The following is a 112,190-nucleotide window of genomic DNA, read 5'->3' as shown; positions in this document are numbered from 1 at the left end:
AATAGCCCAGCAGGTGAAATAAGGCTTTATGCGCGATGCACCTACTTGAAAACGGCGGTCGCAAATGAGCGGAGTTGGGGTCCGGATCTCCGCCGGAGGAGGAGGGAGCAGACGCCGCCATCGGTCCTCACACACCGAGGTGTTCAGTCGGGTGTCCGCTCTCACTGTCCACAGCGCCCACGCCACGGCCAGTGTCCACAGCTTACACGGACGGCGCGTTTTAGTCCCGATCAAAAGTTAGTTCCCTGCACGAGGAGGAGGAGGAGGAGGAGGAGAAGCATCAAGACTAGATCGGTGCACAAACCCGCATTTCCCGCGCAGCCAAATCCCACAGTTATATGACCTGCTTTCGGGCGTCCATATTATTATATATAAATACAACAACATCTCGCGCGCTCTGTTTTTATATTACAGGAATATATAGTGTTTCATATGACACCGGTGCCGCGATAGAGGAAAACCGAGGACAGACACACGACACCTCATTCTATTTCACCAGACAAGCAGGTCAGACACATTGATTCATTTGGAAACGTCGGTGCAGAAGTTGGTGTTGCGTGACAAAGTCACGGAGCGGTTTCCACACTTAGCGAAAGTGCGCAGACAGAGCTGGTGATGGACGAGCCGACAGCGGCGGCGGCACAAAAACGGCTTTCCGGTACCAGCGCCTGTGTGTGCCTCTGTGTGTGTGTGTGCGTGTGTGTGTGCGTGTGAGACGGTAATGAGCACAGTCTACCAGTCAGTGTGGAAACCCACGAAATGTGCTTCTGCCACAAAGTCATCTCCATAAAACCGATTTCCACAAAAGAAGCACAACACCGACATGATTTTATGATCATGCGAAATTTGGCGAATCTGTAAAATTCATACAATTTCGCCGACTCACATTTTACACGTACAGCCGGCGATGCGGAACACAATGCAATTAAACTTAATTATCGAAGCATAAAAGACTGAAATCGATACAACATTTTCAGATCAATAACTATAATATTTTCGTAGAAGAAGAATAATTTGACGAAATTCACTGTTTTAGTGCGTGGCAATTAATCATGCCAATATTATTTGACTGGGGATTTAAAATAGATTTAAATAACTAATTTAGAAAATTGCATTTTGATTGTGCAATGTAAAATATGGTCTATACCCACGGCCAGATTATGCCGATTAGTTAATCCCATATTTTACAGATAGATAGCAACCTGTGTCACATACAGAACATAATATCAATCAAAACGCTCATAAGCGATAAAGCTTCTATAATATTATATTAATAATAAAAACAGGAATTTCAGCCAAATCGACATGGCAATGATATAAAACATTATCACAGCATATGATCACAGAATAAAAAAAATAAGGTTAACAAAAAGTTATAGGCTGACTGTTTGTACTAGAATCATGCGAATAAAGGAGCAGCATCTTACCGTGGCGGAGAGCAGCGAGTCACAGGTGCCCAGGTAGCAGTCCAGTCAAACTCTTCTTAGAAAATTCAGTCTCTGCAGCCATTCGGTATCGAGAGCCCTCATTACACTCCAAGAAAACGTCGTCTGAATGTAAATGACAATATTCCACCCACCGTGGCCTTTTTGAGCGTCAGTTCTCTGTTTATCCGTTTCTACGCACGCATGAGTCACCCCGACATCTGTCCTGCTGCTGTTCACTCCTCCGGCACGGAGCACATCCACTTCATCCGCAGAAACACACACACGCGCGCGCGCGCACACACACACACACACACACACACACAGAACGCGCGAAACGCAGCTTTTTGCACACTCGGGGCTCCCGCCGCCTTGTCTTCGGTCACGCAGCTCTCTGAGGAACACACACACACACACACACACACACACACACACGCTGAGAGGTGGACTTGGTTGGTAAGTTCGCTCCAAGCACAGCAGCAACGCGTCCGCGCGCCTCCCCGCAGGAGGGAAGGAGGAGAGACTGAGAGGAGGCGGCCGCCGTCTCTCCACCATCACGAGCGCAACTCGGCTCGAGCGCTCAGACACGGAGGGAGCTCCGTTTTCCGTGACACCGCACCGGGCCATCACTGACTTATGTAGCGTTACGTTTTCTTCGGATTCGGAACGCACGTAATATAACTTAAAAGTATTCAAAGTGAGATTTTATTGGGATTCGAAATGTTACATTTGGCTCATTCTATATTCAGATTGATTAGGCAAGGCAAACGTAGTCAGAGACATACATACGCTGTCCGGACTGACTTTCACACGCGTTTCGACGAGCAAAAACGTGAAATGTTTTAGGACCGAAATTCCTCGGTTCGAACTAAATCCACAAGGTGGCAGTAGAGTACAGAACTCAATTCGCGGCGAAATGTCAGTGATGTCAGCGGTATGTAACCTGTTAGTGTTTTATCGCACAGGCATGTCTCGCGCACACTCACACACACACACACACACACACACACACACAGACTACGCTGTCGGTAAAGACATAAAGTCTCAAATTTTGTGAGGAGGAAGAGGAGTGATTTGGACAGATTAAAGTTGAGTGGGAAACAAACTATGTTGTTTCAGTCTTCAGTCTTTCTCGCAGAGACCGCCCCCCCCTCCCCCACTGTGGGGGCACGATCCCCTCCTGCGGGGAGGTCCTGCAGCACGTGACCTTTCCTTCCACTCAGCATGCGTGACGCAACAAGAACATTTTTACCGATGTTACAGGGAGGGAACTGGACGGAACCACAACCACAAGCAGGAACACTTGACTTTACCCAGAAAATATGTTTGCAGACAAACCGAGGCGCCAGAAGATGTCGCTCCTACCTGGTACATGGGTTCATGGTCACAGTAAATGTTGGGAGAAAATTAACACTGATGGCTCATACTTGCATGAAAATTTCAAAATGGATAGAAAATAAGATTGCCTATTGGCAAAGAGCTCCAGAGGATAATTATTACAGCAGGGAAACACAGAATGCAGCATCTCAGGGTTTAATATTTAGCACCAAGGAAAAAAAAGTGAGTCAGAAGTTGCAGCCACTCGAACCCTGGATATCATATTGGCAGCATTACAACCCACCTCCTGAAAGTGCTGCGAGTAGAGGACAGATAAGGGTAATGTGCTATTATTTTGTGGTGATGATCATTGACAAAGTGCCAGTGAGAAGGGAAAGTGGATTATCTAGGGGGTGTGAAGCAACTAAACAAAGTTGCAGTGAAGCGCTTCTCCCGGCCCCGCACGCGCCATGCAGACGCTGAGCTGAGAAATACAGCCCGAGCTGCACGAGCGAAGGATAAAACTGGTGCAACGATAAGGGTGGAAGGCAGAAATAACTGACACAGGTGAAATTTCCAGAAGCGAAAGTGAGCGGAACTGGGCCACACATTCACGACGGCTGAACGAGTCTTATCTCTGCATGTGTAATGAGAGCGATAGGAGCAGCTGAAGGACTGTGAAGAACTGAGGAGAAGGAGGAGGAGGAGGAAATGAGCTGCAGTGACAGGGAGGACATAACACCAGCACAAAAACATGGCAGGATGCAGAAGAAGATTTCTTCTTTCAAAAGGACGGTAGAGGACAGCGAGGGATTTGAGAAACTCGATTTTAAGTTATCAGCTCTGGTGAGAAGCATTTCACGTAAGAAAAGGAAGTTACTCAGTTTTTAATAGTTCAATAATCCATTTTAAGCACTTGCTTGTCCTCTTCCTCTGGCCCCGTGTGTCCCTACATTCATTTGCTCTTTGGTTGGGCCTCCATTGAAGCCTCTTGTAACACAGCCTACAACTTCTGGCTCTGGTAAGAGATGCGCTTGAAAGACATTCGGGTTTTCTCATTAACCCACGAAGTCTCAGCGAAAACAAAGCCATCACTTGGGTGAACGGTGCATTAAAATGCTGAAGGTCCTGAAACACTCATGTTTAGTTTTTTAGCTCTCCATTTACCGGTTGATCTACGTCCCTACCCTCACCTATGGTCATCAACTCTGGGTGATGACCGAAAGAATAAGACCGCGGATGCAAGCGGCCGAAATGAGTTTTCTCCGTAGGGTGCTGGGACTCACTCTCCGTGACAGGGTGAGGAGTTCGGACACCCGGGAGGAACTCAGAGTAGAGCCGCTACTCCTCCACATTGAGAGGAGCCAGTTGAGGTGGTTCGGGCATCTGATAAGGATTCCCCTCTCCCTTTGGAGGTATAGCAGGCACGGCCAACAGGGATGAGGTCCCGAGGTCAGCCCAGGACCCAGTGGAGGGATTGTATCTCACAGTTGGCCTGGGAACGGCTGGGGATCCCCCAGATTGAGCTGGAGGAAGTTGCGGGGGACAGGGGCGGCTGGGCTTCTCTGCTCTTCCTGCTACCACCATGACCCTACTAGGACAAGCGAGATAGAAAATGGATGGATGGATGGAAGGTCCTGAAACACTCATGTTTAGTTTTTTTATTGGCAATGTGTTTATTACAAGGTACTCAAAATTTGAGGAAGAAATTTTTACAATTTTACATTTACATTTATTCATTTAGCTCTGCAAAGCAACTTATAATGACCACTATATAATGTTTAGCTGACACCTTCATCATTCAAGGTGACTTACAGTGCTAGATACTCTATAGTACACTACCTACACCAACTCTTATCTGTACACTACAGCAACACACTTTGTCTCAGAAACACGCACACGCGCGCGCGCACACACACACACACACACACACACACACACACACACACAATGGGCATTTTAAAGTCACCAATTCACCCAGAAAAATGTCTCTGCACTGTAGGAGGAAACCAGAGCACCCAGAGGAAACCTACACAGAGAAGGGAAGAACATACAAACTCCAAAGAGGCTGAGCAGAGATCAAAACAATGTCCACTGACAGCGACGAGGCACTCTGAGACATAGCAGTACTCACTACACCACCAGGCTGTCCCTGTGGAACCTAAGGAAACAAGAATCAAAACAGAAACCAACACTTTAACACTTCTGATTTACTATAATGAAAGTTTCTTTTTTTTACTGGTTGTACATTAACATTCAGGAATTTCTCAGACACACAGTTGAAGCCGCTCGTGGCAAACCGGAGCCTAACCCAGCAACACAGGGTATAAGGCTGGAGGGGACACACCCAGGATGGGACGCCAGTCCGTCACAAGGCACCCCAAGCGGGACTCGAACCCCAGACCCACCGGAGAGCAGGCCCTGGCTAAACCCACTGCACCACCGCACCTGCCACTCATGAATTTCTGTTTACAATAATCAGACTGAGAGAAAAAACAGCCGAGATACAGAAGGAAAATGCCACAGCGGTGTGTACTTGTGGCCCCAAAAACACTGGCTGATCCAAGTTTGCTAGCTTCGCTCCTCTTCCTCTGCCGAGCTTTCGGAGTACACTGCCTCATTGTCAGTACTGCTGCAGCTCGAGTCACTCATGTTCTCACTTTCTTCACTGACATCTGAGTCCTCGTCTTCCTCCCGCCACCCTTCCTCCTGCTCTAAATGTGACATTTGGGGGTTAGTGTCACATATACAGCTTTCTGCACACACAAGAGCACTGGGCAAGTGACACAAAACATTAAACTTCAGATGTAACCTCCACTATTAACTTCAATGCCATTTATAGATTTATTACCAAATTCACATTTACACAGAAAGAAAATAGAGACTGCTTAAAATGCCATATAAAAACAGGACAGCACAGTTTTGACTTCATATTCTGTGAAATTCTTCAAATGATCAGATTTATCAATCAAGGCATATTAATACATAAAGTAATGCACTGTATAAATGCATGATATGTGACCACAGAATTGTCAGAAGTCAGAAGAAAATTTCCTTGGATGTACCTTTACATTTATTCATTTAGCAGAAGCTTTTCTCCAAAGTGATGTACATCTCATAGATTAGGGTTAAGAAGAAACGTGGGCCGTATTCAAAACTTTTCAATTTGGAGTAACTTTCTTCAAATACAAACTGGGTGAAGTACTTACTTGACCTAAGACATCGCTTTTTGGCTGCATGTAACTTGTCAAATTTAAAAGCCAATTAAAAATTTTGCATGGTTAAGTGCCATGCAAAATTTCTTCCTGAAAAGTCAATTAAAATATGCAAAAGGATAATCTTTTAATTTTCTCATAAAAATGTAAATTGCTCTTTTTCAGGGTTTAAAATGCAGCAAAAAACTAGATGGAATGATTGTGAATATGTGACAATCAAACAATAACAAAATTAAAAGGTTTCTGTAATAAGTTAAAAGCAGTCCCTCAGTAAAGCAAAGATGGAAAGGCGATTTGATCTATGAGGAACAGATAACAGTCTTCCATCTTACCCATCTGTAACTTCTCTTCAATGAGGGGAATAAATTGTTTGGCCTCTGGGTTCTCAGGCTCATAAATAAGAACTGAAAGCATAATATCAAAAAAGGGAATGAAATTAATCTTTTCATAGGCCCCGTGGCAGATGAAAAGAGCATTTGGAAAGTGCAATTGTTAGATATGTCACGCAAAGCACATTCACACACTACAATGGGATAATCGTGTTCCACAAACCCGACTCGCAGAGAAGCCCTTGCAGTAAGCGGTGCGAAACTCACCTGGTGACAGTGGTACTCCGACTCGTATAAACAAATAATTATACAGCATAATTGAACTGTTGGTTTACAGTCTTAAATAGGATTGTCTCGCGTCGACGTTGCTGTATTGGACAGCCACAGGATTTAAGAACATTGCACAAATAAAGCGTAATGGGGCAATATTGATCCACTTTCATAATGAATTTTACAAAGTGCTGCCTTCTTTACATGAGAAGCATAGATAATATAGAACTAACAGCCATTTCAGAGGCTTTTAACCCATTAACACTTGTGTGGCAGATGCTGAATATGAGAAAATGTAATGAACACGACTAGCAAGAGGGCCAAGACAACGGCTATATTAACTGTAATGTTGTTCAAACGTTTAAAAACAGACAAGTGCAAGAACCAACATACACGTCATTTCATTTTAACTTTAGAAGGCAACGAAGGGAGAAATTGCACGGACGTACTCATCCGACACAGTTTGTGAGCACGGGTGTAGTCTTTCCCCATAACCGACTTCAGGAACTGAAAAAGAAAGGCAACACACGGAAGGTCAGAGGTTCCAGACGATACGCTCAGCCATATTCAACCAGGTGAACCTGCAAAGCTTGACTTTTGAAAACACTTGCGATGACGACGATGACGGGCGTTGCCTCCGCGTAATCCCCCAACCACCCTTACTTTGGCAGTAGTTCTTAAATGAAGAAATGCACTTCTACACATTTCCTTTACCTCAGCAAACAGCTGGAAAGGAGCCTTAGGTGTCTCTTTGTCACAGCCTCTGTCGTCGTCAGCGGGCTGCGTCGCCCTTTCCGGTTGTGGGGTGTCCTCTGCCACCACATAAAGATGTTAGGAGTATTTCCGATAATATCTGCCCTCTGTTACGGTCATGCGTATATGTGAAAATTTAAGAAAAAAAGTGATTGTGGTAAAGAGGGGGGCGTGGTGGCGCGGTGGGTTGGACCAGGTCCTGCTCTCCAGTGGGTCTGGGGTTCAAGTCCCGCTTGGGGTGCCTTGCGACGGACTGGCGTCCCGTTCTGGGTGTGTCCCTTCCCCCTCTGGCCTTACGCCCTGTGTTGCCGAGTAGGCTCCGGTTCCCCGCGACCCCTTATGGGACAAGCGGTTCCGAAAATGTGTGTGTGTGTGTGTGTGTGTGTGTGATTGTGGTAACAGGTGGACATTTAAAACCACATTTTAAGCAAAGAAGGAAGGAAGACGGTGAGAAGCTACTCATGTCAAAATGTATTCCGGCAGGAAGTCCCATTGGTATATGAAATGAAACTCATTCACTCAGTTTAACATTTTTACATTTAATAAATGTTTGGATTTTCTGGGTAAATGCCCAGTATACTGCTAGAACTCTTTCAAATTTGTAATCCACCCATCAAATGTCAATAACTGTTTGTCCTGAGCAGCGTCGCAGTCACATTTGTAATGTTAAATGCCCTTATATATAAGGAATACCTCTAACTAAATACCATTGACTACTTTATGCTGCTGTGCCATAAAACACCACAAGTTGTTTGTGAGCACTGACCATTGTACTCAAAAATACACTGAGAAAGTCAGGAGTACACAGAAGGGCAGTCAGACCGATACATCAAAATATAAAATGTGGAAATATATAACCTTTGCCAGAGGTCAAAGATTCAACAGTTCAGGTGTCCTGACAAATCGGTAAAATCTTTAGTACCTGTAAAGTCAGGAATGGACGGTTTTGATTTTTTATTAATGGTGTCCATCAAGGCCTGCTACTTGGGAATGGGTTCCACTGCAAATTTTTCAGTCCTGAAATGATATTCAATAAAAAGTAATTTATTAGAGTATTGACGAGCAGGCAACCCGTCCTCATGCACATTTTCCACTCATTACGCAGCTACACCCCATAAGGCAGCCGGTGATGCACCACCTCCAGGAAGGGACACAGTCTTGGCACTGCAGGAGTCTCTGCAGCACCGCTGTCCTCCTGCACAATCCTCGTCATCAATCACGCTGGAACATGTCCACTAGGTTAATCCCCCGGGACACCCTCTTCAGGGAAAACACCACTTGAAAGGGTGTTTACCAGTTGCTCTCTTGTGTGGAAACATAGGTGGATTCTAGCTGTACTTGGACTCAACGCAGGCCTCGGAGAAGACTGATAGTAAGAAACAGTACACTACATGTTTTGTGCTCTGCACATAAAAAAAAAAGTTAAATCCCATACATTCTACATCCTTTACATGCTAGAGGTGACTTTTGATGGATTTAAATCATATCTTACAGGACTAAGATCTCCTTCATCAGATGAATTCTGCAAAAAAGTAGAACTGCAAGGCCTGCGCAGCAGACATACCTATTAGCATCTCTCTCAACACATAACACGATAGTTTAGGCAGAAATCATAGTTTATTACGTAGTTCACAAAATGCATTAATTTCTGCAGTTTATTCTAAACATTAACTATAGCGTAAGTTAAGCTGAAGAAGAGCAACACTGAAATTCGTTCTGGAAGAGGGTCAGTTTGTTTATTTAGTAAAATACATTAAATCCTTGATTAAAGCAAAATTATTTGGGGTCCAGCTAACAAACTTGTTGACTGAGAGATTCCTACCGACACTGCACAGACACCATTTCTGAAAGCAAACGCTGCATCGCAGCAGGTCGAACAATCCCTTCTTTTAGAGGCAACAATCGACTGTGAGGAGAGGTGCTCATCTGCAAACAGCTTCTGTGCGAGTGAGACGCCCATTATTTATAGCCACGCTTGCACTCTCACAGGCTTCCCATAATTCCGGAGATATAGAGAATTTAATAACTATCGCTTTCTGGAAGGGTTTAAAGGCAATCAGTGGCGGACAAAGCCCATGTCTACTATTTAGTGGCTTCCGTGGGTTGCTTTCTTCACACTGCTGAAAGTTCTTTAATCACAATGGGATAATAAATTGGGTTTTTGGATTTAAAAGTTCACATACTGAATACTGTCTTCACACATCTCAGGCTACGCTTTTTCTTCCACCTCCTTCTCATTTGTACCATATTTATTTTGCGATTAATATACACATAAACACTGCCAGCCACTGAAATTTAGAGGAGTGACCCATAAACTGGATATTTGTATTCAGAGAAGGATATATTAGCAATTAAAGGTCATGCTTTAGACTGTTCAAAGACAGAGTGACAAGCTGTATTCTCACAAATTTCTTGTTTGTGAAGATGTGAACTGCTAACTTCAATGGTGAGGATCGCACTGTAAAAACACAATGTGCACACACTTTCTCGCACTCCTCTACAAATAAAGGAGGTTATAATGAAAACGAGCACATAATACATACCTCGTCTTACAGGACCGAAGGCAACAGTCTCTGCTCTGACTGACATCATCAGATATTTAACTATTTTTGTAAAGCTTAAGATAGCATAAAATAAATGTAAAATTCGTTTAATTTCACAGGCTACACATAAAAGCAAAAAACCATATTATTATAATAGATTTTATGCAGGAGGTGGAAAAAATGACAACTAAAAATATGTAAAATTCAAATAAGTATGAAAGAATCAGGTTATCCTTGGCCTTCCAAATATCTAATAGGAAATTTTAAAGAAAGAAAGCTTCTAGTTTTTAGGGACGCACAAGGTGGAAATGCACACTAACTGCTTTCATTGCTTTGTTCATGTTCTTTTCATAGAAAAATAAAAATAATTAGTATTTATTTATTACAGTTAATGTGAACAGAAACAATTGTTGGTAATAATTATGAAGAGCTGACCCCCAGTATTTAGTACTTTGAGCATGCACATCTGAAAAATAACCCAACATTATCACTTATTTCACAAAAGGACTTTGAAGACAGAAATTTTCAATCTGAACATCCAGTACACTCATCCTGACCAGATGTGCTCAGATAAATTATTTTTTAGCAAAAATGTATAAGTCTAAATTGTGAATCTATGATTTTTTTAAAAGCATTTGCAGTACTGGAAAAGTAAAGCTATCGAAGTATGTAAATACAATTATAAAACTTGAGAAGAAATTATCCTTTGAAGTAACTGCAAAGTCTGCAGTCTTCTCTAGTATTAAAATATAAAAATATAAAATTGAAAAACTTAAATTAGACACAAAACATTTTCAGAGGAATACAAAACATGTCCTGTGTACATGATAAAACAACCACATTACATTAGAAACTTTTTTTTAATCAAAATTTTTGACTGGGAATAAGGTTGAAAATGATAGCTTTGCTGTCAAAGACTGGATATAAATGGCTTTTACAGTGAAAAAAGCAAATGACAACATAACTGCACACACTCAGTGATGGTTTCCCAATTCCTCTGCTAAGTATTAGTAGTGTTGAAAAGTTTCCCCCGTGTGCCTTATAACCACAGTTTACTCCAGGTCCCAACAGCACTTCCAAAGATGTTTGCCTAAGGTGGAACATACTGTAAGGACACTTTGTGATAGACTGTTTACAAAAAGCTTTGAGAATACCGAATGTCAGTTACTTCCATAAATTTACAACTGTCCTATTAAATATTATCCCATTATTATTATTAACAATTTATTTATTTCATTCTTAATTGAAATTTCTTAACCCTTATATTTTTGATAATTTTTCTTTTTCGGAGAACAGGCGACCCACTCTTCCATCCCAGCAGTTAGTTGGTAGTAAAATGCACCTAAAAACTAAAAGAGTGAGAAATGGACTAATTCACTTTGCATCCACAATGTATACAGGTCTTGTCTGGGGTTCCTGAGTGTCGATGATCAATAATAAAAGTGAATTGGTCAAGTATCAGGTTATCAGGATTCATCTATCCTGTGTTTTATGCACAAGTGCATCAAGTGGAAAGTAACAAACTAGGTTTACTTAAGAATCACATGTCTGCAACCATGTCTCTTTCTCTTAACGTAATTCACAAATTGTATTTCGCTGAGATGTACGTTGCTTTGGAGAAAAGTGTCTGCTACATCAATAAATGTAAATGTAAAAAAAAGAGTAACATTTACCCCATGGTCTAAAGGGATGAACAACTGAACGTGACTTTGGAGAAAACCATCAGGTAAATTAATAAATGATAATAAGTTCTGGTCCTAGCTATGAGGAGCCAGTACATAGAGAAAACATTCTTCCTGGCATTAAGGCCCAGTGGAAGCACTGGTGTGAAAGCAGTGGGCTTTGCTGCTGGGAATTAATCGTTTGCTCTTTTGGCCAATGGGATGTTTCTCAAAAAACTGTTCTGTAGAGCAAGGCAGAAGCTTTGTTTTTTGTTATGAAGCTATGGTTTTATGTTTATCCAAAACAAGCCCTCCCTAAGACCTGATCTGAACCATAACAAGAGTACAAAAAGTAGGAAGAAATGCAACATTTTAGAAGGACATCATTTAACAATGTATTAAGGGGAGCTGCAATTTTTAGTGTATATTGAATCAGGAAGGCAGGAGTGTAACCACTAGGAAACCAGGACTGGTTAGTCACTAATACATTTGTCCACAAGTGAGTTTACACTTGAAGTATAATATGAAGTATTTCTTCCCAATGTTCCAGAAAAGCTTAATGGGCCCCTAAATATATATATATATATATATATATATATATATATATGTGTGTGTGTGTGTGTGTGTTGTACTGTAAATCTTTGGTCCCCACAATAACTCACACAAGTTGTTAACCACTGGTTCACCCCACAAGTCTCTAGTCCTCTGTAATCACAAGAACAAGAAACTCCCTCATCATGAATTATCTAAATGCCAGAAGGATTTGATGCAAAAGAGGAGATCTAGAAAAGTATGAACTCTTACCCTTTGGGTTGTGGGTTTCCAGCCGTTCTTTCAAATGTTATTCATACAAGGTTGTCAGAATATTATATTCCCTACCATCACTCATTAACATAAACAAACGGTCACAAGGGACGACTGAAGACTAAGACTGAGTGTAACATGACATTAGGTTATTAATTATATACTGAGAGACACCTCTATGTGTAACTGCAACGCCGCTGACTGTGTGCTGTTGTGGCCGAAGGAGTAAGAAATCATCATGTACCGAGAGGGGAGCTCTGATTTAGCAACACATTTATCTACCCTAAACACAGCGTCCACTCAAATATTCAGCTAAGAACCTTAGCGTGATTTATGTCCCGCTACCTTCCGCGGTACGCGTGACGCGTGGACGGCAATGAGCGAAGGCCCGGTTTACCCGTGTTTTACCGCACACAACTCTTGTGTTCCGCGGCCCGTATCACTCACTCAAGCTACTTTGCTTTGCGGTTCAAATGCAGCTGCCAGGTATCCAGGTGCGCAGCTTGCCGCACACGATGCGGTGTGTAAAGCAGGTGCTGCTTGAGCAGCAAATGAAAAGTTCGTAGGAAACTCCGAGGCGCCGCAGCAACGCGAACTCAACGAGCTCTGGTTTCGCAGCAACTTTGTTGCGCGACTTAGACTTCACTTGTCTGTGCCGCCCAGCAACCGCGCTGTATAGCATAGCAACTGCGTCGTGTTACTTAGCAACCCCGCTGCGTCCTGCGCGTTTTCCACCGGAATCCCGAAGATGCCGTGCGAGCGTTCGCTCAACACGTCTTTCGGAGGACGTCCGGCTCCTTCTTCGGTCCACTTTGTCGGTCGGGCTTCGGGTCTGAGACACTGGGGGCGGCGCTTGGCATCATAATCGCGCTTATTTATGTCCCCATTGGCCCTCAGTCCCGCTCCCGCTCTAGTCTAGAGTCTAGTGCCACACAGTACTGTACTCTGCTTCAACGGAATGAAAAATACCCATCTGTGGAAATGGGTAAATAATAATAAACTCACATTGAAGGAGAATGACATGAAATTGAATGAAACTTGAAAGGAGAAGGGAGAAGAGCATCGGTAAAAAGAGCACATATGATCACACACACACACATTTTCAGAACCGCTTGTCCCATACGGGGTCGCAGGGAACCGGAGCCAACCCGATAACACAGGGCGTAAGGGACACACCTAGGACGGGATGCCAGTCCGCCGCAAGGCACCCCAAGGGGGACTCGAACCCCAGACCCGCCGGAGAGCAGGACTGTGGTCCAACCCACTGCGCCACCGCCCCCCCCCCCCCACATATGATATGATCACTTTTTACAAGACCCGGCCGGCCTCAATTCTTCCCTATGATATGATTGTACAGGGAGCCGTACTGAATTTACAGCTCGCCAGCTTAATTAAACAAAAATGAACTTTTTTTCCACTAAAATTTTACTTCACAGATGCTGCAGCTGTATTGTCGGTTGTTGATGAGATGCATAAGGAAGACTAAAATTGAGCCGCCAGGTCAAACTTCAGCTGAATGCGATAGAGCGTCCGTTACCCAGACTGTCAGCAATGATCAAGAATCAATAGGGGGCGCAGCTGTAAGGCTGGAAGGTTTAACCCAAGTTCTCGCGCGTGTCAAGGCAGGCGACACACTGATGAGCTCTCATTTGAGTCCTTCGAGTTTCTGTGCTTTGATGCACTAAATTATTATTTATTCTCCATTTCCATAAACTGTTTGTCCTGTGTAGGTTCACGCTGGTCCGGAGCCTATTCCGAAAGCAGAGGGCGCGAGACAGGACAGGGTGAGGGTGCCACATGGGTGAGACACCGGTTTATCGCAGTAAAAAATGTTACTACCTTTATATTATTGAGCTGACGCAAGGCTACTTACAAAGTAAAATACGCAACTTTTTTACTCTGATTTACCCATGCAGGAGTGTTCACATCATCAATTCGGGATAAGACTCAAGGCAGGGGTCAGACTCGAACCCCAGACCTTCATCATGTTACCAGGCTACATTCCTGCACCGAAATAAAAATGCCACGTGTCATTAATAATTCTACATAAATCTTTAAGCCAAGGTGTGAACAGGTTTAAACGATGATGCCTGCAACAGTCACCTATTTATTCACTTAAATATGTACTTAGAGAAGATACTTGGCATTAACTGCTCCAGTGAAACGTCTCGCCGTATAATAAACCGATACACTTTTGAATAGAATAAAAATAAGCATCATCTGAACTGATGACACAATCTGAGAATGTCGGATAATTCAAGGCTGTCTTCACATCCCTTTTACTAAATTGCTGTGTTTAACTCAACTGGCCGTTTCAGCCGCAACAGGTGTCATATCAGAAACCACACAACACAAAAGAATACAAGAAATAACAATTAAAATGCATCACTTGGATTTCAGCACACACTCATTTTCCATCCTGCACACTGTACTTTCTGTCACACATAATAGTGTTGTGACCCTTCGCTCCAGGGTCCCAGGAGTTGTTTAACAGCACAGCGCACGCGTTATGTAATGAACTGACCTCATATTATTAAATATGTGTGAGATGAGCTATTAAATTACACAAATAAATGTGACACTAGAGTACTGTAGTCACAAGGCAGAAGTGAATCGCGAAACCCTTGTTCAATAATTATCTTTAATCCAGTCCGACTGAGCCAATCTAGTACGGAAAAGTATTTAGAAAACAGATGTAACATAAAACAAAATTGGAATATATATTTTTTTCATTTGGTATCTTTGTTATTGAAATATTTTCCAGCAAAGTGCAGCGTAACGCAAACGAAGGTGATATCATAAAAAAAAACGGCTATACTTAAGTCTCTGTAGCCTGAGGTTTATTTAGAACTGTCTCTCTGAAATTCCACTTGTGTCCGATTTCACAGATTTGTCCGTGAAATCTTTTCATCAGGAAAATGAAGGAAAAAAAAAGCCTGAAGTGTATTAGATTTGTTTTTGGATATGTATCAATGGACGAAAGAAATAAAGATTTAAAATGAAAAGAGTAAAAGTGGAAGAAATGTAAATTAACCATAGGATAACCTTGGAATTACGTTTCTGACTCTTCCCTTACATGTTTAGGGGACAAGGAGCGTAGTGGTTAGCGCGACCCAAAGGTTGCAGGTTCGATCCCCACCTCCGGCCGTGGTACCCTTGAGCAAGATACTTACCCTAAATTGCTCCAGTAAAACAACCCCGCTGTACAAACGATTAAGTATAATAACTATAACCTTAACATCGTAATTTGCTTCGGAGAAAAGCGTCAGCTAAATTAATAAACGTGAATATTAAGTTATGTCTAGTTTGCGGCAGTTTATGGCGGGAGAAGTTGACTCGTAACCGCTGTTCAAGGACAATCGCCGGATCGTGGGCAAAGGATCATAAAGCCGTACTTTATTGTCACACAGTTTTTGGGTCATTTTAACATCAGCATGCTCAGAGCCCGCAGGAGGCCAATACAGGACACTTGTTTCATTGAACAAAAGCTCGAACTTTTCCGAATAGAGACGCGATCTTCCGCCGAAGTCCAGTTCAGAAGCTGTGTTTTCGGCTTTTACAACAAGTCAAGAAGATATAGAGAGAGAAGGAGAGACACCGGCTGAGGTGGAAAGTTTTGCCGTGGACGCCCCAGCCACGGCATGATGATATTTACACAGACTGTACAAGCCAGGCGGGCAGCAGATCCCCAGAGGAGACCCGTCACTGACCATATTCCAGCGAGTCACTTACTTAGTTCCTCCTGTCTCTGCAACGTGTCCGTGGAGAACTTAGTTAGGGAGGGACATATATTCGTATTGCACACATACTAGCCTGCTCCTTTTCTTGCCACCATCCACGCTACATGCTCCTCGTGTTTTCCCTCTTCACGTGCTCCACGCTCTTGTCCTGCACTTTGCTCTTTTTGTTCTGGTGCGTTTTCACGTGTTTCGCCAGGTGGTCGCTCCGCATGAAGCGCTTGCAGCAGTCCGGACACACGAACCTCTTCTCCCCGGTGTGTGTCCGCAGGTGTCTCTGCAGCTCGTCCGACCTCGTGAAGCTCTTTCCGCAGAAGAGCCAGTTACACACGAAGGGTCTCTCGCCGGAGTGCCAGCGCAGGTGCGCCTTCAGGTGCGACGTTTTGCCGTAGACCTTCCCGCAGCCCGGGATGTGGCAGATGTGCTGCTTCTTCTTGCCGGGCTCCTCGCTGCTGGAGCTCGACGACTGGCAGTTGGGACAGCGGCACCTGCGGCACCTGCGGGCGGTGGCCAGGGGCGACTTGGTGTGCAGCAGGGCGGCCAGCTGAGTCTGGTACTGCGCAAAATCCGAGTGTCCCAGCACCAAACTCCTCTGCAGAGGGAATCGGTGGGATCCGAGCGACGACGGGTGGCCCACCGCGTTGCCCTGCTGGAGGCTCCACCACGGAATGTCCTCCCCCGGGTGCGGGGACAGTTGCCGGGGCTGCTGGTGGATAAGGCCGGAGTGTGCGGGGACGAAGGCGGGCATGGCGGGGGGCATGGGGGTGGGCGCTGCGTAGGTAACAGCGGGGACGTACGTGGGTGGGCAGCTCGATTGCAGCGACTGCATGGAACATGGCATCATCTTCACCGGAGAGAAGTCATACGGATAGGTGGGGTCCGCCGGAGGGGTGAGGGGCAGTTCGTGGTGGGGGGCGAAGGAGGACTGGATGTGCGCGGACAGCTGAGACTTGGGCGATAGTCCGAGAGCGGAGTTGCCGGAGAGACCGGACTGCGGCGTCCCTTCGTTACTCCACGGGTGGAAGATGCGCGACGGCGAGCCGAGGGTCGTGTCGTACTGCACCTGCAGGAAGTCGCCGGTTCCCGATCCGTGGTGGTGGTGACCGATCCTGTTGCAGGTGGCGGCCAGCAGCGCCAGTGGGGAGTGTTTGGTGGTCTCCGGAGAGGAGTTGGGGGTGCGATCCTGCGCATCAACAACAATATAATATATAAGTTACAACTTTATCTCTCTTCTGCAACTTGGTTTGCTCACACACGTGGCGAACTCACGGTGACCGCATGATGAGCGACGATCAGCTAGAAGGGCTGCTAAAACGCACCGGGAAATACAGCACAAACAAAGTAGAAGTTCACAAGTGAGAGAGAGAGAGACGTTTTTTTTTTCCGTATCAGATTTCGTTGCCAGGTGCAGAAACACAACTTGTTATCCATTCGAGTATCAACATGTAATTATACATTGTTTGGGACATGCAGTGAAGGGCAGCTGCTCGTAAAGGAACTAAGAAACACAGTTAGACACCGAAGAGATGTCAGCTCTGCTTCCTAAATTTGGCGCATCGGAGAAAAACGATATAAAAAACACGGTAAACAAACCTGGAGAAACGCCTGCAGCGTGTCATTCCGCAGTACAGCCACTGCTGCCATGACCAACTTCTCCTCTTGTTGTTTTCCTTCCTTTCTCTTTTTTCAAAATCTCAAAAAAAAATGTTTTCAGAGACTTCACAACAACCGAAAATATCTTTGAGCAGAAAAAAGCTTTCCCTCGTGCGCTCCTTCTCCGTGAGATATCCTTGGACCATCTGAAGAGTGAGGGATCACTTCTTAGAATGTGATAAGGACTTTGGTGGGCCGCCAGCCAGTCAGAAATAAGATTTATTACTTTGAAGTTCTCCGCTGCCCAATCATCAAAGAATAGCGGCTCTTTGAGAGGGGAAAGCAAATCCTTTGAATCCACAAAGCTCCTATGGTGTGTTTGTTGGTCTGGATAAAAGAAATGATTATTAGGGGGGGATGGGAAGGGAGGAGATAAAGGCGGGACAATTAATGAAGTAATCACTATGTGGGAAATGTATATACACAAATAATTGGATTTTCTTGATCAAAGACCCCCACGCCGCCCGGAGACCCCGCTATTGGACGCTCCAGTCATCTGATCCCCACTTTTTGTAATGAAGGATTTGTAGCGGAGCCTTGTGAGACAATGTGACAGTTATCTCCGCAGATCTTCTAGTACGTGGCTCTTTGATAAGTTCACGCCAAAGGGAGAAGCTAAAGGGATCAAAAAAATGACTCGACACAAAGTTAACCTCGTCTGTGTTGTCTGCGTTCTACTGTTTTGTATGACGTATAGAACTGAAATGCACTTTTTTTTTTGCACGAAAAACAAACAAGATTGGAATTTTGAACTGGCGTTCATCCTAAAAGAAACGATTTATGCAACGGTAAATATGCAAACGTATATTGCATTTTTTTCTGCTTGTGTAACTGTTCCATCCCAAATGGGGAGCTAAATATTTAATGATGCCTTTGATCTGAAGTCTGTTTACTTCCTTCTTCTGTAGTTACCATTAGTCATTCAGCTTTAAATCGCGTCTTAAAGTGAAAATTACACAGATTTAAACGAAGCCTGTTTGGTCTCCTGGTTTTCATTAAGACCTTTACGTTTAAAGCCCCACGTCTGAGGACGAGGCGCACAAATAACTACACAAATATACTCATCAGGTCTGAGGGACGTTCACGGAACATTACAGTTGGGTAGGAAGCGGCCGCCAACGGTAACTACGCAGTGACCGCAGATAAAATAAAACGAGACGCTAGATTCATTCGGACAAAAAAGTTGGTTCCTCTCCTCTGGTTCTCGAAATTGTTTCGTCAGTGGAGTTCCCATTCTCAGGAACGTGTAAAAAAAGTGTCCTGATCCTCATCATGTCTCTCCACCTTGAACAGGCTTACCAGCTTCCAGTTGGACAAGATCCAGGAACCAAGTCTAAACAAACAAACAAACAAACAAAACTGCTTATACCCCGGTGCGGAGATTAAGTTGACCCTAATATGCATCAGACATTCTGTGAATTTTAAAGATCGTTACAAAGCACCACTTCTTCTGACACGCAATAAAATTCCTGAAAATGACATCAGCCTAACATTGGAAGTCGCTTTAGAGAAAAGCATCAGCTAGATGAATAAATGAAAAATGCAAAATGATTGAAGACAAGTGGAGGAAACGGCACTTTGAGCCAACAGGGAAGCGTTAAACGCCCCGGTGATATCTTTATCTGACTTTGCTACAGAAAACAGTGGCCCTGCTCTCGGAGGATTGGGGAGCTAGATGATGAATCAGATGGGTTTCTTTCTTGGAGGATTAGTGTGCCGCCAAGGGCTCTCCCAGGGTGCGGGGCTCCCTTCATTCACAAGAACAGGCCGAGCGGCACTGCACTTGAGCTGGAAAAACACTCCACAAACCATTTCTTAGAAGTGCTACGAATACTTCACACTGGAGAGCAAATGTGGTGTTTAAATAACTGTAAAGCACATTTTCTGAAATGATCCCCCAAGGTATGCAGGTGAACCCCAGTATATGCACCAGCTCCTGGCAGAAGAGTGTTTAAATAAATGTTTAAGGCCACACTGAAATGAGCCACGTGGAGCCTCGTGCTTAATGCAAATATGGAAATTGTTTCCTGTCTGCAGTGCTCTAAAGGATAGGAGGTATTTAATGGTTCCATGTTTTCCGTGAACAAATATCTCATTATATACAAAAAAAAGGTTAGCTGATGCCTTTATGTTTTTCAGAGCATATGGAAAATATTCCACACAGGCTCAAAAGGCAGAAGGGTTTAAATCCAACTCAGCCTGTGTGGAGTTTGCATGATCTCACTGCATTCATGTAGGTTTCCCTCCAGTGCTCTGGTTTCCTCCCATGATCCAAAGGCACGTGTTTTAGGTGAAATGGGGAATCTAAATTACCCTTAATGTGTATACGTGTCAGCGAGTGTGTTAATGGCTGTATCCTTGAAGGGGGATTAGTGTATCTAGAATTGTAAATGACCATGGACAAAGGTGTCAGCTAAATTCTGGTTAATCATCATTGTACATCATGTAACTCTGCATACTAGAGATTCAATAGCCTAATATTTATTCCTGCAAAAAATTAGTTTTAATTGTATGTGTATTGGTGCGGTAGTGTAATTTGACAATGTTGTATAACTACTAAATTTCGACATAACTACAAAAAAGATTGCTTCTTTAGACAAGAGTTTGCAAAGTGAATAAAACATTTAAGTTATGTCAGGAACACAGTACTGATTCTCATATTGGGATATGCAGTGAGGATTTCTGATGTTTGTTTTACCTTGTTTTCATACAACACTCTTCCGCCAATCCGTGCAGCACATTGATAAATATCATCAGCTGAACACGTCAATTTGCCGTAATGTGACTCAAAACAAAGACACTTTGTAACACCAAAGTCAGATGGAGAATAATGCCAGTTTGTAATGATGCACCTCTCCCCTAACTAGGCTCTCCTCTAGTCCTAAACTGGAGTTTCTGACATTAAGGCATGAAAGTGTGACACTTCCATTGTTGTGAATGGAACGCAGTGTAACCAGAAAAGTTGGCAGTTCAGTGAGTTTGTAACACCATTACAGAATGAGGTAAGCAAAGCTTTTTTCACACTGGCCTGCAGAGTAGAGAAGGAGATCATGGCTATCATTGTGGTCACTTATTTCTATTCATTTAGCAGGTGCTTTTCCTCAAAGTGACTTGCAGTGTTGGACTTCACTGAACTCCCTACAGTCATTACAGAAGAGCAGTGAAACACAAATACATACACTATGTACAGTTCAGCCACCAGTTCACCTCAAACACATGTCCTTGCGGTGTGGGAGGAAACGGACACAAACACAAACACAAAGGGAACATACAAACTCCACAGTGACTGAGCAGGGGTCAAACTTGCATCAAATCACACAGCCCACTGTGCCACCATCCTGGCTCAAAATTTTTTGCATATTGTTACATTTTTTCTTATACATGATCAGCTATTACATTCTGTTAAATTAGATATCATATATAAATTCTTTTGTAATATTTACCAAGGAAGCCTTCTGGTGGAATTACGATTTTTTGTAACTACTTAACTGGCTTGATGCATTTCAATATCTGATTCAGTATATGGCAAATTTCCTATTTATAGAAAAACTGTGGTGCAGTTTCAAAAGTGAATAATTCATAAATTATTAAAAGCTGTACAAGTTACTTTTGTTACTCACCAATAAATGGAAAAAGGTATAAAAAAAAGTGTTTTACCAGTGTATGTAATTTGACAAGTTATTCTTAATTTGAATTTTAGTTTTACAGCAGCTATTGATACAATTTGACAAGGAATGTCAGGTATTGTAGTTTATATCTAATAAAACATTTATATTCAAAGAACTTAAAATTTACCATACTAAGAAGTTATTCTGTAGACTTATTTCAGTTACAGTTAGAACTTTCATTAAGACCTCTGTATTTAAAACAATACGAATGTGTAAAATATTCAATGTTATATATTTCATTTTCCAGATTTTGTGTAAAATACTTGCTGATCTATATATTTTGTATGTTTTTACTTTTACTCATTTTTATTCAGTAATAAAATTAAACTTCTGGAATACACATTTTCTGATTTGTACTTAATTGTATAGCCATAGTTTATTTTGCAGAATACTCCAAACATTTAGATAGAGAAGGCATTGAAACATACAGGCATGGATAGGATCTCAGAAAAATGTAGACAAATCTTTAAAGAAAACTGACATTTGCATTACTGTAAAAAGTCATATCATTATTTACACTATAGTGTCATTTGATTTAAAATATATAATTGTAAACTTTCAAATTCAAAGTAATAGCACAAGTCACAGCTCATCACAATAGTGCTGATGACTCTTAAAAAAAAAAAGACTGAACGTAAACGCATAATTCAAATAACAGTTTTAATAACCATTCCTACAAAACGCATCAGTGTTCCGCTGGAGATCAGGCTGCAGTTTCATGTAAAATACATCTATCCCGGCCGACGGATGCAGGTTCAAAGAAGGCAATCTGTAATGAGATACAAAGTTTAAAAAGTTAAGTACAGCACATAAAACGGTTAACAGCAGGATCTCAGAATTTCTTTAACACAATCCGAGACAAACCATTTTAATGAGGATAACCCAAGGACAAATCCTTAGTTTCCAACAGGAGTCCAGAAAGGATGATTAACCTCCAGAAATGAAACATGCTGGTAAGTAAGCAGTGCTTCAGTTGCTGATGAACATCTATGAACATGTGTCAGTAAAAGCCTGAGGAGGCCGATATTGAACATGGTACCGAGCTCTTCCGATGGGTCCCACACAATCTAAATTGACACTGGAAAAAAGTGGAGGTGAAACTCCATGAATTTCAGCACAAAATGTCACACTATCTACCGCACAACTTTGCCAGCACTTTGAGAGAGCGCAGCAGGTAAAGATAGAGCGCACTGAAGCTGCGTACATTTTTAAAGGTGGAATGCACACTTCCTTCAGGCTTTGTTTCGCATTGTTTTTATTTCAGTCCGGCACACTAATTAAGAGTAAAATGACACCGTCCGTCATTAAAAGACAAAAACACACACACACACACACACACACACACAGGCGATAGCTTTAAACGCAGATTCACATTCACATCTGAGTGTAAAATAAAATCATATTTGGGACTCAACCAGCTTATCAGTTATTTCAGGAAATATTTAACTTTATCGAGGGCAACAATGCAGAGGCAAACATTCTGTTGAAACGCATTATGTTTTTGGTTAAAGTTGAATTTAGTCATGCCTTAAATGTGATTTAAATTAAATCGACAGTGTGAAGTGCAACTCGGAGGCAGTGAAGGGCAATGTGAAACGTATCAGCTTAATTTTAAATTCTATTCCCCCGGACTGGGAGTGAGAGAGAGGGCAGGTTCCGCATCTGTCTCCCACAAGTCTGCTCAGAGAGGGAGCGAGAAAGAGCGCTGGAGGCTACTCGAACTGCTATAATGGTGTCTCGTATGAGAACAACATCTGTGAGTTTCCTCAGTGATCTACAACAAAGTGTAACTCAGAGCAGTCATTCAGCAGGCCTTTGAAGTCCCACTCTGGCAGAAAGCCGCCATTGTTAACAGCCCCCCAACACAGAGGAGCCTCCAACTTTGGTCTCTCTAATTTTCAAGATTTCCCCCCTGCAACCTGATACCGTACTTCTCTCTTTTTTTCCCATACATCTTTGAGGTTGTGCAAGTGTGCATATTTAAGAGGCGAAGGCAGCCACTGAGCAGGACGGCCTGGGGTCAACCGAGGAAGGGCTGGGTCCTTTCACCGCGACCCACCCCACACCGTGCGTGGTGGTCCTGCCTTTAAAGATCAGCTTCTCCTCTGCCCTGGTAATTGCTGGGGTCAGAGCCTGTTTGCCTATAGAGAACGAGCGAAATAAACAAGTGTGTGTTTCCCAAGGTGTATCGCTGCAATCTTATGCATGAGGACATGCCTCAAGAACACTTAAATATTTTGCTTGGTGGCTTATGGCTATATTTACAGCCTCTGACACAGTTCAGAATATATGCATGACAGAGCATGATGCTTTTCATCAAGTTCAATAGGAATATTTTTATATTATTTCAAAGTGTTCAGATGTTTTAAACATTATTGGTGATAAACATGGGAAAGTTCTTTCTACTTAGCTAAATCTCATCTGCATACCAGGTTCTGAATTTATTTAGAAATATTAAAAATGCTTTTGTAGAGCTTCACAGTTTTGAGGCTAACGCATGTATCGGTTCAATGTTACAAGGAAATATTAATACACGCTTTCTTCACACACCTTTTGAGGAAGCTGATGCTGGTTTGACCCAGAGGGCAGATATATAATACATAACGATTTCAAGTAGCATTTCAACAACTCTCTAAGCACAATCACTAACAGAGAGTGAAGTTGTATTTTTTTTTTTTTTAAGGCCCTCACATGTACAACAGGATCGATATACAACATCCTGGTGACAAACAGCACACCAGGTGTGTCCTCTTTCAGCTCCAAGTGCCTAAGGGAGATCCTTATCATGGACAGACTACTCTCGTCTCACTCCTCTCACCATGCAATGGGTCTTTGGGAGCACCACAGCTCCTGTCGAGCCAAAGATGAAATCCCTGCCAGGGAACAGGAATGAGCCTGTGTCAGAGAGCAGACAAAGAAGAGCACAGATTGATTCAGAGACCTCTGTAAAGCCCTGGAACAGGCCCACTATCACTGCTTACTCACAATACAGCATTCATGTACATGTAACAAGGATGATGTTGCAGACTTGTGTTACTTCTGAACTGAGTCAAACACCAGTATTTTAGGACAATCATGTTGTTAGTCTTTTTTTTTTTTTGAGAACATTTTTCTGAGATTAGTATCAATGTTATGACTGTGCATCAGTGAAGACAGAGCACCAGTTATCCATTTTGGTAGTAATGATCAGGAGTTGTAGTGAATAAAATGAAAATTGCATATACTTTTTATACACCAGATAATTTTATTTATTTATTTTTTTGACCAATGAGGTTAAATATCAAATAGATAGCCAGATAAAATAATGGAAAATTAAGTGGAAAAAAGTTATAGTATCAGCTTGTAACAATGTTACATCTGATGATTCACCCAGCTAAATAAAGTGATAAATATAATATATAGAAGTTGAAAGTACACAAGTTGCTTCAGGCTTTTGAACTTACAGTAAAGCACAGTAGAGCTGTGTAATCTAGTGGATAGCTAACTAGAATATTTGTCAGAAGAAAGTTTGTTTCAGAAGAGCTTGACTGTTAAGGCTTGAACAAGATGCTCAGACTGCTACGATAATACATACAAGTACAACAACAACATTTTAATATTTCTAGCTTCCATTTTCAGTAACCGGTTACTGCAACATGGGATCAGTTACACAGAATGTATTCCAGAGTCGAAGGAGACAAGGCAGGACACAGACACCACACCTGCACCCTAAATGTTTATGCAGTATTTGACTCTAAAACTATGACAAATAAGATGAGAATACCTGCAAAAATTCTAACATGGTTGCAAATAGCGAATTCTGAAATGACCTTGCCTTAAATGGATTTTTTCTCTCCTTGCATCCAGTCCTCCCTCAGATGTATTTATATATTTTCTTGATTTTCACTGATGAATGATGTTTCTGTGGCCTCTATACCTCATTTCCCAGTCCTCCAATCCAAAGAGGCCAAAGAAAAAGAGAGAATATAGCAGATGGGTAGCGATCCCACCTTTCGTCAGTGGCAGCTGGTCCAACCATCCAGCCACGTGGGCCAGAAGCGCTGGGTCCACAACAAAACAGGTTACATTACTTGCCACGCCAAGTATTCCAACAAAACACCCTTCTGTTAGAAGGAATAATTTATCTGTAAAGTGTGTTTCACATGCTTCGTTTTTCACTGCTGAGAATTCTGCACGTCTCGGCAGCAGCGCCCTGCACAAAGTGGCAATGAGCGCACGGATTTCCCTACACACGCGCGCTGAAAGTAAAAGTACCGGCTAGAACCTTCATTCATTATGCAGATTGGGAAAAAGAATAAGAAGGAAAAGGAAAAACTTAAAAAAAAGGGCTTTGAAAGTTTCTCGGCTCTTTCTTGTGCGCACTTTGTGCGAATGCAAATGTGGGCATTTGAGCCGTGTGAAGAGTTGCTGGGCCACCAACAAACGGCAGGTGTTAGGAAGCTGTGGAGAAGGCACCGGAACTCTAATGGCATCCCTCGTCATTAAGGGGCCCTTTGATGTGCGTGTCCAACACCTTCTTTTATCTCTTTCATCCTGCAGTCCTCACTTTCTCTCCACCTCTCCCCCCAACCAACTTCTTTATTAATGCACTCTGTAGAGAAGGGTTTTTATTTCTTCTCCACCGATCCTGACATCTGTTTGACGTTTAAGCGCGTCCCGTTCCCCCCCCCACCTCACCCCACGTCAATCTTTAGGCCGCTGGCGGAATCACAACGTCGAGCTCGTGAATTTACTGCGGCAACACTTAGTCTGCAGAAAGCGGGGGACAAAATTTGGGATGATCACCCCAAAAATACACAAAGATGAGAAAGGCAGCAAGCGAGGCAGCTCATGGGGCATTTACATGTGATTGAAGTGGCTGTTTTATTGTACCTACACCATTTCCATTCATCTGTTAAACTCCTCGCTGGAATGGCACAAAGCGCACCAAATGTCTGCATTTCGAAAGCACGTTACCTGCATTAAACCAGGCAGAAGTCTGAAAGGACTGCACCTAAAACATCACCATTCAGACACCTGCCTTTGAACTCCTAGGATATAGAAATGGGGACAATGGAAGCGAACGCATGTTTTCCTCTTTGAAGTCAGATATGAGTACTAATAAAAGCGAGTGTGTTCCGGTAAAGATACACATTTTTATCGTTTGCGAGGGCTCGAGCGGAGGCTGCCAGGGCTCTGCACACACACAGTTCCGTACGGGACTTTCTCAAACCTCAGACACTTTTCATTAAGACACACTTTTGGGAGCAAAAGGCAGGACTGACATCCCTTGAGAGTAACGCGAGCCAGCTAAAAAGGCAGGTTCTCTTGTTCCAGATGCACACACCGGACGTACTGCGGACGACCAGAAAGGCAGCGCGAGCTCAAAAACGACATTCGGCCGAGCAGGTGGCAGACCTGCAATTCCACCCCAGAGCATCCACTGCGATTCTGCTTCACGGTCCACCGAACCCTGCTTCCATTATTATTTATTTTATCGCTTCACTTCAAAGCAACTTGTTACCCATTTATGTAGTTTAACATTCTTTATTTTAGGCAATTTGATTCGATACCTTGCCAAGGAAGCCTAAACCAGTAGCATTCGAGTTTAAGTCTCTTGTCATTTGCTGTCACAGTGACTTGGTCCTCCAGCACACAAAGAACAAACAAACAAACAAACAAACAAACAAACAAAACGATGCCTGGCCCTCTGTACACAGGTGGTGGTCCGGGGCTTCTTCATCTGACAGAAAGTGGAGAGTGATGAAACCTTTGCAACTTCTCCTTACATCACTACTTATTAAAACTGGGGGATCTTGGCAGAATTTGCTTTGCGTGGCAAAAACAGGGCTGAAACTGTCTGGGGAGTACGATCGCATTTTATACACTAAGTTCACTTTTAAGATGCACTCCGGGGTGCCGCAGTGGCCTATTTTACGTTGGACTGCTCTTCAGAGGAAAAAACATGCCCTCCGCAGGGAGGAAAACATGCAAGGAATACGCTAATTACTGGCTTATCGGCTGAGGTGGCACAGCAGCCATCCATGAGGACAGCAACATAAACACAAACACAAAGGACCCTTGTACTTCTCTACTATACATCTTCGTACTGGTGTCCTGCGATGGAAAATGCCGTAGTCAGTATGTATTCAGCTACAGTAAGCTTATTTTATCAATTAAAGCTTGTTTGTAGAACTAATGACCTTCGGCACAAGTATCTGACCGTGGCATCTGCGTTCGCTTTCCCGCTTAATAAATCAAACAAAATAGCACGAACACAAAGTTCAAATAGGCAACATCCTATTGTCTTGGCTTCGTGTGAAATTCTGAAAATGAAGAGATCCTCAGTCCCATCACCCCACTTTTGCCATTAAGATCAAAATCTCACAGCCCCTGAGGTGTCAACAAAGAGATATGCGGGAAATGATATGCAAATTGAAAAGAAAGGGGGGCAAAAAACAGGTCAACAAACTTACTAGACCGACCTTCCCACCACATCTTCAGAGAACAAAGAATTTTAATGGCTTCTTTCAAGGAGGGTCCAATGTAAGTGGACATAGAAGAGACCTCCTCGAAAAAAGTTCAGTCCTCAGGGCTCCTCATAAAGGTATTGCCTGAAGTACAGTAACCGCAGTAGCAGTAATTAATTTAACCCAGAAACAACTTTATAAAATATTTCAATAGGACATAATGCGGCACCAGTTACATGCCGCAGTGTAACTGGCAGGAAAGTAAAATTCATGGGTATTGCATGAATTCTAAAAGCATTCCATTCCCTAACACTGTATTGATTTCTTTAATGCACTGAGTGCTCAGGGATTCACACGTGAATTTATGAATGCAGATTCACAGCTCATTAAGACATTGCACAGCGAATGGGGTGAAAATTACACAATAAACAAGTTGAAAACAGCACCTGTTTCTTCTACGTAGCATGCGGTGCATAAAGACGCAACATTACTCTGGAAATGTTCTTGAGATTTACAAATGTTCCTTTTTTTCAGAATTCAAAGCTCTGTTCTTCCTACATCTTGATCGTTTCTGTAATTCCTTTTCAGCATGATGTTTCTTGAGAAGTACAGAGGGGGTTGCTGCCACTGAGTTCTTATGACATAGCAGTACTAAACTTATCGCTGGCAAAGTTTAGACGTTACAAAATACCTTTCTTCAATAATCTGTCGTTCTATGATCTGTTTATTCATTCACCTTATTCAAAATATAAGTTGAGGATGGAACACCCACATACAGTATAAGCCCTGTATGATTCTTCAGTGCAATAATTTTTGCTGAAAAAGAATGGCACCGTAAAGGGAGCATCATAGTGATGGAGTCTCCCAGGCAGATCCAGGCAAACCACAATAACGGTCACGCTACACAACGTATGACTCATTCCGAGGAGCGTGACCCTGATGAAAGCGCATAACACCTGTCCAGCTATTGGGTATGATCTGGCCTGACGGGATTCTATTACTGCGTGCCCTGGAGGCATCCAGCAACAACCCCGACCCTTCACACTGTCTGTCTTTTATATGACAAGCCTTCAAAGGGCTCAAAAGAAGGTTCACAACAACAGTAGTGGGTTAATGTGTTTTAATGGCCGCTTAAGGCTGCACTTTAAAGGCCAAAGAAACAACAACAATATGAACGTACCACCTCACCTCAGTCAGGCCACCTCACCCAATTTATACATCACCACAAAAATATAGGCGACCTCCACTTTCCTGCAAAGCTTTTACAATTGATATCAACAGTCACTGTTCAGAGAGCTGCTATTATATTTCGTTGGAAACAACAATGGTAAGATGGTTGTAGACCACAGGCCTTTTTTTCCTCTTTTTTTTTTTTTTTTTTTTTAACAGAAAGCAGGAGTCACCAGGATTCAGAAGAGAAAAGAACGCCTTGTATATCACTTACATCATACCCCTTTTTCACTCCCCAAATATGCAATGTTGTTACATTTGTAAGAAACAATATAACAGCTGTCCTGTTTATGTTTTTCAGAGAAAACGTTTAGTTGATGCGTACGCTCCGGTTCAGGCATTTTAAGGCGATCAAAGACAGATGGGAGGAGATGAGCGATAAGCTCTAGCAAAGCTCGTTCTGCATGTTCTGACAGGGAGAAGGAAGTGTACATTTTGCTGTGAACAGTTGGATGCACCCCTATACACAACTGCTAAATTCTGGGAAATAATGGAGTGTCCCCCATCCCAGTGTTATGGATGATTATACCAGCAAAGCAAATACTGACATGTCACAGGAAGTAAATGTAAATGTTCGGATTTCACCTGGGTGAAAACAAAACTAACTTTGTGGAGCATTCAGTGACAAGAAAACGGTTCCATTGTTGTCATCATCATCATTATTATTTTTCCTTCTTTAGTTCAGAAGTTTTCTCTATTCTTTCAAACAGTATGGTTTAATAACATATTATCCATTCAAGCATTGATTATCGATAACCACTTATCCAATGGAGGCTCATAGTGGTACATAGCCTATTCTGGAAGCACAGACTTTGAGACAGAATATGCTCTGGTTGGGACAACAGTCCATTGCAGGCCAATGACACACATTCATTTACCCATACACACTAAGGGCACTCTAAAGTCACAAATTCAGCTGAAAAAGATTTTTGGACTGTGGAAGGAAACCCTATAATACACACACACACACACACACACACACACACACATTGTCTAAAACCGCTTGTCCTGAGCGAGGTTATGGCAAGCCAGAGCCTAACCTGGCACCTAACCTGGCAACACAGGGCATAAGGCTGGAGGGGGAGGGGGAGGGGGAGGGGGAGGGGACACACCCAGGACGGAACGCCAGTCCGTCGCAAGGCACCCCAAGTGGGACTCAAAGCCCAGACCCACCAGAGAGCAGGATCCGGTCAAACCTGCTGCACCACCGCACCCCCCCATAATACAGTCAGTGAAAACAAAAAAACAAGAAACATCAAAGGATATTTGTTGAAAACTAAAAATTCTGGTGTTCCTTAACATTCAGCCTGTAACACTGCTGGTGATTCTAGTAACAGTAGTGTGAGAGAATTCTTATTAATAAGTGCAGCAATCATATTCTTAGTGTCCCCCCGCCGCCCCGAGTCCCTGTTACTGTTTGACAGGTGATGGCAGACCCTTACTGGCTGACAGGAGCTGTTAGTCTCAGCTCTGAGTGACGACTGGCCCTCTTGACATGGTGGGAGGGGGGCCAATGGTACTGCTTTCCTCAGGGATGGAATCCACAGCTGACAGTAATTTGTAGTACTCATCCTCTCCGTCCAGCACTTTGATTTGGCTGTGATGAATGACAGCCAGTGAGAAAGAGGGAGAGGAGGAGGAGGAGGAGGAAGAGACAGAGTGAGGGAGAAGCTGTTTCAGCTGAAGAGGACCGTGACAGCGTGGTATTTTCCTTTAATTAGAAAACTTGTACATGTTAATCCCTTAATTCAAAGGGATGATGGTGTACATGGATAAAGCAGCAAACAATTAAAACACTTTCTTCTTCCCTTAGCCTATCGGTCTAAAGCAGGCTTTCATTTACAAATAGGGGTCGGGACTCAAACAGTTAGATTTTGGACGGCTTTAATGCCTTAATACCACCTCTGGAAAAATTCAAAGGGCCTCATAAAAGGCCTAGTTCTTTTGACACTCAATTTACATCCAATACCACCTCCCCACATACTACCCCACCCATCAGCCAGCCCACCACCCCACGATAAAAAATAAAAACCTTGTTTTTCCACCCCATTTCTAGAGTTCACAGGAATCTTTAACACCACAAAAGGCCTGCTCTGTTTATAGTAGCTGAAAGTAGGAAAGCAGCTATTTACCCAAGTTTTCTGGGCTTCCTCTTGCTCCCCTGGCAATCCAGAGTCCTCTGTGAAAAGGGCCAAGAGCATGCAGTCAAAAGATGAGCAGCGAGTCATTAATTTTTAATTCAAAGTGATTTTGTGTTGAATGCGAGCAGATGCTGATAATATCAGAAGTCACAGCATAATTTTTTTTTCTGATCAAAGGGCTCGAGTGAGCCTGATGAAGCCTGCATCTTGCTCCGCTTTGATAAACCACATCAATTATTCACCGTGAAGGCAGACATCCTGACATGAAAGCAACAGATAAAGAACGTAAGCACATGTTCAGGACAAGAGGCAGAGGAGCGTGGGGGTGGGGCTCGGGGGCGGGGCTCGGGGGCCTGGCACAGGTAGCTATAATTGCATTATCTGTGGGAAGACAAAGTGGGACAAAGAACACTGTGGGCCTTGCGCCCAAACTCACACTGAGCTGGTTGTAGTACAGGCTGTCCTCGGGGCTGTTGAGCAGCTTGGGTTGCTGCCCCCGCCGGCGCGGGAGGCGCTGCTGACACTTGAGCGTTTGACCTAGAGCGAGTGTGTGTGTATTAGAGAGAGAGAGAGAGAGAGGGAAACACACACACACACATCGTCCCTACTGCGAGGACAGCAGCACCCATCAGACACAAAGCTGCCAGTATCCACTGGCACCTGGGTCTCTTACACCTGCAACTCCATGCCAGGAGATGGGCTGACACCTGAGTGAGAGGAATAAGCGATTGACACTCTGCGACGGCACAGTGCAGAAGCCAGCGGAGCTCCTGGGCCAGAGCTTTGCTGTGAACATCCCCGCATGCCCTGGTACCAGTGGGTCTAATCCCTCAAATGGAACTTGACAGCATCAAAGCCCTGCTTGCTCTCATAAGATCCAGCTCAATTAAATTAACTTGTGACACGGTAATGGCACCCCCAGAACAGGAGCTCAAACCTGCAGCCATCTCTGCTATCTGTTCCTCACTGAGGGTTACACATCTGTAAGCAGGCCTCAAGTGACAAATGTTAGCCTATACATATTATACTACATAGCATGGCACAGATTTATCCGTTTTGGTGGAAGGTGACGTAAGTCAGCCTAAGATGACACTTTACATGCATGTTATAGATGCTGGGAAGTTTTAATAGTTTTTCAGTTTTAGGTTAAGTCAGCCCATCACAAAAACATAGTATAGGGTTAACTACTATCCCTTAGTTATTGTTGTTTAAACAACAAAAATCCAGCTTCAACAAATGTTGAAAATAGGTAACTATTGTTGTGCCTAAACCAGTTACTGTGCAAGCAGACCACAGTTTTAATATATTGGTTTTCTAGGGAGAGACCTATTACTTTAGGGGAACTTCATCAATGTTTAGAAATTTCACACTTAACATAAAAATGTCTCAAAATATACATTGTTCATCAATTTATGACAGGAGGCTGCAGATGAACAGCAAGAAAACCACAGATTCTGTGAGTTTCTTCTTAACTTTTCAGAAACACTAATAGTAAATTCTAAACAATACTGGAAAACATCTAAAGAATTATGTATTGTGGTCAGTTCACCCTTAGAAGCTTAATGGTTTATGGAAAGAAATAAAAATTATTTTGGTAAAAGATAGAAATGAAACAACACCTCAAACTGACCAGAGAGTAGCTAATGATGTGTGAATCTGGCTTGGTAAGCAACTATGCTATTCTCCTGAGATCAAATCAAAGCTCACAAAAATCTATAATTATTCCTGATGGCCACGAACAAAGATTCCTTTTGCACCTTAGTTTATAATGAAGGTTTACATTCAAGTCCACATTTTACTTAATTACAATTCATCCATATGAACAAAGATTAGAATTGTTCAAGCAATGACATTTTCTATGAGGCTACATGGATGTGAAAGCTGGACTTTAAAAAACAAGAAGGAAAAATAGACTCCTTTGAAGTGGGGTCTGGAGGAGACATTTCCAGACACCAGCAAAACAAACAGATGGATATTGGATCAAATCAGGCCAGCACCCTCATCAGAAGTACAAATGATGAGACTGAGGTTATTGTACCATGGACATATGATTAGAAGCCTCAGAAACCCTCTCAAAAACACTGTAATGCTTGGGAAGTAGTAGGTAGAAGAGGATGACATGATACCAGAAGTATAGACTCAATCACAGTGACAATGGATGCAACCCTTCCAACACTAAGGACACAAGTGGAGGACAGAAGTTTCTGGAGCCGCTTCATTGACATGATGGCAAAGAGTGAACACAGATTTCATGGCACTTAACAAGAAATACACCTCAGATATGAGCTCATGCTACACCAGTTTCACAAAACTGTTTGATGCCAGTAACACAGAAATTCTGAAATTGTGCAAAGTTTTCCCACTGACCATGTGTCAATAATCGATGCAATGATAAACCCAACGGAAAACAATACTGGCAAGAAACTCTTTTAAGAAAATTTGTTTTGCTATTAAAATCCATATTACTATTATAGTCTAGCACACTTTTAAAGTAAACACATTTCATCTTCAAGCACACAATATCTAATGTACAGGTAATCCCCAGATTACGAACAAATTCCATGTCCTCAGCCTGTCTAAGTTGGATTTTGATCTAAGTCGGAACAGTTAGGTATGGTGGGTATTATAATAATAATAATAATAATAATAATAATAATAATAAATGTAACTGCAGTATTATTTAGGGTAGAGAGACATAGAAAGAGATAATAAATGTTCCTACTGTTATAATGAACAGAGGACAGAGAAGGCTGGACCCAAGTGCAGGATCGTTTATTCAGAATCAAAGGACTAGACGTATTCTCGTGGTCAGGGACAGGTGAACTAACAGAGGCAAGGATCCAAAATCATGGTTGAGAGACAAGGTGGGCGGTCATTATCAAAGAGATGTGGAATCGGACTGGGGAACGATGAGGTACAGGACTTGGAAGAGCAAAGTGAGGTAGGTCTGAGAACGCAGAAGGGACGGTTGTCTCGAGTGAGATTCCGCAACTGGGAAGAGTTTGAGAAGTGTCTTTTATAGTAGAGTGCTCCGATTGAAGCTGCTGGTTGAAGTGCGGGGCGTGGTCGTGACAACTAAAGCATTTACAACAGAGAGAGTGTGAGTGTGTGCATGGGTGCAAAACATGAAAGAAACTTTAATGTTCGCTTTTCCAATGTTCGTTGGAGTTTCACCTTTTACCAATCGCTTTATTATTTCCGCTTTAGTTTCAATTGTCATCGTTTTCCTTTTCTTGGATGTATCACCATCACTTGCATCATATTTACACTTTGGTGCCATGGTTAGGAGGGTAAAAACAAAAAAAATTAAAAGCCAAAACACACAAGTCACTGTTAACAGCAACATGGTCCCACTGACAAGAAAGAAGTCTTTGTCCTACCTTGGGCTCACGCACCCCACCCACAAGCTGACGAACAGCTGTAGATGTGCCATGTTTTGATGCGGGTCGCAAAGTAGCACCCGTTTGTTATTACAAATCATTGTATGCAAGTCTAATTTTGAATGTAATAGGCTTAATTATGAAGTTTTTATTTGACTGTTACTTAAGGGTGACAAAAAATTAACTTCCGGTCAGTAAGGGGGTGGTTTGTACAGGTTGTACGTAAGTCGGACATTCGTCACCCGGGGACTGCCTGTAGTGTGATTTTACTCTCTATAAAAAATTCACTTATGTTTGCATTGACCTAAACATTATTCAAACACAAGCTTTCTTTCAAACTAGTTTTTCTCTGATGAAGTTAAAAGAAAACAGTTTGTACACAGAATCACAGGACGCCTCTGAGTTAAGTCTGTTTTAAAGCTAGATCAACGAATTTCCGACTTTAGAGGTAAACCTAGATTGTTTAACCGTTTATGGAAGTTTTTTCCAAGAAGTTCCAACTTAGTGAGCAAGCCTTCTTTTGAAAGGACACTTGAATTGCACGATATACAACCTGTACTGTTTCAAGATATTCAGTTACATAAAGAACTAGGAATCTTCCATTGGGCAATATAGTCTTCTAAGCAAAGACATAATGCTTACAGTTTTAACAAATATACACAATTTTTAAGATCAGTGTGTGCAACGCGTAGGTCGTCTGTTTAATTCTGCCCATTGAAAATCTGCCCAATAGAATCACCTCTATGCTAAATAAATGTACACACTTCAGGTCATGTGACACTCTGGGCAGAATTTCTATGACTATCTGAAACTGTATCGCTGACACAATCCCCACTTACTATGGTGCACTGAGTCTGAAACGAAGCAAGGTCAGAAGCCAGGAGAGCAGGACATAGAACGGACGGGAATTGCCGGAGAGACTGAAGTTGCGGTTGGTCGTGAGAGGTTCCACAATCAGCCATGGACTCCCGGTCCTTTTAACCCCTGCCGCCTTGATGAGAGGCAGGTGCGGGCTGGGTGCATGTGACAGCACCACAGTAAAGCTGTCATACAGTTTTACGATCAATATGAAAATGACTTCCCTCAAAATGCATTTTACTGTCTATTAACACTGCTAATCTACTAGTCTAACTCCATATTAAGCAAAACACTGGACTCAATGGTAACTTTTTGTTTTATGTGCAGGTGGAAATACTAAGGTAAAACCTGAAGGCAGCCAAGCTCAATCCGGCCCCCCAACTTCTGGAATTCTGCTCAGCAGAATGCAGGCCCAACCCCGTACTGCTAAAGCACGGGTGATCACAGCACAGGTCAGGATCTCTGTTTGAACCTCTGTTTGGCGGGAAATCGCTGCCATTTGATCTAAGCCTGCCCCCAGAGGGATGCTGTTTTCCCAGATACCCAATGAGCGTTAGGTTGCCAAAAAGTGCCGTCTCCCCCTCCCTCTGTGTGCCTTTCCAGCCAGATGGATGGGGCTCGTGCATGTGTCCTGGCTGCAGTCTGCTCTGTCTGCCCAGCAAACACTGCTGGTGAGTTGAGACCTTGCAACAGCGAGGAATACAAGCCCGTGCAAAACACAGACACCATGTTCTATTTATGCTTTATTGATTTAGTGCAGCAGATTAAAAAAAGAAAATCAGGGCAGAGTTTGTTATTCTTCACTGGAGACGCACATATTGTAAATGTTTGCATCTCTAGATAAAAAGGATCTCAATTCTTTTTAAGATAGGTACTTCTTTCATTTTCAAAGAGCCATGATGATTTGCAGTGCGTCTCTAAATACTAGCTTTAAATCCCCTGAAAATCAGAATGTGCCTCTGAAACAACATAAAAGAGCCGCTAAAAGGGATTTTAGCTGAATAAATGAGAGACATATCGATTTCTCTTTGTGGACCACGTGCTTGGGATCACCTGACTTCTCCCAGACCTTTCGCTACCCACTCGGGTCTTGTTTATTCAGATGGAGCAGGCCAAAGCACCAAAAAGCATGGATTATAAGGAAAAATCATCAGCGGGACCCCTTTGATGTCTAAATGAAGCATGTGTGCCTCAGACCTCACTCACACACGTAAATACACATTCATACGAACATCTGCAAGCTTGTAAACACACACACACACACACACACACACACACACACACACACACACACACAGGAACTGAAAAAGGTCAGACTTCAAGAGGAGTTCCCAGAGCTATTCAGGAGTCCCATGATTTATGACCAATGTCTTCATTTGGGACGTTGCTGTTAAATAATCGCCCAGGTGCTTTGCATTACAAGACACCCCAGAAAAGAGGGAGAGAGAAAAAAAAAAAAAGGAAAATCAGGAGGTTCTCCAGATAACAGTTTGAAGGGCAGTTCCTGCATCTGTTTCATACTGAAACAGAAAAGGGATGTTAGTACTTGACAACCTTTTTTACATTGAAATCAATCATCCCCCACTGATGGTGGAGTTAGGGTGGCCTTCCCACCAATCCTTCATATGCTGGAAAAATCCTTAAAACCGTTCCCCAGTCCCATGCCAATCCCCTGTCAGATTCAGGGCGGAAAATCCGTACCGCCAGCAGGGTGGGAAGAAGGCGGATATACACTTGTACAAGTGGTCTCTGGGCTGAATAATGCAGACAGTAATCAAACAGAGCATTTGAATGGATGGGTGGATATGCACCACTGTATCAATGTTTGCTTAATTCAGGGATCACATGAGCTACCGGGTGAAGTAAAGTACTTTAGATCCCCTTGGTGCTCCAACCATTAAATACAATGATTATGATTGTTTCCTGTACTTCTGCTTAGAAAAAATACAGCCTGCAAAGATTTCTTTACTTATTCTATGCAATAAATAAATCCTGGAATGCCCAGTGTAAATGACAAATGATGATGTCATTTGTATATTAGAATGGACCACAATGACCATCTACAAAAAAAATTCTAGGGTACAAATAGGCTTAGAAAAGTGCAAGAAATAACTGTCATATAATATAACACATACACACACTGTCTGAAACCACAGGGTCATGGCGAACCGGAGCCTAACCCTGCAACACAGGGCATGAGGCTGGAGGGGGAGGGGATGCCAGTCCATCAAAAGGGACCCCAAGCGGGACTCAAACCCCAGACTCGCCAGAGAGCAGCACCCGGCCAAGCCAGCTGCACCACTGCGCCACTGCGCCACCCTCATAACATATGATGGACCTCAAAAAGCATATATTGTTTGGTATGTGTTTATACTGAATAGTTGTGCATTCAGTATTAACACATACCAACTATTTCATGGCTTTACATACCATTTTTCTGGAACTCAGTGTCATGAGTACTTGTTACTGAATAATATTATTTCACAGTTGTCAGAAGGAGAAAATACAACCAACTCTTTTGCAACTGTTAGAGTTCAGACTAAAATCATGAAGATGGTTAATTCTATACAGCTAGCCTTCTTCTGGTAATTTGCAGCAATTTATTTCATTAATATTATTACAATGGAAGAAACAAGAACTGCCCATTTCATTATTGCCACTCACTTGTTCAGGGCACTATGAATAACTGCCAAGCTGTAGCACTGTTTATGGGCAAGAAAAGAACTTGAGTGAATTTCTGAGAAACCACAAGGATGAGTGGTTAACCACACCCATCAGTATTAAGAAGATTACGGGCCTGCTCTGGACCAAATTTTTGTTCCGTGAAGGTTAAATCTTCCGACTCACCCTGTTCATCTCCTCGCTTGACACCTTATAAATGTACTGTACACTGAAACTATGTTGGGAATACAGCTGAAGACAGACACATAAATCAAAGGTCTGAGAGCCACAGAAAGGGGTGCGACTACATGTCCAAAGCATGGGGGGGTCGTACAGGCAAATGTGGCACACTACATAAGTGTCTTGTACTGTCTATAAATGGGATGTTGTGATCAAACAGGGTGAGTGGCACAATGTACTGTACTGAAAATAAACACTTGAACTGAACATAATCACAGGAGATGCAAGTTTCTGGTATAAGTGGATAGGTGGGAAAAAACTGTGTAAATATCCATGTAAGTACCTCTTCATTGATCCAGTAAACATATCCAGGTGTGTAAATTGGTGACACTTTAAGTGTTAAATAAGAGGACTGTGCTTAGCAACAAAATATAATAATGAATAGGAACAATGGAAGCAGTTAGAGGTCTGGCATCAATTAATCTGGTTTTTTTTGGGGACATCTGGAAGTCCACATGGCACCACAGACATTATGTGTAACCCCATCATAAGCCATACAGCTCTGGTTTCAAACCTGAAGGAGTGTGTGAACCCAAGGATAACAACACCAACTCCTTATCACTGTTCTCGATTAAACATTCACATTCTAAGAGGTGTATCACATAAGACTCAAGGCACATTTTTGATGATTTGGCCTCTCTGACAGGCATTTTATCATTGCAGTTAATAAAGAGTTTTGTAAACTATACTGTAGTAGAAAAAAATGAGAAGCCAAAAGAAATATGAACAGATTTCCTATATAAAACATTCGCTCATTTAAAATCACACACACACATTTTCTGAACCGCTTGTCCCATACGGGGTCACGGGGAACCGGAGCCGACCCGGTAACACAGGGCGTAAGGCCAGAGGGGGAGGGGACACACCCAGGACGGGACGCCAGTCCGCTGCAAGGCACCCCAAGCGGGACTCGAACCCCAGACCCACCAGAGAGCAGGACCCGGTCCAACCCACTGCACCACCGCACCCCATATTCATTTAAAATCTTTATAAGAAAAAGCCCTGTAACCATACAAAGATTATTTAAGCAAAATATACAGTACACAGCTGAAATTCTTGAAATAATTCTCTCTCCTGACAAAACACAAATGTCATTATAAAGCATTAAAAATACCTGAAGAACTGTTGAGGTATAACTTACAGAAAAATTCAGCAACAAACATATGTATTTTCTTACTACATGTCAAGCTGCCTCACGTACAGTGTGTGAGATTCAGGTTAGAGAAACACTACCTAGTTAGTGAGTGAAACAGTAGTCTGCTGAAAATGCTCTTATTTACCCCGTTCCTTTAGCATTCACTCTTCTCCCCCTTCCAGGTTGAGCGGAAGCCTTCCCTGACACGGTCCTAATTGGCCTCAGTGATGTGCCTCCCCTTTATCAGCGCCTCCCTCCTGACATTTGTGTTTACCACCACCATAATCTTCAAAAAGCTTGTTAACATAAGCAGCTCGGCTTTCATAAATCATAAAGTCAGCGCTGACTGATCCCCGGCGCTATCCTGTTTACCACACTGAGGAGTATGTGGCAGCGCTCTGATCCTATCTGCAGGCTTCCGGTGACGGTTTAGCAGTGCACGTGTCTTCTTTTACAACTTATTTCTGAAACCTCTTCACCTTGCATTAAAGTTGAGGCTAAAGAGACAGGCGGAGAAGCTGGAGGTGACTGGGAATGGGATCTTTTCAGCCTAACACTGGGATGTTTTTTGGGCTGAGTGGGAGTTGCAGGCTTGCCATCAGCATGTATTGAATCTGACACTCAGACCATGGAGCGGTGTGTGTGGGGGGGTGGTTAGGTGGATACTAAGGTTCCTTTCATACAAGATGGTACGGTAAGTGTGCGCCCAAAGCATGGGGCTTGTCCTCCAGGCCCTCTATGAAACACAGGCCCTCCGCTGACTTCACTCAGACTGAAGCTTTAATCTTCTCTTGCTGCGCACCATTCCGCAGGCACAGGAGCCCCAGCAGACCCGTGAAAATAACCTTTTTTAAAATGCATTTTACCCCCTTTTTTCTCCCAATTTTAGTCGTGGCCAATTAGACAATTCTTCAGCCTCCCCCTCAAAGCATGACACCCACTCCAATTCAGGAGGGTTGAACACCGGCGCAAACCCTCCCCCGATGTGAACGCTGCAAGCCAGCTGTTTCTTTTCACTCCACGGGTTGCCGGTCTCATCGGGAGATGTTCAACATGTTCTAGGAGAGCATTATTCAGCCAGTTCCATCCACAGCCCAGGAGGGAACCAAGGTGATTGTAGGTGAGCAAGAAAGGGAAGAGACACAGCTATCTCACCGGACTAAAGGAACATGGGCAGTTTTTGCATTCCACAAACTTCCTTGCCATAGAAGGGTAACATGGAACAGCCACTGAGGAAGCCATGCATGTAAGGAACCTTAACATTCATCAAGCCCAGAAGAACTCCTGATTCCTGAAACAGCTTCTGGCCAATCACAGAATATAGATCAGTATTTTCAGGGGTAGCTGGTAGTGTAGTGGTTAGAGCTGCTGCTTTTGGACCCAAAGGTCATAGTTTCGAGTCTCATTTCCAGCTGTAACACCCTTGAGCAAGGTACTTACCTTAAAATTACTCTAGTAAAAATTACTCAACTGTACAAATGGGTAAATAATTGTAAGTAGCTTAACAATGTAAGTTGCTTTAGAGAAAAGCATCCGGTAATTTCCTGGACCCCTCTCAATGATGGGTGGGTGATGCCAGGTTGTGATACGAGGAGTTATGGTGCACACCTTGCTGCTTTGTCTGGAGTGAATTTGACCAATGAGGACCCTAATCCCAGGTACTGGGACACTGAGAGGGACAATTTCACAGATACCAGCATGCATTTTGTACAGAACTGGATCCATACATAATATGAAAAATGTATGGATTTTTTTTTTTAAAAATTAAAAACAGTCACAGTTATCCAGAACTCAAACCAGACTTTAGGAAAGTGCTGCTTAACTTGACCAGCTAGCTTCAGCAGAAGATTTCCAGATTTCTATAAAAAAAGGTTACAGTGTTTAGCATTATGGTTAATTTTTCATAGCTTCCTTTCCACATAATCACAAAGACAGTGCAATGCTATGCTACAAAATGGGGCAGAGTTGTGACTCCTCAACTCACACAGCAAGCTGCAGTCTTAAACTGAGGGGCTCAGGGAGAGGGTCACTCACACCCCATATTAGCGCATTAACCGCTATCTAACCCAGACCTGCTGTGGAGTGCTGACACTAATCCTGCACCCGCTGCAGAGGCCTGTCTGGGTTACATTATCACCTCTAATTCCCATAATCCCCAGCTGTGCTCCTAAAAGCTGCTCCACCTCTGTCTCTCACCTCCCGACTCCTAATGACATTAACTAGGAGGCCAAAGGTACCCTGCTTCTCCTCATTCACGGTGACGGACTACAACCCCCAGCACCTTAAGTGCAATGAACCTTGCTGGCAGCCATTAATACCATTCAGAGCCTGAAGGGAAAAACACACCGAACATATACTCAGCAAATCAGGGTTTGTGTATTTCTCATGTCACTGTTGTCATACCAGACTGTCACAGCTGCTGAGCCATTACAATGGTAGCCAGCTGAGTGTGTAGTAAGAGGAATACTTCAGAGTGCTGGTGTTACAGTTTAAAGCGTACCACAAGAGCCGGTCGACAAGCCTGCTCAAGTCATCAGAAAGTCCAATAAGAGACCAGTCACAACCCTTCAGCCTGTTGTGGTGAGAAAAGCAAATTGGGGACAGGCCAGGAGGTCTGAGTGACAGAAGAGGGACCTGTTCTTATCGGGTTTATGATAACCTGGTGTCCTTTGACCTCCCCAACAGTTATGTGCAGCTGTTTACCATTGCGTGGCCTCACCTTGTGTACAATGAGTGTCCTGTGTTTGCACAGTTTCCCCAGCATGCTTTACGCTGCCATCTGTTCCGCCTTTATCCTGGCCTCTGTCTTCAACCAACCTGTGCTGACCGCCAGGGTTGACCTGTAAAAGAGCCGCCAACAGCCTAAATGTCATCCTACCAACAAACAGTTATGCAGTTAAAAGTAGGGCTAACCGCTCATGGTCAAAGCTGAATTAGACGCTTACGCATTCATAGCTCACTACATCGCTCGTCTCTTTGACAGAAGCCCATTAACGTGTTTTGCAATTGTAATCACATGCAAATAAACTTCTTCCTCTACCTCTGCACATGGCACAGCACACCGACTTCATTGTCATGGCGAAAATAACAGCAGAGGCACACTTCCTCTCATATTTAATTTTATATTTGAATAAAAGAGTTACAGGAAAGTATTAATCTGCTTAACATTTCTAAGTACATCCTCCAAAGGATTTGGCTTTTTTAATCTTACATATGCTCAGCAGAGTTACTGGCAAAAAAAGTATATAAAAAAAAAAAAAAACTGTACGTTTTCTTCATTTCATCCTTTCAACATCAAATGGTGAGCAGCAAAAATTGGATCAGACTTCAAAGGGCGTGATGTGCTCCAAGTCACAGAGTGACTCTTCCATTTCACATATTGAATTCGAGCAGGATATCAAAGAACTACCAAAGAACCTCAGGTCTTTACTAAAAAAAGGGGGCCTAACATCTGTAGAGAGGGAAGCGCAAAGACAAATCACCTCGGGGAACTGAGGGCATTTATTCTCAGCAGTGAATTTCCAGCCTTTTGATTCCTTTATTCGCAGTGCCACCCCGTCTCTCCACAGGGCTGAAGTTGGCAACCAGCAGAATCTCTTGTCTCAAGGACTTCTGTGCTCTGTACAGAATTACTACATGTTCGCACATACCTGCTACTGCTCTGTGAAAGTAAACCGGCATCTGGAAACTTGTACACAGGTTAAAAACTCCAATGCACAATTACACCACAGCAGAGACTCACCTTTCCCACGCTCTTTTGCTGATAACCACTAGGAGAGTCACTCTTGTAGGTTATGTCACATCTGCAAAAGAACTTGCGGTTATTTAAACTCTTTAAAATTATTAATATCACGTAACTGTTTTGTTTAAAAATAATACATTTACAGGTTTTTTTTTTTTTTAACTAAAATTTATAAGTATGATGATTGTGAGGTTCAAACGCAAGATCGCATAAAGAGATCACAAAACACAGCATCAACATGCTTTGTAACAAATGAAAGGTAATAGCAGATAAGTAAATAGGAACATTTTGGTTTAATTATCACATGTGTATGGAGAGAAGGTAAAAATCATATTACAAAATTTTATAAACATCACCCGAAGTCAAGAATAAAACCGTCAACTTGCACAACACCCCAGAGGAAAACTTGTTCGTCTGATAGTTTACAACACCAAATCTAATAGGAAGGAACCTGACAATTTGTGATGAAATTTGGTCCATATTCTTGGTTTTTGAACATGGGGCTGTATTAGCAAAGTCAGCATGAGAACCAGTAAACCTGTGTTCATCTGCCAGAAGGAAACATCTCTTTGGCTTTCCGATGTTCCAGCATTTATATTTAACATAGCAACCCCACAAGACAAGGAATGTGGTTATTTCTGCCAAAAAAATAGAGAAACTATTTTGTCTTTAAAGAATTTCCTGTATGTATTTCCAGTAACCACAAAGGAGGTTGCATTAAAAACCAAAAAATGTTTTAGTATTTACAACTTTCTTGAAAATTTAAAACAGTTCAAAAGTTTTAAAAAAGTATATTTTTTAGACATTATAAACTGAGAATTCTGGAGTGACATTATTATGGCATTCCATGAATTTTACTGAGATCCCCTGTCGCTTTCCTTCTAAATGCATCATAAAAGTTAACTTTAATTCACTGACAGTCAGACACTCCAACTGTATTGACATTTATTCATTCAGCTGACACTTTTCTTTAAAGGAATTAACAATGTTAAGCTTCAACCCTTACAATTACTTACCAATTTCTACAGCTGGGCAATTTCACTTCAGCAATTCAGGGTACTACAGCTGGAGTTAGGAATTGAACCTGTAACCTTTGGGTCCACACATAGCAGCTCTAACCACTATACTACCAGCTGTCTCAATAGGGTAAACTTCTTGCAGAAGAGAAAAGGCTCATAAAAATATACAAACAAAAATGTTGTCAGTTTATGCAAACATCTTGGTCAATCTCAATCCATTACAGCATGTAAGGCTGTGCATACTAGACTACTGCACATGAGAAATAAACACACTCTTCTGTTCTGCCTCATGCATCTGTGATGCAAACTAGGCTCACAGTAAAGTGAGCTTCCTTAGCAGTGAAATTCCTATACTGTATTTCCAAAATCTTGCTTTTTAAACAGATGAAACTAAGAGGGGGAGAATCCTGGAGAGCCTTAAACACGGTATTTTGGAAACAAGCTGGGCTTTTGAAAAGTGATATGAGTGACAGGTATGGTAAAAGACTTGGTCCATGACAATGGTTTCCCCATGTCTATGCTAGTGGTTAAGGATTGAGGGGTTTCGGGGGTGTCCAGGCTATCTGCAGTATATGCGAGTCTGAATGAAAAATCGGAGGGAAGAATGGAGCTCCAGGGGGGCCTCCCAGCGGGGTGGGGGCTTTCATGTCTTTCACCGTTGTGGGCGGCAAAAAACAAACAAACACGCAGGCAGGCAGAAAAGCTCCATTCATGAGTCCCATGGGGGGTTGAGGAGGATGAAGAACTCACCCCTCATCCTTGTAGTCACTGCCACTGGGTTTTGAATGGGGATCCTGAGCAGGACCAGCACTTTCCCTCCGTGCTGCGAAGCCCTTACGAACACGGTGCCCTCTGTAAACTAAAAAAAAAAAAAAAAAAAAGAAAAATCATAATGACAATCTGACATCCATCTACTCATAATGAAGACTTTTTTTTTTTTTTTAAATAAACACATCATTTGCAAAAACATGTACAATCCAATGGTTTATTTCTGTGTAAAATAGAAAAAAAATTAAGTAAATAAACCTAATCTTTGGTAATTTTTTAATTAGGTCTCTCAGTCACAAATTTACAAATCTAAGATGAAAGAATAGAAAACAAAGTTAGAAGAAGGAAATATTTAAAATGTCACTAAAATTTCATTTTAATTTACATCTTAATTTTCATTTTAAATTATTTACTATGTAAGTTTTAAAATCAGTCACAAGCAAATGACATTGCAGAAAAGAAAATTAGGGATTAGTAGTCTCTGCAGACCCTGCTGAGACTGGTAGAGACTTGTTCATTTAGAAGGTTATTTGTTTATTTAAACACACTACAAAAGCATAACGATTCCTAACACACACAAACACAGACACACAAACACACACACAGTGAAGGTGCTGTAGGATTAATGCACCACCCCCATGGAGTTCCCCTTACCCAACACTCTGCCCCCAAACGATGCTAGCATGCTGACGCTCTCCTTCCCGAAAAAAGGAGATGACCTAGCCCGCTGTGCTGGAAAAACGTTCTCCCTTTGGAGCTCCAAACCCCTTCCTCTCCCCTCCCCTGATACTGCTTACAAGGGATTTTGTAGAAGTCGTGTAACATGGAGAATTGTAGGCCATTGAGATCTTGGCCTTGTTGCAGTGCCTGGAGTGTCACCATGGATAACAATGCAACAACCCCCTATTCTCCCACCCCCACCCAGCCTCCCTTGGCACCTTCCCTTGTCCTCCAACGAGTGGCTCAGAAGAGCTGTAGGCCCACAAAGGTTACTGTGCCCACTTTGATCTCTGTGGAGCCTCACAGAGTAAGAGCTCATTTACATTCCAGATGATAAGGCTGACGGTATAAAAAAAGGCGTCTTGTTTCTGGAATGCGAGCTCGCCGGGAATTCGATAGAGGAAGTCATTGGGAAACAGAAGGGATTAGCCCCGCTGCTGCTCTTACTGGGAAAGAGATGAAAGAAAAAGGGGGATCTCAGTGTGCACTGTTCTAGTGAAACATGGAGACCAAATGCTGCATAAACGTTCAAAAGCTTTCCTTCATACATTATTAATTAATTATTACTGTTTCATAAAGGTTTGCAAAGATCAAAAAGGCATTTCACCAACCTATAAAATACATAGGGCTTTGTGGGTTTTCCCCTCCTTTTTTATAAATGGTCACCAAGAAAACACAGCAGAGCATTCAGCGAGCAATCCGAAACGGGTGGACCTTTTCAGCAATCCAGGAGTCAAATAAAACAGTTTGTTGTATGTATAATGCTGTAGAGAAAAATACCTGATGTTTACCTGATTGTATGCGGATGGCAGCCTCCTCCCTCTGCTTTCTGACTAGCTGGAGATTCTGACGGACAACATAACCCCTCCAGGCTGCAACAAGAGAAGCTAGACAGCTGATCGCTCACAGGAAAGCACCCACCACAAGGACTTATTAAAAGCAGAACAGAACATCTACATCTTCCCAACAACAGCCAAAGGTCTAAAGTGAATGTCTATACTGATACTCTTTTCTAAAATTCCCCAATAAGAAATAACAGGCTGCTCTCTTTTTGAAACAGTAATGAAGTTCTGATCATGGAACAAAGGGCAGAGCATCACTGTACTGCCTGAGAGTACCAAAGTGTGAAAGTTCAAGTCAAAGGCAGACACTTCCTCTTACCTGACTGAATGACAGTAGCACTGAGAGACCGTCTCACCCGCTCCCGGTGGTAGCGACGTGCCCCTAGCCAGCCCTTGGTGTAGGCCTGCATAAGCACTACCCGGGCAATCACCTCTCGCAGCAGGAGGTTCAGCTGCTCCACATGGTAGTACTTCAGGAAGACCTGTCAGAACACCTGCTGGGTAACTAACTTGTACTAGTGGTTCAGCTGTTTGTATTCAAGAATAGCAAAAAAAAAGCCTTTTTCAATAAGCACCATGATGTAAATTTTGCTTTTTTTTTAAAAAAATACTGACCATCTATTGCAAATAACTGCAATGGATGGTCAACATTAATTTTATTGTACTTAGTGATGCTTGTCTGAGAAATTAAAAAACAAAATCATAAAAAAAACATCTCAACAGCACAACACTGAACAAAACACTGACCCAAGTCCAGACCTAAAGGAACCAACCTCATGCCTTTATTCTTTGAGGTTACTTCCCCCCATTGACCCCTACTTCATGGTTCGGGAAAACCACCTTCTCAGACTAACAGACCTCTGCAGGGAGTCTGCATAGGACAAGCAGTAATGAATAATGCCCTGCTGTTTTGATCTACCTTGGTCTTGCCAAGAACCCAGTTCTCTAGTTTAGCCCTTTCCAGAATGGTGATGGTGTTCTCTCTGTTGGCATCGGGCATCTGGTGTGCACGGAACGCCAAATAATAATACCTGAGAAAAGATTAAACAAGTGTAAAAGAATGAGACCAGTCAAGCCTCCATGTAGCTTTGGACAAAAAAAGAAGAGTTAAATGATCATGTGCAACACTAGCTTGATCTTAAAATATATCCTGCAACCTGGCATGTGTTTTTAGGCAGCATCATCATAAATTTAAGAAAATGCAGTTGAAGCATGCAAGAAAGTGTGGATCACTGCCCAGTAATATTTCCACTGATAAAACCCAAGCATATGGGGACAAAGCACAACAATCTGAACAAAATGGCCTTAGAGGTTATGAAAAAACGGGACTTGTTTCCACCTGTTCCAAACCTGCACAGGCTTATTAGTCATAAGTATCTGTTTTATAGGACTTGAAATCATCGTTAGCTGCATTTCCATCACCGTGTGTGGAAGTGAAACATGGAAACGTGAGAGACCATGAGAAGCACCTTGACAGGCATGATGGATAAACAAAACAGAGTTTTCTGAACAAAACAGGAAGTTCTCATCATTACTTTGTCAACAGAGACGATTTTATTTTATTTTGCAAAATGCAACATTACCCATTATGCAATGCTGGTGAAAAGATAGGATGAGCTGCCCCACAAAGACACCTTCAGAAACTCAGTCTAACTTGAAAACTTCCCAGAAGCAAAGTTTTTGAGGTACAAGGATTCAAGGGCAATTAAATTGGGTGCAGTGGTTACACATTTAATCGTGGTTATTCACCAAGTCGCCTTGTGATCTTGAAATGAGTGTGAAAAGGAGAAGTACAGAGGACTGAAGCAATGTGATCAAAATCCCTCTCAACAATGTACAGCAATGCTCATTAAAGCATCAGGGCCACGGGCTATGGGGAGTGGGGGCAGCCACTGTGCAAATGCTCATCTCGTGTCAGTCTCGTAAAACAGAGTAACACATTGGTTCTAACGACACCCATCTTTTATATGTACAGTAGCTCTTCTGTGCCTGCTCTATTTTCTGGTGTTCTGTGGAAGGAATACCAATGATGTGGAAGTTCCTGTTGCTGGGGTGTTCCACGGCGAAATACGCAGATGATTTGGCAACACTCCTAAAGGTTGGTGGATACACTGTAGGAGCCACATATTGACATACGCACTAACTAACAGACGTAATGCAAAGAAATTACCTTCCTGACATGGGCAATGATTCCAGTTTCTTAACCACTGCAATCTTCTGATGCCTAAATTTTGAGTTCAGAATAATGCAATCACTAAACAAAACATACACAAAAGTTGCCCTGTATTATCATATTTTAAGATGAATTACCTCAAGCACTACTATTTCCGTAACTGTTTAGCCAAGATTCGGCGTGCTATTTTATTTCACTGAACCCAACGTAAATTTTGTCTCATGCTTTCACTGGCTTTACAGTGTAACTCATTAACGTTTCCCTCTCAAATTCCTGATCATGTGCCAACACTTATTGTGAAGAGTTAAAGGAACATGTGCTGATGAAAATAAATCTTCCTGCTTTGAATCTGCCGAACTGCTGCCCTTTCTTTAACACTGTAAGGACGAGAGTTTCAGAAGACTTGCTGGAGACCCAAAAACTGTCTGTCCTTGGTAAATCAACGCAAGGGCAACACTACAAAGAAATGTGATCTGAAAAGGCATTAAAGTGTGCGCTCTTCCAATTTAAGAGAGGATGGAGCCAACCAAAATCTTAATGTGCCTCTTGACAAAGTCAGACTTGTTGAGCTACGTTCCCTGCCTAAAGCGAAGAGCAGCTGTGTCTAAAGATGGCAATCAGCACCTATCTTGTAAACAGAAGAAATCTATACATAGGTACGGGGGCTCTTTCGGTGTCCCCTTGCGAACTGTGATGGAAAAGCCAAAAACACAGAGTGGAAAACTGTTCAGGTCTGACACCATTCCTGTGAAGGAGCTTCATCAGCGTGATGCTTCACCAGCTGGTGAGAGGTGGACACGAATGCTGTCGGGTGCAAGTCTGGTGTCAGAGGGTTGGTAGGGGGTCAGTGCTCTCTTCTCCTTCTGCTACACTCTCGGGCTCCATGTCAGAGTTCCTCATACCTAGATGTCTGGCTGCATGAGTCAACAGCATACAATTTATTAAATAGTTTCCTCTCCCGCACCTCATTCAACGTCACAGACCTTTTACTGCCTCATAAATAAATAAAACATCTGTTGCCAATGGTTTTTCTGTTTTTTTTCCCTAAATTCAATGAGGCTTACATTTTATGAAGCAATCCAGGTTAAGAACTACACTTAAGGGAGCTTATAGCAGGCCACCAGCCATGCTTTGAACCTGCCACCACATCTGTAAGGAATGTGCCACCCCCTACACTACAATTTAAAGTATTGTACTGCAGTGACAGTATACCAGCTCTCGATGGGCTGATTCACATTTGACATCTTAACAGCTAAACTTCTGGTTCGCCCATGTGCTGCAGAGTTGTCGAAAGAAAAAAGATACAACAATGGAAATGAAGGGAAAAATTCTTTGATATACCTACGATTTACTACCTTTTACATTAATTCCTGTTGATACCTGCTGGCTTTTGATGGTGAACACAAAATGAACTCCTTGGCAACTTCACAAGAGCCTTTGATATGAAAGCACACATTTAAATCAGTTTAGCTATTGCATAAGTCTGTTTCATTCCTGTCAGTTTCATCGTGCAAAGAACAACATTCTAAATCAGGAACTCTTCTACAAAAAGGAATTTTTTATCAGATTTAAGGAGTAAAAACCCATGTTTTTTTCTCCATTGAAAATATCACGTTAAAGGAAATGTAACCATGCTTTAACAAGAAAAACATCTTCAATCTTATTAAAAGACTGACTCAGTCTCAGTCTATGAGGCTTAGATGAGAAAGGAATTACTGAATTAAAGCTATAACATTACACAGACTCTTGTATTTAAGTGCTTGAGAACATATGAATCCAAACTTTTTTCCACAGCATAATTATGTACCAAAGTATCCTTAGCTTTTATACCACCTACAGTGACAGGCTGCTTTAGAGACTCCACAACATACACTACGAGTGCTAAAATGAGGAGGTCCTATTGCTGTTAATGGGCTCAAATTGTGCTTGTAATCTTTAAAAAACTGCCCTCCAGCAATGAGACTAAACGGCTGCCTGTCTGTTTTTAACGCAGGCGATGCTTTCATGCTAAAACTCCCCAATTGCAAATGCCAACATTATTTTGAAGATGTGAACTGATCAAATTTACTTTTTACACCCATTTCCCATGAAAAGGAATATGTATACAGTAACTTTGTGTACGTGTATTAATAATTAGTTTTTCCCTCTTTCACTTTTACACTTGTCATGCAGAAACGATATGATGAGTTATAACTGTTATTATTGTTAATTACTTCTAATTATGGTTCTCTTGCCCTTCTCAACTTCTCACTCTTTGGCAATACACTTTCATGTATTAAATATATCACAGTAAGCTTGTTTACCCTGCCTCTTCAGGGCAGTGGCAGTGTCCATGATGAAAATTTGGAGCAGTCACCTGTTCACAAAGTCTTCATAAAGGATGCGATGGGAGTATCCTTGCTGGCGGATGCTGACCGTCTCCAGGATCCCAGTGTAGCGCAGTTGTACCATCACCCGCTCCTTACAGAAGCGCAGTGCCTGCCTGTCATCATTGGGCTTTATACAGCGCACAAAATGGGGCTGTCCCACAACCATTTTGGAAAGGAGGTCCATCAGTGAGTGCTGCCAAAATGTGGGGAAAAAAAAAAAAAAAAAAAAGACAGTAGAAGTTTAAGATGACTAAAGAGACCTTCATAGAGGGGTGTGTTGAAAGGCTTTGGGGCTACAGTGCATCCATGTTTACAAACAAGGAAAGTTTGGTCTAATGCAGCCTCTCCGTTTCATGCCAACAGTACTTCAGTCCCTAACCTCCTTTGTACACTAAAATAGAGAAGATGCATCTTTTATAAACACATTATAATGTATACTGTAAGGTTCCAATATAAATTTGAGTATTTAGGAGGACTGAAGAAATGCTGTTGGAAAGGAATTGTAGAGACTGCAGGGATGAACCCTAAAAATAGTTGCTGAATTGGTTTATCAGTGAAATGCATTATATGTGGTCACTTGAGTTTGGGGAGCACATGGCAGAGTATACAGACATTGAAAGAAACGCACACGGAAGTAGGAGGCCACAGTCTGTCTCCGCATGTTGGTGGTTTCCTCAGGGTGTCGCATCATTTCCATGGTGTCCATCTGCAAAAATGTGCCAGAACATTGTTAGACACCCTCATCTGGTCAGGACATATGGAAGGGAGACTACGCATTACATAGCCATCCATGTTCATGGTTACCAGCAGAATGAATGCTTTATAAGATGCAATATGGCACATTCCATACATCTTACAGAACTTGTTCAATGGAGGATCATTGTACACATTTTAAATCTAGAAATAAAACTGAATGTTCACAACAGTTGCATTTCTACACAGCCCTTAAGCTTACCATTCAGCTGGGACACTACACACCAATCAAATAAATTTTTTTATATGACCAGGCACAACGTTAAAATGAAATGAGCATGACTACATGGATAGTTTCATTATCTATATATTGCAACACTATAAACACAAAGCCAGCAATCCTGGAACGAATGAGTGCTACAAAGACTGTGTAAGGGCAAAGTACTCTATATAATGGGGCCTGCTCTCTCGAACCAAGGCCTCTCCACAACACCATATTAAAAAGGACACAATATTAGCATTCTAATAGTCTTTTCTCCCCACGACTTCATCAAATTTAATGAAGCAATAAATATTTTATTGCAAGTCTATACAGCAAAGTGCATATCTTAATATTTTATTTCATCATCTTAGCAGAGAAAGAAAGGTATGCTTGTTTTTCCCCTATTGCCCTATAAGCTCAGCTGAAGGTTTTAACAGTTTATGATGTCCAGTGTGAAAGTAGTGAAGTTGGGTTAGCTGTTACATTTCTGGTCAGGGATTTTAATTGCAAGCCTTTATAATGTGTGGTTTATTTATTTGTGTGAATCAAAAGTCCTTCATCTGTTGTTAACACTTCTCAAGATATAAAGGTTGCAAAGAACACACAGCAAATCTATTTTTCCTTGGTACTGAAAGAGAAAGTTCCCAATGGATTTTAATATAATATGCATGTTTCCTTGTGTTGTCAAAATAGCCAATAATACATGAAAAAAATGCCCTTCAAGCATGTAATTCATTTTTTTTTTTAACTAATCCCAAATACGAAAGTGAAAACATTATATCTCCAAACCAGCATCAATAACAGTCTACATCATTCTCAATGTGTACATTTTGAACTCTACCTGCAAACTGAGTCTAAAGGCACCTAATGTGAGGTAGTATGTCTATGACTATGATTATAGTTAAAGCTATAGTTTCAAATGCTGTTTTTCAGATGCTTTTGTAATTTACAAGTGACTCTTTGTTATGATTCAACTTTGGCTGGGGTATGAAAAGATAGAAGGAAATAGGATATTTTTCAAAGGAGAGAATCAACTTCACATCTATTTACCCATCTAAACCAAAATTCAGAAAACCAATACGTGAATGACGAACAACACATGTGATTACCTAAATGGTGGAGTCAATTAATCGTAAGCATTATCAATCCTTTGTCATTACAAAATGGGAACAATTTATCAAGTTCATACCTTCAACATGTTCTTGAGTGACTTAAAACAAGGATGCACATGCAAGAATACAAGAGATAAGCAGAACTCATATTACAAGAGGCTTTTCTCCAAAGCAACTTACAATATTAACCTGCCTACATTTACCTATTTGTACAGCTGGGTAATTTTTGTGGAGCAGTTTCAGGGTAAAAACCTTGGTCAAGGGCACTACAGCCAGAAGTGAGACTCAAACTTGCAATCTTTGGGCTCAAAGGCAACAGCTATAACCAGTATGCAATCAGTTATCTACACTGACAGAAAGAAAAATCCACTCTAAGATCAGTTTGTTGTATGACGCCAATGTAGGTTGCGAGAGGTTAATGTTAATCCCACTTAATCCTATTAACCTCTGGGTTAGTGTAAAAAGCGGTGACGTTGCATGACAAAAATACTTCATAAATCTGTAAAATGACTGCAGTAGGTTAAGAACTTGTGCTGGTCAGCTGCATAGTTTGGGAAAGTGGTGTCACTGTCAGGTTTTACTGTAATATATTCACAGCAGCTTTGCAATTCAACACTGCCCAAGCAAACAAACATCCAGACTCCAGAGTTGACGGTTGGATTTAGAATGTTTACATGGTGGTAATATCATAATAAGCATGTTGTTAACATCCACACAACACCTAAGTGTCTCACTTCTGGTGTCTGCTTGCATAAGTAGAAGGGTAACTTATGTTACACATCTCATAAAAACATGCAAGCCTAGCACTTAACCACTAAGCCTTCACTCTCCTAGTGATGTAAAACCGAATTACTAATAACGCCCCTTTGAGAATGAGAGGGGGGAGGGGAAAAAAAAAAAAAAAAGAGATGCAAGCCAATATTTTTGGCCAAATTGTATGGAATTTTACTGAGTCATATACATAAAAGAAAATGTAAATGAAAAGTTTTCTGAACTTTTCAGATAGAGTTCATTTTAAAAAGTTAACTTTTTGTCATATTTACCATAGCTGTGACAAAGGCAAGTTAAACAGAACAAAGTGATGTGAACTTAGTTACGAAATCCTGGTGCATAACTCTGGAAAACTTTGTTCTTGTGATGACTGTGAGCTGGCCTTGTTGCTACCTCTCTATGTCAATGTAGTCCATGACAATGCTAGGTGTAAACTGGTCAACCTACCTAACACTAAAGCCTGCTATTGTTTTTACTGATGGCAATGCCTGGGGATGTGTGGGAGGCTAAGATTTTCAAGCTTCTGAGCTACTTATCTGGGCATAGGTTTCAATCCAGCTGAATGTGTGCTGAGTATTTATGCTTTCCCCATGTTCGCAATCCAAAGACATGCACGTAAAAAGGCAATGGTAAACCACATCCATATCCTCCTTTCATGAGTCGAATCTGACTTGACAATACTTACCTGTGCCCCCAGAATATGTGCTGTATCAGGTAACACACACATTTTACTAACTGCTGCAAATCTCCACAATCCTGTCTGGACAGAGTTTGCGGTTGGCTTTGGGACCCTGGAATCAACTTCACTGTCATATGTAAAAATTTGAAATGGACTTTAAAAAAAAATTATAAGGCTTGCCTTGGATGAATGCATGCACAAAAGTCCACAAATATTTCTTCCAGTTTCTTTTGATACAAAAAAGTGATCTGATTGTGACAGGAACAGAACTGACCCAGTATGCACATTTGACTAAGGGAACAATATGCCGGGTGTGAAGGTGGTACAGTGGATTGGACCAGGTCCTGTTCTCCAGTGGGTCTGGGGTTCGAGTCCTGCTTGGGGTGCCTTGCGACAGACTGGCGTCCTGTCCTGGGTGTGTCCCCTCCCCCTCCGGCCTTATGCCCTGTGTTGCCGGGTAGGCTCCAGTTCCCCGCGACCCCGTATAGGACAAGCGGTTCTGAAAGTGTACGTGTGTGTATTCTGGGTGTTGTCTGAGTCATAGAATGTGGAATGGAACATGTTGCATTTTGAATTCTACAAAATCAAGGTATTTGACAATTTTTCATGGAACAAATTTTAAACCTTCACTTTAGTGTCAGTTTCTACACTGAAGCCATGCCTGCTCTACAAGCTTAAGCTGAGTTCTCACAATAGATCAGGGGAGAAGTATCTGCTGCACTGCATTATCTGTTGTAAAAAATTACTATACTATTATATTATTACTATTACGATTCTCTATGCATACTATATTCATGTAACTTATGGTGGCCTACGACTAAGTGACAGTACTTTGAGAATCACGTGTCCTTATCTACATCTGTCTATTATGAAATGCGCTTTTATTTACTCCCAGTTGTATGTCACTTTGGACAAAAGTGTCTCCTAATTGAATAAATGTAAATGACATTTAGAAAACCACACCTTCTTAATTTTAGTGTCATTCTCTACACCAGATTATCACACATTTCAGATAATCTCTATAACAGTCTCCCTTCAGTTTAATCATCACTGTCTACCACAAAGCTACAGCAATTCTGCATTTTTCAGACATCTAAAACTGCACTCTAGGAGCCTTAGATACTACCAGACCTTAAAAAAACTTTGTTTTATGGAGTTCACTTTTTCCAGAGTTTTAAGAGCAGAGGGCTCTTGAACGGGCTCACCTTGGCACGTCCTGAGGACAGCTGCGATGGCAGCGACCTTGAGGCTGCGGTCACCCTCGCTCGTGATGTGGCCAGATTACCTTTTCAAAATGACAACAGGTCATTTTCAGTTGAGGATCTGTTTTTCCCGAAGCAGGATAGACATCAATCAGAATACATCACTCACACAGTTAATCCACACCCAGTTTAACAAATGCACAGGAGGGAATTTGTCACCGATTTATAAATTTAACTTTCCAGTACATCTCTTGCTGAAGATGGCTGATTTACGTCTGATTGTCGCATCGCAGCTACTGCCCTGTCTGAGCGCGGATGCGATCACAGCACGTGCAGTACAGTCCAAGTATTTCAAAGTTTCTGTAAGTGGAGCACAAGATGTCCAAATGTTTTCTCTGGCTGTATCTTCAGAGGCTAAACTGTGATTAATAGCGCTGAAAGAAGCCTTTGAAGCAGGATTGGTGACATCAAAGTCTAAATCCATGGGTGGCAGGATTTTTATAATGAGTGGGAAGCATTTTAACACATTTCAAAGGGTTTACTCCATGAATAAACAATAGCACACTGCAGATGTGCCGCACACCTTTACAAAAATCTTGTACAACTGCAGGAACGGGGCGGCAGCACAAGCCAGCAAAAGAGGGTTAACATGGCAAAATACAGCATCACCATATTTCATGTTTCGAAGCCATTTGATGGTAGGAATAAAGTAAAAGCATCTTTCACCAAAACCACAATTTCAGTAAAAGTAAGAAGGGTGGGAACTAAGACTAAAAGAATAACTCTTCAGAAAAAAATGGAGAAGGTTTGTCTGAGAGTGGATATCACTCCCCCCTTGTAGTAAGTGCTTAATTATGGCCTAATAAAAGTGATTTTCCGACTGGGGGGTAGGGGGTCCCCAGGGTTCAGTAAATGATGACTGAGGGCTGTTCCATTTGCACTGGGTGACAAGCAGCCTTAGGCTTGCTGAACTTTAACCCCATGAAATCTCGACACCAGCTTCAACATCACAGGTGTTAGTGAAAAAGCAATCTCCAGGAGGCAACAAGAGAGGTCTTTTCCCCGCTGCCACAAACTGCCCACAGTGTGCATTAAAGTCTGGTACTTACACACACACATACAGTGGCTGAAACTGCCTGTCCCAAGCGGGGTCGTGGCGAACCGGAGCCTAACCTGGCAACAGAGGGCGCAAGGCTGGGGGTGGGGGAGACACACCCATCACAAGACACCAGTCCATCATAAGGCACCCTAAGTAGGATTTGAACCCCAGACCCACCAGAGAGCAGGACCCAGCCAAACCTGTTGCTCGACTACGCCCCCTTCTGGTACTTACAGTATGAGGCAATTACAATGCCGTCAAAGATTACGCAAAGTAAAAAGAACCAGTATAAGCACCTTCCACCATACACTTTCTATCAAGTTTTTACTGTGGAAGAAGTCTAAGAGAAATCACAGACTCTTGGGTAGTCTGAACACTGAGGGGAGTGGGATGAGGTCTTTAAAACACATAAAACGTTATAAATCAACTCCAGAAGCCAATAGGTTGAGAGTGAAGTCTCTTTGCCTTTACATGCCTCCATCAGTGACTCATACACCTTATTGACTCCAGCACAGGAATTGGGCTCCTTTGATACTTCTCTTGTAATGATGGCATCATTAAAGTACTGAAGCAGTGAAACTGAACATATGGTGGCAGTTTCAGAACAATTCTTCCCCCCCCACCACTATTGTTGCTACATCTGTGAACAATTTCTTTTACTGGAAACTTCTTCAATGGCTTCTGCTTGGATGGAAGTTTGCCAGTCTGTCTGGTTTGCTTGTCCTCATGACATACACAGAAGCACAAACAATTTAGAGATTATTATATACAGCTCATAGTGTTCTGGAAAACATCCTGCTTTTTGCATTCCAGTAGAATGTACACACTATTAAAGAATAACAGGGTACATCTTGTTTAGACTCAACAGACTCTCAAGATGTAGTCGCTGCTATAATAAGCAACTCATTGTAAAAGTGAAATATTTTGTTATGACTTAAAGACTTAAGATCAGAAGACACAGAAATACATCCTGGCCTTGACAAAAGAACCCACTAACCCACAGGAGCTGTCAATTTTCAAATCTAGTGGTTACAATATAAACTAGACTGACCAGACAAATGTGCTTTTCGTAAAAGCTACAGAAAGAGCAAAGTAGACAAATACGGTTCATTATGCACAAGGAACATGCTCAACAGAGAACACAAAACCGGGAGAAAAATCCCCTCTTTAGGAGTGATTTTCAGGTTGAATGATAAGAAAATGAGGGAAGTGATGAAAGAATGTATTTCTCACTTGATTGATTCACCGATAAACGCTCTTTAAAGTGAACGCCTGGTAATTTCACTATCTTCTGATACATCTCTCTGTCAGACAGAATTGTGAAATGCTGCAAAAGCTATTTCTAGATACTGGTGTCTGGTTTACTGTTTTACTGTAATATTTTTATACGGTAACAAAGAGACAATGCATTACGTGTGTCAGATTAGTGATTATACTTCCATTGTTTTTATTTTTTTTTTTTAAATTTTGTAACCCATTGGTTTCTGTCATGTATTACTTCAGACCTGTATTGCTCTTGCCAGGTGGAAATCTGTTTACCTTCTCATGTGTGCTCAGCTAAACAACATTCCACCATTATACAATCTGCATCTTGTTTTATGTATGCTGCTAAAGGGGGGATGAGGCAGAGTAAACCCTTGACACCCTGGACAGGAAGCCAATACATCACTGTGCAATCAGACACACACACACACACACACACACACACACACACACACACACACACACACACACACACACGCGCGCGCGCGCACGCACAAAATCTCCCTTACTTACACCCTAGAAACAATTTAGTCACCAATCTTCCTGAAACACATATCTTTGGACTGCTGGAGGAAACTGGAGCACCTAGAAGGAACCCACACAATCAAGAGAAGTACCTATCAACACCATAGACTAAGCTGGGTTTGAACCCACAACCATTAAGCACCAGCACTACCCTCCCACCCTCCGCAATGCTATGCTTCCTTTCTTTTGTTAAATTCCTTTGGGATGGTAACAGCATAATTTGTTACAGGGGTGCAGTGGTGCAGCGGATTTGGCCTGTGCCTGTACCATCTAGTGGGTCTGGGGTTTGAGTCCTGTTTGGGGTGCCTTGCAATGGAGTGGCATCCTGTCCTGGGTATGTCCCCCTCCAGCCTTATGCCCTATGTTGCCGGGTTAGGCTCCGGCTCGCCGCAACCCCGCTCAGGACAAGCAGTTTCAGTCAATGTGTGTGTGTAATTTGCTACAAACATTCCAGTTTTGGGTTTACGATTTAATTTCAGTTAAATTGTGCTATTTTCTTCCAGATCAGTAAAGTTCTATCTTTTATCTTAAAACTGTGCATTCTCTATAATAAAGTAATAATATCTATTGCTTCTCACACAAAGCAGTAACATTATCTATCGCTACTTGGAAAAAGTAATCAAAATTTTAATTGTGGCACACACAACACTGGCAGGCAGAGGCTGTTGAGAAAAATCATACATTCACACTGCAATTCCATGTAAAACTCAGCCCATCATAGCTTTGTATGCACTGCATGAGGACAAACAGCCATTTCATTCAAAACAGTAATAAGATTTTCATTTAGCAATTGTGCAGGACCTATCTTCACCACTGATAAATGTAGTGTAGGCCAAACGTACACACAGTGCATTGATAGCAAGGTCTGCCGTAGCAGTGCACGTATGTTTTCTAGCGAACGTAACAGACAGACACTACTGTGCTAAACAACTGCGTACCTGGACACACCTTGTGTTTCCTGCAGAGATCCACCAGTAACAGCGCAAAGTGCAGGCAGGCAGATTAGAAGGGGGCTGTCTGTTTGCAAGTGAAGAGCACTCCCTATTAGCACTGTGGCACTGCTGTGTCTGAACCCATCTGTCACATTGAATTAGCCCCAGTGTGCTGGACAGGCCGGTAGGTTTCCAGAGTGCTTTCACGCTCCTGCGTTACACATACGTCACAGGGGCTTAAGGGGATGGACAAGCCCCCCTTCGTGTGCACTTTGTGTCACATCTGTATACTCTGAATATAGTATTTTAGCACACACTTTACATTTTTTTCATACAGATACTGTATTTATAAATCACAGTTTCAGATTTTCAATATTACATTTGGATAACTTATTAAATGTAACTTAGGCCAATGCTTTCCTGGAGTATTTCACTAGGAGAATCTGGTTCATGCATCTTATTATTAAAATACCACAGTGGTGTCCTTCAAATCTTAGCTTCAGATCACAACAGATTACCCTTTCCAAAAGACAAAGGTATAACAGGTAAATAATGCATCTATGTTCTATTAGCTATATTAATGACACCAACTTAGAAAAAATTTAAGAATGTATCGATGGGTGGGTCACTGTGAATAGCCTAACACTGTAATAATCACTTTGGAGAAAAGCACAAGCTATGAGAATACAATTCAGTGCCTGAATGATACTGGAATTAGTGTAACAAAGAACTAGCTTTACTGTAACAAACTGTCTTTTTTCAATGCAGGATGAATTTCTTCACTGCTAACATAAGAATTGTATACTCAATCAGGACTGGGTACACATATCTAGCTCAGAATAAATGCCAAACCGCAATAAAGAGATGAATGTTGGTACAGAAAATGTGTGTTTGTGTGTGTGTGTGTGTGTGTGTGTGTGTGTGTGGGGTACTCTTTTCAGGGGGTCAACCATTCAGTTGTCTGAAGAGGCTGCAGGCTGGAAAAGCAGAACAGACTGATCACTTCTGCTCTGTGTGTATTGCTCTTGGCACGAGCTTGAGAGGATAAAGAATCCTCCACTGGTATCGGAGCATTAGCTTTGAAAATTAAGCTCAGCAAGAAAGGCACACGCATGCAGAAACGAAGACTCCCACACACACACACAACAGAAAAAAGCAGGCCAGCAGTTGTTTTGGATTTCCACTGTGAGACCCATGTGACTGGGACTAAAAAGCAATCCCACAACAGATACCTCACACCATGCACTGTATTTTTCAAGGGTCCAGGTACTACAGCTCCAGACAGTCCCCACCTGTCAGAGAGCCAGCAGTGGGAGCCGGGTCCGTGGATCCTCCACCTTCTCTTCAACGTTGAGTGTGATGCAGAGATTCAGTGGCCTAACAAACACGATTACCACAGCCTGAAACCCCATACCCCTTCCTACCCCTTCTCAAGCATGTGGGGAGATCCTAAAGGTCCAGAGGCTGTAGATAGAAATGCCATCCATTGCTGTCAGCTTCGGTTAGGACCCATCATCAAACAGCCATGGTGTAACTGGCTTTTGGTGGCACTACATAGCTCTGCATTATAGGGGGATTGTTCAGCTGGACTGACTGCAGTGCAGTTGTGCTCTTTGGTTACCACAGCAGAGAAAACAAACTTCTTAAATTTGTCCAAGCGGCATTGCACTGTTGAAGTACTTAAGGTAATGTAACCCCAAAAGACCCATCCCAAACTGACTTATTCATTTAGCTGATGCTTTTCTCCAGTGTGAGTTACAATGACACACTACAATGTTAAGCTACCTACAATTACAGAGCTCAGTAACCTTACTGGAACAATTTAGGGTAAGTCCCTCCCTCAAGGGTACTACAGCTAGGATTTGAACCTACAGCCTTTAGATCCAAAGACAGCAGCTTTAGCCACTATGCAACAAGATACCCCTTAGAGCAGCCACAACTATCTTTTTCACTCTAGCTTTTCAGAAAAACTATCTTCCTTCAGCAAGAACACACAAAGGCCTAGTTTCACGTAAAATTGTAGGAGAAATAAAATTTATTCAAAACACAATGCAAACGTGGTGTACAGATTAATGGGAAAAATTAACTGAACAAAGCTGTTGCTATAATTAACAAAACTGCACAACTGATAGTTCTGAAATACAAAAGAAATGCCCTCATTTTTTGGTATATGGCGGTGGTACATTACAGCAGCTTGGTGCTAAGCAGATGCGGAAGCCACTGCTTGTATAGAGAGCCCTCCTTTCAGACAGCACAGTTACTGGGGCTGCTGCCAGGACCTTGTGTGGAATTAGATATGCAAATGAGCTGAATCCCCGGCAGCCCTGGTGAGAACTACACAACACTGATACTACAACATCCGTCAGCCATTGCTTGTGTTATGTTGCGGCTTTAACCTCCAGACATTCTACATTTGCACCTGCTGATGTTTTTAATAAGTCTCAAAGTGACACGGTGGTAGGCAGGTAGCTCTGGTGCCTCATAGCTCCTGGGCTGTGGATTTGAACACTTTATGGTGCCTTATATATACATTTACAATGTACACTATCATTTGTTAAGATTACTGGTTAGATCAGCAGTTGGTAATGTATTCAACGGACCCAGGTTTGAGTCTTGCTGCAATACTCCTGAGCAAGGTACTTACCCAGAATTGTTACAATTAAGAATTTCCCTGCAGAATAAATGGTTAAATAATTGTAAATACCTTAGAATACAAACCTAACCCATGTTGTAACATGCTTTGTAGAAAAATGCCAGCTAAATTAATAAAGAACAGTATGTTGTAAGTATGTGTTTTTATGATATTCAGTTTAAGGAATTTCTGAATGCTTTGAGTACTTTCCAAATCACTGCTAATTCCTAAAAAATGTTTAATGATAAATATTCCAGTACATGGAAGATTCATCGGTGCCCTAGCTAGTGTCCATTGTAAGTCACTTTGGAGAAAAGTGTCAGCTAAATAAATAAATGTAAATGTAAATGAATAGGCACAAAACTTCCAGGTACAAATACCACACAATGTTAACGAAGTTCTGCATGCAGTCTATCTACTGCTGTAGCATCACCAAGGTCTCCTGAAGTAATAAATATATATTCTAGCAGTTAAAGGGGGTTGTGCTATACTGTCTTAGCTCTTTTTTTTTTACCCCTGCCCACAACGGCTCCAGAGACAACATTAATAATACACCAGTCGAGAGAAACATACGTGTTGCCAATATATTAACACACAGTTGTATTCCTCTAAGCAGCATGCTTTCTGCACCAGAGCCTCCTCCATTAATTGGGTAATTGGCACAGTTGACTAACTCTGCCAATTTTTAGTGGTTATTATTACTAATCAAATCTTATTATCACACTCAAGACAAGGCAGAAATGCATTAAGGCTCAACATACAGATTGAGAGTCACTGTCACGGCAAACAGACTGCTTTCTTCATATAGACTGCTTTGGAAGAGCCAGCTGTACTAATAAACTTTGAAGAAATATGAACCTTCAGTAACAGTCCAATAGAATTTATACAATTCTTCATGAAACCTCTTCAAAAATCTTTGAGAAACAGTACCAAGAGTCACTGTAATCTGACTTTTCTGGCACTCAGTCAACAGCAGGCCCTGGTATTTCATGTGGGACGTGGAGACTGTGGGGGGGTGTCTGTTGCTCCTCCCCTTAACAGGCAGAAACCCACTGCAACCACAAGCCCTGGAGGGCCCCCTATTTGGGCCAGCCAGGCAGAGCCAACGCAAATACAGATCAGGCCCATCCGGAAAGTTCCCCGTCTTGGAGGAATTTGTCTGTGCAAATATGTCCCATTTCCTCTTGGAAAGGCTGAAGCCGCAGCTTTATTCATTGTAGTCAAAAATGGGTGCCATGGCTGTGAAGGGCTCTCCTGGTGTGCTCCAGTGCACGTACAGTAGACAGGTTAATGTGTTATAAAGGTACAGCCTGCTACTCCTTTGCCTTACTAACTCCCCCCCCACAATATTTATACACAGACACTGGGCTTTAAATTTTACCAGTAAACATTACAATGAAAATAACAATGGTTTCTCTCCCTACTGTACTCTTATTCAAAAATAACCCCCAAACAATTTTATGCTACTATTTTAAAAATAAAGCAAATGAAAAAAAAAAAAAAAAAAAACGTGGTACTTTCAGTGTGTACTGCCAGTGCTGTAATTATAATTATTGATCTATGAGCAATGTTTTGTACACAAATACGTTTCTGAGCCCAAATAAAATTCAAAGGTGTCTTTGGCATGCAGGATTTGTAGACTACTGCTTTAGTTCACAGGTATTTCAGTGACTATCAAGAAGCAGTCCACAAATCAGCTGAATGGGCAGGATTGGCTTATCTGAGACATGGTGACGCTCTACCTACAAGGGCGCCACCTAGTGGCAAACAGTGGTCCACAGCAGCTGGCATCAGGGCTCTGCTAGCAACTTCAGCAGAGAATCACAACAGATTTCCTTCTTATGTGAAACTGCAGATAACAAGCACTACAGAAAATAGCCAATCCATTAAGCACAATCAAATTGCACATAGTTTATCCCGGTTCTTGCCTTGAAGAGTACAATTACCATTTAAAGCGTAAATTTCGCTGTGAGGGTACTACGGCTTCTCCATGTTTATACAGAGCGGGTATAAAGCTCAAAAGCTGTTTGTTATTGAAGTATTATGTGGAACTTTATGGCATGTCATTATCTTGAGAGGACATCTAAATCACTGGCAGACTGGACATACAAAGGAACATGAGACAGCAGCAGCAGAACACGCAGACTGCACACACAACTTTGATTTGGTCAGCTACATTTAACCGTTGCAGCACTGCTTTGGTCCAAATCACAAATACAATTTTGTTGGTTCAAGTACCTGTAACAACCAGCAGTAAAGTGGAAGACAAATCTTGTAATTTTTTTTATTTTTTACCTTAAAGAGGAAAGGATTTCCCTGATCTCAGCTTTTGAGAATACACTGGATATTCACTGATAACAGATGCGAAATGAGACAAATTTTTCAGTAAACTATGGTACTACCTATTGGTCAGTTGGCAACCCTGATTTCTCCGGCCACTAAATTGCAGCGTGCTCTTCAGCACGTGCAGAAGCTAATGTGAATAACAGCAAACTAATGAACTGTTAGTTCCACAGTGTTTGGTCTGTTACACACAGTAACACAAGTACTATGAAGTCTTGTCAGCTGGCTGCTTTCATTAAACAGCAGAACATAAGGTGTACTCTAAGCAGCATAATTGTTATATTTCTTAAGAAACAGTACTTCAGGAGCAGTACTGTGGTAGCAATGATGACGCTTACTACCCATGGCGATCCCTTCCATTGGCCAAAGCACTTATATAAAGGCTGCAGTACTTACAATGACGGCTTAACAGTGATAGCAGTTTGAAAGGCACCATATGTGAAGACTTTCTTGCGATACCAATATCACAGATAGCAAGAGTTCCTTACATGGGAACTAATGGGTTGGCTTAACGGATGAGGTGTATTGTACTGTACAGCTCACCATGTGCAAATCCATTAGTACACCTTTGCTCGCTCTGCTCAGTCTAGCGGCCACAATCACAGCAACGGCTAATGAATATCATATTACTGACTCTGCTTACGGAGAAAATATTGCAAGAGTTAACGACTTAGTTTATGCAAATTTTAAATACCATTTCTTCATCCCTTGAGTATTTGGAAACCTTATCAGAGAAAAATCCCACTTCACCCAAACGAGAAAATAAAATAATAACAGGATAATAACATGAGATAGCAAAGAACAGCAGGAATCCAAAAGGGACAGCTTAGCAAAAATAAAAAACAGGCTGTTCCAGTGGGAGCAAAGCTCCCAGGAGATAAGGGAGGCACAAGCTTTGTTCTGAGTCTCTGGGGAAAGAGGCTGGAGCACAGTACAATGGCCAGGAGGTGCCCGTGGAGACGTGTTACCACACTTCTTCTGAGTCTGGGGTAAGAGGAGGTGTCTGGAGTAACAGAAGTACAGGTACCACTTCTTGGGAGTAAGAGGCCTGCTGTAGGCAGGCCTGCTGTATACTACTTAAGCAAGGGGCTCAGGGTCAGAGCTGTAGTACTGGCAAAACAACACTACAGTGGAGTGTGCAGTAATACACTGCACAGAGAATGTGTTTTTGTCATTTCTGTGTAGACAGACTTCGAGGAAAAACATGTCACAGCCTGTTACGGACCCCTCCCCAACGCTGACGGTCTCCCAACCACTTCACTGCCACTTGTAATTTCAGTCACTTACCAGTCTTGGTCAAGGGACTTGAAAACAGCTGCTGAAGCAGCTTGTTCTCTGAAGTTCTCAGCACCACGACAATGTCTGCTGGCAGGGTGTCCCGATTCTTCTCCAGAAAACCATGTACGTTGTACAAGACCTGTAGGACAGAGTGTGTATGCACTTAAAAACATTACCGTTAACGACAAAAAATTACATTATATAAAACAGCCAGAGAGGGATGGATGTGATTCATATTTTTTATTGAATTAACAGTAGACTATGTGAAAGTATTGTATAATGATTGCAACCAATTACTTTCCATAAAACATATTCATGTACTCTACCTTTCCTGCATAATGCTGAATTCCAAAACAAAGCTCAACACGCTTTGGCCTCCAGAAGTACTTGCAGTGCAGATTGTCCTCAAACTTATCTTAAAGAAAAAATGGCACATTTGAAGACAGCAGTTCACTATACATGTAACCTTTTGCAAAGCTTTCTGAAAGTGAACGGAACGAACATGTCCTATCACCGGATGTGATTTCTATGTTCTCATTGCTAGGCCGTGTCTGTTTGCCTCTGTGGCCCTTACCCACAAGCGTCTGGTCTGTGGCCTGGGGGAAGCGACTCTCCTCATCCAGCAGAGACAGCAAGCCCATGGGCTTCTGCAGGAACATGTCCAGGATGGACCGGTTGTCCTCATACTGCACTAGGCTGGCATCGATACCCTCACTCTCGTACTCAATCTGACATATGGAAAATTGAATGTAGGAAAAAAGGCTTAGATATCCACTGAAATTAATAACAACTGGGTTAAAGAGAATTCTGGCATGTCTTAAAATGGGCTACTTTCAAAGGAAACACTGAGCTGTACCTACACCAAGGTGTCATCTTTTATCAGCTCAACTGAACATCCATTATCAACAACCATTTGTTCCGAGTGGGGTCGCGGCGAGCCGGAGCCTAACCCAGCAACACAGGGCGCACGGCTGGAGGGGTAGGGGACACACCCAGGATGGGATGCCAGTCCACTGCAGGGCACCCCAAGCAGGACTGAAATCCCAGACCCACCACACAGCAGGCACCGACAGTACCTGCCACGCTACCACACCTCCCTCTTAACTGAATATGCCTTTATTAAATAAATCATGCCTTTCACTGAATATGTTACAGTGGGAAAAATACAGCAAACACCATTCAATCACATTTAAACATCAATGACTGGAAATCAATGTATTTAATAATAATAAAAAAAAGACCTACATGGGCTAGGAGTTTGACACAGAGTGTCCATTTTTTGTGCTTACTGTACTGTCTCACAGTAATTGACTTAAGTGCATTTGATTACACGGACAAGTTGTGCTCATTTACAAGGGGCATGCTTCCCATTTCAGATACCATTACAGAAGGCCTTCAAATGTTTTGTTCATAATGGCACTGTCTTGCTGAAACTAAGATACTGCAGCTGTGTTAGGAAGAGATTGCACTCAGAAGTAAAATCTATAACACTGATACAGATCTGGTATCAAATGTGGCATCAGAGGAAACTGGCCTCATAGTATAAGGACGTCAGTGATGATACTGCCTAATAAACAACTTTATTAACAAGCTATCTCAAAGGATTTTTAAGTAACAAACATAATGTTTTGTAATCCCAAATTCATTATATCTTTCCGCTGCTGCTCAGCACAGCACTATTTTTTTGACCACCACAGCCTCTGTGACTGAGGAAGACAAAGTCATACACAGACAATGCAATGCAAGTAATTCCTCAAACAGTCCTACAACAAGTACAACAAGTGAGATATTCATCTCAAACAAGGACCTTGTCTGAGGAGAGCAGGATTAAGTGTCCTGTGGGTCTGGAAAACACATGCATTATAAACTAACTATCTGGCAATTATCTTACACCCCATTATAATTAATCTAGTGCTGGCAATGAAGAACCTCCTGTTTGTCAGCACGGAGCAGAGTCACTAAATTACATTTGACATGAAGGGCGGCACAAGTGGTTTAGTGATGCAGCATATAGCTGAAAAGACACATACCTGTTCAAGTGCAAAGATGTGCTGATTAAAATAAAACTGGATCTGTTCATTGGCAATGTTGATGCACAGCTGCTCAAATGAGTTTTCCCTGAAGTTCTCAAAACCAAAGATGTCCAGGATGCCCACGTTCATCCCACTCTCTACAGCACTATGAAAAAAAGGAAACATCTTTTTTGAAAGACGTAATGGGAAAGTAAAAAAAAAAAAAGCCCCTTTGAATACAGCAACACATGAAATCTGTCATATTTAGATACTGAAGGGTACACATTGTCATATTTGCAAGTAATCAACAGAACACTTTCAAAGGCCAGGAATACCGTACAACCTTGACAGCACTTTCTTACGCAACCCATCACACTTCTGTAAAACTTCTGGAGGAATCATCGGCACACCCCCCCCCCCACTCTCCAAGAATTATACTCGTCCAGAGTGAGAAGAAGGGCTGGCAAAATCATCCTAGACCCTTCGCACCCAGGCCACTTCCTCTTTGAACTTTTGCTGTCTGGCTAGCGCTACAGGGCACTGAGCACCAGGACAGCCAGGCACAGGAAAAGTTTCTTCCCTCAGGCCATCTACCTCATGAACAGCTAAATGTTCCCTAGGGAACAAGATGGTGCTATAAACAATGCTATTTATGTTTATATTTATTTTCCACATTATATCTCTTATTTACTTTCCCTTGCATTGTGTATAACGTACCTGTACAAACATATAATATCTAGTGTCTATTTTGTACATTGTGTACTTTATATATTTTTATCTTCTATTAGCGCACTCTACTTTTATTATCTGTGTCTTGTCACTGTCATTCTGTCTGTGCTGTGGAAGTTCCTGTCACCAAGATGAATTCCTTGTATGTGTAAACATACTTGGCAATAAAGCTCATTCATTCATTCATTCATTCATTCAGTCAAAAATTTCTAATTAAGATGTTCTATGTGCTTTATGTTATAGCTGTTAGCATGTTTGAAAGTGAAGCAACTACTGAACTGAAGAAGTACAATACGGAGAAAACTGAGCAAGAGCGAAAACATAAAAATCCTCAAGCGTCTGAATGCAAGATCTGAGGAGGATGTGTTCAAAAAGTTACAGTACTGGACTTGTTATGGAACCCAAGACTGCTGATGAAAGACAACTGTCCTGTTACATTATCAAGAATACAGGGGACTTTTAACTACTTATACGACAACCCCTCCTCTCCCCACATTCCGCATCCACTACACTGCATTATTAACAGGATATTAGTCACAGTGAAAATATAGATGACTGGAAATGATAACTCCTGCCTAAGTAATGTTGAAAAGAAAGCAGATCATTGTTGAAAAGAGGCAAGCGTTTCATGATTCAAGATGTGATTTTTCTGCATCAGTAAACAGCTTCTCTTGCATTCTCTAGACTGATTCTGAATCACACAATTTCAGTATCACGCATAAATGCATAGCTTTGTCCCTTTTTCAAGTTTATGCTAATCTAATGTGAAAAATATCTGTGGAGATGGGGGTCATGAAAAACACATTTGCTTTACACATTTGACAATGAAGCTGTGAAAACAGACATAGAGGTGTCAGATGAATGGGAACTATGTTTATAGAGCAGCAGGAGTAGAGCAGTGCCCAACCAGATGTTCTTGTCAGGTTGCAACAAGGCATTGATGCGGTTCACAATCCAGCTGAAGAGACGTCCGTAGAGGGCTTTGGACATTGCGTCTCGCACGTCAGACGCCTTGTCTACTGTGTTGCTGCGAATTATGGTCTCGCCTCGAGTCACCACGCAGTGGGATGTCAACGCCTCCTGGAGTTCTTCTGGGCCAATGCTTAGAAGCGCAGCAGCTAGGAGGCAACCAGGGACTGTCACAGGCTGAATATCTCACTTGAGACAAAGTGTGTTTGCTCATGCCATACCCACATTAAAAAAGTCACAATGGGGAACAGATGCCACCTTCGCACAGTTGATACTAGAAACCATCACAGGTCAACCATAACCCTCGCCCACACAACAGCCCTATACTCTTCCAGCATGTTAGATTTCTTGTACTATAACTGCTGGGTGTACAAATTTAATGAGGGGGAGCAGTAGGTCAGGTAGTGGTCTGGACTTCGAGGTGGCAGGTTTCAATCCCACCTCTTGCTGTAATACCCCGAGTAAGGTATGAACCCTAAATTGTTCCAGTAAAAACGATCCAGCATATAAAAGGGGAAATGATATATAACAGCTTTGAAGAAAAACATCACCTAAATTAATACATGTAAATGTAAACCACTAACGGTGAGTAATCCAGTTATGGCACAGCACAACCCTTAATGAAAAATTCAGCTCGTTTTAGTCTGTACACACAACAAAGTAACTCCTGTACCATTTTCTAGGGCTTCAGAGTTCGGCACTTCACTTTTATCAGTCTGGTGTTGGGATGTAATGGCAGCGAACTCAATATTTCCTGTGTTCAAGATGGCTGAGAGGATCTTGAACACAGAATTCACCTCCTGTAAGAAAAGGGATCAATGTCACCGTCTATACCTTAAAGTAATTTTTCTGAACCATGTGTTTGCTGCTTCTTTTTACGCTGAGCAGTAAACATTAACAGAAATACAACCCTAATGATTTCAACTCTGACTTGAGTAGAGTGGACAGACCACTGGCTATGGTTCAACACTTGTTTCAAAAATCCTAATGGATATTAAGTGGGTCAGACACAGAATTGATAGTATATTTGCATTTACAGAAATGCAAATGAAATAAATAAATTAAAAAAAGACAATCAGAGCCAATAAAGTTCTCTTGAATAATGAAAATGATTTTAAAACCTGCTAAATGTCACTAGTATGTGCTTAGGTATCCTTTGACAGCATTATGAAAACAACTGTTTCAATCTCCTAAACAGCTAAATCTCTAAGAGTCAACCCTGAGAAATGAAGTACCCTGGAAAAATCCCCACAGTTATATTATGCAAGTTGTACCTCCTCTGTGAATCCAATGATACGGAAACAGTCCTGAATGGCATCAAACTGCTCCTTGTACAGCTTTCTGGAGACAATGTCTTGCATCACTTTTCCATGTTCGTTGTCAATATACCTGCAAGGGATTATTCTACTCAATATGAAATATAATGTTGTTAATGTTAAGAAATACACAATTATGACAAAAGGTTACAAAGTCCAATTTTCAAAACACTGGAAATACAAGAGAGATAACATTATGCAATACAGATACACTTTCCGTTGCCAATGTGTCTGATGCACCACACTGACAAAGTGATGGATGCCATTATACTTAGCCTATTAAGGTCATTCAAGTGACTCACTTAGCTAGAGTGTACTTTTATTATACATGCATTTTGAAATGAATTTTACTGTAACTGAATATATTTAAGGTTAAGCACAAGCCAGAGTTGCGTATATTTTATTTCAAGGTTTGGGAAACAAAAAGCCATTGAATCTGAGAATGAAAGCAACCTGGGGGGAGTCTTCTCTGGGAGTTTGTATTCCTTGAGTTGCTCCTGATGGTAAAGGCCAGCGTAGATATAGTAAAATATGTGGAAGTTCTTTTCACCTCTGGGAACCAAAAAAAAACAAACCTGTAATTCTAACTTTTGGCTGAAGAGGGTAGGATACTGAACAACTATGAACAATTAAAGTGTCCACTGCTGTTTCCCCCTGTACCTACGTAGCCTGCTTGATGACCCTCGATTTCTCCAGCAGGTATTCAGAGATCTTTGCCCCCATAACGGCCCCTGTAGGGGTGAACTTCATCTCCAGGTACTTCCCAAAGCGGCTGGAGTTATCGTTGATGGCTGTGCAGGCATTTCCAAAGGCCTCCACCAAGGGATTCACTTGAAGGATCTTCTCTCGGAGTGTCCGATTGTTAGCCTAGGCCCAAGATTCCCAGGGTAAGACAATCAGTCAGTCCTGCGTTATTCAAATAATCTTCCCTTTGAAACTGCCACTACAGCTCATATCTCTAATGCTACCAAAGTATAAACAGAGTACATCTATATTAATAGCTAAAATTTCCCCATATCTCTTCAATATTCAGATGGAAATATAGCTATGTACACTGTCTAATACCAATATCATACTAAACCTTGAGTCTGATTTATAGATACTGCTTCCTTAAAACTAGTTGCACCCAAATTCTTTTAAATGGGGTAAAAATTACTATTAAGTTATTTAGGAAAAGTCATGGGTCTCAAGACCAAAAATTCAAGTTTTTCACAATATTGTGCCAACTAGCACTTCACTAGTAAACAAACAATTGACCCAACTTAACATTCTCTCTGTTTATCACAGGGCTTGTAATTTGTTATCACTGTTGTTACTGACAAAATAACATATAACAGATAGGAAAATAAACAAAAGATTTTTGATGTTGCCACTATCAGTGTATTTCAAAATATCAGGAGGGAAGGTTGCTTTTGAGTTACATTTTTTGAAGCTAACATTCCTTCCAGGAACTGCAAGATAAGCAGCCTGTAAGTCAAGTTCAGGGTACACATTTCAGTTGCTCATAATAAATGTTACATTATTCCCCTCAATAAGAGCTACCTTTCCCAGGAAGGTAAGGTGCTGGACAATCAGGTGGGCACTCTCCGTCTTCCCAGCACCACTCTCTCCACTGATGATGATGCACTGGAACACAGGGAACCAAGACCTCTGACAGTTCCACACCAATGCCATCAATACTTATAAATCTGAGCCCTCCATTAAAGGTAATTACAAAAAACCATGATAAAGAGGATTGTAAGAACTCACTTTAAAACAATAGGTGCATTTTTTTGTACAGGTGGTCCCCAACATACGATGAGGTTACGTTCCGTGAAACCCATCGTAAATCGAAAATATCATAAGTCGAAAATGCATTTAATACGCTTAACCTACCAAACATCATAGCCTAGCATACGTGCAATGGTCATTGCGGACATGCCACCTTCGTGCTGGCCAAGTATCTTGAGTTTCTCCTCAGGAGTAATTGCCCTCCTCTTCTTCTTCCCACCAGTAGCAGGAGACACAGATAGATGTTTCTGTGACATTATGGATGCACAAAACACAACTGCGTGATAGACTGGGAGATTCGGATCGCTGTTGCTGCCCAGCATCGCGAGAGAATATTGCACCGCGTATCACTTGCCGGGGAAAAAATCTAAATTCAAAATTCCAAGTACGGTTTCTACTGAATGCCAGCTCACCATTGTGAAGTCAAAAAAATCCTAAGTCGAACCATCATAATTTGCGGACCACCTGTATTTGAAAGTTTTCACATAGTTACGTTTTCACATTGTTTTGTTGTTCAATGGCCTAATACACACGTTACTTTGGAAGACGCAACCATTTTTAAAATGTGGCATTCTTTCACCTGATCCTTGCAGAAGGTCACCATGCCTTGATACGCTGCATCAGCTGTGGCAAAGATATGAGGGGGATTTGTCGAGCGCTTCACTCCATGGTACAGCTTCGAGAACTGGGAATGATTAGTAAATTCACAGAAGAAAGCACAGTAGCCTTCATTCATATGGACATAGATTTAACTTGACATTCTCTAAGAAAAGGCATAAAAATCTGCAAGAGAATAATGCAAATGAATTCACAGAAGTCTTCCAACTGAGTCTCTAACTTGCAAAACTAGGTTTGTGGACACCAAGTTCAAGTTAAAGTGAATAAAATTAGAATTTTTTCAAAAGTTTTTAAAGAAAGTCTGAAACCAACATCACAAGCATTTATTTTTCAGCTGTGGTGAAGTTTTGCTACAGAGGTACTATGCCTATTTCAAAACTTATGTCATTCTACTTAACAATATTCAGAGACACTACAAGTTCATTCTGGTAGCGGTTTTCAACAGTACTATTGTAAGATGTGTCTAATGTATGCTGCTAATTTTGCACTCAAGATCATATTTGTACATATTGTGGCTTGAAGTATTTATTCGTTAAATGTTTATATTATTTTTTGGGCAGGTTTTGTGGCATGCAATAGCATATATAATTTTGCTGCAAACCATATTGTATACACTAATATTGTTCAAGATTCTTTTATAACTTGCATTTAGTTCCACTGCACAGTGAGTCCAGGTATAAAGCGTTCCCTTTTACTTTGGTAATAGATTATATCATTTTATTTTGTGGAAGCGGAAGACTATGAAATATCCCAAGGACAGCATTTCATGCAAGAAAAACTAAAATCACTTACGTATGGCCTGATTCAAAAACGATTTCTAACAATCTGCTGACATCCTGGGGGTTGCCAGGTGATGCTGGAATGATATGAAACTGATTTTTTTGTGTCCCATTTTTATGCAAGGCTTTGATGTTGGGGTTGTGCTTATCAGTCAATGGGAGGACAAGAAACAAAAATACCATAATATAGAAAACATGGAAAAGGAAAGGAATGCGCAGTACTTAAATTAAAATGTATTATTTTCCAACTTGTGTTCTCAAGCAAAATAGACCTGTAAAAACAATAAGCATGAAGATTTTAGAAATCTAAAGGTAGTTTTAGTAGAATTAAATGTATGGTTGTCTCTCTGTTAAGCTTATTATCTACTTAATTTCTAGGGGATATTTCTAGAAGCTGGTTTGAAGAGTTTGCTTTAATTATCATAATTCTTGTTTATATTCTTGTTAACATGCAGCTAACAGAAACGAACCTGACTTCATAACTCTTCAGAAAATAGAAAATTATTTCAATTGACTACCTATAGTGTCCATTTTTTTAAAAGAAAATTAGACGCAAATAACATTTTTGTTTTTGTGGAAAACAGAAAACAGACTTTTTTAAAGAAAGAAAAATGATAACGGAAAGAGGTATTGTTAATGGTTTTAGGAAATCTATACGTGTATATGTAAGAGCCACGTAAAACTGACTGCATAGGTTGTACCTGTGGTGAGTAAATGTTAAGGGTCTGGAAAGGATTGAGAGCGATGAGGATATCACCAACGTATGTGTAGATCTGGAGTTCACCATACCTCCTCTGGAGATGAGAGATGATGACTTCCTATAAAAAAAAGAATGAGGCAGAATAGTGCAGCAGCGAACATGTGGCAAAAACACTAATCACACACAACAGGGCAGTAATTGCAGTGAGGGCGCCACCCTACCTCGCTTAAAACTTCGAGATTCACCAAATCGTCATCAGGACAGCTCTCACTTTTTAGGGTTTTACGAGTATTGATTCTCTCATGCCTACAGGAAGTTGGGGGGGGGGGGGGGGAACACATGTTTTATATGCCACACTGATTTTGGACTGAAATGCTTAAATAACCAGAGTATTTTTCTACACATGCTACTTCATGTCAAACTACTGGTCTCTGATAGACCTGTTGTGGTCTAACCCAGTCTGGAATTGCACTTCATTAGAAGAAGGCTCCCTTGAGCCCTTTCTGCACTTTCAATGGTCATGAAGGCAGAAGACATGGTCAAGGAAGCAGCTGTCAAACAATGAATCCTCTTTCCAGCAGGCTGTGCCCATGTGGTCCAATCAGATCTCATTCTGGGATCACTTGTTGACCAGAGCTCAGAATATCTTTATCAAGGAACTCTATGTCCAGACTTACAATTTATTATAATAATAATATTTGGATAAAAATTTGCACAGATGAAAGAGCAAAAAATGTCAGTTTTCTGCTTTTTTATGCTATATAAATGAACTGTAAATTGAGTCTTGCCGAGATATTGTTTTTCTGTAGCAGCAGTTAAGGCAATTAATTGCTTTATATAATCACCACCTCAGTGCAGTATTATTAATATTATTTAACAACTGTCTTAATTCTTATATATTTGTTCTCATGTTTACATGTAAACTAAATAAGCTCAGTTTTAAAATATCTTGTCTAATGCAAATACTAAAACAAATTTACTGGCAGGACTGCAAAAATCTGGAATTTGTTTTTTTGTCTTTCTCAGCCTTTTCTTTCTATTTAGGCCATTTCACAAAAGTAGTCTGAATAATACAACTTTTCACAAAAACACCTCTATGTGCATAATGTAGTTTTGTCAATGCTAGTGCAGTTTACATTACCCTACTATTTTTTGTCATGTCCTGAACAAAAAACGCCAGATTCAGATATTTACGCATCACATATGTCTACATATTTCTATGTTCTACGTATCACATATATTAGTACGAGAATTAACAAACTTGAAATTCCTCTTGCAATTGTTTTGCAACATTCTTGTATTGGAGACACTGAATCAGAGTCACTAGCAATAGTTGTTTGTCCTCCCAGGCAAAATTCCCTATTCCAAATAGATCCGCGGAGGCAACAATGAGAGCATTTATAGCTACTGTTCATTGTGGGTTCTTCCCCTCCCTACTATCCTGGCAACAGACCGTGCATCTGGGTCCAGATAAATTCAGTGTTTGTCTTAGTCATCAGGAGCTACACACAAATGGCACCTGCATTCATAGCATTTGACCTATTTAATGTCTTTGTCAATGTACAGATCCATGATGGAAGTGACAGCATTAGCAGTTTAGTCTAGATTCGTTCTAGCACTCAACGTGGACCGTCTGCCTCCAACCACGTTTTTGGAAGAGCAGATGGGGACAGCCACATTTTTAGTTCCATCACTAACTGCATTACTGTTGAGTTGTTATTTTTGATGCTTTATGCTTTTATCAGTTAAGTTCCCATATGGTTATAACGTATGAAAGTAAAACATTCATAAGTTGTAATAAATTAATAAGTAGTGATTGTAAGGGGAAAAAAGTAATTTGTTTCCTATATTAAATATTTGCTTTATGTGGATTAAAATAGTTTTACTATACATAAGAGCATAAATTCCTGTATGAAATATTTCTAAAAGTTAATATTTAATCCAAAAAGTAATTTTTAATCTAAATAAACTATTACTATGACTGCGTCAAATAACCGCAACTGTAGATCCTCTAGGAACCTAAGAACCTTTTAAGACAAGCCACTGTTGACCTATGCAAAACATCTTAACAGAGCATCATAAAACAGGAACAAACCATGTTTTCTCACCAAAAATGATATTAAAAACCGTGTCACTCAGATTCAGAAGTGCTCAGTAACAGATTTGACTTTTGACTCAGGTGCAAACAGACTCCCTGAAATCTCTATATCTGGAGAAAGTGAAACTCTGCCACCCACTGGCCAGTGCCTCACAAAACCACCCCTGACACTCAGCACTTCAGGATCATGGAGGGAGAGACAATACAGTATTGGTTTTGCCAAAAACACAACATGGAAGTGGGTATTGTACAAAAACCTACTCAATCCTTCACTTTACCACACAAGAAATAATAACCAGCTTTCTAAACATGGTAAAAAAAGACAAAAAATATTTGAATAGGTTCCTCAATGTAGGCGCCTCTCATCCATTCATCAGCACCAGACTTCTCTCTGCCTTTACTGTGATAACAGAGCAGCGCAACCACACTCACTTGGATTTGGCCTGACAAGACAACTTCTGTTGCTCTTTGATTAGAGCAGCTAGCTGGTGGCGTAAGGCCATGTCTTTCCCGTAGGCCTGCTTGATAAACGGATGCTCCAGAAGGTGGGTCACTGACGGTCGCCTCTCAAAGTCCTTGATCAGACACCTAGAGAGGAAAGACGTGAAAGAGACATGCAGACCTACTTTAAATTTCTTCCATCATAATCACTATGTGATCACTGAATGCTGTTATCAGTTTATACTGGACACACTACAGCTTACTCAGTTAAACTATAAAATGCAAGTAAAGGGTAGGACTCATCTTGATACTGAATCAAAAATATCACTTCCAATAAAAATTGTACAGACGGTCCACAGGTAGTTTTTGCGCGATGAATCTTAGAAAATGTGCACATGAACAGGAGAAGAGTGCAAAGCTGTTGAAACACACCTTTTAAATAATATAATAGGTGTTACCTACACCCAAAAAAAACATTACGCAATAGAAAAATTTAATTTGTTTCAACACTTGACTTAGATCTTGAGATACTGGTATGTCCTTCAGAAGACGTCCAGAAGGCTGTAAGTCCACATCGTGAAAACGCTTAGAGAAGCATTGCTACGAAAATACTACCATACAGCAGGTCTGCTTTAGTTCCGTCAAGCCCAAGTTCGTGACTTACCTGTATGGATGCACTGCAAATCTCCTCAATGGATACTGTTCTGGCTTGTAGGAGGGCCTGAAATCTCTCCCCAGCCTACGATTGCCACATTGTCTCTCCCTCCCAACATCCACTGTCACAGTGACCAGGCCTGGCAGCCAATACAAAAGGCTCACACTTCTTAGTTATTTGGAGCTCTAAAGGAAAAGCTGTGAGGTCAGTCTCAGGCCACGTGCTGTGGTGCTGTCCGTGGTGCTCAGTCCATTCACCTGCTCTGTGCCGCATGGAGTGTTTGCATTTACCTTGCTTTCACTCCAAAAGTGAAAAAAAAAAAATCAGCTACAATCAAATTCTAGTACCATAATATTGTGTTTATTTTCTCAAAACTAAAGAATGTACACCAGAAACCCTACAATTTACTATTACTATTTTGTTACTATGTGTTCAAAAAGTCACTTAAAATTTTATCTGTTTACACAGCTGGTACAAGAAAGGTACAACAGCAGGTTCTGATTTATCTGTTACAACATTCATGTTCTAGGCTTTTGTCCTTAACCATCATACTACCTGCTGGTCTATCTAGACAAGAAGGTAACATACCCACATTTGTGACCTTTCCTTTTCTTTGCTGTTACCATAATTTAATAGTTCAAACACTGATCCTCAACAGCATCTATAGAACCTCAAGGCAATAAATAGAAAAGCACACTAAGACAACAGTACCCATCTGGTTCCTGCTTCCTAATCTACACTGAAATGCTGGCCCTTCATTCTATCAGTATTCTTGCTCAGAAAATTAATTCCCAGAATTCATTAGTGTCAGAACATTAACCAGAGGTTGCAGTCATTAGCGTGGTGCTTCTGTCAGGATCCTAAACACCAGGCCCACTTTGTCACAAAAGGCAGCTATTTGGTCACACAATTACAGGCACTGATGATGCATTTATTACCCAGAACCATGGCGGCTGCCCGCTTACACAAAGGCATGGTTGGGGGGGTGTCTTTGCCACCAGCCTGTGCCGCCTGATAACATTGTCCGTTTTTCCTTGTATTGTGCACTAGCCCCCAATAAGCCTTATGTAGAGCTGTATATCGCTCTGATAGCACAATCCCTTTCAAACCTCATTTCTATAAAATTAGAAAAATGTTTCAGATCAACAGAAAATCTCCTCCTACACAAAGCAGTACACTGCTGCCTTAAAATAATGACTCAGGTCAAATAGTTATTTTTTAAACAGAGTCCTGCTTTTCACTCATTTTATACAATCTGTTATGTTGTTGTAAAATAGCACTTTGAGGTTCATGAATACTGAAATCTTAATCAACATTTGTGTGAGTCAGTGACACTGCACAGGCATCTGCTGAAAATATTGTAGCACAAAAATCAAAGTGAAAAAAGTGAAAGAATAAAACACATTTAGAGGACCCCCACCAAAATGCATTGTCTCACAGTCAAAACTAAAGTGCCAAGCCTTTTCTCAATGCACACACTTACGATTTCTCTCTTCATCATGAGAGAAGCACTCATGGCCAAAGAGACAGCAGTAGGACATTTGGGTCTCGGTGCAGGATGACACAGCCTCACTTCTCAGCTGAGTCATTGCATGCAACCCAACCTCACAGAAGGCTCTGACAGTGACCCTAAAACATGGGGTACTGACATGGCAACTATAGAACTTCTTGCACTTCAGTTTTCTTCTCTGTCCTACCTGTGCCTGGCAAAAGAATTAATCAATAAAATACTATGACCCATATTACACTGGTTCCATATATATATATATATATATACACACACACACACACACACACACCTTTGCAATCTACTGGAGCCCAATGAACAACTCAAAAGTAATATTTCTTCAAATACACATTAATTAAAAAACAAGAAGTCCTCAATGCTTTGCTACAATTCATGCACCAAGTATCACACTTACGTCATGGACATTAGTTCTTAGTGAACATTAGGTAGCATAATGGTTAAAGACATGGACTTGTGCACAAAATGCAGTACAAACACAATACAGCTGTTTGAGGAGCAGAAAGCATCAATTCAGATGAGCTCTCTGTGTTCCTGTGTAATGACAAAGAAGTTCTTTCACTTCCATTTCAGGAAAAGACAAAACAAGGGCTGACATTCTGCATTACTTTTGGTGACTGCAGAAATATTTCTGCAGAAAATAAAAACTGCTGCATGTGCTCATTAATGAATGAGTTCATGTGCAATACTATTTTACTGGAATCTGACTAAAAGCCTAAAAGGCCAAATTTGTATCTAGTTGGCTCTTCTGCTGGTTAGAAATTAGAAGTCATAGGAGAACGATCAATAATAAAACGAATGAAAAGGGTACAGTACAAGGTCAAGGACATGAAGTGTTAGATTACTGGTTCCTTTTGGTACCCTGTGGCTGCTCAGATGAAAGAGAAACAGCTGCTGCAATATTTTGCCAAAAACAGTCTTCATTGCAACGTCCTCACTTTATACGAGGTGCATAAAAGTATTACGATGTTCAAAGGAAGGCACTGCATAAGAAGGAAAAAACTAAAGGAGGTTGTAAACATTACATATATTAAAAGAAATATATATACAGATTTTGTTGTGGCACTGCTTTTAACTCAAGTCTGCCACCGGAAGGAATGGGAATAATGACAAATGCAGAACTGAAACAAACAAATGAGCTAATTACCCCTAAGGGTGGCAATTTCACAGCTATATTGTCTGATGTTTTCATTATAAATAATGAAATAATGTCTGCTCCCCTACTGACAATAATACTAGGCAGACAGAGGTGAAGCAAAAATTGCTCCTCAAAACCAGCACAGAAAGAAGTTAATGTTTTCTCATTTACATCTTCTCTCTGGGACCTTCGGCTTGAATTTCGCAGCGGATAGCAAGGGCATATGTTTGGGGAAAATGTTATGAGCCTGTGTGTGGCATTATCTGTTTTTATGGTAGTATAAGGTCTGATAACTTATCTGCCCTCCATGATGGGACTGATAATTCACAGAAAAATACATTTCCTCCTTGGACAGATTTACGCAAATGAAAAAAGAGGTAAACATCATCTGATGTAGAGGAAGTTGATGTTATCTTGTTAAAAAGCAATCAATTCAGCAGGTTGGCACTCTAAATACTCAAGAAGTCCCCATTAGTCAGAAGGCTTTACCCACACACAAATCCCTTTGGCAGTACAAAAAAAAACTGAATGATTTTAAACTGAATTAAACTCAGCAGGTCATAAATAAAGCTGAAATGTAACTGATCTAACGTAGCGTGAGGACAGACCCGTACTCCGTCAGTGGACAACGGATCTCTGTAACCTAGAAGGCTCTGTTTCCATTTCCACCTCCCGACATGACAGCTGTGCTGGAGTAAATCTCAGCCCCTTAAAACCAATGTACACTCTGGGAGACGTGAATTTAATCCCATCACAAAAAAAAAGAAAACTAAATTTTTCACACAGTCAACAAAGTCACTACAATGGGTTGGAGAAGCAGAAAACCATGAAAGGATAACTCAAGATCAGCAAGCAGGACTGCTAACAATAGTGCACATTCACAGCCAGTGTCCTCTCTGTGGAGTGACCCATTTCTGTCAGAAAGAGGGTGAGGAGACCTGTACAGAAACGGTTGATTTGAAAAATACAGCAGACAGCCAGAGGATGGAAATGTTAATTTGATGTGGAATATGACCTTACATATCTTGGAGGAAAACCAGAAGAAATCCTAATTTTTTTAATCCTTAGGAGTAAGTGAGCAAACAATCATATTGTATATTTATTCAAACACCCCAAAGTTGTGTTTGAATAAATAATTTTCCACAATGTAATAGGAGTGGTTCCAGGAAAGGTTCCTCTGTATTTCTCCCTATATGCTCATTTTACTTAAATTTGTGATATATGTATACTTAAAGGGGGCGCAGTGGCGCAGTGGGTTGGACCGGGTCCTGCTCTCCAGTGGGTCTGGGGTTCAAGTCCCGCTTGGGGTGCCTTGCGGTGGACTGGTGTCCTGTCCTGGGTGTGTCCCCTCCCCCTCCGGCCTTATGCCCTGAGTTGCCGGGTAGGCTCTGGTTCCCCGTGACCCCCGTATGGGACAAGTGGTTCTGAAAGTGTGTGTGTGTATGTATGTATGTATACTTAGACTATACTAAAATTCCACTTATCCTCTCAAGAATTACACAAGCTTTCATCATCAATACATTTTTCATTTCATAATTGGGTTCTGTAATGATAGTCAAACTAATCAAACATGTGAATGGAGAGTTGTTCTGATTTTAGATTTTTGTGATGATAAACTGAAGCTCACTTCTGATGACTTGCCTGATTGTAGCATCAGAGGCATGTTATCTGTCTCAAGCTAACATGGTTCGACATGATCTGACAGGAAGCATACAATGAAGGGTGTCACCCAGAGACTTTTTTCCTAGCGCAGAGCACACCACAACAACATGAAAGAAAGTAAATATTTTCAGGCTTGTAAGAGCTGGATTGCTATTAAAAATATATAAGTAAGAACACACATCACAGTCAATAAAATATCTTTTTATGGCATTTTTGACCAGTGTTTCACATCATTAAATCAACAGAATGTGAAATGAATGAGAGACATTAGGAGTGAAGTACAGGTTTCTATTACTTCGAAGTGAAATCATGTCACCAGCTTTGGTGAAGTACACTGGAGACCTATGTTTGGTGACAGACTATAAATGGAAAAAAAAAAAAAAAAAAAAAAACTGTCCCCAGGCCCTGTTTCCCCTTGACAAAAGAGGGGTTTGGGGTCAGAGCACAGAGCACTAGGTTTCAGGGAAGATGTACAGTCATTGGACAAGATACTCAATGGGCAATGAAGTGGGTTGTGTGGGTGGGTAAAGTACTCACTGGGTAATGAAATGATGTAGGGGTAGGAGGAATAGTTACTGGGCTATGAAGAGCAGTGGTGGGTGGGTGTAGTGCTTACTGAGCCATTAAGTGAGGTGAGGATGGGTACAGTATTCCCCGTGTGATGAAATCAGGAAGGGATGGGTCGAATACTCAACAGGTGATTAAGTACTTTGGTGAGTGGGCAGGGTATTCAATAGGTGAGTAAGTGCAGTGGTCGGTGAGCAGAGTACTTACTGCGCAATAAAGTGGCTGAATGCCCGACACCAGTTCTCCGGATGGCGTAGTGTGGGTGGTGGATTCCTGCACAACACATACCCAGTAATAAGAATCCAGGGCCATATGGTCACACAAGAACAATACAGACAGAATATAGTCATAAATAAAGGAGGTTACAGATTACAGGGTAAAAGACGACGAATATATTGAAGATGGTTCATTCACATTCTGGCAAACTGACAAAACTCAAGGAAACATGAAATATAAAAGTCTAATACAAGGTAACCATTTTCCTATTGCATTCATACAAAATAAAAGAATCATAATGAAATTCACTTTCATTAAACAAAATACCTTCCAGCTTTTAGTGAAGAGTTCATAAGGTCACTGCCTGCATCATGTTATTTTCTCCATTATTGCAATGGACTTTTTTCAGAAAATCATCATCAATACATCTCATAAAGACTCCCACAACAGAGACATTGAATGTATTAAGTACATCTTTACCACAGCTGACTCCAGGTTGTTTGAGCACTTGTGTGGTTCTGACTGCCCAGTTTCATACAGAAGGCCCACACTAGCCATTCTCCACAGGAAAGTAGCAACGCCAAAGGTTGGAAGTGACAAACAGAAGCAGCCTTCCATTGTGCACCACAGAGCATCAGCCAAAAGGGGGTCAAAATCATGGGAGAAGAAAATTCCTCTGTCAACAGCCATTTAAAAGGGCTTCCATAAGGCAGCAAGCATCACCAAGCGAGGCCTGCAGGCCATGGTGCATGTAATGAGTATGGGACAGGGCAATGGTCTTCCAGTCTCCTATCTGAGTCACTACAAGTCAAAACTGAGTCTCATGACAGTACTACTTCAGTCCACATGCTGTATGTGTTAGCAATGCTTATTACTTATTACCTCCCCAATAGACCACACCTTTTCAAAATTTTCTCAGTCATCAGCAGTGCAAGGTAAAAAGTGGCAGTCAATTTCCAGAATTACGTAAAATGTCAGGGATGGCCAGGATGCTTGAATCTGCAATACAAATTCTATTCAGGGAAATAAGTCCCTCAGAACAAAAGCAGTCTATGCAATAAATGCTTAGTTCACCCATTATCCATTTTTAACAACAGCGTCTTATACTTTACAGGGTTTGCTCAGACCACTGAGACCCTGAATGATGGTTGTTAGAAATGTATAAAGGATGAAAACAAACAAAAAAATGGAGCACCACAAGATGCTGGAGATCTGGTGCTTTCGACTCTTTAAAATCAAAGAAAACTCAAGCAGGCCAAAAAAGATAAAAATACCATCTTCTGAAATGTTAAAACCACTTATAGTAAATACAGGTCTCTGAAATATTACAGGTCTGTATGTGTGATAGATTGAACAGCTGGCATTTAATCAATAGTAATCTGTCATACGTAGAAAGAAAAGCAATGTTTGAAAGGCCCTGGAACAATGGAATGGATCTCAAAACCTCAGTGGTTTTGGGTGGGTTGCCTGCTGTGGCTGGCAAAATCTGAAGAAGTTGAAAGACACAACAAAAACAACCAAACATGACCAGGTGTGTAGAGAGATTTACACACTATGCGTAAGTCTGAAACCATTTTAAAATAGACCATTTCATCTTTTGCTTATGTTGGGATTTTAACTCTGAGGAAGAGTAAACTTTTCCCACTCCACACCATACAGCTTTTCATTCTTGATTCTTTTCTATTCCTCAGGATGATTAGCAGACTTGCTTTAAAGATGATAAACAAATTCAACGACTATATGGAGGTGATGAAGACATAATTTAGGAATATTTTACTTGTTGCTAAGCGATCTTAGGTACAACAGAGGCCACAGGCCTGAAAACAGCCTTTAAAGCTGGGGGTCAAGAGCAGGTCTTCCAATAAGCTCTTGGTAAACAAAAAAGGAGCTTAGTATTCATACATATGGCCACAGAATGACACACTGTTGACTCGGGCAGGAACCAACTGAAGTTTACACGTGACCGTGGCACACAGTCGCGCTGGATCTCCTCTGTGTACTGTACATTACTTGTTACCTTATGGCTAAGTGCTGTCTCTCAACAGACTATCAGCATGCAAATAACTCTCCAGCTGCACAGTTTATTAAGCCTTTGTTACAACTGACAAGGCATCATTCACCCCTGCCAGTTTTGTCAGCTATTGTGTCCATCTGAATAGACACAACCCCGGTTATACACTGGTACAGCTATCAGATTTAGGTGGATAAACACACCTTTGACTTGCTTCTTTGCCAGTTATCCTCCAGCCGAACAGACTTTTTAAGATGGGCCCCTTGCACTATGACTCTCAGTGGGATTTTCAGTTTGGCAAATACAGCACGGAGAATCATCTCAAGCAATTAAGCCTCCCACGAACAAACTCTCTGCAAGCGCTCTCCAGTCTCAGTAATTAATTCTAGTCATAAAAGTTTTGCAGCCTTACCATTTTAAAGGCTCTGTTACCTCTGCCTGTGGCCATAGGGTTACTGTGGAGAATTACTATGATTCTTGTTAAATGACTATACAGAACCATACAGCCTAATACGTAGAGCTTAATAATGCCAGCAAAAAGATGCACAGGAAATAACGGCAGCAAGAATACTTTTTGAAATCATGTTAATGGCTTTATGGAACTCTTACTTTGAAAAGCTCAAATACAAGAAAACAATCCTCAATCAAGCTACACTAAGGCATTCTTCAAGGGTAGGAAAACGCAAAGTGAAATGACATTCAAAGTGCAAACTGGAGCCATCATGGTCTGTCATTCAAAACCTTTACAGGATCCTAGCATGAACCTGAACTGCAACTGTAATTTCTAGCATTATCAAAGGATATGAATGGATACCAAGAGGTTTAACTGGGGGACACAGGAACTATTAGGCATAACTCAAAACTGGACAGAACCCTGCACTGGACCACTCGGATGTTGAAACCTGCACCACTGTTGCTACTTATGGGTACAAGAGCCCTACAACTGGGAGTTTCTTCTAGCTGCATTAACATCGACATTTTCACTTTGATTTTAAAGTGAGATATGCCCCCTAGTGAATGCAGATAATTTTCTGCCAATTTCCTTACAAAGAAGAAATACTTTATAAGAATTTGTCCAGGAGATTGGAAGTCCCTGTCCTGGATTGGGTCTGCAGAGATGGAAAAAGTTAAAAGCTGCAAGGCTTTCAGAAGGTATGAAGTTTTAATACGCTGCATGAAAGAAGCAGGATACAACTTAATGCCAACTTATTCCTAGATCATTGAAATGTCTCCACAGAAAGATTGAACTGAAAATGCATATCTGAGGTTTACCCTGATTTGGAAAGCCTTTCTTGGCTCAGATACTAACACTCAGCCCACTACTGCTGTACAGTGGCTCAAATTCAAATCAGTAGTAAGTGCTCTCCTTCTTTAGGAAGATGTGTTTACTGTCCCTATTATCATCAGTATTACTACTACTATTATTAATGCCATCCTCACCATTATGGCATTTTCTGTGGTCAGTACATTAAGAAATAAGTAAAAATTGTTATAATATTAAAGGGGGCGCAGTGGTGCAGTGGGTCGGACTGGGTCCTGCTCTCAGGTGGGTCTGGGGTTCAAATCCTGCTTGGGGTGCCTTGTGACGGACTGGTGTCCCGTCCTGGGTGTGTCCCCTCCCCCTCCAGCCTTACGCCCTGAGTTGCTGGGTTAGGCTCCGGTTCCCTGTGACCCTGTATGGGACAAGCGGTTCAGACAGAGTGTGTGTGTGTGTGTGTGTGTGTGTGTGTGTGTGTGTGTGTGTTATAATATTTAGAATAATAAAAGACTCCCATCAAAACGATGCATGACTGTTTGCAAACACAATATATTGTGAAATTCATACTTTGGCCAAGTTCTTCTATACATCTTCTACAAATCCTTCACCCTCCACTGTATCACTTAAATAAAAAAAAAATAAATCCACTAGTTGCCCATAGAATGTGAGTGACTACTCAGTTAGTAGTATTTTGATATAGACAGTAACCATTCTGTTTTCTGGATATGATTTTATTCTCCAGGCATATTTTATTCAGTTGGCCAGCTCCTTACTGAGTCCCTGCACTCCATCAATGAGATCCACAGACAGAGCATGACAACATCCACAAGCCACTTTCAGCCACGTGTTTTCACAGGGAATCTTAGCAGAACGTGAAATGCAAAGGTCCCTAATGCGATTCACGGTTAGTACACATTACCATAAGGGCTATCATATCAAGCAACCTAAAAATTTCAATATACAATGGTGGAGGATCCCAGCATCTGGAAGAAAATAAGATTTACATTGCGAAGACTAAAAAGACATTTATATTTATTCATTTCGCTGATGCTTTTTTCCAAAGCAACTTACAGTGTTAAGGTTACAATTACTATAGTTACAAATTTACAACTGTTTACCAATTTATACAGCTGGGTAATTTTTACTAGAGCAACTTAGGGTAAATACCTCACTCAAGAGCACTATAGCCAGAGGTGGGGATTGAACCTAGAACCTTTGGATCCAAAAGCAGCAATGCCAACCACACCGCTACCGCTGTCCCCTATACAAGTTTATAAATAGAAATTTAAAACTGATGCAACTGGTAAATGTGACACAGACCTGCAAAATCTAACTGGCGCTCAGCAAAAAAAATTACAAAAATAACAACAAAACATGTTTGATGGAATTTTCTACAGTGACTGTTTTCATCCCCACGTACAAGTGCCGAGGAGATCTCTACACACGTTTAAAAATACTATTGCTATTAATGCGAAAACTGCCCTTGTGGAATAGGTTCAGTTACACTGAAAAGGGCGAGTCGCTCACAAAGGATCACAAGATGGCAACAGATAGCCTAGGTTGATTGTATTAAAAAAAAAAAATGCCACACTGGTCAGATTGCCTCCTCTGTACCACTCCACTCAGTTCCAGAGGATGATGAGAAAACGTGTTTTAGACAGATGACATGTTAACAAAATCATTTCATGGTTCAGCACAATGATTTATCCGGTGGCTACCAGCCAAAGGGTCCCTACGAAGAAGATTTATTGTGGTGAGAAAAAAAAATCAATTTTGATAAGGAAGGGAAAAAAAAAAAAATACACACAACAAAACCTTGTAGTGAAGCAAAACAAAGAACATACCCCTGTGCATGACCCTTTTCCACCACCCCACAAAAAAATCATTTGGTCAATAGTGAAAATCTTAAAAACCATTCAAGCAAAACAGGGTGAAATAGGAAAACACAGAGACACGTGACTAATACTGCTGAAATTATTGTTCTGTTTGGCTGATGCTTTTGTCCACAGCACTATTATCCTCTTAAAATTTTACTGAAGCAGCTAAGGTAAAGTACCATCTCAAGGGTACAATAACAAGGCCCTTTCCACAACTTGAACTGGCAACCAGTAGAATTCAGCTCTCTGTAGGAGTGTTGCGGTGGCGCAGTGAGAAGCCCTGTTGTCTCATGACACCAGGGTGTGGCGAGAAGATGTGGGATGGATCCCCACTTACTCTGTCATAAACACAGTTTTGCCTTATTTGGTATGAAGCACTAATGACTGGATATCTTAATATTATAAGAATGACTCTTGTAAAAGTGTGTGTCTCTCCCAGGAGACATGTACAATGAAAACTATGCAATCACTAATACATTTTCACAGTTCCACGTTTTCTGTAACACACAGCATTGTACTCCTCTCCCCTTTCTGCCAGTGATTGAGTGCACGTCTTCCGTGCGTGCTCCTCTAAAGTGTCCATGCCCAGGATTTACAGGCAGCAGTTAGGCCTGTCTGTGCTGATGTAATTGTGGTAATCTGTTTTATAGTGGTGTGAACACACTGTGATAAAGCACTCCAATGGCCTGGGTCATTTCTGTGACATGTTGGCACACTTCCCGTCTCAGGCTCAGCGACAAAGAGGCAATTCTGTGACAAGGATGCAGATGACAGCCTCGTTTCAATATCAATAGAGCTAATCATGAATGCAAATTACAATCAGAAAGGCAACTTCTAAGAACGCATATGATAACTGGCAATAAACAATCACGTCTGTACCACAAAAGCCTTTAAAAGAGAATCAATCAAATCTGTGAATGTAAGAGGACGTGGGTTAGAAACAGTACATTCTGGTGGGAAAATGACAGCTAGCAAATAACCAGCCCTAAGGGACTTCTAATTACTTCAAAGAAAAGACGACTTCATGCAAAATCTTTCTGTTCAGTTTTTGAAGCGTCACGCTTGAATAAGGCACAGACGAACGCGATGCTGAGTAAGCGGTCAAATAATTTTCTTTCCTCATGCACTGGAACATGGAGTTGAAATACGCTTATCATTCCCTGAATATTTACAGCATCCATATTATGAAAGTGGGGAGACAAGCATCATTTCTGAAAGCCTCCGTCTTTGCTGACATGTGCTCTACCTTTTGGAGCTGCCTGTAGTACGGTAGATAATCTATAAAGGACCATATTTGAAAGGCACACGTTGGAGAGCCCCAGCCAGCTGTGTGTTTAAGGCGACCTCTAGTGCCTTACCGTGGGATCTTGAAGAGGGCTTTGACTGGATGCATCTCTGAAAGAGGGGGGTCTCCATCGGCAAGCTCGATGGCTGTGATGCCCAGCGACCAGACGTCACAGCGGGTATCGTAAGAGTAGTCATACTGCTGCTCACAAGCGATGACCTGCCACAGGAAAGGGGTCAGTGCTGCGGCTGAACTCACCTGCCATTCATGAGGACTTCACCTACCACTGCCTTGGCTGATGATGTCATTCCCACCATTTAATCGCTTCTGGCTGCTATAAAAAGCCCATTAGCCTTAAGTGCTCTGAAGTGAGACTCCCCAGCTACTGATGGCCATGTGATGAAAATACTTCCCCTATAGTCTGTGTTACACTGAAGGCAATATCTTTCTACGACCCCAGTCATGTATATCACACTGGATAATACACTTTGTCAATGTAAATTAGGCGTGTCCATAGCTTGATATACAAAATGGTAAGGAATAACTGAAGCTGGCTCTTCTGAAAAACATGGAACAGCCTTTTAAATGTTAGAAAATAAATACATTCTGATTAACACAAGTATATTCTAATTAATATACTCTGAGTACTCCTGGCTACGTAATTTATTTAGAAATTCCAGAAGTTAATACCAGATACACAAAACAGCATTAGTATGCCCGTATGCAGCTAATCAACAGTTCATGAATCTAACATTTATGTTCCTTGGCTTTCTCTTTTGCTTTTTTGTGAATTAAACCGCACATTATCATTTGAATAGACTCTTAATGCCTTTTCTTAAGCCTTTTGTTTGCCCCCCTCATTTGATTACAATAATCAAAAGCCAGAGTGAACTCTGTAATAATTGTCCCGTGGGGCTGCCCCCCCACTGGCCCGTGGATCATGCCTCATTGCTACAATGAGCGAGGCCTTTGGCCGCAGACTCCCAGCTATTAACCTTGGGCTGACCTCCAGAACGTGGCGCGTGGAGGCGAATGCTGAGCGATTCGGGGGGCAGGGCTGCAAGGAGCACACACCCATCTCCTCCCAGACACTTTGCCTCTGCTCGTCGGAGCAAGCAACAGAGGGAGTCGCACACAAAAAATAAGGAGAAACCTCCATCGGTTAAATTGGATTATTGTAAATAGACAGAATTTCTTTCCTCCCCTTTTGAAATTAGTCATTTAAAAACAATTCCAACTTAATACAATTTTAATCTATTTTAGCATGTTCTCGCAGCATGGTAGCTACTGCTGCTAGGGTTATGTATTTTCAGAGAGCACATTTCTATTTGTTATATGATAAATCCTTTGTGATGACTATATGGTCTATGCAAAGTGAAGTCACTTCAACTCAGTGTCAGCTAAGCTGAAAACATTATTGGAGCCTGTATGATTAACAGACTAATTAAATGAACACTTTGACAGGCACGCTGGAAAAGCACAGTCCACAGTGTCAGTGTTTCGATGCTGTCAGGTGCAGAGAGAGCAGATGTGTTGAGATGATGCACCGTGCACTAAAGGTAATGCCGTTTCTTTGTGGCACCCTCGAAAGGGCTGACCTCGGGAGCCATCCAGAAGGGGGTACCGACAGACGTGTTCCTCCGCAAACGAGCGCTTGTGAGCTGAGCAGAGACTCCTGGGTACAAAAGCAGAACCACATCTTATGTAAGAAGCTTGACTCATCGGTGAATGGAGAACGCGTGAACAGCTGCAAAAATTACTTTCTCTGAAAATGTACTTCCCACATGTATTAAAAACCGCTGACCGGACTTTTTTGAACATTTTGGTTCTAAATAAATAAAAGAAATATGCACTCAAAGATTGTGAAAACAGACACAAATTCAAATTTCCAATTCTGTTAACATGCATCCTGTTATAAGACTAATTTTTCTGTGTTCTTCCTTTTTTATAACTTGGCATAACAATCATCCGAAAGGCATGTCAAAATGACAATAATAATTTCAAATTAAGTGGGACGGTCTTTTTATCTGCAGGAGTCCACTTAATTTTTTTACACAGAGAAAATAAACATGCCTAGGGCAAGTCAAAGTCGTTTACTAGAACTGCATTCTTTTTATATGCAAAGGATCAAATAATGAAATTTAAATTAGGAACAACAGCTCTGAGTTAGGCTACGGCCCATGGCATGCAAAGATTTGACGAGACCAGGGATCTGACGTCGTCTTTAGTAAAAAATGTTTTGCAGACGCCAGAATTTTTCCATCTCTTTGTCACAAAAATAAGTTATTTACCCAGCAGTGCAAAGAAAAACAAAAAAAAAATGGATGAAGTGTCAAGCTCTGGAAATGTCCCATCTGTTAAAGCAGGACCCATCAGGGGCGTTAACATGGCATACAGAGCAGGCTTCAGAGGACCACCCTGCAGCTCGCCCGCCATCTGAACAGGTGATAGATTGTCCCCTCGGGCCACAACGCCTCACAGAAGGCAAAACAAATGGAAAGCAGTTACCAAAGTCAACAAGCTTGACTCCTCCTTCTGTTGTCAGAAGGATGTTGTTCCCCTTGACGTCACGATGGATGATTCGGTTGCTGTGTAAATGCTGCAGTCCCTGACAGACAGACAGACAGATAGATAAACAGATAGACAAATAGACAGACAGATGAAATGAAACGGAGAGAGGAAAGGGAACGGAACTGATTAGGAGTCCTCAATGCGGCCACTGAAGTGTATAATGCACGACAGCTGCAGAGACAATGCCCTTTGGTAATGCCCAACTAGGGCGCCCCCTACTGTTTAAGCCATTTTAACCAAACAAATCTCTTGCGACTTTCATAAAGGAGTGGAAACCATCCTCAGTGTCACCACTGGAAGCTCAGGTGATGGACATCTCACCAGGAGTGCTCCATACAAGATGTATGAAATAACAGGCTCCTCCAAATGGCGACCACACGCCAGCAGGCCCTTGATGAGATCAGTTACGGAGCCCCCATTGCACAGCTGCAGGAAGGTGGAGAAGGCATGGGCAAAACATGGAAGACTCCGTATTTCACAGGGACAGCACTTATCTTTGCAGTTCACATGAAGACAGATGCCACTTTGCACACGTGCTGATCTTTATTTTCAGAAGCTATCCCCCCAGTTCAGCCATCGCAGTGAAGATGTTCTCATTTAAACAGGTTTGTGCAGTACTCATCAAGACTAGTGTTTATTATCATTTATTTCTTTAGTTATTAAATGTTCCTGATCCAGGTGATTTTCATTTTCTGTATGTCACATTTTGCACAGTTTTCTTATTTTATGACTTGGAAAACACAAAGATTCTTCATAAAGACACCATTACCATCATTTCACTTTAATTATTGTAGTATATATCACCAAAAACTCATTAAACTCAACTAAACCTTTCTATATTTCCTTTCATATTTTATAAAACTCTGAATTACAATGAATGCAAAAAAGCAGAATTTCAGTGAGTGCCATCAAAGGTTGACATGCATCAGCAGAGAAACAGCTTCTCACCTCTAGCACCAGCCAGAGTTGTCCCCCGGAGATATCATCTGCCTTGTAGAACATTCCATAGAACTTCACCACATTGGGGTGGTTGGACAGGGACCTCAGGATATTGTATTCTGCTTCAATCTCTTCATCAACATCCTTCCACAAGGAATTCAGTCAGATCGAAATGGTCCTTACATGGGACAATCAGTCTTTGACCAAAGAAATTATAATACAATAACAGTGCAGCAGGGAGAACAACACACAATGTGACTGCACTAATCAAGAGGAGGAATGGACAGGGAACTTGCTCTATCTTCCCACCCTGGCTATCCTGAAGGCAGAGCACAACCATTCCAGATGAAGGCCACTTCAGTGGAAGGAGCACATAACAACAAATCACTGACAGAGTTAGGTGGCTCTTATTAAAAAAGATATAATCAAATCCCGGACGGGACGTCAGTCCATCACAAGGAACCACAGGCCTGCCACACAGCAGCCACTGACTGAACCCACCACATCCCCAAAATTTAAAATATTATTTCGAAAGAATGGGAAAAAATATTTCTGCATGAAGATATTTACTTGTAAACCAGACAAACACTTAAAATGCAACTTAAATGTCTAAGGACTTAATAAAACCACTCTGCACTGGTGTTTTCTAGCTAAATAAAGAGGCTCCTTTTACATGTATACCGGAACTTTGTAACTCCAAAGTTACTTTTACTGCTAAGACATAATTAATGAAAATCCTAAAGAATACACATATCCCTCGACTTAAGGGTTTAGATTCTGCAAAAGCCTTAGAGAAAACTACAATAAATAAAAAGAACACATTCATACAGTACATCCATCCAATATCAAAAACTGCTGTTCAATGCAGAGTTGTGGTGGTTCACACCCTATCCCAGAAGCACAGAGTGCAAGGCAGGATACGTCCTGGAAGCGGCTCTTTCACATCACTTTCAGACACTTAGGATTGTTAACAACTTAAAATATATTAAAATATATAGAACTAATGAAAATAAAAAAGATCTCCACCAACATCTCCAAAAATTCTTTGTTTCACAAAGACTTTATATTTGAACATTTTTATCACCTTCAAGCTAAATTAAAAATATAACAAACTATTACAGAAAATAAAAACACATAATCTCCATAAACCCCTGATAAAAGACAGCTGTTGATGGATTCATTCCATAAACGTGGTGTTCTTTTTGTGGTTACTAATAGCAAACTCTCAGGAGCATGAGACATGAGCTGGCTGCAAACAGAAAAGCTGCTAGCACAGCAGTTAGTGCTGCTGCCTTTCAACTCAAAGGTTGCAGGTTCAAATCCTACTACCATTTGTAGTGTTCTTCAGCAGTATAGTTACCCAGCTGTAGAAATGGGTGTATAAGGTGTTTTGGGGAAAAGTGTCAGCTAAATGAATAAATGTAGGTGAGATAAAAGAAGGCTCTCCCCTTCTGTTTGGATAAATTTTATTGACACCTAATGGCTGGCTGCAGAAATGCAGAATGCTCGCACCTTTGAAAATTCATTGCTTAAATGTTTTTAACACCTGAGCCAGCGTATTTTGTGAAGTGATACAAATACCTAGTGAGTTGACTTTCACTTTTGTTAAAGTGAACCCCACACTATGTAAAACTGGCCCAAAATAAAGTAAATTTAGCCAAAATTACACTATAATCTAACAAGCACTGTGAAGCAGGGAACTGTGAACATGGAAAGATACCTACAGGGAAAGGACAAAAGATAAAAGTAAAGGAAAAGATGGTGAAGCTGAAGAAGAGCTGGAATGTATTCTCACTGCTCGTTTGTTTCCAGGACTGAGCTGAGCCAGGTGATAGCATAGAAAAACAAGATTGGTGCTCATTTAGTTCACCTGCACAGCAGACTAAGACGGACATTTAATCAATTAGAGTAGAAGACAAAGGGAGTCAGAGGTGGTTGAAGTCACTCAAGGATGGACCTACACTTTCTTCCTGGGCATGATATGATACTGACTTACACTGATGGGGTCCAAGACCTTCACTGCAGCCTGGCTCCCATCCTTTCTGTTGGTTACTCTGTAGACTTTCCCATATGTTCCTTTCCCAATGGTCTCCACTATATCCCAGTTACCAGAGGGATCTGCCAGAGACTCCAGCCCAATCATGCTAGACTTGTAAGGGTACAGTCCGTACAATGACCTCCTGAAAACAAAGACAGACAATATACAAGCCAGGTCAACAACTACTAGTACATCAAAATTAAAGCTTTATACACTTTCAGTGGATAAGGAGTATAGATGAAGTCTGGATGGACAACATGCATCTGGTACTTTTACCTCACTTGATCCACTACAGTCACACATGTGAATATATAAAACAGAACTTGCTTATCTATTGAGAAATGTATAATTTAAAGAGAAAGAGTAAAAAATAACACTGTGTATTTTCTAACAGTACAGCAGTGAAAGTGTAAACAGTAACAACAAATGTAAAGATGTAAATTCACATTAGAAGACTAGAAACACAATACTGCATCACAAAATCACTTTGCAGTTTTGTCTAGTCATACACAAATTAATAACTCCTCACAGCTGATCTCGTCATCTATACCAGTACAGCTGGGGCTTCTCCCCTTGCTCTCCCCTTTTAATTACCCTTCTCACAAAGGCCCAGCGTGATGTTTTTTGTGTCATGTCAACCTTTTCATCCAAAACCACCAGAGCAGAAAAAGCCAGGCAATTCTCACTTACCCTTAAACTAGACACATGGAGCTTCTGGGAATTGGAAGGAAATAATACCAGTCACAGTTTCAACCAACTATATAAACTGTACAAAAAATATCAACATGATCAACAAAGTAGTATTTTTATTACAACCCCAAGAGTCCTTGCCATTTTTCTTATAAATATGCATGCTACCTGAAATTAATCAGTTATAATGGGGCCACATCTTGAGTGTTCAAATTCATATATTACAGTCCAGATTACTTTTATCAAACCATTATGATGAGGAATTTCCACATGCTGCTGATTGTATCCCTTTGGGCAAAGACACTGCACAGTAAAGTGAAATGTTAATTACTTCCAACATTTTCTAAACCTCATAGGAGCACTTTGTTAATTGGAAGACTCATAGCAAGCAAGCAGTCCCCTCCGTTCAGCTCTTCAACATCAAACTAGGAAAACTTTCTCTAGAAGGTCCATACACTTACATATATTTACAGAGACAAATCACATTACAGTGATTCCACAGTCAGAAATAAGGAGCAGCAGAGGCCAAACCCTGCTTATTTACAGCTGATAATATTAGTCACTATAACACACTTAGGTTTACAGCAACAGCAGTGTAGAGTGTTTTATGACCGCAGAGTAAACGTTAATACTTACACTGACAGTCCCAACTAATCTGAGCCTTCCACTCCTGCATATACTACCAAGTGATGGCACTGAAAAGGTCCGTTGAACAATCTGGTCCAAACTAAGAGTTGCTGGCTTCCATTAACTCGCTGTGCAGCTGAATTAGGACTAACACAGATGTCCAGCCTTAGGCCAGCACAAACAACACCACAATCTGTTCACCATCTATTGGATTTACAAGAGATTTGCGTGTGTCAAATCCTGCCGATGCCCCCTCCCTGTAAATTACATGGAAAGACTCTGCTAATCTTGCATCAAGTGTTTTGTTAAACCAGGATCTCCAATCAGTGACAATTCATGTCACTCTTTGAATCATGCGATGCTTTAAAAGAAATTCCAATAAATTTTTTGCAATTCTTTCTATACCTAGTGTGGCCCTTCATAATTACTGGCACTCAAAGATGATAAAACAAATGCAGTACAGGCTTCCCACATACAACGGAGGTTCCTTTTACTGGAATTTAGTTAAGAGCAAATGTAATTTGTTCCATAAAGTCTGCATATCAACTGACACAAGAAATGCCTTTGGAGATCAACACTCATCTCTCTCTTTTGTAATGGCAGTTCTTTACCTTTTTTCTTTTTCGATGGCTAACAAAAAAGGTCTCACATTGCCACTTTTTATTCCGTAGTGAAAAAGAAGAACCTATTAGGGACAGCTGGCAATGTACTGGTTAGAGCTACTGCCTTTAGCTCTGAAGGGCACAGCTTTGATCCCTACCTCTGGTTGTACTACCCTTGAGCAATGTACTTCTCCTAAATTGTTACAGTAAAAAAATTACACAGTGGTATAAGTGGGTAAATAATTTTAAGTTACTTAATACTCTACGTCACTTTGGAGAAGAGAATCAGCTAAATAACTAAATGTAAGAAAAAAGGGATCCCTTAGAAAGTAGTTATACAGTCAGACATTTCATATCATATTTTATTTTCTGATACAAACAAGAAATAGGGAAAATAAAATGGGAGTCCAATTATTCTGAAATTTGTATTTATGAAGTTGTTACTCTTGTATGAATACCTATTTTGAAAGAAGTGTATTTGCAGAAAGAGGGTACAGTAGCACAACAAGCTTGGCTGGGTCCTGCTCTCTGACAGGTCTGGGGTTCGAGTCCTGCCTAGGGTGCCTTGCGATGGACTGGTGCCTCATCCTGGGTGTGTGTCCCCATTGTTGTGCCCTGCACTGCCAGGCTAGGCTCCAGTTTGCCATGACCCTGCTTCGGACAAGTGGCTGTAGACATTTTGTGCATTTCCATAAAAACCAGAGGCTTTCTTTTTATGAAAAAATATAGCAGTTTAGGGGTGTGGTGGCACAGTGGGTTGGACCACAGTCCTGCTCTCCTGTGGGTCTGGGGTTCGAGTCCCCCTTGGGGTGCCTTGCGATAGACTGGCGTCCCGTCCTGGGTGTGTCCCCTCCGGCCTTACGCCCTGTGTTGCCGGGTAGGCTCCGGTTCCCCGCGACCCTGTATGGGACGAGTGGTTCTGAAATGTATAGCAGTTTACTTTTGCTTTTCTTTTTGTTCATCTTTATCAAGGATTCATATAATTTCTGCAGTCCCTCTATAGAGTGGGGTATTACCACAACCTTAAATCATCAGTCCAGCAGAACATGAGGGTCAATGAGCATAATTTATGTTATCAAAAAAAAAATGTGTCCTCTTTTGTCATTCAAGACATGAGCACATAGGTACTGCTCAATACATTATATCATTCACATGGCATCAGTGGCCTGAAGGAATGAAAAAACATTTATTTTGAACACTAGGTGATGTAAAATCCTTATGGACATACTTATGCAGTGAGGGCAATCTAAGTGTGGTGACATTTATGAATTAGAATTCAGCAAGACTGAGTGATGGGCTGACAAGAGGACACAGTATTTGTTAGAGAAGTTTCAGCTGTTTGGTAGATAACACAAAACAGGACATTAGGTAGAATGTTCTTTTTTAAACATGTTCATTGAAAAACTGCATTTAAAACAAAATGTACTGGTAATTTGTAGGCAGCTAGAGCTATATTTATCAGGTTATAACACCAAGCTGCAATGCATCAGGAGAAAAAAAATGTCTTCACTTTAAATTATAGTGAAAAAAGACTAAGGAAACCTTACTCAAATTTGTCAAAACAAAATACTACTTTTTCCATTCATTACAGAAAATTGTTCACTACAATTCAGATGAAGTTTCTCTCTCAAGCGTACAGTAGCAGTGTCCAATTACTGACTTGAAATCAACTTCCATCTACAACCACTGTGCTATGTACTATGAAGAAACAGTTCACAATTTCCTTCACCAACTCCACTTTTTTATGAGACTTTTACTAAATTATTGCAAAAGGGTTTTGTTACACAGAAGTGTATATGAGCAAGGATGGCTGCGCCCAGTGCCCACTTTGAGAAATCCTATTCCTTCCCACACAGCACACAATGCTCACACCTCCTCTGCCGGTTAGAATTACCAGGCAACGTCCTCCCTGTGCTGAGCATTGTCAAACGGTGCACAGTACTTCTCACTCGTATTTGTTTTAGAAATGCAGCACTGCATAGCTGTACAAAACATAATGGTTTACAGTAACTTGCATTAAGTTTTTTTACATAAGTGAAATAAAAAGGATATTACGAGGTGGTAATTTAACAATAAATATCTTCTTTTACAAACATACAATGCCAGTTACACAAACACGTTATTGCATATTTTCTGTAAATAAGATTTACACACATAATTTAAAACCAATGTATTTATATTGTTAGCTTCAGGACCAGTATAGAAATATCTTATATGGCTTCACAACCATTACAGAGTACAGAAAAAAAAGAGTGTTACAACATTAAAATACTACTTGGACAACACCAGAATTTCATGTGATTCCAAATAATTTGCAAACGTACAGTACCTGACCTTCTGTCGATTCTGTCTCTTCCTCTTAGCCAGTGCCTGTACTTGTTCCTTGTTAAATCATGTAATCAGCTTTTATGAATAATTCATCCATCCTTTTGTAATTTGTAATGTGATGCACTTTTAAATATTCAGGTGCCAAACAGACCCAGTCATAATGAGGTCTGATATGAAAGTCTCTCAGGTTACAGGCAGGCAACCAAGGGACTGACACATGCTCATGTGATCATTGCATCTGCTGTGCCCATGCCTCGAAACACTTCATTCAGACCTCCTTCCAAACCATTGTCCCCTGACTGAATCTACTCTTTCAAAATGCCATCAATATTTAAACTGAACTTCTAAATTTCAATACTATTTTTTGATAACCTTAAACATTTTCAATAATGAAAATACTAACAACTGTTTCAGGATATCTAAAGTGCTATAACAATTGTGAAAAGGATGGTTATTAGCTCCTGGTGTTAAACTGATTTCAGCTTCTCTGTTTCACTTCCAGACTGTCTCTCACACCCCTTACCTTCCTGTACTCATTCATTTCAGTGCAAGCCTACCCTCTACCTTCCTCACAGAGGTCTGCCAACATTACCAGCTGGACAGGGTGGTGCTGAATGACTTGGGAATGCTGGGAGGGGTGTTATTTTCAATGGATCTGTAACTAGTTTCCCCATGCAAAGACCAGCTTCTCACATTGCATGCTTTTCACTATCATCCCCTCATCCGGAAGGGAAGCAACACACATATATGAACAAGCTACTTTCTTTTTTTCTTAGGAGCCTTTGAAATCTAATGTCATTCCTTATTTTCCTGCAAAGAATGAAGAAAGAGGTGGTGTAAACCGACATATTTGTTAGGACAATGTGACCACCCAAACTGTATCAAGTGGGAGTAACAGCGACCAGGAAAATGATGAATGTCTCAAACACCTCACTGCTGAGAGCACATACTGTGTAGTGGAATCTAGTGCAATCAGGCAGATGAATGGAAAATTTTAACCACACCAGAAGGTTCCAGAACCTACACAGTTCCAATGCCCTAGAATTTTTTTCCAGAAGACCAATAATTTCTTTTACTGATAATCATCTTCTATAAAACAGAGGAATTACACACACAGAGAAACCACTTGTCCCAAGGGGGGGGGGGGGTCGTGACAAGACGGCGCCTAACCCAGCAACACAGGGAGTAAGGCTGGAGGGGGAGGAGACACACCCAGAACGGAACGCCATTCTGTCACAAGACACCCCAAGTGGGACTCAAACCCCAGACCCACCAGAGAGCAGGCACAGGCCAAACCCACTGCACCACCGCATCCCCCATAGAGGGATTACTTTAAACCGTGTATATGCAACTTCTATGCTTGCATTTATAAATCCATACATCACATCAGAGCGAAGTTCATGCAGTCAATCAATAGGCCTGGTTCACAGTAGAACACACTAACACTACGGCTATGGATTAGAAATGGGACACCAGGGCTGAATGAAGGTAGTACTCAAGTTACACAAAGCCCATTGCATTGTAGGGCAAAAAGGCAATTGGACTGTGGAACACCACTGATGTAAGAGATAGATTAAAATAAGGAAAAAAAATACACATTCCTCACCAGCTAAGTTTTTCACGTTAAACGTGACTAACATTGTGCTCATGGTATTAAAAAAACCAGATGATTACACTGATTTTATCTGGAATTACTTGGAAAAAAACATTAAAAACATCAGTGCTACAGTAAAAATGGGGCATTTAAAATCTATGAGAAATTAATTGTGTAATAATTTCATAACCTCAAGTAAGCCACGAGAGCACCACTTGTATACTTTTGATGTTGAAAAATTCACTGCTTGCTTGGCAGGAATACATAGCTACTGCAGGACCAGCAGCAGAGGCAATGTAACGCTACAAACACAAAGTGCTCAACACCAGGACCATTGAAAGAGTTAAACCAATAGTCTTTAACCTCGTAATTGAGAAGAGAGAGGTCAGCAGGTCCATGATCGGATTCAGACAGTATGATGGTTAAGGAGGTCAACTGGTAGCCCTAGGGTTGTAGATTTACATCCCAGGAGGGCCCCTGCTATAATAGCTATGAGCAACACGCTTACCCCGAACTGCTTAACCAGAATATCTAGCTGTGGGGCACAGCAACTTGTTAGGTACTGGGGGACAACAGCAATAGTATTCCACTGAGTACTCAGCCACTCTCTTCCCCAATTATGCCCCTGTTCATCTGCACAGACAGGTAAACCTGTAAATCATTTTAAATAAAACAATAAGCTAAGCAGTGGAATAATGATAAAAAAGCTGCATTAAATTCAATGGTCAGACAATTTTATTCTTTTAATCACCATTATTGATTGATAATGGTTTCTGTGAATACCTCATGTGGAAACTCAGCAGTTGGGCTTTGAGTCCTTCACAGTAAAGAGCACACCGGTAGTGTGAGGAATTCAGAGGATGTGCTCTTGTTTCTCACCAGATTCTCCCGTGCAGGTGGAACAACGATTTTTCCTTGAAGTGACTTTCCTCACCGATTCTGTCTCCCCTGAGCATTGAGCAGAAACAACAAGCCCTGTGATCAGGAACTGGTCACAATGCAGATAAATACCTTTATTCTTACAGGCCCAAAGTCACATCCCCACAATACAGTTTCTCCAATTTCTTTTTCTGACCTCCTGTTTAAGTTTGGTCAACAACAGAATGTGGAACACAACTGAGCCTTTTAAATGTACCTACTTTAACAGTACCTGTACCATACATGTTTTGGGCTAATTCTTCTTGTGACATGCAAATGAAATATACTGATGCTTAAGATATCTTTAATTTACTCTTGAGGACAGAGTGCTTTACTGTGTTGTATCCGATGTATATCTTAAGTTAGATGGTTTGGGGACTGAGACAGCATTATTATATGGTCTGAATGCTGGGGGGGGGGGGGGGGGGGAACTATAATGATGAGATACAGTAGCTACTGAAAATGCTTTCACTAGTCTATGTCAGCAAGGATTCACTTAGTTGTATTAGATGAAATCCATGGCTGTTTTTAAAACCTTTCCTCAAAAAACAAAAAAAAAAAACAAGATACATTTCTGTAGTCTAATGAAAGCAGCTTACTGAGCACATGACAAGATGCTGTATACAAGCCAAACACAAATTATTTCTGAACAAATCCTACAATGTGTATGATGCATTCCACAAAACCAATAATAATCCCATCGGTGAATGCTTCAAATCCCACTTGCCATTCTGCAAATAAGTAAACCAATAAGCAGAACAAAAAAATCCTGCATGTTTTTTGCCTCTGGTTTATAATGGGGTTGTGTTCCAGATTCAGATGTAGCCTGACACCTTTTGAGAAAACTGAAAAGTGAGACAACTAAGCACAGGAAGTTGTACTTTACTGCTTGTCATTTTTATCATACGTCAAAACAGAAGAGACAGCCCTTGTCATTTTTAATGCAGTCTGTCCTAACTTTGAGTAAAAGATGCAAACCAAAGCAAAAAGTCACTATAGGATGTCTTAAGTTCCTTTCACCAGCATTGGATGATTTAGCTAAAGTTTCATTTTGGGACTTGTGAAATAAAACAATTAATTCTTTATAAATGCTTAATACAGTTTGGGTGATAAATGACTATGTCAATAAAGATGGTTTAGTATGTGTCAGTATTTCATTATATTAACAGATTTAAACTTTTCAGTGTTCAAGTTCTTGGCATGTTTGCATTTCCATGATATATAAAATGTATTTCCCCTGACAAAAAGCACTAACTTTATATTAATCATCAGAGCCTCAGCGATTCATCTTCAGAGAGAACAGTTTTAAGAACGGAAACAAGTTCCAATTTTATACTTGAAATACATTTAAATTGCCTTCTGTCACTGTATGCAAACACTCCAAGCAGATTTTATAAATATTTACTTGTCTCCAAAGTGACTTGTAATGTTAAGCTACCTCCAATTACTTACCCATTATACATCTGGGTAATTTTACTGGAACAATTTATAGCAAGTACCTTGATCAAGGGTACAACAGCTGGGGGGGGGGGATTTGAACCTGCAACCTCTGCATCTAAGCACTGCACCACCAGCTGTTGTGCTTCAAATACTTGTAGATTAAGAAGTAATTTTACTTCCAACCAGTATTAAGTTTAGGTAGAGAAAACAGGTTCTTGGACTGCTGGTGGTTAGGGTTAGGCTCAGGCTGAACCCCACACACTCACCCGTCCCTGGGCACCTCTGATCTCCCACTGGCATGTCCTGCAATTGATGAAAGGCAACGAATTAGCACACAGCCGGCGGCGTTACCTTAAAAGTGAGCCCAGTAAAAGGCACTTCCTAAAACAAATTCCAGAATCGCACATCACGGGAGCCCTCCTCAAGGGACCTACCCATCATATCTGTAAATCTGATCCCTTCACAGTGACACAGTCCCAGCTGGACTCCGCTCGCAGAGTGCAACGCCCAGAAGCGCGAGGTTAATCTTACCTGCACGCAGGCGCGCGCGGATTCCGTCGTCTTACGTTGCACTGAAGCCACTGGCGACACTTTTAATTATTGAGCAGAACCTGAACTGAAGCCCGTTGCCGGCGAAGCGCTCTTAGAGACACGTCCGAACAACAGGTGACTCTGTACACACGTTCCACTAAAACACGGCCAAAACATGCGCGGCACCATCTTTCAGTGAACAATACATGATTATAATTATACACAGGAGTCTGAAGAAACTTTTGACCCTCCTCCTCTCTGAAACCTAGGCTAGAGTGAACCGCAAATCCGGGCTGCTGTCTGAGAAGGAAATTAGACCTTTAAACTCGAAGAAGACTCCCATTTTCAGCCTAAACACTTAGTGTTATTTATTTTTGTATGTGTGTTTGATGTTTTCTCTCAGCTGACGCGGAGTCCAAGGGGACTCGCAGCACGGCGCTCGTCGTGTGCTGAGTCACTTCATATGCGGCCGGCTAATTTGTCGCGAACAACTCACATTCAGGACGGACTTAAGTAACAACTTCGATTCATCGCGAGCTCAAACTGGCATTGTTCTTACCAAAAAAGCGGAGGATACAAAGCGAGTTAAACCGCCGTGAAGCGGCCGTCGGTGCGCGCGTCGCGAGAGCGTCGCTCGCCCCGCGACTCAGCGCAGTCCCGCCGGCTCCAGGGGGTCCGACTGCGCGAGGTGCTTTTTTTCGCGTGTGCGACCAGTTGGAGAGATTGCGCGCGATGTGGTGAAAAGAGAGGGCTTTGTGAGGGACATTCCGCGAGAGAGAGCCTTTTGTTGTTTTTGTTTGTTTGTGGGGAGATGCGGGTCACTTGGCCTCGAGCGCTCGACGGACTAACAGCCATGGGTCCCGTTTGTTACTCCGCAACTGGACTCAGGCCTACGGTTGTCTGGGGAGTATCCACTCTACTCATATTAAAGTGTTAAAAATCAGCTTAATAACTGCACGACACACGAGCACTAGTTCAGGGTGCCTATCAAGCAGAAAAAAAATCATCTTTGAGAGTTTTCTATGTCTTATTTTTAAAGGTATTTTGTCTATTCCAGAGAACTGGTTGAGGGATCTGCTATACTTCTCAATTCATATTACATGTATTCATTTAGCACACACTTTTCTCCAAAGCATCTTACAATTATTTACCCTTTGATACAGCTGGTTAATTTTACTGAAACAATTCTAGGATAAGTACCTCGCTCTAGGTACTGCAGCCACAGGTGAGATTCAAACCTGTCACCTTTGGGTTCAAAGGCAGCAGCTCTAACCACCCCCCTACGAGCTGTCCTTTTCTTTCCTGGCTTATTGTACCTTTCAAATAAAAAAATACAAATTACAGGCCCACAGTCTAGAACCAATTGAATTCTCCCCTAGTATTCTGTGATCAGGGGGTGTGGTGGTGCAGTGGGCTGGACCAGATCCTGCTCTCCAGTGGGTCTGGGGTTTGAGTCCTGCTTGGGGTGCCTTGCGATGGACTGGCATCCTGTCCTGGGTGTGTCCCCTCCCCCTCCTGTGTTGCCAGGTAGGCTCTGGTTCCCCGCGACCCCGTATGTGACAAGCGGTTCCAAAAATGTGTGTGTGTGTATTCTGTGATCTTTAATAAAATTCATACATTGGTTCTCCAAAGATGAATGGGACAGCACATTAGTTATGTCTTTAGTCTGATATTATGCACATTGGAAGGGGGTCATGACTCCTAATCGTGGCAGGATAATGTGCACTTGACAGTTCAGACTACACCCCGTTGCCAACCCGTTTACATCATCATTTCAGCAAAACTCGTCATTCTTAATATGTGGCCAACTGATACAATGCCTATGGAATGTCCACATAATTGTCCAACAGAATACAGAGGGTCCATGCTATAGGTGCCCTGTTTCGTGGAGAAGGCTCTCCCTGTTTGTCGCCATGTCTTGCCTTAACACTTTTATCCCTGTGATCTCAGTAGAAAAGGGGGGGAGCCCAGGTGTGCACGGGTGTGCAGGGGGGTTTGGCCAGGTCCTGCTCCCTGGCAGGTCTGTGATTCAAGTCCTGCTTGGAGTGCCTTGTGATGGACTGGCATCCTGTCCTAGGTGTGTCCCCTCCCCCTCCAGCCCTACGCCCTGTATTGCCAGGTTAGGCTCCGGTTCCCCGTGACCTTGCTTGGGACAAGTAGTTTCAGTCAATGTGTGTGTGTGTGTGTGAGATCTCAGTACACTCAGAGGGAAGCAAAATGCCTGACAGTAGGCCCATTTTAATTTGAAACAGAGTAATAAAAACTAAAATAATTGTTTTTAAAATTTTCTTAAACTGCATTTTATGATTAGAAAAAAAATTTTGAAAAAGTGCTGTGCAGCCCTCTTGTTACAGTTACATTTACATTTATATTTACATTTATTCATTTAGCAGACGCTTTCCTCCAAAGCGATGTACATCTCAGCAAAAATGCAATTTGTGAATTACATTAACAGAAAGAGACATGGCTGCAGACATGTGACTCTTAAGTAAACCTAGTTTGTTACCTTCCACTTGATGCACCGATGTTCATCGCTTGAGTGGGTGCATAAAACACAGGATAACCGATAACTCCCAATAACCTCCTACCAGTTTTTTTTTAAAATTTATTTATAATAAGATACACAAACAATCACATACAATGCCAGAGTAGCAGCTGTGTAAAGGCTTATCTGGGGATGCTCATGAAGTTACAGTGCATGAACATTTACACCTTATATGAGCTGGAGAGATCTTGGGCGAAATGGGTCTGGAAAAGGTGAATTTTCAGACCCTTCCTGAATGTAGACAAAGTTTCCGCAGTTCTGAGTGAGAGGGGAAGGTCATTGCACCACAATGGAGCCAGAACCGAGAACCTCCATGCTTTGCCTTTTACATGCGGGACCACAAAGCGAGCAGAATTAGACGAGTGAAGGGGTCTGGCTGGGATGTAGCGGTTGATCAAGTCCTGTAAATAGCTGGGAGCAGTTCTATTGATGCATTTGTAGACAATAACCAGGGTCTTGAATTTGCTCTGGGCAGCTATAGGAAGTCAGTGCAGAGAAATGAGTAGAGGAGATACATGGGAACGCTTTGGCAAATGAAACACAACTCGTGCAGCAGCATTCTGAATCAGCTGTAGAGGTTTGATGGCAGTAGCGGGAAGGCCACACATGAGAGAGTTACAGTAGTCCAGATGGGATGTCACCATGGCCTGGACAAGTAGCTGGGCAGAGTCAATTGTGAGGTAGGGACAGATCCTGCGAATATTATGCAGGATTTATCTGCAGGACAGGGTTGTGGCTTCAATGTGCTGAGAGAAAGATAGACTCGTGTCAATCCTTACTCCCAGACTCTTAGTCGAGGAGGTAGGCAAAATGAGTGAGTTGTCCAGTTTGATCGATAGATTGTGACAGAAGGACAGGCCGGCTGGGAGGTGAAGAATCTCTGTTTTGAAGAGGTTGAGTTGGAGGTGGTGATCAGACATCCATGAAGAGATGTCCGACACGCAGGCAGCAATGCATGCAGAAATGTCTGATGCACTAGGTGGAAAGGAGAGGAAGAGCTGGGTATCATCAGCATAGCAATGGTATTTGAATCCATGGGAGGCTATGACCGGACCAAGGGAGGAGGTGTAGCTCTAGAAGAGAAGAGGACCTAGTACCAAACCCTGCAGGACACCGGTTAAGAGAGGCAGAGGAGAAGAATGAGAGCTCTGCCAGACCACTTGATAGGATCTGTCAAATAGGTAGGACTCAAACCATCTTAGTGCCACTCCTTTGATCCCAAGCTGACTAAGAGAGGAGAGTAGAATCCGGTGGTTGACTGTGTCGAATGCTGCAGACAGATCGAGGAGGGTGAGGACCGAGGAGAGGGAGGCAGCTCTAGCAGCTTGGAGAGCATCAGACACCATCAGAAGGGCCGTTTCAATGGAGTGACCAACTTTGAAACCAGACTGATAACCATCGAGCAGATGGTTCCAGGTGAGGTAATCAGACAGGTGATCACAGGCTGCCCGTTCTAGAGTTTTAGACAGGAAGAAGAGGAGGGAGACCGGTCTGTAGTTTTGGATCAGATTGGGATCCAGGGAGGGTTTCTTTAAAAGAGGTGAAATGAGAGCAGTTTTGAAGGCAGCTGGGAAACAGCCAGAGGAGAGCAAGGAGTTGATGATCTTAGAGATGAAGGTGGAGAGTTGCGGGGTCATGTTCTGTAGGAGTGACGATGGGATGGGATCAAGCAAGTAGGTGGTGGCTCTGTGCGATATCAGGAGGTCAGAGATTTCAGATTGGAAGAGTGACTTGAATTTGGAGAGGATAGCTTCGCAGGGAGATCCAGTGTGAACCGGGCAGGGTGATGCTGAGAACTTGTCAGTGATTGCTTTGACTTTGTCTCTGAAAAACAAAGCAAAGTCATCACAATGAGTTCAGTACATGCATTCACCACAGTAATGAGAATGTTTGTACAGGATCTAAAATATAATTTTGTTATGAAAATTATGTAAAATCTTTAGCAATAAGTTTGGTTATTAATATTTTGGTGGTCGTATTTGTGGTTTTGGGGGTTGTAAACTGATTGATTACGAGGTATAGTGTCAGACTGTGATGTTGTTTTCTATTATTTCTTTAGGGGTATTAGTCCTGCTATATGGCTTTTCATTATAAGAGGAACTTTTTCTCCTATTTGCATTATGGCGTGAGATGTACCCCTCATACTTTCCTAGTTTTTTGGGTGTTCTGCTGATACCTCTTAGTGGCAGAGGCTACATTTACCCATTGAGTGGAAATAAAGGATTAGTTAGGTGGATCATCTTCCCTGCTTACAGGAGTTTGTGTGAATTTCACCAGTCTGAAGTTCTAAACCAAAGCTGGTAAAGCAAGGTTTTCCATAAAGCGGAAGGAAGGAAGGAAGGAAATACAAAAGCAAACAGTCCAAAGTGAAAATTACCTACCGCAGAAATGGCACATGGCCCAGTGTACTTGTGTAACTGTGGAATGTGACCAGGCATTTGGCTATTAAAAAAAATCCATCCATTTTGTCATTTTTCTTTGCAATCCTCTCCAAGACAGCATATGCATTTTCCACATGTGTGCCTCTACTGAAGCAAAAATGCACCCCAAAATAATATTTTTATTGCAGAATTTTAAAAAATCACAAAGATCATCAGTCCTATCAGACAGCGGAAGTGATGAGTGCACTTTCACCTTGATTTCTGTGGACTAGTTTCACAAAGCTGCCTTGATAGAACAATCTTGATGCACTACACAGAAGCGTGTCCTCTTGCGTTGATTGCGCTGCATTAGTTACTAAATAAGACCTTTCACTGATATTAACAAATGCTTACATTTCAGGGCAGAATATGGGAATTTCTGCCCACAGAGAAGTGCAGCTTGTGAGGGACGTACCCCCCATATTTTGTAGAGTGTTTTTTCCCTTCCTATCTGGATTGCAAGATGATTGGCTGTAAAGCACAGACCTGGATCTATGCAGGGTACTAAAAAGCCCATTTAGTGAAGGTTTCCATGGTGCTAGCTTCCATTCTTATGGACTGAAAAGCAGCCAAGGAGAAATTACATTATAAGGACAAAGCAGATGTGGCAAGCATTAGGTGGCCTCATTTTCAATCAATTATGTGTCATTAAATTCATACTGCAGGAGGAAAAAGACCCATCTGGAGTACAAAGAAATTCTAAGGGACGGTAGCAGCATAAGGCAAGAAAGAGTTAAGTTGTCACTGTGTTTTTGTTGAAATGACGAGTTTTCAAAGGTTAAGGCAGGGTGTGCGAGTAGTGGAACTGGAAACAGTAACGTCGCACTTTTCCTACGTACCAATAGGTTTTGTTTGAAACCCTGTTGTGCGCAAAACCTTGAGTTGCAAATTAATCTCTCTCACTTTGACCTGCACTGTAACTATTGGCTATTGAAATTTCTAATGGTGTGGTGTCCTGAAAATGTCGTAGTCCGAAAAATACGATGAAACGAGCAACGATTGTCTGTACAGAGTTCATCACAGGTCAAGAGAAACCTGCACTGACAAAAACAATGAACTGGCATCTTTGCAAGACCCCAGTCCTGAGTTTGTGAACTGCAATATGTACCAATTTTCATTGTGCCTTTATTTCTCACTCCACTAACTTGGCCTTCTCTCTTAGTGCCGAAGTCTGCTTGTATAAACAGTACAGGCTAAGCCGTTCAAAGCAGTGCAAGAGTGTGAAAGTCTGATGAGAAGTCTTTTAGACTGTCCTCAATGAGTGGTGGAGTTCTACACCTTCAAAAGCTTGTATTTATCAATAAATTTTTCCAATTACTTATTTCCAATCTGTCCATTTCCCAAATGCCTGGGTCCACTTATCAAGTGTTGTATGACTTGTTACTGGTTACTGACCTTCCTCTTACAATGAAAATATTACTCATTGTTAGGACTCGTGTATTCATAGGTAAAAAAAAATGCTCCAAGACAGTCACATCATTGATCAGAGATGTGAGGATAATTAAGACAGTGTTGCCCATCCTATATTACCTTTACCTGCTCAGCCTTTTCTTTGTTGGAATGTTACAGAAGCATCTCAGCAGCAGCTCCCATCTCCAGCAGTGAAATTTCCCACCACAGGAGAGCCACACGGACCTGTTTGTACATAACTGTTCATCTACTTAATGAATGAGTGGGAAACAGCTGACATCTCCATTGTCTCATAGTTATATCAATATTACATCCAATATTTTACTGCCAAAAACCCTTAATAAAAATGAAAACACACACATTTGACAATTTTTTTGTGTTTTATTAACATATGTTACATTTTCCAATAAATGTCTAAGTCACACGTTCTGATTCCAATCAGAAAGTTGAGTCAGCACCTACAGTAATGTACTGTATTTGTATTTTTCATTCATACAGCAAAAAAAAAATCCCACACACACACACACACACACACACACAGCTTTTGATTACAATATATATCCATCACTCAACGGGTTTCTATACTGGATGTTCATACAGAAAAATTTTTTTTTTTTTTTAAAAAAAAGTGAAAACTTCAAAAGTCAACAGATCAGCAGCATGCATAAATCCAAAAGAAAAAAAAAAATTCAAGTTTTTCCCCCCTTCTAAAAGCATCTCCATCTTCCTATAGCATAACATGGGAGGAACAGTGACTAATTCCCTTACACCACAAACCAAGTGAGAATAAGAACAAAAAGGACTCGAAACATGTCATCTGTCCTTTATTTTAAAAGTAATGGTATGTCATCCAGGCACAAACAGGATAATAAATATTTAATGTTATTCAGAAACTCGCAAATTCAACCTAGGTACCTAAGACACAGAAGTCCAAAGTGTCATACAATATGCATCATGGTTAGAAGTGTATTATTATGCATACACATTATCTTTAATTTTGTTCAGAAACCCTTCTGGAACCTGTCTGGAGCTCGGTCCTGGTCCACACACCGAGGACCACTGAGCTAAAGAAAATATTGTTTTCCTGGATGAAAACGATAAAACTCTTAGATAAAGCATCAACTGAAATAAATAGAACTTGGCTCTAAGAATGAAACATTAATATGATAATTGAACATAGAAATCTGCACAGAATATTAACATTATGTGGGTTTTTTCTTAAATGGAAAAAATTAATATGAATCTTAAGCATTCATGATTAACACACATATGAAATCAATTTGCCTCTGCCACCGGCTGAATTGTGTTAGTTCATTAGAGTTCTAGTCTTTTTTTTTTTTTTTTTTTTTTTTAAATAAAGAAATTATGCAAATTAATTCAAAACTGTTTACCCAAACTATTACCATGGAGCCAATGTTGACTCTAAACACACAAATTTCAGCATCCAGAAACAGACATGAACAGGTAATGCATCCACACTAGTCTGTTAGCATCCTTTTGCAGAGCTGTTGGGTGAAAATTTGGGTCCAGCAGATAACTGTTAGATGAGTGCATCAGGAATTGCAAAAGAACAATACAACAGCATGACCCAAGATTGACACATACGAATGGACGTGATTAACAAAGCCGGAGCAATTCCCATTCCTTAGCAAGAGCCATATACACGGTTTACTTCTCAAACAATGCATTTATAATTTAATTACAACATGCGACCTTTATGAGACACAGTATGTGGAAACAAACACTTGAACGCTGTTAAATTACAATCTGAAATATTTCTATCGAGCTCCAACAGCACTTTGGGGACAGGAGCAGTGGAGTTGGTTTTTGTGTGATATGTGTTGAATTACAATCATCTAGATGGTCAGAGTCTCCTTTGTGGATTAACACTGAGCGCATGCTTTCCCTTGCCGTTCGGGTCCTGTGCTCTGGGAGCACTAGAGAGGAGAGAGAATGGCTGCAGATCAAAGTGCACAAACTGAGGGAGGAGAGGCCCCGCCCTCCCGCTGACCACACCTT

At 41.5% G+C, this 112,190-nt stretch overlaps 5 protein-coding genes across 9 annotated transcripts in view; all 5 read right to left on the bottom strand.

Annotated features, from left to right (window-relative positions):
• LOC108920609 (glutamate decarboxylase 1-like) overlaps positions 1–1,815 on the bottom strand; it is a 20,012-nt gene extending 18,197 nt beyond the window's left edge. Inside the window, exons 1-2 of one of the 2 annotated variants that reach the window (XM_018729494.2) lie at positions 1,428–1,815; positions 46–245 (exon numbers count right to left, since the gene is read on the bottom strand). In XM_018729494.2, coding sequence (XP_018585010.1) covers positions 46–121 — 76 coding nt within the window. In that variant the 5' untranslated portion in view covers positions 122–245; positions 1,428–1,815. Of the gene's footprint in view, positions 1–45; positions 246–481; positions 579–1,427 lie in introns of those variants that run through there. The other variant, XM_029257015.1, reaches the window with a different exon arrangement.
• Positions 1,816–5,131: 3,316 nt separating this feature from the next.
• erich2 (glutamate-rich 2) lies at positions 5,132–12,951 on the bottom strand. Of its 3 annotated transcripts, none has more exons than XM_018729530.2 (6): positions 12,317–12,951; positions 8,231–8,325; positions 7,270–7,367; positions 7,005–7,062; positions 6,289–6,360; positions 5,132–5,455 (listed from the first exon to the last, which is right to left on the bottom strand). In XM_018729530.2, the coding sequence occupies exons 2-6, from the start codon at positions 8,277–8,279 to the stop codon at positions 5,313–5,315; spliced, it is 420 nt and encodes a 139-aa protein (XP_018585046.1). In that variant the 5' UTR covers positions 8,280–8,325; positions 12,317–12,951; the 3' UTR covers positions 5,132–5,312. The 3 variants fall into 3 exon arrangements, with proteins under 3 accessions (XP_018585046.1, XP_018585045.1, XP_018585044.1); XM_018729529.2 differs by having other exon boundaries at positions 12,764–12,951; XM_018729528.2 differs by lacking the exon at positions 12,317–12,951 and having other exon boundaries at positions 8,231–9,969.
• A 2,786-nt stretch (positions 12,952–15,737) lies between these two features.
• On the bottom strand, positions 15,738–17,939 carry LOC108920658 (transcription factor Sp5-like). The gene is made up of 2 exons (XM_018729560.2): positions 17,647–17,939; positions 15,738–17,236 (listed from the first exon to the last, which is right to left on the bottom strand). Exons 1-2 carry the CDS (start codon positions 17,695–17,697, stop codon positions 16,157–16,159), a joined length of 1,131 nt encoding a protein of 376 aa, XP_018585076.2. The 5' UTR covers positions 17,698–17,939; the 3' UTR covers positions 15,738–16,156.
• Positions 17,940–22,064: 4,125 nt separating this feature from the next.
• On the bottom strand, positions 22,065–73,560 carry myo3b (myosin IIIB). The gene is made up of 24 exons (XM_029256584.1): positions 73,269–73,560; positions 72,461–72,544; positions 71,583–71,785; positions 71,372–71,470; positions 70,877–70,991; positions 70,276–70,402; positions 69,541–69,751; positions 67,923–68,070; positions 66,467–66,620; positions 66,219–66,307; positions 65,902–66,031; positions 55,824–55,903; positions 51,730–51,807; positions 51,089–51,294; positions 47,479–47,590; positions 46,879–47,041; positions 46,509–46,589; positions 44,980–45,088; positions 43,211–43,271; positions 42,188–42,308; positions 31,631–31,731; positions 31,186–31,232; positions 30,496–30,650; positions 22,065–22,143 (listed from the first exon to the last, which is right to left on the bottom strand). Exons 1-23 carry the CDS (start codon positions 73,422–73,424, stop codon positions 30,518–30,520), a joined length of 2,808 nt encoding a protein of 935 aa, XP_029112417.1. The 5' UTR covers positions 73,425–73,560; the 3' UTR covers positions 22,065–22,143; positions 30,496–30,517.
• A 543-nt stretch (positions 73,561–74,103) lies between these two features.
• On the bottom strand, positions 74,104–95,192 carry LOC114912027 (myosin-IIIb-like). Of its 2 annotated transcripts, XM_029256585.1 has the most exons (11): positions 95,025–95,192; positions 93,038–93,172; positions 92,411–92,515; positions 92,027–92,126; positions 91,117–91,193; positions 89,592–89,737; positions 83,079–83,144; positions 77,316–77,471; positions 75,007–75,091; positions 74,787–74,903; positions 74,104–74,162 (listed from the first exon to the last, which is right to left on the bottom strand). In XM_029256585.1, exons 1-11 carry the CDS (start codon positions 95,169–95,171, stop codon positions 74,124–74,126), a joined length of 1,173 nt encoding a protein of 390 aa, XP_029112418.1. In that variant the 5' UTR covers positions 95,172–95,192; the 3' UTR covers positions 74,104–74,123. The 2 variants fall into 2 exon arrangements, with proteins under 2 accessions (XP_029112418.1, XP_029112419.1); XM_029256586.1 differs by lacking the exons at positions 74,104–74,162; positions 74,787–74,903; positions 75,007–75,091; positions 77,316–77,471; positions 83,079–83,144 and having other exon boundaries at positions 89,588–89,737.
• Positions 95,193–112,190: the final 16,998 nt, after the last annotated feature.

This window comes from Scleropages formosus, chromosome 12 (genome assembly GCF_900964775.1).
Source record: "Scleropages formosus chromosome 12, fSclFor1.1, whole genome shotgun sequence".
In the NCBI taxonomy this organism is placed as follows: domain Eukaryota; kingdom Metazoa; phylum Chordata; class Actinopteri; order Osteoglossiformes; family Osteoglossidae; genus Scleropages; species Scleropages formosus.
Note: the sequence above shows the minus strand (reverse complement) of the source record. Positions and strands in the feature narration are given on the sequence as shown.

Excerpts from the sequence above, each read along its gene's own strand:
- myo3b (XM_029256584.1), bottom strand. The coding sequence starts at position 73,424 with ATGAATGAAGGCTACTGTGCTTTCTTCTGTGAATTTACTAATCATTCC. Across the intron at positions 71,471-71,582 it reads AGGGTCATCAAGCAGGCTAC|AGGTGAAAAGAACTTCCACA; the intron begins GTAGGTACAGGG and ends TTTGGTTCCCAG. Across the intron at positions 43,272-44,979 it reads AGTGACTACAAGGATGAGGG|ATGTGACATAACCTACAAGA; the intron begins GTGAGTTCTTCA and ends GTTCTTTTGCAG.
- LOC108920658 (XM_018729560.2), bottom strand. The coding sequence starts at position 17,697 with ATGGCAGCAGTGGCTGTACTGCGGAATGACACGCTGCAGGCGTTTCTC. Across the intron at positions 17,237-17,646 it reads CGCTGCAGGCGTTTCTCCAG|GATCGCACCCCCAACTCCTC; the intron begins GTTTGTTTACCG and ends GTTGATGCGCAG.
- erich2 (XM_018729530.2), bottom strand. The coding sequence starts at position 8,279 with ATGGACACCATTAATAAAAAATCAAAACCGTCCATTCCTGACTTTACA. Across the intron at positions 7,368-8,230 it reads GTCCATTCCTGACTTTACAG|AGGACACCCCACAACCGGAA; the intron begins GTACTAAAGATT and ends ATGTGGTGGCAG. Across the intron at positions 7,063-7,269 it reads CTTTCCAGCTGTTTGCTGAG|TTCCTGAAGTCGGTTATGGG; the intron begins GTAAAGGAAATG and ends TTTCTTTTTCAG.
- LOC114912027 (XM_029256585.1), bottom strand. The coding sequence starts at position 95,171 with ATGATTGGGCTGGAGTCTCTGGCAGATCCCTCTGGTAACTGGGATATA. Across the intron at positions 93,173-95,024 it reads AGGTCTTGGACCCCATCAGT|GATGTTGATGAAGAGATTGA; the intron begins GTAAGTCAGTAT and ends TCCTTGTGGAAG. Across the intron at positions 89,738-91,116 it reads CCTTCTGGATGGCTCCCGAG|GTCATCGCTTGTGAGCAGCA; the intron begins GTCAGCCCTTTC and ends TTCCTGTGGCAG.